The sequence below is a fragment of the Bufo gargarizans genome, chromosome 10, assembly GCF_014858855.1.
Source record: "Bufo gargarizans isolate SCDJY-AF-19 chromosome 10, ASM1485885v1, whole genome shotgun sequence".
Lineage (NCBI taxonomy): Eukaryota > Metazoa > Chordata > Amphibia > Anura > Bufonidae > Bufo > Bufo gargarizans.
Window position 1 is genome coordinate 38,186,558 of NC_058089.1, and position 125,856 is coordinate 38,312,413.

The 125,856-nt window shown below is 46.2% G+C and overlaps 1 protein-coding gene across 5 annotated transcripts; it reads left to right on the forward strand.

Moving 5' to 3' along the window:
• Window positions 1-27,429: 27,429 nt before the first annotated feature.
• On the forward strand, window positions 27,430-121,545 carry LOC122920640 (solute carrier family 22 member 6-B-like). 5 transcript variants are annotated; one of them, XM_044270302.1, is made up of 13 exons: window positions 27,433-27,541; window positions 53,754-53,975; window positions 66,911-67,372; window positions 68,215-68,669; window positions 70,551-70,654; window positions 78,289-78,443; window positions 79,220-79,388; window positions 82,895-83,015; window positions 100,463-100,578; window positions 107,141-107,355; window positions 110,847-110,955; window positions 118,321-118,524; window positions 121,340-121,545. In XM_044270302.1, exons 4-13 carry the CDS (start codon window positions 68,376-68,378, stop codon window positions 121,395-121,397), a joined length of 1,545 nt encoding a protein of 514 aa, XP_044126237.1. In that variant the 5' UTR covers window positions 27,433-27,541; window positions 53,754-53,975; window positions 66,911-67,372; window positions 68,215-68,375; the 3' UTR covers window positions 121,398-121,545. The 5 variants fall into 5 exon arrangements, with proteins under 5 accessions (XP_044126238.1, XP_044126237.1, XP_044126241.1 ...); XM_044270303.1 differs by lacking the exon at window positions 53,754-53,975 and having other exon boundaries at window positions 27,430-27,541; XM_044270306.1 differs by lacking the exon at window positions 66,911-67,372.
• Window positions 121,546-125,856: the final 4,311 nt, after the last annotated feature.

Below are 125,856 nucleotides of genomic sequence, written 5' to 3' on the forward strand. Positions count from 1 at the left end.
TCTCAGCATGGTAAGGGGTCCTAACCGCTGCTCTAACTATGGTGTGAACACGGTCTGGGGGTGATATAATTCAGCTCGCAGCAAAGCTTCCCACAAACGCCCAGCATGAATGCTGCGGTTGTGCAATGTGAATGAAGCCAGGCTGCAAGCCACACCCACACCAGAACATGTGATGGAGGTTACCAGGTGCAAAGGAGTGTTTGAATGCCAGGTAAAGGCAAACACACTCAAATCTAACAAGGCAGAAACCAAAAAACAAAAAAATAATAGTGGCAATTTTTGTGTCAATGTGATGCCAATGTTCCGGATATGTTATTTTCCGAATTTTCTCAACTCTGTTGGAGACAAAGATATGGAATCTTCGAGCTTCGTTGTTTATGTATCCTAGGACAACTTGTGAGTCTGTCCAAAAATATTCTTCATCTATTTTTTATTCCAATTCTTCTCTCAGAAACTTGCTTACTGATACTGAAACAGCTGCTGTCAGTTCAAGTCTTGGTATTGTTTGAATACTGGTAGGTGCAACTCTGACCTCCCCCATAACTAGGACACAGTGTATCTTTTCTTCTCCTATCACTCTGATGTAGGAGCACTGACCATAACAATAACTACTGGCATCTGAAAAGTGATGAAGTTTTTTTTTCTTGTACTTTCCGAAATCATGGGGTACAAAACATCTGGGTATCCGAACTTCTCTCAAGTTTTGCAAGTCTCTTATCCAACTCTCCCACCTTGGCCTCAAATTTTTAGGTATGAGCTAATCCCATCCCAACTTATGTCTGCATAATTCTTGCAGTATTTCTTTTGTTCTGAGGATTACTAGGGCCAAGAATCCCAATGGATCAAATATAGAAGCCACTACAGAAAGAATGGTTTGTCTAGTTGCAACTTTCTCTTCAATAGATACTTCAAAGAAGAACTTGTCGTTCTCTACATTCCATCCCAATCCAAGTACGTTCTGAACTGGAAGATGATCATAATTGAGATCTACATTCTTTATTGTTGCTGCACATTCAAAGTCACTGATGGATTCCAGTACCTCTTTGTTGTTTGAGATGAATTTGTGAAGGCCCAGGTTTCCTTTTGTGCATAACTCGTGGCTTTCTTTCACTAGTTTGATTGCAGATTCTGTAGACTCTAGACTTACGAGACCATCATCTACATAAAAGTTTTTCTTCAGAAAATTTGCTGCTGATGGGCAATCCTTTTCATTCTGACTAGCCAGGTACCATAATTGGCGCAACCTGGAGATGATGCTGCTCCAAACCAGTGTACTTTTATTCTGTATTCTGCTGGCTCTGTATCTGTATCTTTATTTTCCAACCATAGAAACCTCAGGAAGTCTCTATCTTCACTTTTCACATGAAACTTTGGAACATCTTTTCAACGTCACACATGACAACTACGGGATACTGTCTGGATCTACAGAGTACTCTAGGCAGAGTGTTTGTAAAATCTTGTCCTTTTAGTAGATGCTCATTCAATGCAACACCATTGTACTTTGCTGAGCAATCAAATACTACTCTAATCTTATCTGGTTTCTTTGAGCAGTTGTCATGGAACCATGAACCAGACGTACAACAGAGATGAGTGGAAATAAGAAGGCTTTATTGGAAATCAAGCCGTAGCAAAAGTCCAAACGGATGGCTAAACCGAAGCAGGGTCTTGCGTAGACAGAGGTCAGGAACCAGGAGGGTGGTCAGACGAAGCCAGGATCAGGAACCAACGGGGTAGTCAGACGAAGCCAGGATCAGGAACCAACGGGGTAGTCAGACGAAGCCAGGATCAGGAACCAACGGGGTAGTCAGACGAGGCCAGGATCAGGAACCAGAAGCAGCAGCAGTCTTAGAAGCATGTGAACACAGGAGGACCAAGCAAGGAACTGAAGCCACAGACCTTCTATATATATGAGCTAGGCATCCAGCTCCTCCCAGTGGGAAGGAGAAGCCGCAGGGTGGGAGGCTACAAGAAACCCAGAAACCAAGATGGCCGCCAGCACATGTCAAACGAAGGTAAGACCATGACAGTACCTCCCCCTCAAGGGCCCCTCCTCCGCGGAGTAAGGAACGGTTTCTGAGGGAAGCGTGCGTGGAAGGCTCGGAGCAAAGCAGGAGCATGGACATCTGCGGAGGGAACCCAGGAACGCTCCTCTGGACCATAACCACGCCAATGGACCAAAAACTGCAACCGACCGCGGACCAGGCGTGAGTCCAGGATATTGCTCACCTCATATTCCTCATGATTGCCCACTTGGACCGGACGGGGCCGAGGAACCGAGGAAGTGAAACGATTACACACCAACGGCTTCAACAGGGAGACATGAAACACGTTGGAGATCCGCATGCCAGGAGGAAGCGCAAGGGCATAGGCTACCGGGTTTACCCTGCGAAGCACTCGGAAGGGACCAACAAAGCGAGGCGCCAGCTTGGGAGTGGGCACTCGAAGGTTGAGGTTGCGGGTGGACAACCATACACGGTCTCCGACCTGGTAGGAAGGAGCGGGCGCTCGTCTGCGATCAGCCTGGAGTCTCTGGCGCTGCGCAGAGACCTCAAGGGACCTCTGGATCTGTACCCAAGAAGCACGTAGGACGGAAAGGTGATCCTCCACAGCCGGAATATCCTGGGGAGAGAATACCTCCGGTAACACGGCAGGTTGGAACCCATAATTGGCCATGAAGGGAGACGTCCCAGAGGAAGAGTTCACCGCCGTGTTCCTGGCAAACTCAGCCCAAGGCAGGAGGTCAACCCAATTGTCTTGGTGATCGGAGACATAGCAACGAAGGAATTGCTCCAAGGCCTGATTAGATCGTTCTGCGGCCCCATTGGACTGAGGGTGGTAGGCCGAGGAGAAAGAGAGATGAATCCCCAACTGGGAGCAAAAGGCGCGCCAGAACCTGGACACAAACTGACTCCCCCGATCCGACACAATCTCCTTGGGCAAACCGTGCAACCGGAAGACCTCCCTGGCGAAAATCGTGGCCAACTCTTGTGCAGAGGGTAACTTCTTGAGAGGAACACAGTGGCACATTTTGGAAAACCGGTCCACAATCATGAGAATGACCGTATGGCCTCGGGATGCAGGGAGGTCCACAATGAAATCTATCCCCAGGTGTGACCATGGGCGCTCCCCGGTGGCTATGGGTTCCAAAAGGCCCAACGGAAGGTGCCGAGGGGACTTACTCTGGGCACAAACGGAGCATGCCGCTACATATGCGGCGATGTCGGAACGTAGAGAAGGCCACCAGAACAGACGTGAAACAGCCCAGGACAGCTGGTTCTTTCCAGGATGCCCCGCGGCCTTGGAGTTATGGTAGGTTCGCAACAACCGAGTGCGCAACTCCTCAGGCACAAAACACCTGCCGTTGGGTCTCCCAGAGGGAGCACCAGATTGAGCCGCCAAAATCTGCTCACCCAGGGGAGAGGTCAGGCTGGTGCGAATGGCGGCCAGGATCTGATTCGGAGGTATGACCGAAGTCGGAATCGACTCCTCCCCGGACAGCTCGGAGTACTGCCGTGATAAGGCATCCGCTCTGATGTTCTTGGAACCGGGTAGGTAGGAGACCACGTAATTAAAACGTGACAAGAACAGAGCCCATCTGGCCTGACGTGGTGTCAATCTCTTGGCCTCAGAAAGGTAGGTCAGATTCTTGTGGTCCGTCAGGATGAGAACCGGAACCACCGAGCCCTCGAGCAAGTGCCTCCATTCTTTAAGGGCCTGCACGATGGCCAATAACTCCCTGTCACCAATCTGATAGTTGCACTCCGCGGAAGACAGTTTCCGGGAGTAAAACCCACAGGGAAGCAGAGGACCCTCTGGTGTTCTACGCTGAGACAGAAGGGCGCCTACTCCCGTCTCAGACGCGTCCACCTCGAGGACAAAGGGCAACCCAGGGTTGGGATGCGACAGAATCGGAGCCGACACAAAGGCGGACTTTAGAGCCTCAAAAGCTCGGATGGCCTCGAGCGGCCAGACCTGGAAATTACTGCCCTTCCTGGTCAGATCCGTGAGAGGCTTGGCTAGCATGGAAAAGTCCCTGATGAACTTCCGATAATAATTGGCGAAGCCCAAAAAGCGCTGCAGGGCACGGAGACCACTGGGCTGGGGCCACTGTAAGACAGCCGAAACCTTCTCAGGATCCATGGAGAACCCCTCAGCGGAAATGATGTAACCTAAGAAGGTTACCTGGGATCGGTGAAATTCGCATTTCTCAAGCTTACCGAACAGCCTGTTCTCTCGTAACCGTTGCAACACTCGTCGGACATTCATAATGTGGGCCTCCATGGATTCAGAATATACCAAGATGTCATCCAAATAGACCACCACACACTGCTGCAACAGGTCACGGAAAACATCGTTGATGAATTCCTGGAAGACTGCGGGCGCATTGCACAACCCAAAGGGCATAACCAAGGATTCATAATGACCGGTCCTGGTGTTAAACGCGGTCTTCCACTCATCGCCCGCCTTGATCCTTACCAGGTTATATGCCGCCCTCAGGTCGAGTTTGGTAAAGACCGTGGCCCCTTTGAGGCGATCGAACAGCTCGGAAATCAAGGGTATCGGGTAAGCGTTCTTGATCGTGATGCGATTGAGACCCCTGTAATCGATGCAAGGCCTCAACTCACCGCCCTTCTTTTTCACAAAGAAAAATCCAGCCCCTGCCGGGGACGAGGATTTGCGAATGTGTCTGCGTGAAAGCGCCTCCCTCACGTACTCCTCCATGGCCTCATTCTCCGCTACCGACAGTGGATAGACTTTGCCACGAGGAGGAACGGCACCGGATTGTAACTCTATGGCACAATCGTATGGGCGGTGCGGAGGTAGGGCAACCGCGCGCACCTTATCGAATACATCCCGGTACTCTTCGTATTCAGGAGGCAACAGAGAGTCCGAGGAAGTACACAGCAACTTGACAGGCCCATGGATGCAACTAACCCCACACTGCGGTGACCACGAGAGGATCTCGACCGATCTCCAATCGAAAGTCGGATTATGCTTCTGGAGCCAGGGGTACCCCAAGACCACCGAGTAGTGTGGAGACGAAATAACCTGGAGACAGACCGACTCTCTGTGAACGGCACCAATGGCTATCCCCACTGGAAGGGTCTCATGAGTCACGTGTGGCGGCAGAAGGGGTCTGCCGTCTATCGCCTCAAGAGCCAGTGGGGAACCTCGAGGCTGCAGAGGAATGGAATTGGCGGCAACGAACACTCTATCAATGAACAAACCACCAGCACCAGAGTCCACCAACGCCTGGGTCGTCACCGAGCCCCCGACCCAGGAGAGGACAACCGTGATCAGTGGTTTGTCAACACGGGAAACCGGGGACGAGGAGACTCCACCCAAGATCTGCCCCCGACAGGACCTCAGGTGCGAGCGTTCTCCCGGACGGTTCGGACATGCCAACCGAAAATGCCCACCGAGACCACAGTACATGCATCGGCCCTCGCGTCTCCGGAGTGCCCTCTCCCCCTCGGACAGGCGAGCAAACCCCCACTGCATGGGTTCACCCCCAGACAAGTCATCCCCAGGAGGCGTGGGAGGAGAGGGAGGCACGGGTGGGACAGCAAACGTAGGCGCCAATCTGTTAGGAGACCTCCGCAGGCTCTCCTTAAAGGAAGGTCTCTCCCTGAGTCTGGTGTCAATCAAAATCAGGAAAGAAATAAGAGACTCGAGCTCCACTGGTAGGTCCTTAGCTGCAACCTCATCCTTCAAGGCATCCGAGAGACCATGAGAGAAAGCAGCGACCAGAGCCTCATTATTCCAGCCCACCTCTGCTGCCAGGGTACGAAACTCAATGGCGTATTCAGCTACGGATCGTGAACCCTGTCTGATGGACATAAGGAGCTTCGCAGCAGAGGCAGCACGAGCCGGCACATCGAATACCTTCCGAAGAGAAGCAACAAAACCGGAAAACTCGGCAACCACCGGATTGTTGTTCTCCCATAAATGGCTGGCCCAGGCCAAGGCCTTGTCCGAGAGCAGCGAGATCAAGAAGCCCACCTTTGATCTCTCAGTAGGAAAGGCATGTGGCAGCAACTCGAAATAAATGCCCACCTGGTTAAGGAAACCTCGGCACTGAGTTGGCTCTCCCCCAAAGCGCTGTGGAAGGGGGGCAGAACCGGTCATACCCCGAGACACCGCAGGCGCAGCAACAGGTGTCGGGGTAGACTCTGGCGCAACAACCGGGGCGGCAGTAGGAGCGGGCCCAGGAGCGACAACCGACCCATCGGCAACGGAAGCGAAATGAGCCGTGCGTTCTAGCAGGGTTTGCAACGCCACAGCGAACCGACCCAACAGGTGATCCTGCTGATCAAGTCTGGCAACCAGCGTAGGTAGCGAGGATGGCCCTGTACCGTCAGAATTCATGGCTTGGTCCTAATGTCATGGAACCATGAACCAGACGTACAACAGAGATGAGTGGAAATAAGAAGGCTTTATTGGAAATCAAGCCGTAGCAAAAGTCCAAACGGATGGCTAAACGGAAGCAGGGTCTTGCGTAGACAGAGGTCGGGAACCAGGAGAGTGGTCAGACGAAGCCAGGATCAGGAACCAACGGGGTAGTCAGACGAAGCCAGGATCAGGAACCAACGGGGTAGTCAGACGAAGCCAGGATCAGGAACCAACGGGGTAGTCAGACGAGGCCAGGATCAGGAACCAGAAGCAGCAGCAGTCTTAGAAGCATGTGAACACAGGAGGACCAAGCAAGGAACTGAAGCCACAGACCTTCTATATATATGAGCTAGGCATCCAGCTCCTCCCAGTGGGAAGGAGAAGCCGCAGGGTGGGAGGCTACAAGAAACCCAGAAACCAAGATGGCCGCCAGCACATGTCAAACGAAGGTAAGACCATGACAGCGGTAAAGACCTTGATGTGGGATGTACCACACTTCTCCTTCTTTAGGTTGGTTATTAACTTTCTCTGCATGTCCTTCTTCGAGGATGCCTTCCATGAATTTCAAATAATCCTGCTTGAATTTGGGATCTCTTCCCATCTTTTTCTTCAAACATTTCAATCTTGCTAGGGCAAGATTTCTGTTATTTGGCAGACAAGGTTGTTCTCTAAAAGGTAAGGGCATTTCAAGATAACCTTGTTGATTCTGCTGAATATTTTCTTCTAGAGTATGTACGAACTTTATGTCTTTCTGGGATACACTCTTTTCTTTAGAACTTATATCTGTAAAGTCGGATTCAAGGATCTTGATTACTTTTGCTGAACTTACAGTTAGTAACTCTTGGATAGATATTTGACGACACAATCCTGTCACCTGTCTTGAGTTTGCGATCTGCTTTCAACAACACTCCATCCAAAATCAGTTTGAACAGCGTAGGGTTCACCCTTTCCTCCTGTGATTACCTTTCGTGGTACCAAGGCTTCGGGACAATCGCAGCCTATCAACAGTCCAACACCAAATTCCTTCAGTGGGGACATTTTATGAGATATGACAGATAGGTGCTCCTATTCATTGGCTGTTTCACAGGTTGGTATGTGATCTCGATCTAGAGGTATACTGTCTTTTGTATAAGCTGGAGGTAGATCTAATGTGCAGTTTGAATAAGGTCCTCTAACTCTTAGTCCTTTGACCTTTTGACTGTTCACTAATGTGTCTCTCCCCATCATTGTGGTGAGTTTAAAGAGGACCTTTCATCAATATAATTTTATTTAAATGACCCCCCTACCTAATAGTCCGGCATCCACTGATGTTCCCCCTTTTTTTTTTTTTTTTAAATCGACCCCCGAATCTTGAAATAACAGCCTTTTTCTTCTGCTGCAGCGTCTGTCAATCAGACGCTTTTTTGTAGGGGGCGTTGCTCAAGTCTTTTCTTTGCTATTCTCCTTGGCTGAGAGCGCAGCCAATCGCAGCGCTCCTCTCTCAGCCAGGGAGAAGGAGCTCAAGTTCTCGCGAGAATCGCGAGAACTTGAGCTTCCTAACATCCGGTTCCAGCGCCATCTTGGATTCCCCTGACGAGGATCGCGGCGGGTGAGGAAGCAGCGCAACGAGCGGCAGGGTAAGTATTAGAATATACCCCTAGACATCGAGCAAAAGGGGTATATTCTAATACTTACCCTGCCGCTCGTTGCGCTGCTTCCTCACCCGCCGCGATCCTCGTCAGGGGAATCCAAGATGGCGCTGGAACCGGATGTTAGGAAGCTCAAGTTCTCGCGATTCTCGCGAGAACTTGAGCTCCTTCTCCCTGGCTGAGAGAGAGCGCTGCGATTGGCTGCGCTCTCAGCCAAGGAGAATAGCAAAGAAAAGACTTGAGCAACGCCCCCTACAAAAAAGCGTCTGATTGACAGACGCTGCAGCAGAAGAAAAAGGCTGTTATTTCAAGATTCGGGGGTCGATTTAAAAAAAAAAAAAAAGGGGGAACATCAGTGGATGCCGGACTATTAGGTAGGGGGGTCATTTAAATAAAATTATATTGATGAAAGGTCCTCTTTAAGCTTCACTGGTTCTGTAGCCACTTGTAATTTCTTGCAGATTTCTTGATCAATGAAGGTGACGTCACTCTGGGCATCCAGTAGTGCATAGGCGTATACCTTCTTGTTCCTCTTTTTAGGATTTGAAATGCACACTGGTAAAATCATTGATGTGCCATTGCGTTCTCCTTCCCTCACTCTGCAAGAGAATACTGATACTTTCTTTCCTTCCTCAGTATCTTTAGGTATTGAGGATTTATCCTTCTTTGGACGTTCTACATGTAGTGGTGTAGGATGGCGTCCTCTGCAAACGCTGCATGTGGCCTTTTTCTTATACGCCTTAATAACATGGCCTTTTCTTAGGCATCCGAAACACAGTTGGTTATCCAGCACAAATGTTTTCTTTTCATCTGGGGACTTCTCCTTCAATTGTTGGCACTTGTGTATGGAGTGGTTCTCCCCACAGAACATACACTTGAAGGTAGTCGGAAGATTTGTTGGTTCTGTCTCTCTACTGACTTTGAGTAGTGACTTTGGACTTGCTCTCGTAGGTATCTGGACCTTTAGCTGCTGCGTTGGTTGCAAAGCTAGTTGCTCCTGCACGTCTTATCTCTCTTGCAGGCCTTTCTTCTAAGGATTTAAGACATAAGATTATGTTACTGGATTACATGCTATCCGTGCTTCCTCATTGACGAACTCAGAGAACTCTTAAAACTTGGGAAGTTCTTACCTAGAGCTAACTGTTTAGTTTAGCGATTCCATCTAGAAGCCACTTCTTCAGGTAGCTTAGTTAGCATCCTGTTGTTTTTTTAGATAGTCGTTCAGTACTTCCAGTCGTTGAACATGTGGGATAGCACCATACTTTTGGAGTCTGAAGTGTCCTTTAGGACCTATTTTAGAGCAGTTATTCAGTTTCTCTCTAAAGGCTCTTTGTACTAAGAAAGGATGACCATATCTTGCATTCAAATTTTCCCAAGCTTGTTTGTAGGCTTCTGTGACAGATCCATCTGTATAGACCTATATTGCTGGTTCGTCTGTTTGCCCTCATTTCGCTGGATTTCCTGTCCATATGCCCCTGTTCGTGTGTTTCCCCACATACCGATTGGAACTACTGAACGGACGGCCACCCAGGAGAGGAGTGTGCTGCTAGTTAACCCAAATGGCCTCCTTGTTCACAAAGGACTTGAACCAACTTGAACTCCTGGTCTAATTTGTGCCATTGTGGGATGCTAAATGTCTGTGTATTGAAAAGGGTTGTGCCATTGTGTGTTTAAATGGTGATGTCTGTTCTGTTGTCCCCACATGTGTATTGGTGATTTCCCTCTGTCTTGGGAGATAATTGGATTATTCCTCGGGTGTCGCCAGGGCAGAGACGAGAAAACCATACTGCATTGTGGGGATGTATTGTCTCTGTAGTGCTGCATGTCTGTCCTGTGTCAGTCTCCATTCTGGGCCCCTAGGGGCGTGTCCACCAGATGGGGACCTGCATAAAAATGGGCGGGTAGCCCTCAATAAAACATTCCCTGTTTGACTTTCAAGACGGAGCTTGGTCTCGTTTATGGAGGGATTTATTATTGGGACAGCGCTTTCGTATATTGCTAGCTGTGGAAGGAGTTCGACTGAATTGCTGATCGGGAGTTGCCACGTTCTTATGCTCCATTCGGGGGTTTGATGATCGGCTGGATTAAAAACTGCATTCCTGGAGAAAGGGGCTTATTCACTAACCAGCGGCGCCATCTACCTGGCGGTGAGTGTCGTAACAATTGGTGGCAAGCAACGGGATGAATCCTACCGCCCAGAAGGCCAGCTACAAATCCCAGGGTGGAAATGCAGTATGAGGAATTAAGGCGTGCTACCCTTAAAGATATATTGGAACGCAGAGGCCGATTAGCGAGTAATCTCAAGAAGAGAGAGATTATTTCTATATTATTGGAGATTGATGCAGCACAGGGAACGGAGAGAGCTAATGTGCCTGGCATACTGGATTTAACACCCGAGGAGGTACAATTTAACCGGGCAGTCCAGATAAGGCTGACACACTTTAGCCCCAACCCTGCAGCAGATATTGTGGTCCAGGTGCAAGCAGCAGTAGCAGCACAACAGGCGCTCCAGGGAAGAGGAGCTGCAGCAGCAGAGGTACTCCATAATAACAATGGAAGGAGAAAGGTACATTTTGTGGAAGCGGAGGGAGAGATTGACGGGTTCCTGGCCGATTTTGAAAGGCAGTGTGCCTTACATCAGGTACCCACAGAGGAATGGGTCACTATCCTCTCTGGCAAATTATCCGGCCGGGCCAGGGAGGCTTTTCGGGCCATCCCAGAGGAGGAACTTACAAGTTACCGGGCAGTAAAAGATGCCCTTTTGGCCAGATACGCTGTCACCCCTGAGGCGTACCGGCGGCGATTCCGGGACACTAACAAGCAGGCTGGCGATTCTTATGTGGAGTGGGCATGCAGGGTACACCGCACCGCAGCCCACTGGATGGCAGGGTGCCAAGCGGTAACTGGGGAAGAGGTGCTGCAAGTATTTTTGTTGGAGCACTGCTTTGATCGGTTACCTGCAGGAGTCAGAGAGTGGGTTAGGGACCTCAAACCCGCTACCTTACCTGAAGCTGCTCGTCTGGCCGATGAATACACAGATGCACGAAGGCTAGACCAGACAGCAGCCAAGGTCCCTACCCGAGTGGAGTACAAACCGGCAGCACCTCCAACCACTACTGTGTATCACCCCCCAGCGCAACGCACCCCCACAATACCACCAGCGAACAATTATGTTCAGCCAGCTCGGTTCAACGCCCGGAATTACTCTCAGCCTATCCGGTGCTATGGGTGCAAACAGTTGGGGCACAAGAGACCGGAGTGCCCATTGAACAATACCAACCCAGCGCAGTCGTGGAGAAAACCAGCCGGCGGAAATCAGCAGCCACCCCAGCCTTCCGCTCACTTTCTTGAGCAGGAGGAATTTTGGGGTATACTACATGAGGCGGATCCAGTACAAGCAGCCCAGCAGGATAACCGGCAGCAGCACAGGCAGACCATTAGACTAAACGGCAAAGTGGTCACTGGTCTGAGACACCGGGGCCACTATGACCCTGCTCCAAAAGAACCTTGTTTCGGAACACCAACACACTGGAAATACTGTGGCAGTGAGGGTAGCAGGAGTTGCCGTGTTCCGTCTACCTGTTGCCCGGGTTTATTTGGATTGGGGAGTGGGCTCTGGACATGTGAATGTGGGGGTTATGAAAGACTTGCCTGCTGATGTCTTGCTCGGGAATGACCTGGCCCCTTTGGTTTCTGCTTATGCTCCAATGGGACCTGCTGATGTCCACCCAGTGACTACCCGGGCCCATACCCGTGTTGCTGGAACCAGCCCACCTGCCGCCGAGACCCAGGTAAGACCCGATTCCCCGACTGATACCCTAGGACAGACCTTTGCTAGCTGGGATTCCCCAGAGGAGTTTGGGAGGGAAACTCAGGCAGATCCGACTCTCCAGAAGTATAGAGACAGCAGATACTGGAGAGGAAGGAGTAGATGGGGAGCGGTATGAATGGGTGGGGGACAGGTTATATAGGATCCCTAAACCGTCCCAGAAAAGTGTTGCCCATCCGCCGAATCGACAGCTGGTGGTGCCCGCAAAATACCGGCAGGAGATTCTGCGGATAGGGCATGACGTTCCATTAGCCGGACATCTAGGGTCCCGCCGCACAGCCTATAGGATCATGCAGAACTTCTTTTGGCCAAATTTTAATCAGGCTGTGCGGATACATTGTAGTACGTGTGACACTTGTCAACGGGTAGGAAAGCGGGGGGACCACCCAAGAGCTAGGCTTACGTCTATGCCTATCATTGGGGAGCCCTTTGCCCGCATAGCCGTTGACATTGTGGGTCCACTGGCCAGGGCTAGTCCATCCGGTAAGAAGTATATTCTCACCGTGGCAGCAGCGCTGTCTAATATAGAGGCAGAGACAGTTGCTGATGCCCTGGTTAGGATTTTTACTAGGGTCGGGTTCCCTAAGGAGATTCTCTCTGACCAGGGAACCCAATTTACCGCTGTGCTCACCCAGCAACTGTGGAGGGTGTGTGGCATTAAACCGATACTTAGTTCCCCGTACCGTCCACAGACTAACGGCCTCTGCGAGCGATTTAATGGCACCCTCAAACAGATGTTGAGAACCTTTTCTGACACTTGCAGAGACTGGGAGCGATTCCTGCCTCATCTGTTGTTTTCTTACAGAGAGGTGCCCCAGGAATCTACTGGGTTCTCCCCCTTGCTCTATGGGAGGAGGGTCCGCGGACCCCTAGATCTCATTAGAGGCCACTGGGAGGGGGAGACAGAGCAGGAAGGGACCCCCATAGTACCGTATGTCCTGGAACTCCGGGACCACATGGAGAAACTGTCCCTGATGGTAAGAGAGAATCTCAAGGTGGCCCAGGGGAGACAGAAGAGATGGTACGATCGGGGTGCCCGGCAGCGAGTCTTCCAGGTTGGGCAGAAAGTGCTAGTGCTCAAACCTGTGAAGGCGAACAAGATGCAAGCATCTTGGCAGGGCCCGTATAAGGTGGTAGCTCAGGTGTGTGATACTACCTACCTTATAGCCAGCTGTTCAGATGAAGGGATCCAGCGATCCTTTCATGTGAACATGCTAAAGGAGTATGAGGAGAGACCGGAGGATGTCGCTGCAGTATGTGCCCCTGCTGCAGACGATACAGAGAGTTTACCCTTACCCGATTTGTTAGAGAGGGACTCCCAGACTGACCTTACTAGTCTTGTACAGCTAGGGGATAGATTAAGCCCCACAGAGAAGGGACAGGCAAGACAGCTTCTGTGGGAGAAGCAGGCGACGTTCTCCCAAGAGCCTGGCTACACTACCCTAGCTGTACATAAGGTAGAGACCCCTGGACAGAACCCTCTACGACAGCCCCCGTACCGTATACCTGAAGCAGTCCGAGAAGGAATGCGGAAGGAGATACAGGAGATGACCCAGCTTGGGGTCATCGAACACTCCGATAGCCCTTGGGCTTCGCCTGTAGTCCTGGTGCCTAAGAAAGATGGGACCACCCGGTTCTGTGTAGACTACAGGCGGCTCAACGAGCGGACCACCACTGACGCCTACCCGTTGCCCCGGGTAGACGAATTGTTAGATCGTATTGCCAGGGGACGCTATCTGACCACTATAGACCTGTGTAAAGGTTATTGGCAGATCCCCCTGGCCGAGGATGCTATCCCCAAGTCGGCCTTCGTCACCCCATTTGGCTTGTACCAATTTAAGGTCATGCCATTAGGGATGAAGAATGCCCCGGCTACCTTTCAGCGTATGGTGGATAGACTTCTCGATGGATTCCAGGAATTTGCTTGTGCATACCTGGATGACATTGCGACCTACAGTGGGTCCTGGGAGGAACACCTAGTACATGTAGGGGTAGTTTTGGATAAAATTCGGGCTGCTGGCCTGACATTGAAGCCAGAGAAGTGCCATCTAGGCATGGCTGAAGTGCAATACCTGGGTCACAGAGTGGGGTGTGGGAGCCAGAGACCGGAGCCGGCTAAGATAGAGGCAGTAGCTAACTGGCCCACACCTATCACTAAGACCCAGGTGTTAGCCTTCCTAGGGACAGCAGGGTATTACAGACGCTTTGTCCCAGACTACAGCACTATTGCTAAGCCCCTGACTGACCTGACCAAGAAAAATCTCCCTAAGCAGGTCCTGTGGTCTCCGGCTTGTGAAGCTGCGTTTCAAGCACTCAAACAGGCTCTTGTAAATGCCCCTGTCCTGGCTGCCCCAGTCCCTAACAAACGTTTTCTCGTCCATACGGATGCTTCCATGTATGGACTGGGGGCTGTGCTGAGCCAGGTCGGGGAAGATGGAGGAGAGCACCCTGTCGCATATCTCAGTAGAAAGCTGTTACCCCGAGAAGTGAGTTATGCGGCAGTGGAGAAGGAATGCTTGGCCCTGGTCTGGGCATTGAAAAAGTTAAGCCCTTATTTGTATGGACAGGAATTTTCCCTTGTGACGGACCACAATCCCATTGTCTGGCTTAACCGGGTCTCAGGAGACAATGGGAGACTGCTGCGGTGGAGTTTAGCTTTACAACCGTATAACTTCACCATCAGCTACCGACCTCGTAAGCAGAATGGGAATGCAGATGGATTGTCCCGGCAAACCGACGTTCTTGCTACCTCCTAGTCCGGTCATCCCCAAGTTGACCCGCTAAAGGGTCAAGCCGGGTCTGCCGGAGTGTCCCACAAGGGGGGAGCCGTGTAACAGATCCATCTGTATAGACCTATATTGCTGGTTCGTCTGTTTGCCCTCATTTCGCTGGATTTCCTGTCCATATGCCCCTGTTCGTGTGTTTCCCCACATACCGATTGGAACTACTGAACGGACGGCCACCCAGGAGAGGAGTGTGCTGCTAGTTAACCCAAATGGCCTCCTTGTTCACAAAGGACTTGAACCAACTTGAACTCCTGGTCTAATTCGTGCCATTGTGGGATGCTAAATGTCTGTGTATTGAAAAGGGTTGTGCCATTGTGTGTTTAAATGGTGATGTCTGTTCTGTTGTCCCCACATGTGTATTGGTGATTTCCCTCTGTCTTGGGAGATAATTGGATTATTCCTCGGGTGTCGCCAGGGCAGAGACGAGAAAACCATAATGCATTGTGGGGATGTATTGTCTCTGTAGTGCTGCATGTCTGTCCTGTGTCACAGTCTCCATTCTGGGCCCCTAGGGGCGTGTCCACCAGATGGGGACCTGCATAAAAATGGGTGGGTAGCCCTCAATAAAACATTCCCTGTTTGACTTTCAAGACGGAGCTTGGTCTCGTTTATGGAGGGATTTATTATTGGGACAGCGCTTTCGTATATTGCTAGCTGTGGAAGGAGTTCGACTGAATTGCTGATCGGGAGTTGCCACATTCTTATGCTCCATTCGGGGGTTTGATGATCGGCTGGATTAAAAACTGCATTCCTGGAGAAAGGGGCTTATTCATCATTGCTTCAGTTCAATCGACAAGTCATTCTACCTTCAGAGATATGTTGGTGGAGAAGCCAAGGAAGTTCTTGAAGGTAACTTCTATAGAAAAGACAAAGAAGCTGTTACGACACTCACCGCCAGGTGCATCATTGCTTCAGTTCAATCGACAAGTCATTCTACCTTCAGAGATATGTTGGTGGAGAAGCCAAGGAAGTTCTTGAAGGTAACTTCTATAGAAAAGACAAAGAAGCTGTTACGACACTCACCGCCAGGTAGATGACGCCGCCTCCGTCATCTACCTGGCGGTGAGTGTCGTAACAGCTTCTTTGTCTTTTCTATAGAAGTTACCTTCAAGAACGTCCTTGGCTTCTCCACCAACATATCTCTGAAGGTAGAATGACTTGTCGATTGAACTGAAGCAATGATGCTCAATGATCATTTCAAAACTTGCCTTCCACTCTATGAACTTCAGTACGTCCCCTGAAAATACAGTAGGTTCTGGAAAGGGAAGTCTAGCTAGGACTGTTCTGTGGTCTTGCTGGGACAATGGTTGTAACATTCTCCTGAGATTTGCCCTAGCATCTAGGAATAGAATCATCCGGTTCTATTTTCTCACTTAGTTCTGAATTAGGTGAGTCCTTTTCTTCATCTTTTCCGGTAGAGATAGAGGGTAAATTCACACACTGGACTAGGCCTCTCTTTGTTTTATGAGCAGGGATGGAAGCATAATAACTTTTTTCTTCACTACATACTAGAGATTTCCTTCCATTCTCCTTGGCATATGAAGGAAAGTAGGATTCTTTTTCTTCACTTAGTACAGATTTGAACCTATGACTACTCTGACTCATATCATCCTCATGTACTCTGAGTCTGGCTTCTATGATCTTAACTTCTTTCTGTTTTTCCAGACTTTCCAATTCAGCTTCCATTTGATGGTGCTGTGCCTCCATTTCAGCTTCCATTTGATGGCGCTATCCCTCCATTTCAGCTTCCATCTGATGGTGTTGTGCATCCATTTCAGCTTCCATCTGATGGCAATGTGCCTCCTTTTCAGCTTGCTTTTCACCCATCAGTTGACACTGTGCCTCGATGACAGCTTCCATCTCAATTTCTGCTTTCTTGACAGCAAGTTGTTCAGCTAATTCCTTTCTTTTGGCTGAAGTATTTGAGGACTTTGATATGTGGGTGGCACTTCTGATAGTGAAGGAAGTCACACTTGAGATTGTGGTTCCCCCTAAGGACTTAGCATAGTCTCTCATAGAAAGCTTGTTCATTCTATTTCTTGCTTTACCTTCATCATAGCTTGCTGCAGATGATAGTTCTCTTATGAGCTTTACTAAATCTTTAGTGAACGCAGTACATGTGTCCATGTTCCTTACAATATCCTGGGAAGGTGTCATAAGTAACCGCAGGTTGACATATGCTGCCATAAGCTCTGATTCAGATTCTTCTACCGTCTCTACCATATCACTCAAGTTCCTTTTTATACTTTCTTGCTTTAGCTTTCTATTAATGTCTTTAATGTATCATTTCCACTTCTCATATATGCTGGCAAACTTTTTTCCTTTTAATGCTGCTTCTTGCTCTAAATTTTTGGGGTCGGTTTTCTGGCACGTGATGAACGTCTTAGTTCATCTGCTTGGGCTATATTTGTTTGACTAATGCTGCAAAAGAATCTTCTACCTCAGACAGATTCCCTTGCTCTTCAACTTCTACTCTATCTAACTTTGTATCCTCTAACAGTGGCATGGTAATACTAGGCTCAGACATTTTACTTTAAATGCAGTAGTGACAATCAATACGAATAATACGATGCCTTTCACTTTAAATGCAATATTGACAAATGCAGAAATAAATGACTTTCACTTTAAATATAACAGCGATAAATGCAGGCAATAAATTACTTTCACTTTAAATGCAATAGAGGCTGTGTAATACAAACTGTCCTTTGTTTTACTTTAAAGTCTTTATCTGAACAAAAAAATGTCTCTTTATGCCAAAGCCTATATGCAATGATAAGTAAAGAAAAGCTCTGACCTTATTCTGAAGAACGGGATACTGCAATCTGAAGGTTGCTGGAACAAATGTCTTAAAGGAGACTTGTCTTTTCTTGATGTGATGCGATGCTCTGTGATGACTTGCGATGCTCTGCACTGACTTGCGATGCTCTGTGCAGACTTGCGATGTTTTGTGATAACTTGCGATGATCTGTGATGAATTGCGATGCGCTGGCTTGGATACGCTGCTGCAGGCTTTGGGCTTAGTGGCAGGAAACTAGCTGACTGCAGTACGTGGTCTCTCCATGGATAGCGGTGCAGGCACTCTAGCTCTGGACTTTGGCCTCCCACCATGCATCTCTTTCTCTCTCTAGGTATCGCAGGAGGGCTGGTGCTCTTTTTCTGACTATCTTGCCTTTGTCGTTCTGCCACTTTAAGAGTAGGCTGCAGTTTGACTAATGCACATGTTCTATGGCCTCTATGGTAGCTGAGATGTATTTGCTTGCTCACTCAGAGAACAGTTGCTGCGTGGCGGTATATGCTGGCGCTTCACTGCTCTAATGCGCCCTTTAATGTGCAAGTTGAGGAGCGCTATTACTACGCCCTCTGAGGGTAATAGTTCCACTGTGGCAGACGCAGCACTATGAAGTTCCTTTTGCGCTGTGGCATTAGAAGAATTTTGATATCTCTGACTTTGAGTCTAACCAGACTGTCTATTACTCTGTTATTCCTCTAGCGCCGTTCTATGGAAGCAGTAGGTTTAAAGAGCACACCAAGTGCTTCAAATAACTTCTTTAATGACTTCAACTTCTTCATATATAACACTGCCTCCTCCGCAGAAGATAGCCTATGTACAAAACACGTGTTGCATAAAGATTCATAAAATGGCGGTATGCATAAGATGGTGGTTCAACTGTTCAATCTTGTCATTCAACATAAAATGGTGGATATATTTCTTTCTTGAGTATCTGTACTCTCACTTTAAGTTATTTAAGCACTTTATGATCTCTCTGAGAGGTATATCTGAGGTCTAACCAATAGTTCTGCCTGCTCAACTTGGTTTGCAGTATGCGATTGCTTATGATCTGGTATGAGCAGTTTGCAGTTTGTATGCAATTTGTATGGAATCTGGTTTGTATGCTTGCAATTGAATTTGGTGGAACTGCAAGTAAACACATGTATATCTAGTTCAGTATATAGTTCTAAACACAATACTAACAGTATAAACATTATAAAACTGTTTTAACTACCTATTTTGGCCTCTTGTTCCCATAAAACTCAGCTCTCAGTGGAGAGAATGTCCCCTGTTTCTGGTGAATAATGATTCTAGCAGCAGGAGCTGAGGGAATTCCCAGACAGGCTGTGTGTGAAGCTAGCTGTGATTGGTGAAAACTCTTGCTGTATGAGAAGCTATTCTTTCTGTTTCTGCTGTGTCTGAGCTCACCCTACATTACAAAATGAGTCTTAAGGGCATATTATCTTTTTCTGCTTCTGTGAACACAAAATATAACAGTAATATGACATCCAAAACGTGAAGTCACAGTAAATAACTCTACTTTTGTCTAACACATAAACATAGGAACTGTATTAAGGCTATTGGCAGGTCTAGCTGTATACACATATAAGCTATACTAGCAACCTAGGACAGGTCCTAGCTGGCCAGCTACATGCCCCAAGGCGGTGACAAGCACCGTTTGCTTCTCCAAAAGGAAGCGAGATGGATCATGAGAACAGCAGCCTTAGGCCCAGGAGGATCAGATGACAGGAATGATTTAAGTGTGTTTATTTGATTCTGCAATGTTACATTATGCATCTACTTGCATTGTTTTAGAAATATGTGTTGTTCAGGGAGGCGCCCATCGTCGTCATGGCAATTAGATGCCTTGAGGTACAAAGGTTATCACACAGGTGTATGCTGATGTCAGTGGCCAGATTAAGCTCTAGTCCAGCGCGAAACAGCCGTCGCTGCTACACCTGCTGTGATTAACTGCATGTATGCTCCAACCCTACTTTTATACCCATGGAGGAATAAAGTGAGTGCAATTTTAACCGTGTGGAAAGCGAGCACATGGAAACTGACGCTCAGGCATTAGTGGCAGTGGTATGATGCAGGCTGCAGCATTGCCTTGACTGTGAGAAAATCTAGGTATTGAGGCAGTAATCACGTACACGACCGTATGTGTTTTGCGGTCCGCAAATTGCAGATCCACAAAAAACGGATGACGTCCGTATGGCATCTGCTTTTTGTTGCAGATCCATTGTAACAATGCCTATCCTTGTCCCATTGAAATGAATGGTTCTGCATCCTATCTGCGAAAAACGGAACGGACATGGAAACAAAATAAGTTTGTGTGCATGAGGCCTTAAAGAAATATAAAACTCCCCCCAAAATAATGTTTTAATTTCAGCCATGTGAAAAGGGAGTACACGGAAATTGACTCTCAGACATTACTGGCAGTGACATGATGTAGGCCACAGCATTGGCTGGACTGTGAAAAGATGACAGAATTGAGGCAGTAATCACGTACATTTATGTTGCACCTTAAAGAAATGTAACCCTCCCCCCCCCTCCCAAAAAAAATGCAAAAAAAAAAATAAACATTTACATTTTATGCAAAGTGACTACACGGAAACTGACCCTCAGACATTAGTGGCATGATGCAGGGCCCAGCATTGCCTGGACTGTGACAAAATGGCGGTATTGATACAGTAATCACGTACGTTTATGCTGCGCCTTAAAGAAATTTAACCACCCCCAAAATGTATTTACTTATTTTTTTTGATCTGTGTAAACTGAATACACATAAACTGACGATTAAGAGGCATTAGTAGCATGATGCAGATTGCAGCAGCAGCCACACACAACGTGATAGTAGGCAAACAGACAGCAACAGTGGCAAGATGAGGAGTGGAAAAACCCTTCTGAATCCAGGCTTGGTTCATTTTGACAAAAGTGATGTTTTGGACACTGGTGGAGGACAACTTTCCGTTGTGTCACCACGCCGTCCACAGTGCTGAAAACTCTCTCCAAGATGGCACTGGAGGCAGGGCTAGAAAGAAGATAGAGAGAGCGTGCTGTGCCAGTTCGGGCTACTATTCCAGTCTGCCTGCCCAGAAATCCATGGAGTCAAGGAACTGGGTATGGACAATTTAAGTAGGCCTGAACCTCGGCATTGAGGCAGATGCTCTCTCGGCTTGCTGATTGGCCTCAGCCGGGCTCGGCAAGTGGGAAAACTGCTCCATCGGTTGAGGAGACTAAAATGGCTGCTGCTACTGCTGCAGCTTCAGGTGCTTGTGGTGGTGGGAGGGGGGTGACTCTGGGAAGGGGGGCCTCTCTTTCAGACATGCTGGCAGGAGGAGTCTGCTTGCCGTAAGCGGCGGCAAGCTGCGTATAGTGTTTCCTGGTAGTGATCTAATTTTCCCTCCCTTTCTGCCGCAAGAGAACATTTCCCTATTTTGCCAATTCTTATCAAAAATGCTATAAGGAAGAATTGGAGTGTACTCAAGAATGATCCGATTATTGGCACAGAAATACCCAGTCATTCAGATTTTATTTTCAAAAAGGCACCGAATAAAAAAAATCGGTTGGTTCATAGTGCGATTATAAACAAAGAATAACGAAAAGAAAAAAAAATGTCTCGTGGTGTGGTTTTTGCCTTCCGTGTAGGAACAGAAACAATGATAAGATAAAAAAATTAAAACTACATCGATCCACTCGGTCAAAAGAGATACGTTTTTTAAAGTTAAAGGGCAAATTACGTGTGACAGTATAGGAGTCGTATACATGCTGGAGAGCCCTTGTGGCCTCCAGTATGTGGGGCGCACAACGAGAAAATTAAAGGTTTGGATACAGGAACACATTAATAATATTAAAAAGGGACTGGAGACTCATGGGGTGTCCATGCATTTTAAAAAAGTTCATCAAAAAACAAAAACAAAGGGCTTGCATTCACTGGATTAGAAGTGGTTAGAAATGATTGGCGGAGAGGAGATGCGATAAAGAAGATAGATCGTCGAGAAGTTAGTTGGATCTATGAGCTTGATACTATCCAGCCACAGGGACTTAATGTCGAGTTGGATTTAAAATCGTGCCTGGTGGAATAAAGAACTCAATTTAGAAAAATCAAAAGATCGATCGTTGCTAGCCAATCAGAATAGGGAGGTGTGTATTATGGGAGTTGGTAGGATTGTTTCTTCGCGAGCTAAGGTAGTAGGGGAGTGACTACGAACAGATATATGAAGGAATTTACTGTAAATCGAAAGTAAGTGGAAAGGGAGGAAATAATACCCAGGATGTTATTATAGGTGCTGATGGGAAAAGTCATTCAATTGGTTCTAAGTGTTTTATGGGTTTTATTGTATTCATTTTATGTGTATGGGGGAGGGTATACAACATGTGGGAGAAAGATTATGGTGACACCCCTGACGAAACGTGGAGCGAAACCCGGGTCGGGCAGATTTGAAAGACAGCCTTGACTGCTTTGTTTTATCTCATGTTTGAGTATAATAAATACTTTTATATAGCGATTTGCTAGCGGTATTTCACTATTAGAGTGATCCTTGTTCTAGTGGTATTGAAGATGTTTGGATATAAGGAGAGCTGTGGAGTTACATGATGTGCCTATATGTCAAGCTGTGCTTGTGAGTACAACCACACAAGGAATTTCTGGTGACCTGCAGTGCTTCACTATATGTCTACTTTCTGAAATCCCACAGGTGCCGTTAAACTGGTGGCAGTGGGAACCTGATCTATTTGCCTGTGTCATAAAGCCTGGATGCCTCGAGATTGAAGAGGTGTAACCTTCTGGATAGGGAACGCGCGGTCCCTCAAAAACGCGTGATCAGAACCTTTCAGCCTGCATTACAATCTTTTGATTGGCCAGTCTGTACAGACAAGCCAATCAGAGCGATCGCCGGCCCGGGACCGCCCTCATTGGTCCCCGGCCAGTAAGCTGAGATCCCTGGCTGTGTGTAACAGCCGAGGTCTCAGCGCTGTCACCATGTCTGCAGACATGCTGACTGTTTAATGCCATGACGTGTATACTCGTCGTGGAGCGCCAAGTAGCAGTGCTTCATGACGAGTATACACGTTATAGGTCGGGAAGGGGTTAACAAAGGGCTTAGCTCCATTGACATCAAAGACAAGACATCATCAGGGTAAGATGTGTCTTGGTACCACCACCCCTCTTTGTATCATATGGGCGTTGGCCGAGTGCCATGTTGGGAACTAGTCTAGTAAACTTCTTATGCACATAAGTCGTGTTGTTTTTTTTCCCTGAATCTCAGAATTAACAGTAATACAGTCCTTAATGGGGTTGTGCAAGAATGGGGAGGTTTTTGGCAACCCCCCACCTGACCGAACCTGTAAAGGGAAGATTACTTATCTGCTTCCCAGCGCTAGCTCCCTGCTCCTCCAGGCCTGCAATGCTCCGCTGGTCTCCCGTGCTGTAAAAATCTGGTTTGACCTCGCTGCAGCCAATCACTGGCCGCAGCAGAGACCAGATCCCCTTGCATTATGTGACCATGTGTCATGACATAAGGAGATCCAGTCACTACCGCAGCAAGCGATTGGCTGCAGCAATGTCAAACCAAATATATACAGCGATGGAGTCTAGAGGAGCATTGCAGGCCTGGAGGAGAATGAGCGGGGAGCCAGAGCCAGGAAGCAGGTAAGTCATCTTCCCTTTAAAGGTCCGGCCAAGTAGGGGGCACAGTTGCCAAAACCCCCCATTCTTGCACAAGATTCTTAAAGGGTTGAACATCAATTTTTTATTTATTAATTGATTAGCAGGTTTATCGTAAAAGGATTTGCAAATTGGAATCTATATTACATTCTGTAATATCGTCTGAGGAATTGGATGAACTTTGTTTACTCTAGTGAATTCTGATGAGTCAACTGTATTTCTTGAAACCAAAATTACAATCGGTAAGGGTGCTTGCACATAGAATTTTATACTTAACCTATCAACAAGAAAACCGTGTTGAGGATTGACAGCTGCCATCCTCAAGGAGTCATTGCCATACAGCCAGAAGAATTGTGATCATAGGAAGTTGAGAACCACTTTGGACAAGATGGTGTGGAATTTTAGAGATAGGGGTTTCCTACATTTACTTGCTGTACACAACAATGGGTTCTTGAGATGGATAGGTGAGATATCTTCAAACCTAAATGCAAAGAAAGGACTAGTCGTATTTCTTTTGTCTGTATATACTGTATAGTGGGTGCAGTCCAGAAATTGAACAGATTATTAGGAAAGCTTGGCCTCTGATTTGAAATAGCTATAAGGATATGTAGCAGAAATCTCACAATATTCATTGATGTCATATAGGAGACTCAATAAATGTAGGGACAGGTTAGTGAAGAGTGAAGTATCTACAACTCCTAAGGGATGCCAGACTCACATAAGTTTGGTTCTTTCCATTGTTTATGTTGTATTAATTGCAATTTGATGTGTAAGGGATCTTCATTTAGAAGTCCTTTTACTGAGATCAGACCCCTATTCTTCATAAGAGCTCAGATAACTTCTCAAAAGAAGACCCCCAACGACCATCAGCCTCAGATCAGATCCTCATTAGACCTCAAAGCAAACATAAAAAACACAAAAAACTTACCTCACTTGCTCCAGAGAGCACTGCCACTCTGCAGATCCAGGATCCACCGCTCTCTGGCCTTCTTCCTGTCCACACTGCATTGTGACCTGATGTCGCACAGTGTCAGGTCTCACACCTATGTGCACTATGTCCTAATGCTGTACACAGGACTCAGTGCAGAGCAGGGCCCAGAAGAAGATCAAAGAGGCTAAGTATAGCCGACGCAGCACTGCCCTCACCTCCCTGCGCCTCCTGCATACTAATGACCACTTCCATAATGGAAGAGGTCATTAGCATTCAGACTATAAGATGCACTGTAATTTTTCCTTCACTTTTGGGGGAAAAAAGAACATCTTATAGTCCGAAAAATAAGGTATTTAGCAAATTGGTGATTTCTTTATTACTGTTTGGTGGTTTAGGTGTTTGTGTATGTTTTCACAATACTGTATAGGGTGTTAATCCTCATATTGGCTGTACATGTCATATATTTTGGTGGTAGTTGTTGGGGGATATTCACACCTTCCTTCAGTATGCAGATTTTTCACCAACGACCTTTTCTTTATATATCCCCACAGGATAGGGAATAACTATTTGATCAGTGGGGATCCTACCATTGGGCCCCCATTGATCACGAGAACAGGGGGTCCTGTACCCCCTGCAGCTCCCCTAAAAAGAGAGGATCAGCCAGTCGTATATGTGCATGGAGTTCCGGAGTTAGCTGAGTACAGCGCTCACCTCCATTGTACAGATACTTGTTATTTATAGTTACAGTCAGGTCCATAAATATTGGGACATCGACACAATTCTAACATTTTTTGGCTCTATACACCACCACACTGGGTTTTAAATGAAACGAACAAGATGTGCTTTAACTGCAGACTGTCAGCTTTAATTTGAGGGTATTTACATCTGAATCAGGTCAACAGTTTGCATATGTGCCTACCACTTGTTAAGGGACCAAAAGTAATGGGACAGAATAATCATAAATCAAACTTTCATTTTTTAATACTTGGTTGCAAATCCTTTGCAGTCAATTACAGCCTGAAGTCTGGAACACATAGACATCACCAGACGCTGGGTCCTATCCCTGGTGATGCTCTGCCAGGCCTCTACTGCAACTGTCTTCTGTTCCTGCTTGTTCTTGGGGCATTTTCCCTTCAGGTTGGTCTTCAGCAAGTAAAAAGGATGCTCAATCGGATTCAGGTCAGGTGATTGACTTGGCCATTGTATAACATTCCACTTCTTTTCCTTAAACTCTTTGGTTGCTTTTGCAGTATGCTTTGGGTCATGTCCATCTGCACTGTGAAGCGCTGTCCAATCAGTTCTGAAGCATTTGGCTGAATATGAGCAGATATTATTGCCCGAAACACTTTAGAATTCATCCTGCTGCTTTTGTCAGCAGTCACATCATTAATAAATACAAGAGAACCAGTTCCATTAGCATCCATACATGCCCACGCCATGACACTACCACCACCATGCTTCACCGATGAGGTGGTATGCTTAGGATCATGAGCAGTTCCTTTCCTTCTCCATACTCTTCTCTTCCCATCACTCTGGTACAAGTTGATCTTGGTCTCAACTGTCCATAGGATGTTGTTCCAGAACTTTGAAGGTTTTTTTAGATGTCGTTTGGCAAACTCTAATCTGGCCTTCCTGTTTTTGAGGCCCACCAAAGGTTTACATCTTGTGGTGAACCCTCTGTATTCACTCTGGTGAAGTCTTCTCTTGATTGTTATCTTTGACACACATACACCTACCTCCTGGAGAGTGTTCTTGATCTGGCCAACTGTTGTGAAGGGTGTTTTCTTTACCAGGGAAAGAATTCTTTGGTCATCCACCACAGTTGTTTTTCGTGGTCTTCCGGGTCTTTTGGTGTTGCTGAGCTCACCGTTGCATTCCTTCTATTTAAGAATATTCCAATCAGTTGTTTTGGCCACGCCTGATGTTTTTGCTATCTCTCTGATGGTTTTTTTTTTTTTTCAGCCCAATGATGGCTTGCTTCACTGATAGTGACAGCTCTTTGGATCTCATCTTGAGAGTTGACAGCAACAGATTCCAAATGCAAATAGTACACTTGAAATGAACTCTGGACCTTTTATCTGTTCATTGTAATTGGGATAATGAGGGAATAACACACACCTGGCCATGGAACAGCTGAGAAGATAATTGTCCCATTACTTTTGGTCCCTTAACAAGTGGGAGGCACATATGCAAACTGTTGTAATTCCTACACTATTCACCTGGTTGGATGTAAATACCCTCAAATTAAAGCTGACAGTCTGCAGTTAAAGCACATCTTGTTCGTTTAATTTCAAATCCATTGTGGTGGTGTATAGAGCCAAAAATGTTAGAATTGTGTCGATATCCCAATATTTATAGACCTAACTGTATATGTTCTAAGTTGTCATGATTGTCTCAGGAGCGTGCTCAGTTTTTCAACTAATACCCCGTTATCCGTGTAATTCTCTGATTTGATTGACTATAAAGTCTCTTTAGGGAGCGTCTGTATCCCCATGCGAATTAGGAAATAATTTTATATTCTAGCTGAAAATTATTTTATGCACTTTTTTACATTGGGCATTAATCTGTCATATATACAATCTGGTCATACTATTTTATTACAGGATTTATATATTTATATGACATATATTTAAATCAATCATCTTAATTAAGTAATTGACACACTTGCTATACAAGGCTACTTTCACACTAGCGTTCGGGGCTCCGCTTGTGAGTTCCGTTTGAAGGCTCTCACAAGCGGCCCCGAACGGATCCGTACTGCCCTAATGCATTCTGAGTGGATGCGGATCAGCTCAGAATGCATCAATCTGGCAGCGTTTGGCATCCGCTCCGCTCAGCAGGCGGACACCTGAACGCTGCTTGCAGGTGGGTGTCCACCTGGCCGTGCAGAGGCAAACGGATCCGTCCAGACTTACAATGTCTGGACGGCTCAATTTTCAAATGTAAAGTCTGGAGGGATCCGTCTGAGCTACTTTCACGTAATGCAGACGGATCCATTCTGAACGGATCCCTTCGTCTGCATTATATGAGCGGATCCGTCTGTTCTGAACTCAAGTGTGAAAGTAGCCTAATATGGTCACAGTCTGTTGCACTTTGCTTGAGAAAGGCTCTGGGGACAGAGCTGAAACTTAGGATGGACATGGAGTAATAAACACTACTGTTTTTCATCACACCTTGAAGTGCTACATTTTTTGTTTTCTTTTTTAGATAGACATGGAATAGGTAGAGATATATGAGGTGCACTGTTATGGCCAGTATTACAGATACCCTTGTATCTGATAGATGATCTTGGGCTCTTTTTGCAAATTGTGTCTACAGGATCCACTGGGTGGGAAGTTTTCAGTCTGGGAGCAGGTTGGCAGCTGTATATGCAAATGGGCACATAACATCACCAGACACTGTTGGGATTGATCATTCTGTAGGCAGAGGCTTCAGCAGCTATGTACAGAGGTTCTCCAGCTTCCTCTACACTCAAAGGACACACTAGAGGAATTCTTTGTGGGGGACTGGCAGACAGAACTTCTAATTTTCATATAGTGAGTATAGCACTAAAGCAGTTTACATTTATTCACGTTTTCAATGTTTGCAGGTGTCTTGTTTGCTTTTGCATTGTAGCCATGGTAGAGTGCACCTGAACTCCATGTATACATAGTTTGCAGGTGCTGGTCTAACTCTCTTTTGCTTAGATAGATGGATAGATAGATTTGAGATACATAGATAGATATTCTGGATATTTTTTAATATTGACACAATTAGAAAAAAAACAACACAAACACAAAAAAAAAGTTGAGATCAATTCTTAATTAAAACTATAGATCATTTTCTAGACAGTGGCTCACAAAACTATGGATCATTTAACAGTGGCTCACAAACTTTTGGGCTCCAGGACTGCGCCCCTTCATCCATGAAGTGATACACGGTTATACGCAGTTCTTAGTCCCAGTCATGTTTACAATGGCGGTGCTGACTGGTTAAGGACCGCTGTGATACCTGACAGCAGCAGTACAACACTCCTCACATGGAACAATGGTGATGCAGAATATCTTGTCTTCACACTGTACACCTGATTTCAATTACACAATTGGAGACTATGCAGGAAGAAGTCCACTGGTCTTCAATAAGTTACTTTACCTTGGTGCTATCTTGTTGCTGGACTTTTTTGGGTAGATGTTATTGTGAGTCTCTTGCTTCCCCAAAAGTCCACTCAATATTTACATGTCCAGAGAGCCAGGCTTCTCCGTCAGCTCCAGGTCAGCTTCTCTCCAGATCTTCACTCTCTGCCCAACTATGCAAAGTATATGGGGTGTCTTGATTGGACTCCATCTTCCCTCAAAACCTCATACAGGCCACTATTCTTGTTTTACAGACTCATGACAGAATCCTATGTACAGCCATGCTGTTACCACTGCACACCACCTACCTGCCTCCTCACACACTGCACAGACATGCTGTTACCACTGCACACCACCTACCTGCCTCCTCACACACTGTGCACGGACATGCTGTTACCTCTGCACACACCACCTACCTGCCTCCTCACACACTGTGCACGGCCATACTGTTACCTCTGCACACCACCTACCTGCCTCCTCACACACTGTGCACGGACATGCTGTTACCTGTGCACACCACCTACCTGCCTCCTCACACACTGTGCACGGACATGCTGTTACCACTGCACACCACCTACCTGCCTCCTCACACACTGCACAGACATGCTGTTACCTCTGCACACACCACCTACCTGCCTCCTCACACACTGTGCACGGCCATACTGTTACCTCTGCACACCACCTACCTGCCTCCTCACACACTGTGCACGGACATGCTGTTACCTGTGCACACCACCTACCTGCCTCCTCACACACTGTGCACGGACATGCTGTTACCACTGCACACCACCTACCCGCCTCCTCACACACTGTGCACGGCCATACTGTTACCTGTGCACACCACCTACCTGCCTCCTCACACACTGCACGGCCATGCTGTTACTGCTGCACACCACCTACCTGCCTCCTCACACACTGTGCACGGCCATACTGTTACCTGTGCACACCACCTACCTGCCTCCTCACACACTGCACGGCCATGCTGTTACCACTGCACACCACCTACCTGCCTCCTCACACACTGTGCACGGACATGCTGTTACCACTGCACACCACCTACCTGCCTCCTCACACACTGTGCACGGCCATACTGTTACCTGTGCACACCACCTACCTGCCTCCTCACACACTGCACGGCCATGCTGTTACTGCTGCACACCACCTACCTGCCTCCTCACACACTGTGCACGGCCATGCTGTTACTGCTGCACACCACCTACCTGCCTCCTCACACACTGTGCACGGCCATGCTGTTACCTCTGCACACCACCTACCTGCCTCCTCACACACTGTGCACGGCCATGCTGTTACCTCTGCACACCACCTACCCGCCTCCTCACACACTGTGCACGGCCATACTGTTACCACTGCACACCACCTACCTGCCTCCTCACACACTGTGCACGGCCATGCTGTTACCTCTGCACACCACCTACCTGCCTCCTCACACACTGTGCACGGACATGCTGTTACCACTGCACACCACCTACCTGCCTCCTCACACACTGTGCACGGCCATACTGTTACCACTGCACATCACCTACCTGCCTCCTCACACACTGTGCACGGCCATACTGTTACCTGTGCACACCACCTACCTGCCTCCTCACACACTGTGCACGGCCATGCTGTTACTGCTGCACACCACCTGCCTCCTCACACACTGTGCACGGCCATACTGTTACCACTGCACACCACCTACCTGCCTCCTCACACACTGTGCACGGCCATACTGTTACCTGTGCACACCACCTACCTGCCTCCTCACACACTGTGCACGGCCATACTGTTACCTGTGCACACCACCTACCTGCCTCCTCACACACTGTGCACGGCCATGCTGTTACTGCTGCACACCACCTACCTGCCTCCTCACACACTGTGCACGGCCATGCTGTTACCTCTGCACACCACCTACCTGCCTCCTCACACACTGTGCACGGCCATGCTGTTACCTCTGCACACCACCTACCCGCCTCCTCACACACTGTGCACGGCCATACTGTTACCACTGCACACCACCTACCTGCCTCCTCACACACTGTGCACGGCCATGCTGTTACCTCTGCACACCACCTACCTGCCTCTCACACACTGTGCACGGCCATACTGTTACTGCTGCACATACCACCTACCTGCCTCCTCACACACTGTGCACGGCCATGCTGCTACTTCTGCATACCACCTACCCTCCTCCTCACACACTGTGCACGGCCATGCTGTTACCACTGCATACCACCTACCTGCCTCCTCACACACTGTGCACGGCCATGCTGTTACCACTGCACACCACCTACCTACCTCCTCACACACTGTGCACGGCCATGCTGTTACCACTGCACACCACCTACCTGCCTCCTCACACACTGTGCACGGCCATACTGTTACCACTGCACACCACCTACCTGCCTCCTCACACACTGTGCACGGCTATACTGTTACCACTGCACACCATCTACCTCCTCACACACTGTGCACGGCCATACTGTTACCTCTGCACACCACCTACCTGCCTCCTCACACACTGTGCACGGCCATACTGTTACCACTGCACACCACCTACCTACCTCCTCACACACTGTGCACGGCCATACTGTTACCTCTGCACACCACCTACCTGCCTCCTCACACACTGTGCACGGCTATACTGTTACCACTGCACACCATCTACCTCCTCACACACTGTGCACGGCCATACTGTTACCTCTGCACACCACCTACCTGCCTCCTCACACACTGTGCACGGCCATACTGTTACCACTGCACACCACCTACCTACCTCCTCACACACTGTGCACGGCCATACTGTTACCTCTGCACACCACCTACCTGCTTCCTCAAACACTGTGCATGGCCATGCTGTTACCACTGCACACCGACCTACCTCCTCACACATTGTGCACGGCCATACTGTTACCTCTGCACACCACCTACCTGCCTCCTCACACACTGTGCACGGTCATACAGTTACCACTGCACACCACCTACCTGCCTCCTCACACACTGTGCACGGCCATGCTGCTACTTCTGCATACCACCTACCCTCCTCCTCACACACTGTGCACGGCCATGCTGTTACCACTGCATACCACCTACCCTCCTCCTCACACACTGTGCACGGCCATGCTGTTACCACTGCATACCACCTACCTGCCTCCTCACACACTGTGCACGGCCATGCTGTTACCACTGCATACCACCTACCTGCCTCCTCACACAGTCTGAGCAGCCTCCTCTAGTATTACTTGCAGTCCCTCTGCACTCAGACTCTAGTTCTGCCTTCTAATATACAGTATAAGCATCACACAAGTCTGCTCACTGCTGCCATCTGCTGTTCAGACACAGGCATTATATACACAGAAAAGATGGAATAGGTAGGAGAATAATAAAACCCAGTGTCACAGTACAGGAGCAGCGTCAGTCCACAATTTAAAGTGTAACTGTCATTTCGGTTTATTTTTAATATACTTTAGGGACGGCGATGTTCAACATTTTTGTAATATACTTTTATTAGGGAAAAATGTTTCTTTGTTTTAGAAAATAGGAGATAAAGAGCATTTTTAGCAAAGCTCTAAACAGTGTTGCTAATGAGTAAATAACAATACTAGTATCATAAACTTACCTGTCCAAGCTCCAGCGGCGCGATCCTCAGCCATGGCATGGCTGTGCCGAGAGAGACGTGCTGCTGAGCCACGCCCCCTGGTGACACAATAGCAGCCTTAGCGACAGGATGCAATGCTCTGTTTCTCCCTGCACCGGGCATGTGCTGCAGGAGATTAGCAGCAGGTTGATTGCTCAGCTGCTCTATTCCTGTGTGCTAGTGTTTGTGACTAATGGAGCGCCTATCAGATGCTGATCCAGGGACTCAGTGCTCTATTTAAACCCCTTCTTGGTCATACACCAGTGCCAGTGATAGTCTTGTTTGGGCTCATTAGCTAGGTTCCTGGTACCTGCTCCTGTGCTGATTTGGATTGCTCATGTTTTTGACCTTGGCTCGTCTATTGACCACTCTCTGTTTCTTGTTTTTGTACTAAGTTGTCCTCCTGGTTCTGACCTATTTATGTACAACTCTGTCTTTTTGTCGTTTGTCTCTGCACCTTAGTATCATAGGCGCTGTCGACCAGTTACAGTTTGTTATCTAGGGCTTACACTGCAAGTAGGTACGGATAGCAGGCTGGGTTCTAGGTTAGGGCCCACTGTCCATATCTATGCCTACCTAAAGGTGTTACAACTAGGACATGGGCACCATTTCACTAACCCTATGTTTGTAGCAGGCCCGGCACTCGGATCCGCTGCCAGATATTTTTCATTGAACTGCATTTCGTTCTGCAGTATTGCAAGAGTTAAACACTCCTTTGGTTCTGTGTGCAGCTGCAAGGCAGTAAGGCCGGACTAGAGGTTTACCCTAAGGGTAGGCCTTCATGATGAATTTGGGTGCCAGGGGCCTGGTAGGTGTAGGGTTAACGTGAGGCGGGAAGCGGAGGGGCGGGATAGTAAGGGTGGAGTTAAGGGGCACCTTATTTAAGGGGGGTTTAGCCCGGAGGCCATTTTAGAGCTAGTTAAAAAAGCGTACAGGCAGGACCTACCATGCAGTCAGTTGAGGTGCTGTTAAAGCGGTTGTGGGCGGCAGGGGAGGCCCGTGGACCGGAATGGTTGCAGGAGCAGCTGGCCGGGTTGCTTCAGGGGGAGGCAGCGGATATAGCTGGCCCGTCGCCCATGTGTGACCCCCAGAGCTTGGCGCAGGCACAGGAGCCCCTCAAGGGACACTCCACTGGCAGGGGATGGTGGTCGCATCTTGGCCCCGTCCTCCAGGAGTGGGAGGAATCCGAATGCGCAGCGGAGCCCAGAAGGAGGCAGGGATATCCCTTCCCTTCCTTCACCTGCAGTCAGCGTTGGATCCAGAGCTAGGTCGGCGGGTTACTTGCTCCCCCTAGTGGCAGGAACGCCCGCTCGGCGTGGGAGAGTGAGCAGCAGAAGGACGCAGCCTGTGCCAGTAGTGGCCACTAGAGGGGCTCCAAGGGATCACGGGCAGGTGTCTCCTGGCCTGGGTCTGCATGAAGGATCTGTGAGGGCTGAGGAGCTTGAGAGCGCACCCAGCATGGATTCTGCTGGGGTGCAGTCGTCGTGGGAGTTCAGCACAGCCGGGACATCTGTGGAGTCGTCAGTGAGGGTCGTTCGTCCGGATTCAGGATCAGCGGCTGATGGGTTCACAGCGCCCAGGCAGCCAGGTGAGAACATGTGGGGTGCTTTGCAGTAATTGATTAGTAGCCCAGGGGGTGTGGGAGGTTTGGGGCAGTTTTTGACTAGTTTAGCTGAATGGGTTTCAGGTTTGGGGGTGGCAGGTTCGTCTCCATTACCGGCATGGGGGGGTCGGAGGTGGTTTGGGGGGGGGGGGCGGCTGGGGTCGCGCAGTCCCGGGGTGTAGGATCTGTGTCGGTTTAGACGCAGGTGGGGGGTGAGGAGGAGAGGTCTAAGGTTAGTGACGCGCTGAAGGGTGAGGTGTACGTGTGTTTTGAGGGGCCGTTGGGGGCGCACATAAAGCAAGATGTTCGTGAGCGGATATGGCGAGGGGAGTATGTTTAAATTTTTTCGCTTCTTCCCCTGGAGCGGTTTAACCTGGATAGGGAACGAGTGGGGGAGGGAAAGAAGGAGGATGATGAGAAGCGCCGGCATAGACTCATACCCCGTATGTTTGGCAATTGGTTGCAAGCGTTTGCGATCTTGGCGAGTGTCATTGGGGAAAAGACGCCTGAGTGTTGCTCGGCCTTGTTTTGCTATTTGGATGCGATTGGGGAGGCATACAGGGTGTATGGTGGGGCCGGGTGGCTTAGGTACGACGAGCAATTCAGACAGAGGAAGGCGGTTAGGCCTGATATTCGGTGGGACCATAAAGATATTAGTTTATGGTTGCGGGTGACCGCACCGGGGCGGCAGGGGCAGTCCTTTCGGGGAGATGGGGGAGGGGCACCCGGACAGTCTTCGGTGTCGGCAGCGTCAGCCAGAGGTTTGTGCTTCCTATTTAATGAAGGTAACTGCAGGTTTGGTGCAAAATGCAAGTTCAAGCATGAGTGCACAACTTGCGGGGATAACCACGGGGCTAACCGGTGCTTCAGAGGCGGGATGGGAAACACAGAGGGTCAGACTCGGCTGCAAAAGGGTCGGACACCGGTTCGGGTGGAAAAGATGGAGGGGTACTTAACCACCTCCGGACCGCCTAACGCAGATGTGCGGTCCGGAGGTGGCAGCGCTGCGCAGAGTCGCGCATATACGCGTCATCTCGCGAGACGCGAGATGACGCGAATATGCGCGCGCGCATGTGCAGTTCGGGCCGGCATTTCGCACAGGAGTATTTCGTCAGCAACCTGCCAGCCACGATCATTGGCTGGCAGGTTGCTGATTTTTAAAAAATCCAATCAAAGTGCCAGACAGCAGATCATATTTGTAAATATGATCTGTTATATGGCTGCCTGCTCCTCTGCTGGTTCTTTTCGTCTGTTGGATCCAGCAGAGGAGCAGGCTTCACAGTGAGTACACCAAACACTACACTTTAGCCCCAGATCACCCCCCTGAACCCCAATTAACCCTTTGATCACCCCTTTGATCGCCCCTGTCAATCACAAGTGAAAAGAAAAAAGTGATCAGTGCAAACTGTCACTTTTTTTTTTTCACTGGTATTGACCGTTAGGTTTCAGTATAGTTTAGGCCCCTTGGTTAGGTAGTTTAGGGATCGGTTAGCGCCCAGCCCACCGCACCGCAGTCCGTTATTCGCTGATTAGCGTATCGCTAATCAGCATTTGTACTTTTATAGTATCTGGAAGTGATCAAAACTGATCACGGTCAGATCTATAATAGTACTAGTGTCACTTTAGTTCTCCCTCCACCCAAAACGCAGTGTTTGCCCGATCAGGCCTGATCGCTCGCCCACATGTGCGTTCGCCCCCACCCGCCCCACCGCAGTGACAAAAAAAAAATTTTTTTTTGATCGCTGCACATTCACTTTACACGCACTGCGGCAATAAAAAAATCAGTTTTGATATTTTTTATCAACCGCAGCGGCCTCCGGTACTTCGCTAGCCTCCCCTTTGTAAGACAGGCTTGCTTTTTTTTCTTGGGTAGTCTCAGGGAATACCCCTAAATTTAGTTGCCCACATGTCTAACAGGGGGTATTCTTCTGAAGAGGCCTACAGGCTTCTGACCCAGTCGGATGAGGAGTGGGAACCCTCATCTGATGAATCCAGCGGGTCAGAATACAAACCTGTAGAAAGCAGTGGCTCTCTGACCCAAAGTTCGGACGAGGAGGCTGAGGTCCCTGATAGCAGCAGGAGTACCCGGCCCCGTGTCGCTAGACCGCAGGTTGCGCAGGATCCGCTTCAAGAGCAGCAGAGTGGGGCTGGTGCTGTCGGATTACGTGGTGAGGCATACACCAGCAGCCCAGCCCTTCCTGGACCTAGTACCAGCACTGCCGTACAACCTGGTGAAGTAGCGAGCACCAGAAGGGCAGTTGAAGCTGGTACGGTGGCACGTGCAGTAGTGACCCCGTCGCAGCCACCGCAAAGACGTGCCCATAGAGCCCCTAGAATCCCAGAGGTGCTGGCAAACCCTGATTGGCAGTCCCCAACTTCAGCCGCACCTGTAGTTTTCCCTTTCATCGCCCTGTCTGGAGTTCGGTTTGAGACAGCTCAGATCGGTTCGGCCCTGGGATTTTTTGAGCTGTTCTTGACTGCGGAGCTCTTAGGCCTCTTTCACACTACAGTTTTTTGCGTTCCGTATACGGTCCGTTTTTTGCGTTCCGTATACGGTCCGTATACGGAACCATTCATTTCAATGGTTCCGCAAAAAAACGGAATGTGTTCCGTATGCATTCCGTTTCCGTATTTCCGTTTTTCCGTTCCGTTGAAAAGATAGAACATGTCCTATATTTGGCCACAAATCACAGTCCGTGGCTCCATTCAAGTCAATGGGTCCGCAAAAAAAACGGAACACATACGGAAATGCATCCGTATGTCTTCCGTATCCGTTCCGTTTTTTGCGGAACCATCAATTGAAAATGTTAGGCCCAGCCCAATTTTTAATATGAAATTACTGTATACTGTATTTGCCATACGGAAAAACGGAACAACGGAACGGAAACGGAACCACAACGGAAGCAAAAAAACGGAACAACGGATCCGTGAAAAACGGAACGCAAAACACTGAATTCAACATACTGTAGTGTGAAAGAGGCCTTAGACTTAGTTGTGGCAGAAACAAATCGGTATGCCACACAATTTATAACCGCTAACCCGGGAAGCTATTATGCCCAGCCTTTCCGGTGGAAACCAGTCCAAGTTTCCGAAATTAAAACTTTTCTGGGCCTCCTCCTCAACATGGGCCTGACAAAAAAGCATGAATTGCGGTCATATTGGTCCACGAACCCGATTCATCACATGCCCATGTTCTCTGCTGCTATGTCCAGGACACGATTTGAGACCATCCTGCGTTTCCTGCACTTTAGTGACAACACCGCCTCCCGTCCCAGAGGCCACCCTGCTTTTGACCGGCTCCACAAAATTCGGCCCCTCATAGACCATTTCAACCTGAAATTTGCAGATTTGTATACCCCAGAGCAAAACATCTGCATAGACGAGTCCCTGATACATTTTACGGGGCATTGGCTTCAAACAATACATCCCAAGCAAGCGCGCTCGGTATGGGGTCAAATTGTATAAGCTCTGTGAAAGGGCCACAGGCTATACCCACAAATTTCGGATCTATGAGGGAAAAGATCAGACCCTGGAGCCGGTCGGTTGCCCTGACTACCTGGGGAGCAGTGGGAAGACAGTTTGGGACTTGGTGTCACCCTTATTCGGCAAGGGGTACCATCTTTATGTGGACAATTTTTACACAAGTGTGGCCCTCTTTAGGCATTTGTTTCTAGAACGGATTGGCGCCTGTGGTACCGCGCGAACTAGTCGCGCGGGCTTCCCCCAACGGCTCGTTACCACCCGTCTTGCAAGGGGGCAGAGGGCCGCACTGTGTAACGAAGAACTGCTCGCGGTGAAATGGAGAGACAAGCGTGACGTTTACATGCTCTCCTCCATTCACGCAGACACGACAATACAAATTGAGCGAGCAACCCGTGTCATTGAAAAGCCCCTCTCAGTCCACGACTATAACCTTCACATGGGAGGGGTGGACTTCAATGACCAGATGCTGTCTCCGTATTTAGTTTCCCGACGCACCAGACGCTGGTATAAGAAGGTGTCTGTTTATTTAATTCAATTGGCTCTGTACAATAGTTTTGTTCTCTACAGTAAGGCTGGGAGAACTGGATCCTTCCTCAAATTTCAGGAAGAGATCATCGAGAACCTCCTGTACCCAAGAGGTTCCGTGGCCCCATCCACCAGTGTAGTTAGCCATCTACACGAGCGACATTTCCCCAATGTCGTTCCTGGTACCTCAACCCAACCGTCACCCCGAAAAAGATGTCGTGTCTGTAGCAGGAGTGGAATAAGGCGTGACACCCGCTATTTCTGTCCTGACTGTCCTGACCACCCTGCCCTATGCTTTGGAGAGTGTTTCCGGAAGTACCACTCACAGGTACACTATTAGCATAGGGATCATCTCACCGGGATAGGCACACAGGGCTATTAGGGCCCATTCACACACAGCTGCTGCAAACGTCTCCTTTCACCTGGGACAAAGTGCATAACGCACTTCGCCACATCTTTGGGCGATTTGCGCTTTGCACATTGACCCATGGGGAAGGAGAGGTTTGTTCTATAAAGGTAAAAACCCCCCAAAAAAAAAAAAAACACCAGTAAGCAAAAAGGTTAATGTTCAGTTAAAAAAGTTAAAGTTTATATGTTCTGTTGCAAAGTTAATAAAATTATTGCGTTGCGGCCTGGTTTTTTCTTTTTTTTTCTTTTCTTTTTTTACCTTCCAGGTGGACCAACCGATCGATTAGCTGCAGCACTGATGTGCATTCTGACAGAAGCATTGCGCTGCTGTCAGATTACACGCAAGTCAGTGTATGCGGCGCTGCAAGACGAGATTTCTACTCTGCAGTAACAGATACGTTTGCCGATGCATACGAGCTGAGGAGGAGGTGCCGTTCCTATGCTTTGGCAAACACTTTGTATATATATAAAAAAAATAAAAAATCCCGGCAATGATTTATTCATCCACATCGATTGATGTGAATGGAGAAATCTGGTTTGCCAGGGCATACGAGCTAAGTGGGTATGGATGTAGGGCGGAGCTCCTATGTCCTGGCAGACGCCTTTCCCCTCCATTTTTTTTTTTTTGGCAGAGATTTTTTCATCCACATTGATCGATGCGAATGAAGAAATCTGTGCCGTTCATTTTTTTCTTTCAGCCCAGAGGCTGAACGGAAAAAAAAATCTCATTACCTGTATGCTCAATATAAGGAGAATAGCAGAAACTCCTAATGCTGGCCATACATGTAATGATTGCGGAGACCCTCAAATGCCAGGGCAGTACAAACACCCCACAACTGACCCCATTTTGGAAAGAAGACACCCCAAGGTATTTGCTGAGGGGCATATTGAGTCCATGAAAGATTTAAATTTTTGTCCTAAGTTAGCGGAAAGTGAGACTTTGTGAGAAAAAATAAAATAAAAATCAATTTCCGCTAACTTATGCGGAAAAAAAAAATTCTATGAACTTGCCAGGCCCCTCATTGGATACCTTGGGGTGTCTTCTTTCCAAAGTGGGGTCACATGTGGGGTATTTATACTGCCCTGGCTTTTTAGGGGCCCTAAAGCGTGAGAAGTCTGGGATCCAAATGTCTAAAAATGCCCGCCTAAAAGGAATTTGGGCACTTTTACAGCCTAGATGCGCAAAAGTGTCACACATCTGGTATCGACGTACTCAGAAGAAGCTGGGGAATGTGTTTTGGGGTGTCATTTTACATATACCCATGCTGGGTGAGAGAAATATCTTGATCAAATGCCAACTTTGTATAATAAAATTGGAAAAGTTGTCTTTTGCCAGGATATTTCTCTCACCCAGCATGGGTATATGTAAAATGACACCCCAAAACACATTCCCCAACTTCTCCTGAGTACGGCGATACCAGATGTGTCACACTTTTTTGCTGCCAAGGTGGGCAAAGGGGCACATATTCCAAAGTGCACCTTTCGGATTTTGCAGGCCATTTTTTACACATTTTGATTGCAAGGTACTTCTCACACATTTGGGCCCCTAAATTGCCAGGGCAGTATAACTACGCCACAAGTGACCCCATTTTGGAAATAAGACACCCCAAGGTATTCCGTGAGGGGCACTGCGAGTTCCTAGAATTTATTTATTTTTGTCACAAGTTAGCGGAAAATGATTTTTTTTTTCTCTTTTTTCCCTACAAAGTCTCATATTCCACTAACTTGCGACAAAAATTTAAAAATTCTAGGAACTCGCCATGCCCCTCACGGAATACCTTGGGGTGTCTTCTTTCCAAAATGGGGTCACTTGTGGCGTAGTTATACTGCCCTGGCAATTTAGGGGCCCAAATGTGTGAGAAGTACTTTGCAATCAAAATGTGTAAAAAATGGCCTGCGAAATCCGAAAGGTGCACTTTGGAATATGTGCCCCTTTGCCCACCTTGGCTGCAAAAAAGTGTCACACATCTAGTATCGCCGTACTCAGGAGAAGTTGGGGAATGTGTTTTGGGGTGTCATTTTACATATACCCATGCTGGGTGAAAAAAATATCTTGGTCAAATGCCAACTTTGTATAAAAAAATGGGAAAAGTTGTCTTTTGCCAAGATATTTCTCTCACCCAGCATGGTTATATGTAAAATGACACCCCAAAACACATTCCCCAACTTCTCCTGAGTACGGCGATACCAGATGTGTCACACTTTTTTGCTGCCAAGGTGGGCAAAGGGGCACATATTCCAAAGTGCACCTTTCGGATTTCACCGGTCATTTTTTACACATTTTGATTGCAAAGTTCTTCTCACACATTTGGGCCCCTAAATTGCCAGGGCAGTATAACTACCCCACAAGTGACCCCATTTTGGAAAGAAGACACCCCAAGGTATTCTGTGAGGGGCATGGTGAGTTCCTAGAATTTTTTATTTTTTGTCGCAAGTTAGTGGAATATGAGACTTTGTAAGAAAAAAATAAAAAATAAAAATCATCATCATTTTCCGCTAACTTGTGACAAAAAATAAAAAGTTCTATGAACTCACTATGCCCATCAGCGAATACCTTAGGGTGTCTACTTTCCGAAATGGGGTGATTTGTGGGGTTTTTCTACTGTCTGGGCATTGTAGAACCTCAGGAATCATGACAGGTGCTCAGAAAATCAGAGCTGTTTCAAAAAGCGGAAATTCACATTTTTGTACCATAGTGTGTAAACGCTATAACTTTTACCCAAACCATTTTTTTTTTTTGCCCAAACATTTTTTTTTATCAAAGACATGTAGAACAATAAATTTGGCGAAAAATTTATATATGGATGTCGTTTTTTTTGCAAAATTTTACAGCTGAAAGTGAAAAATGTCATTTTTTTGCAAAAAAATCGTTACATTTTGATTAATAACAAAAAAAGTAAAAATGTCAGCAGCAATAAAATACCACCAAATGAAAGCTCTATTAGTGAGAAGAAAAGGAGGTAAAATTCATTTGGGTGGTAAGTTGCATGACCGAGCGATAAACGGTGAAAGGAGTGTAGTGCCGAAGTGTAAAAAGTGCTCTGGTCATGAAGGGGGTTTCAGCTAGCGGGGCTGAAGTGGTTAAATAGGTATCCCAGGCGTGAGGCGGCGGAATTGTTAAAATGTGTTTTTTTTTGGAGGGTTTTCGTATTCCGTCGAATCCATTGCCTGTGGTCGTACGGCAAAGAAATTTGCGGTCGGCTTTAGGGTTTCCGGAGGTAGTCTCCGAAAAGTTGGCAAAGGAGGTTGCCTTGGGCAGGATGGATGGGCCATTTGAGGGAGTGCAGTTAGCTGGCTTGAGGGTGTCGCCGTTGGGGCTGGTGCCCAAAAAAGAGCCGAACAAGTTTTGGCTTATACATCACTTGTCTTTCCCAAAGGGGGCGTTGGTCAATGATGGTATCAATCCTGACATTTGTTCGGCGGTCTATACGTCATTTGATGCGGCTGAGGCATGGGTTGAGAAGCTGGGTCCTGGGACATTGTTGGCTAAGGCAGATATCGAGGCGGCTTTTCGGTTACTCCCGGTTCACCCGGATAGTTTACATCTGTTGGGTTGTTTTTGGAACGGGGGGTATTTTGTAGATAGATGTTTGCCTATGGGCTGTTCCGTGTCATGCGCGTACTTTGAGGCGTTTAGTTGATTCTTGGAATGGGTGGTGGCGGATGTGGCGATTGTTCATCCATTATCCATTACTTGGATGATTTTTTGTGTTTGGGACCGGCGGGCTCGCGGATTTGTTCTCTTTTGTTGGCTACGTTGCAGTCGTTTTTTGCGGAGTTTGGGGTGCCATTAGCTGTGGATAAGACGGTTGGACCGGCGACGGAATTAAGTTTTTTGGGCATTGTAATCAGTGGCGTCGCCAGGGGAGTCAGAGGGGGCCACGGCCCCCCCTACATCATGCTGTGCCCCCCCATGTGCCCCCCCCAACTAAAATGCCCCCGTTCCCCCCCAAGTGAGCCGCCGCCACCGGGCACAGGGAGATGAGCGCTTCCATTGCGCTCATCTGTAATCTGCCTGTGCCAGAGGAGGTGCAGGGGAGGGAGAGGTGTGTCCCTTCCCCTTCCTCTGATAGGCTGCCGGCCGGCACTAGGCCGGCAGCCTATCAGGGGCCGGTGCAGGCGGCGCGATGACGTCATCACGCCGCCTGAGCCTTACAGCGCGGGGCACAGGCCAGAAGAGGCCTGCATCGCATCGCTGACACTGAGGTAAGTATGTTTTTTTTTATTTTTTTATTACAATACTGGCACATGATGATGATGATGATGATGGGGGGGGACGGACGACTTAATACTGGCACATGATGATGATGATGATGGGGGGGTGACCTAATACTGGCACATGATGATGATGGGGGGTGACTTAATACTGGCACATGATGATGATGGGGGGATGACTTAATACTGGCATATGATGATGATGGGGGGGGACTTAATACTGGCACATGATGATGGGGGGGACTTAATGATGATGGGGGGGACTTAATACTGGCACATGATGATGGGGGGGGACTTAATACTGGCACATGATGATGGGGGGGGACTTAATACTGGCACATGATGATGGGGGGGGACTTAAAGGGTTTCTACCACCAGAAATACTGTTATGTAGCTGACTGACATTAGCGATTGGCCCATGTCAGCACTACATAACAGTATGTTTCTAATAGTAGTTCCTGCAGCCGTTTTAGTTAAAAACGTACTTTTATAGATATGCTAATGAGCCTCTATGTGCTATGTGGGAGTCATTAGCACCTAGAGGGCTCCGTCCACTAACCATTTCAGCCGCCCATCGCGTCCCTCCAGCCCGCCCCACTCCTGTTGATTGACGTGAAACTTCTCAGTATCGAGTACCAATTCCCACGCCTGCGCCAGCAGCATACTGGAACATGTGGGGGGGGGCTTAATATTGGCACATGATGGGGGGGGACTTATTACTGGCACGTGATGGGGGGCTTATTACTGGCACATTGGGGGGCTCTTGTTACTGGCACGTGATGGGGGGCTCTTGTTACTGGCAGTGGCACGTTATTGAGGGCACTTATTACTGGCACATTATTGGTGGGCACTATAGGGGCATCTACTGAGGCCACAAAGAAGGGGTGTTTTATATGGGGGGCTCTGTACAGTAGCATTTTATACTGGGACACATTATGGTGGGTACTATAGGGAAGGGGGAAGAGGAGTACTATGGAGTCATCTACGGGGGCACTAAGAAGGGGTATTTTATCAAATATCTGTTTTATTTGTTTTCTGCAAAGAAAATATAGGCACAATTTGCAGTATTACAAAGTAGTGCAAAGTTACATATTCACTTTTACATATTTGCAAAGAAGGGGTATTTTATACTTGCAAATTATGGGGGACACTGAGGGCATCTACTGGGGCACGATATATGGGGCATTTTATACTGGTACATTATGGGGGGGCACTAGCAGGAAGGGGGGAGAGGAGCACTATGGAGGCATTCACTGGGGGCACTATATAGGGGTATTTTATACTGGCACATTATGGGGGACATTAGCTCAACTGGGGGCATAAGGGGGTATTTTCTGCACTGTCACATTATAAGGAGAATTATTTCTACTGGGGGGCATTATGGTGGGTTTTATTACTCCCCCATGGTATGACCCCCTAGTAGCAACACCAGCCTCTCTCTGCTCTGCTATCCCTCTGCCCCTTCTCCAAATCCTTATTATGAAATCTTTCTCATTAGGATAAAACACAACATCAGCTCCGCCGAGCCCCCGGCCAAAGTGTGGAAGTGTGGAAGGACCAAGCCAAGTAACTAAGTGTTCAAGTGAAATATGTTTGTTATATATGTACACTCCTGTGAAAGGCGGGGAGGGAGATCTGTGGATGACACTGTCATGGGGTGGATCTGTGGATGACACATATAGCATAAGATGCTATATACGGTATGTGGCATCCACAGATCCCCCCATAGCAGTGTCATCCACAGATCCCCCTCTCTATAAAAGTGTTATCCACAGACAGCTAGACTTTTCTTCCCTGTTGCGGTTTTAGGTATTGGGTAAAGTATCACAGCATTTCTAAGCATACTTGTGTAAATGTATCGTTGTTATAGCTGTTCCCCCTACTTTTGTACTGGCCCCCAGTGTGCCCCCCCCCCCCAAAATTTGAAAGCTAGAGAAGCCACTGATTGTAATTGATACAAAGAGGATGGAATGTCGGCTTCCGGAGGATAAAGTGGTTGATTTGCGGGCAGGAGTCGAGAGGGCGAGACAGGCTTTGAAGGTTGGGTTGCCGGATCTGCAGTCGCTTTTAGGGAAATTAAACTTCGCATGTAGAATCATGCCTATGGGCGGAGTGTTTTATCGTCGGTTGGCGGCGGCTACGGCGGGGGTGGTTGCACTACATAATTTCATTAGATTGGGGCGGGAGTTAAAAAGGGATTTGGAGGTTTGGTCTGGTTTTCTGAGGGATTTTAATGGTAGAACGTTAATGATGGGCGAGGTGGTGGATAGTTTTGACTTTAAATTATTTACAGATGCGGCTGACGGGGTGGGGTTTGGGGCTTATTGTCATGGCCAGTGGTGTGCGGCTCGTTGGCCGGAGTCTTGGGTTAAGCGGGGGGTGGGTCAGGAATTTGTGTCTGTCATGGTCTTACCTTCTCACTGTTCTCCTTCGTTTGACATGTGCTGGCGGCCATCTTGGTTTCTGGGTTTCTTGTAGCCTCCCACCCTGCGGCTTCTCCTTCCCACTGGGAGGAGCTGGATGCCTAGCTCATATATATAGGAGGTCTGTGGCTTCAGTTCCTTGCTTGGTCCTCCTGTGTTCACATGCTTCTAAGACTGCTGCTGCTTCTGGTTCCTGATCCTGGCCTCGTCTGACTACCCCGTTGGTTCCTGATCCTGGCTTCGTCTGACTACCCCGTTGGTTCCTGATCCTGGCTTCGTCTGACTACCCTTCTGGTTCCTGACCTCTGTCTACGTAGACCCTGCTTCGGTTTAGCCATCCGTTTGGACTTTTGCTTACAGCTTGATTTTCAATAAAGCCTTCTTATTTCCACTTATCTCTGGTTGTACGTCTGGTTCATGGTTCCATGACATTAGGACCAAGCCATGAATTCTGACGGTACTGGGCCATCCTCGCTACCTACGCTGGTTGCCAGACTTGATCAGCAGGATCACCTGTTGGGTCGGTTCGCTGTGGCGTTGCAAACCCTGCTTGAACGCACGGCTCATTTCGCTTCCGTTGCCGATGGGTCGGTTGTCGCTCCTGGGCCCGCTCCTACTGCCGCTCCGGTTGTTGCGCCAGAGTCTACCCCGACACCTGTTGCTGCGCCTGCGGTGTCTCGGGGTATGACCGGTTCTGCCCCCCTTCCACAGCGCTTTGGGGGAGAGCCTACTCAGTGCCGAGGTTTCCTTAACCAGGTGGGCATTTATTTCGAGTTGCTGCCACATGCCTTTCCTACTGAGAGATCAAAGGTGGGCTTCTTGATCTCGCTGCTCTCGGACAAGGCCTTGGCCTGGGCCAGCCCTTTATGGGAGAACAACAATCCGGTGGTTGCCGAGTTTTCCGGTTTTGTTGCTTCTCTTCGGAAGGTATTCGATGTGCCGGCTCGTGCTGCCTCTGCTGCGAAGCTCCTTATGTCCATCAGACAGGGTTCACGATCCGTAGCTGAATACGCCATTGAGTTTCGTACCCTGGCAGCAGAGGTGGGCTGGAATAATGAGGCTCTGGTCGCTGCTTTCTCTCATGGTCTCTCGGATGCCTTGAAGGATGAGGTTGCAGCTAAGGACCTACCAGTGGAGCTCGAGTCTCTTATTTCTTTCCTGATTTTGATTGACACCAGACTCAGGGAGAGACCTTCCTTTAAGGAGAGCCTGCGGAGGTCTTCTAACAGATTGGCGCCTACGTTTGCTGTCCCACCCGTGCCTCCCTCTCCTCCCACGCCTCCTGGGGATGACTTGTCTGGGGGTGAACCCATGCAGCTGGGGTTTGCTCGCCTGTCCGAGGGGGAGAGGGTACTCCGGAGACGCGAGGGCCGATGCATGTACTGTGGTCTCGGTGGGCATTTTCGGTTGGCATGTCCGAACCGTCCGGGAAACGCTCGCACCTGAGATCCTGTCGGGGGCAGATCTTGGGTGGAGTCTCCTCGTCCCCGGTTTCCCGTGTTGACAAACCACTGATCACTGTTGTCCTCTCCTGGGTCGGGGGCTCGGTGACGACCCAGGCGTTGGTGGACTCTGGTGCTGGTGGTTTGTTCATTGATAGTGTGTTCGCTGCCGCCAATTCCATTCCTCTGCAGCCTCGAGGTTCCCCACTGGCTCTTGAGGCGATAGACGGCAGACCCCTTCTGCCGCCACACGTGACTCATGAGACCCTTCCAGTGGGGATAGCCATTGGTGCCGTTCACAGAGAGTCGGTCTGTCTCCAGGTGATTTCGTCCCCACACTACTCGGTGGTCTTGGGGTACCCCTGGCTCCAGAAGCATAATCCGACTTTCGATTGGAGATCGGCCGAGATCCTCTCGTGGTCACCGCAGTGTGGGGCTAGTTGCATCCATGGGCCTGTTAAGTTGCTGTGTACTTCCTCGGACTCTCTGTTGCCTCCTGAATACGAAGAGTACCGGGATGTATTCGATAAGGTGCGCGCGGTTGCCCTACCTCCGCACCGCCCATACGATTGTGCCATAGAGTTACAATCTGGTGCCGTTCCTCCTCGTGGCAAAGTCTATCCACTGTCGGTAGCGGAGAATGAGGCCATGGAGGAGTACGTGAGGGAGGCGCTTTCACGCAGACACATTCGCAAATCCTCGTCCCCGGCAGGGGCTGGATTTTTCTTTGTGAAAAAGAAGGGCGGTGAGTTGAGGCCTTGCATCGATTACAGGGGTCTCAATCGCATCACGATCAAGAACGCTTACCCGATACCATTGATTTCCGAGCTGTTCGATCGCCTCAATGGGGCCACGGTCTTTACCAAACTCGACCTGAGGGCGGCATATAACCTGGTAAGGATCAAGGCAGGCGATGAGTGGAAGACCGCGTTTAACACCAGGACCGGTCATTATGAATCCTTGGTTATGCCCTTTGGGTTGTGCAATGCGCCCGCAGTCTTCCAGGAATTCATCAACGATGTTTTCCGTGACCTGTTGCAGCAGTGTGTGGTGGTCTATTTGGATGACATCTTGGTATATTCTGAATCCATGGAGGCCCACATTATGGATGTCAGACGAGTGTTGCAACGGTTACGAGAGAACAGGCTGTTCGGTAAGCTTGAGAAATGCGAATTTCACCGATCCCAGGTAACCTTCTTAGGTTACATCATTTCCGCTGAGGGGTTCTCCATGGATCCTGAGAAGGTTTCGGCTGTCTTACAGTGGCCCCAGCCCAGTGGTCTCCGTGCCCTGCAGCGCTTTTTGGGCTTCGCCAATTATTATCGGAAGTTCATCAGGGACTTTTCTATGCTAGCCAAGCCTCTCACGGATCTGACCAGGAAGGGCAGTAATTTCCAGGTCTGGCCGCTCGAGGCCATCCGAGCTTTTGAGGCTCTAAAGTCCGCCTTTGTGTCGGCTCTGATTCTGTCGCATCCCAACCCTGGGTTGCCCTTTGTCCTCGAGGTGGACGCGTCTGAGACGGGAGTAGGCGCCCTCCTGTCTCAGCGTAGAACACCAGAGGGTCCTCTGCTTCCTTGTGGGTTTTACTCCCGGAAACTGTCTTCCGCGGAGTGCAACTATCAGATTGGTGACAGGGAGTTATTGGCCATCGTGCAGGCCCTTAAAGAATGGAGGCACTTGCTCGAGGGTTCGGTGGTTCCGGTTCTCATCCTGACGGACCACAAGAATCTGACCTACCTTTCTGAGGCCAAGAGATTGACACCACGTCAGGCCAGATGGGCTCTGTTCTTGTCACGTTTTAATTACGTGGTCTCCTACCTACCCGGTTCGAAGAACATCAAGGCGGATGCCTTATCACGGCAGTACTCCGAGTTGTCCGGGGAGGAGTCGATTCCGACTTCGGTCATACCTCCGAATCAGATCCTGGCTGCCATTCGCACCAGCCTGGCCTCTCCCCTGGGTGAGCAGATTTTGGCGGCTCAATCTGGTGCTCCCTCTGGGAGACCCAACGGCAGATGTTTTGTGCCTGAGGAGTTGCGCACTCGGTTGTTGCGAACCTACCATAACTCCAAGGCCGCGGGGCATCCTGGAAAGAATCAGCTGTCCTGGGCTGTTTCACGTCTGTTCTGGTGGCCTTCTCTACGTTCCGACATCGCCGCATATGTAGCGGCATGCTCCGTTTGTGCCCAGAGTAAGTCCCCTCGGCACCTTCCGTTGGGCCTTTTGCAACCCATAGCCACCGGGGAGCGCCCATGGTCACACCTGGGGATGGATTTCATTGTGGACCTCCCTGCATCCCGAGGCCATACGGTCATTCTCATGATTGTGGATCGGTTTTCCAAAATGTGCCACTGTGTTCCTCTCAAGAAGTTACCCTCTGCACAGGAGTTGGCCACGATTTTCGCCAGGGAGGTCTTCCGGTTGCACGGTTTGCCCAAGGAGATTGTGTCGGATCGGGGGAGTCAGTTTGTGTCCAGGTTCTGGCGCGCATTTTGCTCCCAGTTGGGGATTCATCTCTCTTTCTCCTCGGCCTACCACCCTCAGTCCAATGGGGCCGCAGAACGATCCAATCAGGCCTTGGAGCAATTCCTTCGTTGCTATGTCTCCGATCACCAAGACAATTGGGTTGACCTCCTGCCTTGGGCTGAGTTTGCCAGGAACACGGCGGTGAACTCTTCCTCTGGGACGTCTCCCTTCATGGCCAATTATGGGTTCCAACCTGCCGTGTTACCAGAGGTATTCTCTCCCCAGGATATTCCGGCTGTGGAGGATCACCTTTCCGTCCTACGTGCTTCTTGGGTACAGATCCAGAGGTCCCTTGAGGTCTCTGCGCAGCGCCAGAGACTCCAGGCTGATCGCAGACGAGCGCCCGCTCCTTCCTACCAGGTCGGAGACCGTGTATGGTTGTCCACCCGCAACCTCAACCTTCGAGTGCCCACTCCCAAGCTGGCGCCTCGCTTTGTTGGTCCCTTCCGAGTGCTTCGCAGGGTAAACCCGGTAGCCTATGCCCTTGCGCTTCCTCCTGGCATGCGGATCTCCAACGTGTTTCATGTCTCCCTGTTGAAGCCATTGGTGTGTAATCGTTTCACTTCCTCGGTTCCTCGGCCCCGTCCGGTCCAAGTGGGCAATCATGAGGAATATGAGGTGAGCAATATCCTGGACTCACGCCTGGTCCGCGGTCGGTTGCAGTTTTTGGTCCATTGGCGTGGTTATGGTCCAGAGGAGCGTTCCTGGGTTCCCTCCGCAGATGTCCATGCTCCTGCTTTGCTCCGAGCCTTCCACGCACGCTTCCCTCAGAAACCGTTCCTTACTCCGCAGAGGAGGGGCCCTTGAGGGGGAGGTACTGTCATGGTCTTACCTTCTCACTGTTCTCCTTCGTTTGACATGTGCTGGCGGCCATCTTGGTTTCTGGGTTTCTTGTAGCCTCCCACCCTGCGGCTTCTCCTTCCCACTGGGAGGAGCTGGATGCCTAGCTCATATATATAGGAGGTCTGTGGCTTCAGTTCCTTGCTTGGTCCTCCTGTGTTCACATGCTTCTAAGACTGCTGCTGCTTCTGGTTCCTGATCCTGGCCTCGTCTGACTACCCCGTTGGTTCCTGATCCTGGCTTCGTCTGACTACCCCGTTGGTTCCTGATCCTGGCTTCGTCTGACTACCCTTCTGGTTCCTGACCTCTGTCTACGTAGACCCTGCTTCGGTTTAGCCATCCGTTTGGACTTTTGCTTACAGCTTGATTTTCAATAAAGCCTTCTTATTTCCACTTATCTCTGGTTGTACGTCTGGTTCATGGTTCCATGACAGTGTCTCCTTGAGCTTTTTCCCATAGTCCTGGCAATGGTGTTGTGGGGGGATAGATTTAGGAACAAGAAGGTGCGGTTTCATTGCTATAACATGGGGGTGGTACAGGCGATCAATGGTTTGACAGCTTCGTCCCCACCCGTGGTTCGCTTGTTGCAGCATCTTGTTTTGTTTATCGTTTAATGCATTGGTGGTAGCAGTTCATGTGCCCGGGGCTTCTAACAACATTGCGGATGCTCTTTCTCGTTTGCAGTGGGAGCGATTTCGGCAGTTGGCTCCGGAGGCGGAAGCGGAAGGCCTGGAGTGCCCGGGTCGCTGTGGGGACTATTGGAGGTACTGTAGCAAGGTTGTTGCAGGCATCATTGAGCGCGGGTTCCTGGGCTGCGTACGGGAAGGCTTGGAGGGAATGGGAGCAGTGGTGTTCAGTTTTGGGGATGAGAGTAGATGAGGGAGAGATACCTTTATTGTTGTTCTTGGGGCACGGAAACCAGCAAGGTTGGTCGGTGGCGCAGATGAACAAGTGTGTGGCAGGCCTGGCATTTGGTTTCAAGCTCCAGGGCATGGCGGACGTTACGAAGGCTTTTTTAGTGAGGCAGGTATTGAAGGGTTGGAGAAGGGGTCAGCGGACGGAGGATCACAGGAGGCCAGTGTCGTTCTCTTTGCTGTTGAAAATTGGTAGACAGGTCGAGTTAGTGGGTAGTTCCGGGGGGGAGGTTAGCTTGTTTCAGTTGGCTTTTTCCTTGGCCTTTTTTGGGGCTTTTCGTTTGGGAGAATTGGTGTCTAGGAGCGTCAGGGTTGCGGGGGGTCTGTATGGGGGGGATGTGGATTTGCTCCAGGACAGGGTGGTGGTCCGGCTGCATCAAAAACTGATTTGGAGGGGAAGGGGCGGTATGTTACACTTTTTTCAGTGCCAGAGTGCTTGTTGGGTCCAGTGAGATGTTTGCGGGTGTATAGGGAAGGGGTGTTTTTTGAGGGTGGCCCACTGCTGAGGCATGGTGATGAATCGTTTCTTTCCAGGTTTCAATTTGTGGCAGTGTTTAAAAAATGTCTGGTAGGGGCTGGGGTGGACCCAGCAGATTTCACGGGTCACTCCTTCAGGATTGGGGCAGAAACTGAAGCGGCGAGGTTGGGGTTAAGTGACGAGGTTACTATAAGGATATGGCATTGGGAATCCATCAGGTTCAGGTCCTATGTGCGTTTAGGTCGTTTGTAGGGGGAGTAATGGTGACTTGAATAGTAATGTTTTCTTTTGTTTGCGTTTTATTGCAGGCTCCAGTCCGGCGCTGGTTTGGATCATGGGTCACTCGTTTGTTTTCTGAGGGGCATTGAGGGCGGATGTTCGGGAAAACGGACGGCAATTGGGGTTTGACAGGGATGTCGCGATGGTGAAGTGGCTAGGATCTAGAGGTATGTTGTGGGGCAGTGTGCTGAAGGAAGTTCATCGTTTTGTTAGGTTAGACAGAGCTCAAGATATTTTAGTGCTCCATGTTGGGGGCAATGATTTGGGGGTTAGACTGGCGAGGGAATTGATAAGGGATATCAAATTTGATCTTTTTCGGCTTTGGTCATTGTTTCCTCAAATGGTGACGGTATGGTCAGATATTGTGCCTAGGAAAACTTGGAGGGAGGCGCGGTCTGTTGAAGGAGCTCACATTAAGGTGAACAGGGCGATTGGTCGGTTTGTGGCAAAAAGTGGGGCGGTGGCAGTTAGACATGTGGATCTTGAGTCAGGCCTTGGTGGGTTTTGCAGGACGGATGGCGTTCACCTGAATGCGGTTGGGATAGATCTGTGGTCACTGGGTCTACAGGGTGGAATTGAGAGGGCTTTGGTGATGTGGAGGAATGCACAATCATAAGGTTTGAGGGGTCAAGTTGCACGTTGTTGGCGGGGGGGGAGGTCCTCGGAGCTGGTGGAATGGGTTGGTGCTTGAGAATGAGACGGCCTCAATGGTGGGGCTGGACTCTCAGGATTGGGCACTCGGTTAATCGGTGAGGCATCCATCAGTTGGTGGCTCCGAGCTGGGTGTTTATGGCTGTAGGCAAGATGGATTGTCCAGTTGGTGGTTGTTCTGGATGTATACATTTTGAGGCTTCTAGGACCTCCCTCGTCTGGGGTAATTCAGTGTTAATATATTTGTATTTTTTGTTTAATAAATAACGGCTGCTGTGGCCGATTTAAATCCGACTCAAGTCACTTATTGATAAGGGGGCAGGTTAAAAGGGGGTATAGAATGGAGGTATTACAGGGGAAGGATAGTTTGCTAGGGCCCGAAAAGGGTCACCAATAATTCACTCATGTTTCTAATGTGTTAATCATCTTCTGCTATATATGTATGCTATGCTGTTTGTCTCATTCTTTGCCTAAGCAATAGGTTTACTAGTTTGCTAGACCCTGCAAAGTTGCTTTAATCTGCTTGTTTGCCTATGTACCGACATCTGCCTGATTCCTGGATTCTGACCTTCTGCCACCTTACCTGTGATTGATCACCATTTTGACCCTGTGCTGCCTGCCCTGACCTTGGCCTGTTACTATGAGTTTTGCCTGAACCCTGGGTACTTTGCATTGGTGCCACAAGGGCTACTCCAGTACTGCAGAATAAGATTTGGTTCAATGAAAAATATCAAAATACAGGCAGTGAGTCCATGAGTGCCAGACTTGTGACAGACACACAGTGAGTGGAGTGTTGCCCATGCCTGACCAAAGATGTGGGGCAACAGTGGACCTCAGTGCTTTGCATCGGTGTCTCTGACCTCTGTGGGTCAGCTCGCAACCACACCAGGAAGTACTGGTCCAGTGGCTCCCCTGCAGCAAAGACAAGATCCTGTATACGGGTTAAAGGGTGAATACCAGGGAATTGCCAGGATAACACTCTTTGGTTTAGTAAAATGTCAAACTGGTTTGTTGATGTAGTGGTCCCACTAGACGCTGATGGTCCCACTATACACTTCAAAATTAATTTACTGTTCAGGGCCTAAGTAACAGTGTCACGCAAATATCAGTGCATTGTACAGTGCACACATACTGTATGATATAGAGTGACCAAACAACGCCTACGTGCAAAACGTAATGTGATAAAAGTACTATACAATGTCTAAACAATATTGATAAACACTTAATATAAAGATCAAGGCCGGCATCAGTGGCTCCTAAGGCCCTGCTTGTGGCACACTCACACTCACACTTACAAGACGAGTAAGCTGTCTGTTCCTCCTGACCATCTGCACACACTGAACGCAGACATTCTGGCGCATTTTTGAATGGTCATATATTAAGCTTTTGCAGGTGCAGAAAATGTTAACAGTTTTGTTTTTGTTACTGCAACATTTAGCTTTGTCAGCAAGACATATTTTGCTCTCCATGTATTTGGCAACTGACATGAATAAAGAAAATGTTATTACAATTAATTACAATAAGTGACAGAACACTAAATACTGACAGTAATAGTAAGGAGCAGAGCAGCGGGGATAAAAATGCATAAGAAAATTACATTTGGATAAAATGATATTTGGATATTTCATTGATTTTGTCCTAACCTGAGATGAATTTGGACACAAGGAATAGCATAGCACTTTTCAGATAAAGCAGGAAAAAGATGCTATCAAATTTAAGTGTTGGCCCAATGAGCCTTAAAGCTATTATTGAGCATACAGATGGAGGAGCAGATACACTGGGGAATTTTATTTGAGAAGTCTCCATATGCATCATATTTATTACAGTATAACCAAAGGGGAAGATTAAAAAGATGCTTTTACGTGGATGATCTACATAGAAGCGGAATTGCTGTGAACACCCTCTGAAAGAAGAATGTGGAAAGGGTAGTGACTAAGAAATGTAATATGGCACAGAGATGAACATGGCTGACACAGCAGGGGCGCAAATTCTGCCGTGACGGAGGAAGTCATGGCTAAGAAAGCATTAATGGTGAATTCACTGAATTTGTTTATTCTGCCTCTGATTGTATCTAATCAGTATACTTATATATGGCCTACAATGGTCACTGTGGAAATAATTTGTCTTTTATGGGGGTAATAGCAAATCATTGTACGGGGACACCACGCACATCTTGAAACAAAACATATTGGCAACCCTTGTGTTGCAGGGCTGGTGTGGCAGGCTGGAGGAACTGTGTAGCAATCCTGAAGGTCCAATGTGACAAATCTGGTGACCCAGTGTAGCATTGCTGTAGACCACATGTAAAAGAACTGGAGGTGTGGTGTAGCAGAACTGGTGGACCTGTACTGATTGCTGATGGTGCAGAGCTGTATTGAGGGCCGATGTACAACAGATAGCGAGGCAGCGCATGACGGCGAATCTGACACAGGTGAGCAAAACAGTTATGGTATTGGTGTATTATTTCCTCAATTGATGGTGCAAATATTTGGTCAAGGTATGGGTGTATAAGGGGACATCCACACAACCTGTGTATGGTATGCGCTGTGATCTGCAATGATAAAATCACGATGAAGAGATATTCTTCAGTTACTGCATTATTTGTTTCTTGTGGGGCGGTGTTTTGTGGTCACTGTAGGATTGTTCTTTAGAGGCACATTAATAAGGTGTGAACCTATCATTTGAACCCTCCTTTAAATTACCACCTAATATCCACCATTGTGGTGTGACCTATGCCCTGTTATGTTACTCAATGGAGATGTGGATCCTCTAAGCCACAATTGGTTTGGCGCTGGCTAGACTGGGTGCAGGATCTAAGAAGTATCTCCTTTTTTCACCCTTAACCTCTGCAAAGCGGTCAGATTTCCAGGTTGCAGTCCCCAGAATACTCAAAGATTGATGTCAGGAGCACTGAAGGACCAGTGCATTGAAGCCTTCCAGGGTTGACATCAGAGGGTGGTGTTGGTTGGCAGGTCATATGCTGATGACAGAAGAGCTGTGGGCAGGAGCTGCAAAGACACAGGCAATAGCAGAAGCAAAGCTGGCACTGGAGTGAGGAGAGGTGAGTAATGTTCTCTGTAAATCACCACTAAATTCAAAGTTGGTGCTTAATTCACAGTCCTATTTTGGCTTTGGATTTCCCCATCACAAGGTTTACCTGAGCTTCCTTCTAATAACTCTTTTTTTAAAGCGACCTATTGTTTATATCAAGTATTTATGTTTACCTACTTTTAAAGTATTTTCTACAAGTACTCCCAAGGGACCTCCTCGTCCCGTTGCGGATATGAAACGAGTCATAGAGCCCCATTTGAAAAGTGTAGCTGAAGGAGGGGTGTATAGATTTGTGATGGCAGAAAGTATATTTCCTCGAAATTCCAAATTTCAGGATAAATTAGCTTCGCCTCGAACCTGAATTTCCTCGTGCTTCGTGTTAGAGAATCGATTTAGCCCCTTAAGGACTCATGCCGTACATGTACAGCGCTGGTGGACGTGACTTAAGGACCAGCACCGTACATGTACGGCTGACTAATCGGGCGGGTGCAGGAGCTGTGCCTTCCTTAGGCATTGTGGCTGCCTTCCAGGAGAGCCTATGAGATCCAGCCCCCTGGATCTCACAGGGAAGCAGTCTGTAAGCGTATTACAGTGTGTAATACACTTACAGCCAATGCATTACAATAAAGTAGTATTGTAAATGCATTGTAAAGAGGGTTCAGACCCCCAAAAGTTGAAGTCCCAGAGTGGGACAAAAAATAAAGTGAAAAAAGACATTTTAAAAATAAAGTTTTACAAAAAGGTTTCAAGTAAAAAAAAAAAAAGCGTCCTTTTCCTAAAATAAAGCTATTTTTTTTTTAAAAGTAGTGAAAAAAGAAAAGTAGACATATTAGGTATCGCCGCGTCCATATCGACGGGCTCTATAAATATATCACATGACCTAACCCCTCAGATGAACACTGTAAAAAAGATAAAATAAAAACGGTGTAAAAAAAGCCATCATTTGTCACCTTACATCACAAAAAGTGTAATAGCAAGCAATAAAAGTCATAAGCACCCCAAAATAGTGCCAATCAAGTCATCTCATCCCTCAAAAATGATACCCTACCTAAGACAATCACAAAAAAAAACTATGGCTCTCAGACTATGGAGACATTTTTTGTCATATGCACCCTAAAATAGTATCAATCAAACCGTCATCTCATACCCCAAAAAATTTGCCCCTACATAAGACAGACAGTCACCCAAAAAATAAATAAAAAAAACTATGTCTTTCAGAATATGGAGACACAAAAATCTTTTTTTCCCAAAAATTTAAACTGAAACAAATTTTTTTAACTGAACAAAAAAAAGTAGTCTTATTCGGTATTGTCGCATCCATAACATGATATAACCTGTCAGATGAACATTGTAAATTACAAAAAATAAAAACGGTGCCAAAACAGCTATTTTTTGTTACCTTGCTTCACAAAAAGTGTAATATAGAGCAACCAAAAATCATATGTACCGTAAAATAGTACCAACAAAACTTGCACCTTATCCCATAGTTTCCAAAATGGAAAAATGGAAAAAATGTTAATTTCTGAAATTTCATCTACATTTTCCGTTAATTCTTGTGGAACACCTAAAGAGTTAACAAAGTTTGTAAAATCTGTTTTTAACACCTTGAGGGGTATAGTTTCCAAAATGGGGTCACTTTTTTAGAGTTTCTACTCTAGGGGTGCATCAGGGGGTCTTCAAATGTGACATGGCAACTTAAAATTATCCCAGTGACATCTGCCTTCTAAAAACCATATGGCATTCCTTTCCTTCTGCGCACTGCCGTGTGCCCATACAGCAGTTTACGACCACATATGGGGTGTTTCTGTAAACTAAAGAATCAGGGCAATAAATATTGAGTTTTGTTTGGCTGTTAACCCTTGCTTTGTTACTGGAAAAAATTGATTAAAATGGAAAATCTGCCAAAAAAGTGAAATTCTGAAATTTCATCTACATTATCCTTTAATTCATGTGGAACACCTAAAGGGTTAAGAAAGTTTTAAAATCAGTTTTGAATACCTTGAGTGGTGCAGTTTCCAAAATAGGGCCATTTATGGGTGGTTCCTATTATGTAAGCCTCACAAAGTGACTTCAGACCTGAACTGGTCTTTAAAAAGTGGGTTTTGGAACTTTTCTGAAAAATGTCAAGATTTGCTTCTAAACCTTCTAACATCCCAAAAAAAAAAGAAAATGTAATTTACAAAATGATCCAAACATGAAGTAGACATATGGGAAATGTAAAGTAATAACAATCTCGGCCAAAATCCCGTGCTCAGTGATGTATGACGCCAGCCGGTGTCGACGTAATCTTGCGCCACGCCAGATCTTCAAGCAAGATGGCGCCGTTGGCCTTTCGCGAGCTAATAAGGGCGGTAAGTTTGATTTAAAAATGTATTTACACTCAGATGCCATGATCATGTATGAACGAGGCATCTGAGGGGTACAATGACGGGGGCGGCACTATCACAGCTTCCTGTCATTGCACCCGCTACTTACAAAAAATGCCCTTTGTGACAAAGTAAAATTTAGCGAATCAGTTGAATCAAACTTTTCATAAATTTGCTCATCTCTATTTAAGATGTTCAGAAGGCGTCTTGTGTTGTCAGAGGCATGTCTACCCGTTACAAAACCTGCTTGATCAGGGCTGAGGAAGTCAATTCCACAGATTCACAGTTCCTACAGTAAAGAAGCTTTGACACTTCTGGAGACTGAGCTTTTTCTTCTCCAGTCGGAGGCAGTGCCCCCTTGTGTTTTGAGGGCATTTTACATGGAACAGTTTTCCACCGTATTTTTTTGCATGGCTCATTTATATATTTGTATAGATTAATCATGTGGCCTCTAGACTTCTCTTCTCAAGACGAAATAATTTTGATTATTTTAATTTTTCTTCATAACTAAGACGCTCCATGCCCCTTATCAGTTTAGTCGCTCTCCTCTGTACTTTTTCCAGCTGCAGAGCGTCCTTTCTATGGACTGGTGCCCAGAACTGAACTGCATATTCCAGATGAGGCCACACCAACGCTTTGTAAAGTGGTAATATTACATCCCTGCCCAGCGAGTCCATGCCTCGTTTAATGCATGACATTATCCTGGTGGCCTTAGAAGCAACTGATTAACATTGTACGATTTACAAGGACACCCAAATCCTTCTCTATAAGTGACTCTCCCAGTGTTACATCACCTAGGACATATGAAACACAGAGATTATTACTACCAAGATGCATAACTTTACATTTATTCACATTGAACCTCATTTGCAAAGTTCATGCTTAATCAGTCAGTGTTCAAGTCAGCTTGCATTTTATGGACATCTTCCATAGACTGCACAGTACTACATAGCTTAGTGTCATCTGCAAAAATAGAAATTCCTTTCTCGATATCATTAATAAATAAAATAATAGAAGACCCAGCTTGGGGTACACCACTTATAACTCGGGACTATTCTGAATAGGAATCATTGACCACCACTCTCTGGAAATGGTCCTTCAGCCATTTTTTATCCAATTACAAACTATACTTTCCAAGCCTATAGACCTTACTTTACCTATTAAATGTATGAGGGACAGTATCAAAAGCCTTTGCAAAATCCAGAAACACTACATCCACAGCTGCCCCTCTGTCCAGGCTACTACTCACCTCCTTATAAAAACAAATCAGGTTAGTCTGACAACTTCTGTCTTTGGTAAACCCATGTTGGTTATCACTTATAATATTATTTACAGTCACATACTCCTGTATATAGTCCCTTAAGAGTCCTTCAAACATTTTTTCCCACAACAGAAGTTAAACTAACTGGTCTATAATTACCTGTGGAGGACCTAGATCCTTTTTTGGATATGGGCACCACATTTGCAATCACTTGGCACTGTACCAGTAACTAGAGAATCATTAAACATTATAAACAGGGGCACAGCAATGACTAAACTGAGCTCTTTAAAAACTCTTGGGTGTAATCTATCTGGACCCGGAGCCTTGTTCACATTTACCTTATTTAACTTGGCTTGGACCATATCTATAGTCAGCCAATTTATATTACCGGATGTACTAACAGCCCCAGCACCACAGATATCGGCTCCTTTCTTTTCTTTTGTATATACAGAGCTAAAAAAACAACAACATTTAGTAACTCTGCCTTTTCCTTATCTTCAGTGACTAACCCCCCTTTACCATTTTTTAGGGGACCTACCTACTCAGACATTGTTTTTTTTAAGCATGTATATATTCATTTTTGGGGATTTTGTTTTGCTCTTTTGCAACCTGCTGTTCATTTTGTATTTTTGCTTATTTTATCTCCTTTTTACAGATTTTATTAAGCCCTTTGTAAACTTCAGAGGCTACAACTACAACCAAAAGGAATAACTTTTTTTGTGCAATTACTCAATGTGGATTTAAAGCTCTCCCATTTATCCTCAGTATTATTATGCGACATTAGCTGCACCCAGTCTTTGCCCTGAAATGCTGCCCTAAACCCAGGGAATTTAACCTTTTTAAAATTCTGTGTCTTTGCTCTGCCTAACAGAGTTTGCTTCTTATAGTTTAGGGGGAATATAATTATAATGTTGTTACTATTACCTACTGTTTCTCGAACAGTAACATTTCCAACAAGCTCTGCATCATTAGAAATTATCAGATACAACAGAGCATTGCCCCTAGTGGGAGCTTCTACAAACTGGCCCATAGAGTGGTCCTGCAGCAAGTTAAGGAATTTTCTCCCCTTTGCGGTTGAGGCAGAACCATGACCCCAGTCAATGTCTGGGAAGTTAAAATTGCCCATTATGACAACTGTACCAGCTAGTGCAGCCCGCTCTATTTGGTTATACAGCTGAGCATCTATCTCCTCTGTGATGTTAGGGGGTCTATAGATTATACCAAGTTTTTTTTTTTTTTCCAGTGTTTATATCCCTTTGAACTTCCATCAATAAGGTTTCCACATCCTTACTATCTTCACCCATGTCTTCAGATCACTTTTCAAATACAGACACACCCCACCACATTTTCTATTGACCCTGTATTTCCTAAATAGTGTAAAACCCTCATTATTAACAGCCCAGTCATGCGAAGAGTCCAACCATGTCTCAGCCACACAAACTACATCATGTGTTCTTCTAGTACCATAGCTCCAGCTCCCGCTCCCCCATTTTGCTAGCTAGACTTCTGGCATTTGTGAAAATACATTTTAAATTACTATTACTTGTAAAGTGAATATCCAGGATTTTTGGGTTACTTTGGTTGATGTTTGTATGTAACAAGTTCTTGTTACCAGCAGCTCGATTTTTCATCGGTGTACAGTTCTGTCGTCTTCCTACTTTCCTCACTAACCCCAGCTCCCACTAAATTCCCACTGTCCCCTCCTATATCCCACTCTCTATCTACACCCTTATTAGCATGACCACCCTCCCCCAGATCCTAGTTTAAAAGCTCCTCCAGCCATCTGACCATTTTTTCCCCTAGGGCAGTTGCACCCTCCCCAATAAGATGCTGTAGAGCCTGTAACCTCCTCTACTGTAGAGCCTGTAACCGACAGACAAGTCGGCCAAGTTCTCCATGAACCCAAAACCTTCCTTCCTGCACCAGCTTCTGAGCCACTCGTTTAACTCCCTGAGCTCCCGTTGTCTCTGGTGACGCTAATGGCACTGGTAGTATTTCTGAAAACACTACCTTGGAGGTCTTGGACTTGAGCTTCTCTCCTAGTTCCCTAAAATCATTTTTAAGGACCTTCCATCTCCCCCTGACTTTTTTATTGGTGCCAATGTGTATCATGACCGCCGGGTCTTCCCCAGCCCCACCCAGCAATCTATCAATCCGATCTGCAATATGCCGAACCTGAGCACCCGTAAGACAACACACTGTTCGGCATTCACGGTTTCGGCAACAGATGACCACCAGCATCTGTCTGACCTTTGCTGCACTCCTTTTCTCATCCTTCCTGCAGTGGTCATCCTCCTGGTTGCTAGGAGAAACGGCCTGATGCAGTTTTGCTGGCCCTGGACTTTAATCCCTAATGTCAGCCAAACAGGCATATTTACTAGGGAGTTTCAGCTCAGGACTAGCCTCCCTGGTACTTTTCTCTCTACCCCTTTTCAAGCTGCCTATTTAGATCCACGATTTGGGCTTCCAAATATGCAACATGCTTGCATCTAGTGCAAATGTATTCACCCTTGAATGGATCTTCAAGGCACGCCTACATTGCAAAGGACACAAACTTAGTAGCAGGGGTGGACTGGGAGCTTACCCACTTCACATCCGCCCATAGGATATAAACGTCCTATGGGTGGATGTTCATCTCGGATGGAACGTCCATTCAGAGATGGCAGCTGCACGCTGATCGTGCAGATGCCGAGTAGGGGGCCTGCTGCCAGTGACAGCAGGGCAACCCAGAGAGAAGACAGTTCCCAGGTGTCCCTGCCTTCTAGATCGCTGTATACACAGTGCTCAACGCTATGCGCTTCCTGTCCCGGACCGGTGATCATGAGACTGACTGGGATGGGAGAGTACAGGAGCGGTTGGGTTTTCCATAGACCTCGATCAACCCTGCACTGAGGCTGAGCGGTGTATTCTGCTGTACAGACTCTCTGGGGGGTGTTTTTCCCCTGTAGCTGGGGATACTATGTCAGCCCCAGTTACAGGAGAAATCAATAGTGAAAAAAAAAAAAGTGAAGTTAAATTTCCCCCAGAGCTCTTGTATGACCTTGTTAAAGATGTGTGAATTTTATTCTATATTTTGTATCTCTAGGACTGTAATGAGTTAACTTTTTCCTCTTCAAGTGCCTCCCACCCCCCTCTTTGTTTCAAGACTGGAGAAGAGAGGGGGCAAAGAACTGTGCTGTGGGAAGGGTCTGTTTTCTCATCTTTGTACAGGTGTCCCAAGGGAGGTGTATAGATTGTGGAGGAATGCATAAGCCAATCATATGACTTGATGATATATACATATTATTCACTGCCTATAGAGAAGCACCTCCTTGAAGTGTCACATATGACTTATGCAGTATTATTGTTAGAATAAACGCCATTACAAGATGGCGGACACTTAGATGTTTACATTAGTTCACATTCCAAAGTGATACACAGTGCGCAGATGTTAGGATGTTATCTCTGTTTCTCTTATCTCTTCTTCCTTTTGAGCCAATCAAATAATGCCTGGGCCTGAGAAAGTACTGCCCTTTTCTGAAGATACATATACCGCTTACCCTCTGTAATAAATTAGAGATTGCTTTGACCAGCTTCTGTGTCAGTGTCCAGTCTCTCAATCACGCGTGGATATTAACCCCTAGGGGGTACATTGATTTGGAGCACCAGAGTGCATCTCAAATGCTCTAATTTAGGGCTTCTTTAACAAATGGCACCCCAGATGGGACCCCAAGGCGAAAGGAGCATCAACAGCCGACACACAAGAGGCCCCATGACTTGACAAAGGGCAGAGAGGAGATGGCCGGCTTTAATAGAACGGTAAGAATACTCTTACCTGCCTTTCTGCCATTTAGTTCATCACTTAATGTTGGCTTAGTCTGCTGTGAGGTGGTACCCATGTAAGTATAGTAGTCGGCTAATATGCTGAAAGCCTGGGGTCCATAGAACCATAATCTGAATTGATAGATCACTCTGGTGTGTATATGTGTTTATGTGTTAGTATGGTCCGAGGAGTGAATTGAGCATGGACAGTAAGACCACAGACAAAGGGAGGGGACAGTAACCTCCTGGTTTGGAAGGGGGCGCTGTAGCGCCTAGGTGTGGGACAAAGTAAACTCCAGCTGACCTGGCCAGGAAGACGCGTGTACCATATGACCCTTAGAAAGGGAAGACTGCGGAGATATTCTCCACCTGACCTGACCTCCAGGAAGACGCGTGGATCCGTATGAACCTTAGAAAGGGAAGACTGCGGAGATATTCTCCACCTGACCTGACCCCCAGGAAGATGCGTGCGGAGCCCGCCTGACCCCTGGAGAGGGCAAAACGTGCGGGGAGTCCCAGCTGACTAGTCAGACGTGATAGTCAGATTTGAGCCAACCAGAGGGGAGGGTGAATCCTTTGTCTGTGGAGGAAAGGGTTAAAGGTGCCTCTTTACTCCTCTGTTTTGTGTGTGTCAGTCTGAAATACTGCTGTTGAAATGGGTCAGTCCCAGTATTATGAAGAAGGAGAAAATACAGCCCCTAGCTAGTAGCGAGGGAAGAGGGAGATTATAGGATGTGATATTAATAGAGAATTGAAAGTTAAAATGTGAAAAAGAATGTTACAGAGCAGTGTCAGGATGTTACTTGATGGCACTAGCAAGAAAGTGCCCCAGTGTCTGCAATCAGAAAGGCGCTTGTGTTAAATGTTCCGAAATGAACTGGTTAAGTTTTGTTACCCTAATAATATGTGTGTGCTTAAATAGGGAAATAGGGAAGACCCATAGCCTGGTCAGTTAATGGATAAGTATTGTATCTAGTGTGAGCTACAGAGATTCACTTTCCCCTGCCTTCCCACAGAAACATTCCTGAGATAAGAGAAACGGGCAAAGGGAAAGGGGGGAGGGAATCATGCAGAGTAAGTGATGTGTAATATATTATACAAGACGAAGAATTGTTCAATAATTTTCTTTCTTCTTTCCCAAGCAGTGTAATGTGGGAATCCAGCTTTTAACAAAATGACTGTATGATTATAACATGTATATTGTCTTCCTATAAGAGTTGATTAATCACAGAGTGAAGACCAGAAGACATTGGAAAAAACAGCACAACAGCGACATAGAACATCAGCAATTCTGGGTGTGGTGTGGCTATCTGTTTCCAGGAAAGCTGTGTTTGTCAGTGCTGCAAGTTTTAGGATGAAACAAAGGGTTGGAAGACATAAATGATTCAGTGGAATGTGAATGGGTGTGGCTTTGAGTTGTAGTTGAGTCAAAAATGTGTGAAGACTGATGGATGTTTTTAGCTGAGCTGTGAATGCAATTCATATTTTATGTATAAGGGCGTGGTTATGAGCTGTTTGTGAAAATGAGTACATGAAGATTTTAGTTTTTTTTATTGGTGCCAACAATGTTGATTGAGCTGTACATTTTTTTAAATTGAAGTCAATGAAAAGTTTCTTATGGGCCCTTTGTGTGTTCATGTCTGTATTGTCAGATCTATTTGTTTCAATGTTTGAAGTTACGTGTTACATGTTAAGTGTTGTGCTTAACATCAGCTCTGTTCTTATGGATAGCTGGGACACTACTGACGGACAGAAGGAGGACCACAGCATCCGACTGAAAGGGGTGGACTTAGATGACTCAGAGCGGAGCGAGGAGGATAGGAGTGGACGTTACAGACAACGACAGCCCTTGTGCCCATCCCCTAGTAATAGGACACTCCCGTGGAAGTTGAGAAGTCCTGTTTTCCAGTCTATTAATTCCACAATAGGAAAAGTTGGATACTTCTGTAAGCCAAAATGCAGAGTAACATCAAGCAGCATTGGGTGGTTCAGTGGTGCCAACCATAGGTAGTGTTCCTTTGGCATTGCTCCAGCCCTGATGTCAAAAGCCTCATTGAAGTGAGGAAAAAGTAAGTCTGCCACCCTATAATGGTCCTGGGAGATGAGCCTGCAGAGTCTGTGGGACCCAGATCCCAGGAGAGAGAGAGTGTTGTGCTGTGTGGTACTCCTCATCCACACCATACGAGAGGATTGTATTCTATGTTGACCATGGCCGGATCACTGTCTGTCCCCACAGACACCCATGTTTTTTTGTCATAAGGAGAACACAAAGACAGGTGGGGGGGGGGGGGAGTTAGATCAAGATTAGGAAACAGGAAATCCAGTATCGGCTCTACTTTTAAACATTTTTAGCAGATTCAGTCTGGCCCAATGATATCCCTCATTCCGGGTGATAAAATAAGTAGTCCCGTTTTTGATTGATACTGGAGCAGCCAAGACAGTTGTGCACAGCAAATATGGCCTCCCCTGATTTACTCTCCAAGGACACCAGTCTTTGGGTAGAAGTGGATGGGAAAGTAGTACGCTCCCTTTTCAACAGAAACCATCCATATTAGATTTGCCCCTAACCAAGATGCGCTTGCCCGTTTGCTGGTCAGTGGTAACGCCCCTTGTTGCCTCCTGGGTGCAGATTTGGAAGCTGGAGAAGAGGAGGCGGAGCATTGGGACAGATGTTTAGGTTTAGGGAGAGAATTAAAATTCAAGGGGGGACTGTTAAAGATGTGTGAATTTTATTCTATATTTTGTATCTCTAGGACTGTAATGAGTTAACTTTTTCTTCTTCAAGTGCCTCCCACCGCCCTCTTTGTTTCAAGACTGGAGAAGAGAGGGGGGCAAAGAACTGTGCTGTGGGAAGGGTCTGTTTTCTCATCTTTGTACAGGTGTCCCAAGGGAGGTGTATAGATTGTGGAGGAATGCATAATCCAATCATATGACTTGATGATATATACATATTATTTACTGCCTATAGAGAAGCACCTCCTTGAAGTGTCACATATGACGTATGCAGTATTATTGTTAGAATAAACGCCATTACAAGATGGCGGACACTTAGATGTTTACATTAGTTCACATTCCAAAGTGATACACAGTCATATACATATACCGCTTACCTTCTGTAATAAATTAGAGATTGCTTTGACTAGCTTCTGTGTCAGCGTCCAGTCTCTCAACCACGCATGGATATTAACCCCTTTGGGGTACATTGATTTGGAGCACCAAAGTGCTTTTTTGTCACCTTACATCACAAAAAGTGCAACGCCAAGTGATCAAAAAGGCGTATGTCCCACAAAATGGTACCAATAAAACCGTCACCTCATTCTGCAAAAAATGAGCCCCTACATAAGAAAATCGCTCAAATAATAAAAAAAACTATAGCTCTCAGAACATGGAGACATTAAGGCCCCTTGCAGACGAGTGTGTCCAGATTCGTCCCGGTGCATTGTGGAAAACCCGCGTGAGTAGGTACGCAATTGCAGTCAGTTTTGACTGCGATTGTGTTCTGATGTTCAGTTTTTATTGCGCGGGTGCAATGTGTTTTGCACGCGAGTGATAAAAAACCGACTGTGGTACCCAGACCCGAACTTCTTCACAGAAGTTCAGGTTTGGGTTAGTTGTAGTGTAGATTGTATTATTTCCCCTTATAACATGGTACAATAGGGCTGGAGGGGTTAAAAAAATCTCACCTTAATCCACTTGTTCGCGCAGCCGGCATCTCTTCTGTCTTCATCTGTGAGCAATAGGACCTTTGATAAAGTCACTGCGTTTATGACATGGTCATCACATGATCCATCACCATGGTGATGGATCATGTGATGAGCGTAGTTACGTCATCAAAGGTCCTATTGCTCACAGATGAAGACAGAAGAGATGCCGGCTGCGCAGTGGATTAAGGGGAGTTAAATTATTATTTATTTATTTTTTAACCCCTCCAGCCCTATTTTCCTATGCATTCTGTATTCAGAATGCTATTATTTTCCCTTTATAACCATGTTATAAGGGGAAATAATAATGATCGGGTCCCCATCCCGATCGTCACCTAGCAACCGTGCGTGAAAATCGCACCGCATCCGCACATTCATTTCTATGGGGCCTGTGTTACGCGAAAAACGCACAAAGAGGAGCATGCTACGATTTTCACGCAACACACAAGTAATGCGTGAAAATCACCGCTCGTGTGCACAGCCCCATAGAAATTAATGGGTCAGGATTCAGTGCAGGTGCAATGCGTTCAACTCACGCATTGCACCCGCGCGGAATACTCGCCCGTGTGAAAGGGGCCTAAGACATCATTTTTTTTGTTTAAAAAATGCTATTATTGTGTTAAAGTGAAATAAAGAAATAAAAGTATACATATTCGGTATCACCGCGTCTGTAACAACCACCTCTATAAAAAATATCACATGACCTAACCCCTCAGATGAACACCGTAAAAAAAATAAAAAAATGCCCAAATAGTTTTTGGGGGGAGTCCTGACCCTTTTGTTCCCATAATGTATGTATCACTTACAATGAGAGATTTACCCAACTACATCACTTGGGCTGAAGATAAGTCAATGTTCTTGTTTGCAATGTGTCTCTTGCTTCCCCTATCTCTTCAGGTCCCCCGTTCTCTATTATTTCCCCCCTCTTATCCTTCTTTTCCTTATCTCCTTTTTTGAATGCCTTTCTTTCTTGTACTGTATGTATTGCTGAAATATGCGGATCCTATGAGGCCCAATGTGGTTTAAGGAGTTTGTCTTTCTTCAGTCAAAATGACTTACTAATAAGCATGGTTAGATTTTTCCAGAAATTGTCAATATTTAACACTTCTAACTAGATGCTAAGTCATGCTTACTGTCTTGAATGGTTCACAGTCTGATTTACTCAACCAAGGTCTCTCATCCTTAGAAGTCACGAGTCATTTTTAGAAGTCATTTGTTCGCTGGAAACCATCATCCGTAATGAAGACGCTCTCAATCTCTGACTGCCAATCTTTCATAAGACAAGCACCATTATTTGTGGTCAGGTGTATTCACCAGCATTTGTAGTCAATCCTGTTCACTGAAGGATAATTCTTTTTTTTTTCCACTTGAGGACAATAATGATCCATGAAACCGGAAATATTTAGTGGGACTTTAGTCGCATCCAAAGAGAGCAAGGTCCCATTGTTTGAAGTCAATAGTGTTGTGGACTACCAAATTCACTGTAGTCATTTTTACACCAGATGTTTCTCCACAATTAGAAGTTGGTCTCAATTCTGAAGCACTGTCAACAGTATTGGAAGTGCTCCTTCCTGACACCGGATGCGTGTGCCTCATCAAGCTGTTAACGTGTGATTTCACTGAGTGCCCAACAGACGATGACTTAATGGTGAGCTCATTTATTAACTACTTGCCTCTGCATAGTCTTTGGCCTCTTGCACACGGCCATTGTCGTTCTGTTCCGGGCGGAGACCGGTACGGATCCAGACCCATTCAACTTGAATGGGTTCATGATCCGTCTGTTCCGCAAAAAGATAAAACAAGCTCCAGGATGGAAGCACGGATCGGAACCCCACGGAAGCACTCTGTAGTGCTTCCATGGGGTTCCGTTCCGTGCTTCCGTTCCGCATCACACCTCCGGATTTGCGGACCCATTCTAGTGAATGGCTCCACATCTGTGATGCGGAATGCACACGGACGGTGCCGTATGCGGCCTACAAAACGGCCACGGGAGCACAACGGCCATGTGCAAGAGGCCTTTCTCTGATTGTGAACAGCATAGGACAATTTGGAGGGCTCTAAAAGTGGTGCCACCCCCAGACAAATGCTTTCAGTGGAAACACACGTTGGGCCCCTCTCATCATTAAAACTTGGTATGCATGGTTATTTATTTTGTACTTGTCACTTTACAGATTTTTCAGTATAGTACGCTCAATTGGCCCGCATATGTGTGGTCTCTCAGTTATTTGTGCTGCTTTTATTGGGTAGTAGAAGTGTTATTGTGGATATTAGTATTTTGCATTGATCACTGTTTCAATGTATTTCTTGGTTCCACTCCGGTATTGTCCTCTTATGCTGGGGGACAGGAGTGCTTTGGTTGCTGTGCCTCATATTCTGAATTCTGCAGTTTTTTATATTTATTAATCACGTATGGTGTAATTCAATAAAGATTAGGTTAATGTGTATTATTTGATCCACGTTGCACTTTTTTTTTTTTTTTTTTTTTTTTAGGGAATAAAGTATTGGAAGTGTCTCTTTTACCAGAGGTTGCTCATTACACTGGACATTGTGCAGTGTATCAAGCTTTTCAGCACTTTGGAAGAAACTACTATCTGCTTGAGAACATTCTCTAAAGGACAAGAAACCCATTACTGACGTTGGTATCCTCAGTCATGGCCCTGTCCGATGCTCTGGAGAAGGACAGCCTGTTTTCTCCTTTCCAGTCTATCACAGTGACATTTCTATGTACTCCACTTATCCTTGTTGCCACACATAACCTCATGCAAGTTTTCACAGCGGCAGTGCCACCTTATCATTGCCAATCTAACCTCACCCTTAACAACTCGTATTTACCAAAAGATCCATGCACTCGATACATTTCACTGCAATTGAACGATACAGAACCGTGTATGCATGGGGAGAGGATCTATGACTTGAGTTTATATACTTCTACCATTGTCAGTGAGGTAAGTGATATATGGACTTATTACACTTTTTAACAGAATTTGATATGCAGGAATCCAACATACATACGTGTGTCAGACAGCGCCATGATTATAGGGGGTGCAAAGCATCCAATGTCGATTTGCTCAAAACTTTGTTTGAATGCTGTACGGAGAGTGTCACGGGACTTCAGTGAATAACTTCGGACTTTAATTTTAGACCTTGAAAATAATTTCAAAACCTGGATGTGAAGTCGGCTTTGGTACCGAATCCGGCTTCGGATTCCTGTTTTAAAATGGTTTTCAAGTTTAAAAATCGGTTTTCAAGTTCTAAAATGGTTTTCAAGTTTAAAAATCGAATGCTGAAGTTATTCTTGCGAGACTTCAGTGATAACGAATTGCACTTCACTGAAGCCCATACATTTTATTTTAATTAAAATTTATTTTACAGCATTAAAACAAAGTTTTGAGCAAATCGACTTTGAATCCGAGCTAGATTCGCTCAACACTAGTACCATGTGTCAGGCCACCACCGATTTGGTATTGATGACCTATTCTGATAGGCTATTAATATTGACCAACCAAAAAACCCTTCAAAGTATGGAGGAGCCCCTCCCTCCATGTCTATGGGACTGTGTTAGGTTACAATCTATTTCTAACAATTTGCATTGACTCCATTGGGGTGTGTTCCTTTTTATTTCAGGTTCAGAGCAATGCAAAAGTTGTTGCTGCTGCTAGACTATGTTTGGTACTGATTAGATCTATGTTTTAGAGGCAGTTCACATGGTGGATTTTGTCACCGGAATTTTGGAGAAGACGCGACACCAAAATTCTGCCAGCAGCCGTGTGTTCTGCCCCCCATTGTTTTCCATTGGCAGCAGGAGCTGCAGCTTGAGGTCCAGCGGTTAAAAGACAGGACTGTGCCAAGAAGGGGCGTTCCCCTTTTGGAACCTTTTGGCACGGTCTGTGGACAGCTGCTGCGGCGGTGGCTATGTTCCACGGAGCTGTGAGTGGCATCCGAAGTGAACACGGCATACAAGGCAGATGTTGACAGTGGGGAAATCTGCAAATGGCTTTTAATACTATGCATTTAGTAGTTTGAAGAGAACCCATCACCTCTCCTGACACGTCTGTTGTAGTAATTCTGGAACATCTGTTCTTATGACTTTATGATGTATGATTCCTTTATTACTCCTGCTAAGACTAATGGAAGAATTACTAGCATCAATCATAATCGTCAGAAAGAAGGGAGCAACCATCGTCTTCATTCCTATTTATTATCTGTGGTATTGGAGTGGGGTATGTTATTTAGCACATTGGGGGAAATTTATCAAAATCGGTGTAAAAGAACACTGACTTAGTTGCCCATAGCAACCAATCAGATTCCACCTTTCATTTTACAAAGGAGCTCTGAAAAATGAAAGGTGGAATCTGGTTGGTTACTAGGGGCAACTAAGTTCATTTTCATTTGCACCAGTTTTGATAAATCTCCCCAACATTGTGAGGGAGATATATCAAGACTGGCACATCCATCTGCCCATCTTGATCTTCCTGCACTGGCGTGAGAGGTGCTTAATTTATTAAAAGGCAGGAGGCTCCTAAGAAATAAGGTACATACATCTCTGCCCTGCACCAGAAACTGCAGTGTACGCCAGCTACAGACTGGCGTAGACTTCAGCTATAACTTTTGCCACTTTCTAGCGAAAGTTATAGTAAATTCAACAGGTGCCCTGAAGCCACGCCCAGTCACCAATTATGGCCTAATTAGCTTAATAAATGTCCCTCTGTATGTTATCACATTTGAATGGGAATACATTTACAAAAAAATCTTTATATGACCAAATATGCTGTGGTGTCATTAGTGCGAAACTATAAACCTTTTCTCTTGTTTCATCTGTCAAACAGTGGGATTTGGTTTGTGAACGAGAATGGATGAAGGAACTGGCGCAGTCCACTTACATGGCAGGAGTGCTGGTGGGCGCTATCCTGTATGGCTCTCTCGCAGACAGGTGAGCTGGGTGGGATTGATATTATATTACAGCACATTATAATGAGGTAGAACATTACTGCACTTGCTTCTTTTTAGTGTACAGGTAAACAACACTATTAGGGCCTGTTCACACAGCTTCTTATGACAGTGGAATCCGCTACCATTGTTTTTAATGGAAGGCACCTAAACTGTGGGAGGTGGATTCACCAAGACTGTCCAGCAGCTTTTCGGGGCAGAATTTATGCTAAATTCTTGCTGCAAAGGCACACACAGGGACTTAAAAGTATGCCAAAATACATAATGGTAATATATATACGTTGACGTCAGGGGTGCATGCAGGGTTTTCTCAAGGACTTAGGGTGTGAAAAAACTCATTATGAAGTGGTCAGAATGACGTCACTGCATGGGACCTGCCTGGTACTGGGAGCCTTCTAGGCCGTAAGCTTGAAGTGGTCACCAGAATATGGGAGTGAATGATGGGGCATTGGACGGACGGCTGCCTACTCCACCATGGGATAGCTGCCAACACTCCCTGGGACAGCCTCGCTCTGACCCCATGACCATCTGAGAAAAAAACATTTGGAGGTAATGTTGTGAAAACTCTGCCTTCTTCCCCACCCCTTTGGTAACTGATCTTACCATCTTGTTGGGATTGTTGGCAACTATGCTATAATATCAAACCATACAACCAAAGGTATGTGGATACAGCTGATAGGGTCGCAGGGTTTTACCGGCCTCTTGTGCACGCCCCTGGATGATATACCTTTCGACTTATGAAATCAAATACAAGTACAACTCTTTGCCATGCACACTGCAGCAAATTTTTCAAATTGCCCCCATAAGGGCTAGCCTTCCTCCACATATGCCAGTCCCCATATCTCTATGTCACACACAATGCTGTTATAAGTGTCAGCCACAGTCAGTAAATATATACATCCACAATGTCATCCACAAAAATCAATCTCAGGGCAGCTTACATTTCATCATATTTTTAAATATGAAAAATGAAAGCTGCCCAGTCATGGGTTGCATGGACAATGCAGACAGTTTCCTTTTAGATTTCCGGCAATCACCCCGAAACAGCTGTCTGCAGATGAGTTGCTGGCTTATTTAATATCCAAGTCATGTCTCAAGGCTTAGTTAAAGAGTTGAACATTGACTTATAGGATAGCTGCCTTACATCTGGTGGCATTAGAGGCAGAGCTTGTTAAGAGCTCATTTGCATCCCTTTCCTATCAGGCCCCTTTCACATGGGCGAGTATTCCGTGCTGATGCGATACGTGAGTTGAACGCATTGAATCAGGACCCATTTACTTCTATGGGGCTGTGCACATGAGCTGTGATTTTCACGCATCACTTGTGCGTTGCGTGAAAATCGCAGCATGCTTTATATTGTGCGTTTTCCACGCAACGCAGGCCCCATAGAAGTGAATAGGGCTGTGTGAAAATTGCAAGCATCTGCAAGCAAGTGTGGATGTGGTGCGATTTTCACGCACGGTTGCTAGGAGACTATCGGGATGGAGACCCGATCATTATTATTTTCCCTTATAACATGGTTATAAGGGAAAATAATAGCATTCTGATTACAGAATGCATAGTACAATTGCGCTGAAGGGGTTAAAAAAATAATAATAATTTAACTCACCTTAATCCACTTGCTTGCGCAGCCCGGCTTCTCTTCTGTCTGTCTTCTGTACTGTGTGCAGGAAAAGGACCTGTGGTGACATCACTCCGGTCATCACATGATCCATCACCATGGTAAAAGATCATGTGATGGACCATGTAATTACCGGAGTGACGTCACCACAGGTCCTTTTCCTGCACACAGCACAGAAGACAGACAGAAGAGATGCCGGGCTGCGCGAGCAAGTGGATTGAGGTGAGTTAAATTATTTATTTATTATTTTTAACCCCTTGAGCGCTATTGTACTATGCATTCTGTAATCAGAATGCTATTATTTTCCCTTATAACCATGTTATAAGGGGAAATAATACAATCTACAGAACACCGAACTTCTGTGAAGAAGTTCGGGTTTGGGTACCAAACATGACGATTTTTCTCACGCGCGTGCAAAACGCATTACAATTTTCTGCACTCGCGCGGAAAAATCACGCATGTTCCCACAACGCACCCGCACCTTTTCCCGCAACGCCCGTCTAAAAGAGGCCTTAAACTTCCTTCACACATACTGCAGTTTCTTTTTGTTGTAAAAAAAAAACATGCATTTTTTGCCATTTTATTGCCTTCTGTGTAACTTTTTTTCCCTTTTTGTTATTGCAACATTTTAAAACGGAATTTATACAACCACTTTTCAACTGCTATAGATATAACTAAGGCCCCCTGCACACGAATGTGTGCACCCCGTGGTCCTGCTTCTGTGATGCGGAATGCCAACGGAACGGCACTCGTGTATTTCAGATCCGCAAATGCAGTCTGCAATACGGCAACGGGAAGCACACGTTCGTGTGCAGGTGGCCTAAGTGGAAAATATGGTATGCGTACAACATAGTGGGTTTTGTAAAAAGAAAAAACCTCCAAAAATGCAATGCAAAAAAATGTATAGAAAAAAAAACCTCTGTAGCCCCATGCCATACAAAAAATGCAACTAAAAAAGGTAGAATGGTGAGTGTGTGTGTGGGGGGGCTACACTCAGTATCCATCCACAGCTTTCTGGCTCCATACATGGTTTACTTCTACACAGTTTTTGCCAGGCGCCAGACCCCCCACTGGTATGTTGGCCCCAGAAAACTTCTTTAAGGGTAAGTTCAGACCTGGCAGATTTTCAATGCAGATTTCGCAACACAAATCCACAGCATATTACAGTACCATACATCAGGAATGGAAACTGAAAATGGCATCAACATGTAGAGGAAAGTTTCTGTGCGTAAAAACAACCATGCTACTGACTTTCACAACCTCTGCATGCTCATACTGTTACATAAATGCTGTGGAATCTCATCCCTTCAATCTGGGAGTATAATCTGCCGTGAATTTACAGAAAAACTACAGCAAAATCCATATTGTTCTGTAGATGCACTGCAGCTTAGCATCCAGATCCAGAGCTGCATTTGCCTGAACTTCCCCCATATGTAAAGAGACACATAAGAGCAGATTATATCTGTGCACAGCAAACGGCTTTATCTCAAGTCATAAGAATAGAAGCTCCAGAACTGTAATTACCAAGGGGAATGAATGCAAGTAGTTACTAAAACAGACATCTCAGGAGAGGTGACAGCTGCTCTTTAATGGTAACCTATATTTTTCAATTGTATGCACTTATATAGCGCAGCACTTTGCAGACATTAGCATCACTCGCTGTCCCCAGTGGGGCTCACACTCTAAGTTCCCTATGAGCATGTCTATGGAGTGTGGGAGGAAACCGGAGAACTCGGAGGAAACCCACACAAACGGAGAACACTCAAACTCCATGCAGATGTTGTCCTTAATCGAATTTTAACATAGGACCCCAATGCTGGAGGTCCAATACCAGCACATACAGTTGCAAGAAAAAGTATGTGAACCCTTTGGAATGATATGGATTTCTGCACAAATTGCTCATAAAATGTGATCTGATCTTCATCTAAGTCTCAACAATAGACAATCACCGTCTGCTTAAACTAATAACACACAAAGAATTAAATGTTACCATGTTTTTATTGAACACACCATGTAAACATTCACAGTGCAGGTGGAAAAAGTATGTCAACCCTTGGATTTAATAACTGGTTGAACCTCCTTTGGCAGCAATAACTTCAACCAAACGTTCCCTGTAGTTGCAGATCAGACGTGCACAACGGTCAGGAGTAATTCTTGACCGTTCCTCTTTACAGAACTGTTTCAGTTCAGCAATATTCTTGGGATGTCTGGTGTGAATCGCTTTCTTGAGGTCATGCCACAGCATCTCAATCGGGTTGAGGTCAGGACTCTGACTGGGCCACTCCAGAAGGCGAATTTTGTTCTGTTTAAGCCATTGTGTTGTTGATTTACTTCTATGCTTTGGGTCGTTGTCATGTTGCAACACCTATCTTCTGTTGAGCTTCAGCTGGTGGACAGATGGCCTTAAGTTCTCCTGCAAAATGTTGTGATAAACTTGGGAATTCATTTTTCCTTCGATGATATCAATCCGTCCAGGCCCTGACGCAGCAAAGTAGCCCCAAACCATGATTCCCCCACCACCATACTTCACAGTTTGGATGAGGTTTTGATGTTGGTGTGCTGTGCCTTTTTTTTTTTTGGACAGCAGTGGCTTCCTCTGTAGTATACCGCCATAAAATCCATTCTTGTTTAGTGTTTTACGTATCGTAGATTCGCTAACAGGGATGTTAGCATATACCAGAGACTTTTGTAAGTCTTTAGCTGACACTCTAGGATTCTTCTTCACCTCATTTAGCAGTCTGCGCTGTGCTCTTGCAGTCATCTTTACAGGACGGCCACTCCTAGGTAGAGTAGCAGCAGTGCTGAACTTTCTCCATTCATAGACAATTTGTCTTACTGTGGACTGATGAACAGCAAGGCTTTTGGAGATACTTTTATAACCCTTTTTCAGCTTTATGCAAGTCAACAATTCTTAATCGTAGGTCTTCTGAGAGCTCTTTTGTGCGAGGCATCATTCACATCAGGTAATGCTTCTTGCGAAAAGCAAACCCAGAACTGTTTTTTTAGGGCAGGGCAGCTGTAACCAACACCTGCAATCTCATCTCATTGATTGACTCTGCACTGTGAATATTTACATGTTGCGTTCAATAAAAACATGGTAACATTTAATTATTTGTGTGTTATTAGTTTAAGCAGAATGTGATTGTCTATTGTTGTGGCTTAAATGAAGATCAGATCACATTTTATGACCAATTTGTGCAGAAATCCATATAATTCTAAAGGGTTCACATACTTTTTCTTGCAACTGTATGTCACATTTTCAGGACTCTCATTTTGCTTTTCTATTCACTTGCTAACATTTTACCTTTTTGGAAACTCTGTGACTGGGCTTCTGTGGCTGAAATTTGGGTGCAAAACGCTTGTAAAAAGTCAAAAGCAATCTTAACTTTTGCAAACATTTCCAACTTGTTTTTCTGCAACTTTTTTCCATAAGGATATGACCAAACGATCAGGTTTCTGCATGCAGTTTTAGAAGGCAAAATGGGGAGTAAATAAAAAAAATAAAAAAAGAGAAGTCTTAGGCTACTTTCACATTAGCGTTGAGGATCTCAATAGCGAGAAAAAAACGCTTCCGTTTTGCCCCCATTCATTGTCAATGGGGACAAAACTGAACTAAACGGAGTGTTGCATTCCCATGACGCACACAAAAGCTATGCAAGCAGCGTTTTTGAGTGTGTCATGGGATACTGATCAAGACGGATCCAGTATGAAATACAATGTAAGTCAATAGTGCAGGATCTGTTTTTTTGGACATAAAAAATGTATCTGGCGCCCATTGATGGATTTATAGATCCGTCTTGTTCATTTGGGAGATAATAATACAACTGGATCCATTCTGAATCCGTTCTATTATACAGGTCCTTCTAAAAAAATTAGCATATTGTGATAAAGTTCATTATTTTCTGTAATGTACTGATAAACATTAGACTTTCATATGTTTTAGATTCATTACACACAACTGAAGTAGTTCAAGCCTTTTATTGTTTTAATATTGATGATTTTGGCATACAGCTCATGAAAACCCAAAATTCCTATCTAAAAAAATTAGCATATCATGAAAAGGTTCTCTAAATGAGCTATTAACCTAATCATCTGAATCAACTAATTAACTCTAAACACCTGCAAAAGATTCCTGAGGCTTTTAAAAACTCCCAGCCTGGTTCATTACTCAAAACCACAATCATGGGTAAGACTGCCGACCTGACTGCTGTCCAGAAGGCCATCATTGACACCCTCAAGCAAGAGGGTAAGACACAGAAAGAAATTTCTGAACGAATAGGCTGTTCCCAGAGTGCTGTATCAAGGCCCCTCAGTGGGAAGTCTGTGGGAAGGAAAAAGTGTGGCAGAAAACGCTGCACAACGAGAAGAGGTGACCGGACCCTGAGGAAGATTGTGGAGAAGGACCGATTCCAGACCTTGGGGAACCTGCGGAAGCAGTGGACTGAGTCTGGAGTAGAAACATCCAGAGCCACCGTGTACAGGCGTGTGCAGGAAATGGGCTACAGGTGCCGCATTCCCCAGGTCAAGCCACTTTTGAACCAGAAACAGCGGCAGAAGCGCCTGACCTGGGCTACAGAGAAGCAGCACTGGACTGTTGCTCAGTGGTCCAAAGTACTTTTTTCGGATGAAAGCAAATTTTGCATGTCATTCGGAAATCAAGGTGCCAGAGTCTGGAGGAAGACTGGGGAGAGGGAAATGCCAAAATGCCTGAAGTCCAGTGTCAAGTACCCACAGTCAGTGATGGTCTGGGGTGCCATGTCAGCTGCTGGTGTTGGTCCACTGTGTTTTATCAAGGGCAGGGTCAATGCAGCTAGCTATCAGGAAATTTTGGAGCACTTCATGCTTCCATCTGCTGAAAAACTTTATGGAGATGAAGATTTCATTTTTCAGCACGACCTGGCACCTGCTCACAGTGCCAAAACCACTGGTAAATGGTTCACTGACCATGGTATCACTGTGCTCTATTGGCCTGCCAACTCTCCTGACCTCAACCCCATAGAGAATCTGTGGGATATTGGGAAGAGAAAGTTGAGAGACGCAAGACCCAACACTCTGGATGAGCTTAAGGCCGCTATCGAAGCATCCTGGGCCTCCATAACACCTCAGCAGTGCCACAGGCTGATTGCCTCCATGCCACGCCGCATTGAAGCAGTCATTTCTGCAAAAGGATTCCCGACCAAGTATTGAGTGCATAACTGAACATAATTATTTGAAGGTTGACTTTTTTTGTATTAAAAACACTTTTCTTTTATTGGTCAGATGAAATATGCAAATTTTTTTAGATAGGAATTTTGGGTTTTCATGAGCTGTATGCCAAAATCATCAATATTAAAACAATAAAAGGCTTGAACTACTTCAGTTGTGTGTAATGAATCTAAAATATATGAAAGTCTAATGTTTATCAGTACATTACAGAAAATAATGAACTTTATCACAATATGCTAATTATTTGAGAAGGACCTGTATACCTGATGCGTTGTTGCTGATCCCCTGACTGATTCAGCAAATACACAGATGTCAATGTAGCCTTAAAGGGGTTGTCCGTGTTCAGAGCTGAACCCAGACATACCTCCATTTTCACCCCGGCAGCCCCCCTGACATGAGCATCGGAGCAGTTCATGCACTAGATCACACAGGGCAAGGGCTCTTTTGTTTATCATAACACACTGCCAAGCGGAGACTTCCGCCCGGCAGTATGTTCGGTGACCTCAGGGGGGCTGCCTAGGTGAAAATAAGGATATGTCCGGGTTCAGCTCTAAACCCGGACAACCCCTTTAACTGGCCTTTATACTTTCCTTCTTTTTATGATCTACTCCTGGTTTTGGCATCCAAAACCGCAGTCAGAAATCTGACCATTTGGCCGTAGCCTTAGGCATTATTGTAGTTTCATTATCCCATAGTATTCTTGTTGTACAGCCACATCCAAAATGAGACAAATGCTGTATTTCGAATTGTATTTTATTTGTACAAATTTACTGACTTCTCATATGTTGCAGGTATGGGAGACGAACCATCATCCTAGGCTGTCTTTTGCAGGTAGCGACAATGGGAACTGGTGCGGCATTCTCACCTAATTTCACTGCCTACTGTATCTTCCGCTTTATGACTGGCATGGGGATTTGTGGCCTCCTCATTAATGACCTTGGTCTAAGTAAGTCAGTGTTCATTTATGCTAGAGTTTTTAAAATAACTAAATTTCAAAGGAAAATTCTGTATAAATATGATATTGGTTTGAAAAATGTATTAATAGTAACAAGGGTCCCCTATTCTTGTCCTCATCCTTTCACCAACTTAAGACCCTCCTGGTGTATTGTGGAGAGGTGGACACAGAGTTCAAATCAGTAACATTTTTATATTTACTTTTGTCCCCCACTGTGCAGCCTCAAACTGGCCATGTGATGGGTCCTGGAGTCCTCTCCATTATGTGCTCGCGCTTAGGAGTCCTCCCATTGTGCGGCCTATTTGTGTGTACACAGTGGTGGGGATGGTAGAGAACAAAAAAGTAAATAAAATACTGATTTGAACTCAGAGTCCTATATACCATTAATATTTTTGGAAAAACTCTTCTTCTCCCACTGTGTACATTTGATGGGAATGCTGACTAGAGACCATTTTGCAAAATAAGGTCCCAATGGAGAGAAGTGTAAGAGAAAATAATATGTACATATATAAAATAATAATTTCCCCTACACACGGACTCACCAAGTGACACAAAAGCACCCACACAATCTTCTAGAGGTCCATCGACCTCTGCAGCTATATTTTTGGACTGACACTATTGCTTTTGGCAGATTTCCCATGAGTTGGGACATTAGTATCCACACTTATTACCTTCATAAAAGCCAATGTTGCACATAAACCACAGTGGTAGAAGTAGATGAAGTAATATAGAAATGTCACCATCACTGAAGCTCTCACTTCTTGCAGCTATTGAATGGATTCCAAAGAAATATCGCCCAACTGTATCAACTGTTCAAGGAGTCTGTCTAACCTTCGGACAAATTATCCTAGCAGCAGTGGCTTATGTTATAACAGACTGGCGCTGGCTGCAGTTGGCACTCTCATTACCCTACTTCATATTCCCTATTTTTGTATGGTAGGTAATGATTTAAAAAAAAGTATTGAGACAAATGTTTAGCTATAGAAATGTGTGAAAAATGCACAGAGCATATTCACAGCAGTCACATTATTATGACCACTTCCTACTTTTGATGTTGACAGCATGTATGGGTACCTCATGATGGAAGTTACGCATCATTAACTGGTTTGGTGGGTATATAAGGTGTGTAAGAAGCTGTCTGCATGCATATCCCTCATTGCTGTCATAGACAGAAGGAGCAATTTTTCCAACTGCGCAATTTGTGAATTGTTTGCGTGCTGCTGGGGTGAAAGTGTATTGTGAGTGGACAAATGGCACCAGTGCGAATAAGTGTGGAAACTGTGGAGCACCACGTGCCATTGATGTGAAAGGTGTACGCCAGCTAAAAAGGTGTGCAGGAGTAGACCGACATGCTACCGTGGAACAGCTCACCTCCAAAATGAACCAGGGGGCTAGCAGATTGCATTTCTGCTAACAAAGTTGCATCAGGTCTCATTTTCGGCGGCAATATCGGACTTGGACCTCTGGTGATTGGTAAAGGGTTGTCTTCTCCAATAAGTTACATTTTCTTCATCGAACGAATAGATGTTGACTTATCAGGCGAGAAACATCAGAGAACAAACACCCTGCAAACATTGCCAGAAGTGGCAGCGGTATGGTCTGAGGGATGTTTTAAAGGCATTCTCTGGGCTCTCTCTTTCATGTGGAAGGCACTCTCAACTGAATTGCGTATGAATCCATCCTTGCAGATGATGTACACCTGTACATGCTGATTTTCTTCTCTGGGGCGGATGAAAACATCTAGCAAAACAATGTTACATGTCACATGGCTAGAAATGTCCGACATTGGATAGAGGAGCATGACCAAGACTTTTAAGTGCAACCCTGGCCCCCTAATTCCCCAGACTTGAACCCAACCGAAAATCTGTGGGACCACCTCGATAGTTGTGTTTTCTCTGTAGATCCTCTACGATGCTGTCACGGTGGGAGTGGGGGAAACCCCCACCGTACAATGTAGGGAATTTGAGAAAGCAATTAGGCCTGGATACTGGGAACAGGGAGCAGGTAACCTCCTATAGCATCTTTAATCCTTGCCCTAACCCCCTAATCGCATGAGCGAACCCAGATGGTAGGAGGGCTCATGGACCAGAACCTCGGACCCTAACGGGCCCTGATGATCCCTGGGGTAAAGTTCAGGAAACAGAGATGACCAGTTCATCCACAACACGGATGAACCGGAGTCTCCAGCAGGCCTAGGTGCAAGGAGAGAAGCAAACAAAGAAAGACAACAGACCACAGGACCACAACATCACTAACCTGCCCACAACAACTAAAAGGAACGAGCTGTCCGCACCACAACCACTGGAGGTACACACAAACAGGGGAAATGTGAAACAACCATGCTGGACTACAAACACCAAATAGACCAGACATGGAACACCAAATGACATACTACAAACACTCTGTACATCACACACCATACTCAAAACAACAAGTGAGGATAGGTAAAGGAATAGAAACAAACGGAAGACAAGGGGATGACATCGCAGATTACATCGTTTTGGTGCGTCCCCTCGTCCTTCTCTGTTGTAAATGAACTGGTCGTCTCCTTTTCCTGACCTATACCCCAGCATTCAGGCCGAGTTGCTTTCCCAAATTCCCTACATTGTACGGTGGGGGGTTTCCCCCACTCCCCACCGTGACACGTGCATCCACCACCAGCCGTGGGATGCACTGCAGTCAGCATGGCTCCAGATACCTATGACAACCTACCAAGAGCTGCTGTCGGTGCTGCATACAGCATTTACTCTGGATATTAGGTGGTGGTCATAATAATGTGACTCAACTGTGTATATTTTTAGGATGTTGAATTATTATAATGAAAGAAGATCGACCCATCTTAACATTCTAGAGCTATCTTAGAGCAAATGTATAATAAAAACTAGGGTATTGTATTCTAAACAGTTCTCAATCATTACAGACACAAAAATAATTATAATATTCTTAAAATCTGACTTGAGTCTGCCACAGATGATAGAAATCGATATGTTCTGCTTCTCACCAGAGGAGTAGTTACTCTAAGCCAGTTTGGCGTTGGCTTGACTGTTGTGCGGAGCACAAAAGAATCTTCCACAAAATAAGTATGGACTTTCTCGATTGAATTATCAGGTCACAGTCCAGAGAATGTCGAGTATTAGGGGGAAGGGTGCTGAAGGAACAGCAGCCTTAAGGCCCCTTTCACACGGGCGAGATTTCCGCGCGGGTGCGATGCGTGAGTTGAACGCATTGCACCCGCACTGAATCCTGACCCATTCATTTCTATGGGGCTGTTCACATGAGCGGTGATTTTCACGCATTACTTATGCGTTGCGTGAAAATCGCAGCATGTTCTATATTCAGCGTTTTTCACGTAACGCAGGCCCCATAGAAATGAATGGGGTTGCGTGAAAATCGCAAGCATCCACAAGCAAGTGCGGATGCGGTGCGATTTCCATGCATGGGTTCTAGGTGACAGTCTATTCACTGTATTATTTTCCCTTATAACATGGTTATAAGGGAAAATAATAGCATTCTGACTACAGAATGCTTAGTATAATAGTGCTGGGAGGGTTAAAAAAAAAAAAAAAAGTTAACTCACCTTATCCCCATGATCGCCTAGTTCCCGGTCGGTCTGTTCTTTAGCTGTGGCTAAAGGACCTGTGGTGATGTCAGATCACATGCTCCATCACCATGGTGATGGACCATGTGATTGGAGCATGTGATCTGACATCACCAAAGGTCATTCAGCCCACAGCTAAAGAACAGACCGGGATCTACACGATCATGGGGATAAGGTGAGTTAACTTTTTTTTTTTTTTTAACCCTTCCAGCACTATTATACTATGCATTCTGTATTCAGAATGCTATTATTTTCCCTTATAACCATGTTATAAGGGAAAATAATACAATCTTCAGAACATCAATCCCAAGCCCGAACTTCTGTGAAGAAGTTCGGGTTTGGGTACCAAACATGCGCGATTTTTCTCACGCGAGTGCAAAACGCATTACGATGTTTTGCACTCGCGCGGAAAAATCGCGGGTGTTTCCGCAACGCACCCGCACATTTTTCCGCAACGCCCGTGTGAAACCAGCCTAACAGAGAACAGGCAGACAAACAATCAGGAATAAGCCACTCAAACAGTTGGTGAGGCCTAGACTACCAGGAAGAAAATAATATATAAGCACTAGTTGTCATTGGCAAAGAGGAGGAATGCTGATACCAGGGCCCAGCAAAACCATTGCTGCCACCATGGACCCACTGTCTGAATGGGGAGAGGTAACATTCTCTAACACAACTACACAAGTGAGAAAATGTTGCTAATTTGCTAATTGCCACACAAGGCAAATAAAATGAGCTTTAGAAAGGGGAAACCTTAATTTAAGGGAATATGTGACAACCATTCTTTAATCTTTCTAAGTTGTTTCCGTCATTTACATCCCTCTCTAACATTCACCGAAAACAGGTGGGTCCCAGAATCGTACCGTTGGCTTGCCCTCAATAAACGTTCACAACAAGCCCTTTGGAACCTAAATCGAGCAGCAAGGATCAATGGGGAAAGAGATGGAACTTTTATCACTCTTGAGGTAAAGTCTAGTGGAAAGTGTTTGCTTCTGATAGTAGAAAAGCCTATAAAGCACAGATAGGAAGATTTAGCAAACGTGTCAAAGAATGCAGAAACGTATAACTTCTGAAAAAAGGTCACAGGTTTTGACTAATTTATAAAAATGGCACTTGAGGCATGATAAATGTATCACAACTTGCTAGCCATGTTGACATGGTGTGTGCTCTACCAGCTCAGTTCATCACCACTTGACATAGCGTGTACTCTACCAGCTTAGTTCCTGTTCGATTGACATGGTGTGTGCTCTACCAGCTCAGTTCATGCTCAGTTCATGCTCAGTTGACATAGCGTGTGCTCTACCAGCTTAGTTCCTGTTCGGTTGACATGGTGTGTGGTCAACCAGCTCAGTTCATGCTCAGTTGACATGGTGTGTGCTCTACCTGCTCAGTTCATGTTCAGTTGACGCATGTGCTGTACCAGCTCGGTTACTGTTTGCTTGACATGGTGTGTACTCTACCAGCTCAGTTCATGTTCAGCTGACATATCATGAGCTCTACCAGCTTAGTTACTGCCCGGTTGGCATGGTGTGTACTCTACCAGCTCAGTTCATGTTCAGCTGAAATATTGGGAGCTCTACCAGCTCAGTTCCTGTTCAGTTGACATAGCATGAGTAATACTATCACTATAAGTAATAAACGTTAACTCGCCACACAGCAAACCCTACTTCTCAGGTAGGGAAGTGCTATACAGAGTTTCCCTAATTAGTATGGATACTGTCCCTAATTGGCATGGATTCTGTTTGTATTTGGTGTAGATATATAGTATCAACACACTATTCAGGACACATAGTGACACTAGTACCTACCTTAGGGTTCGCTTGTTGTGCGTCAACATTTATTATGTACAGTTAAAGTATTAAGTAATGTCAACTGAAAATAGCCTCCACTTCTCTTTCATCTGCCCCACAAGACTAGTGTACATGTATACCAATAGACAACACTGAAAACTGGCATTAGCCCGGCATGCAATTGTGATGGAATGTGCATTGAATACTAACAGATTTTTCCTAGATCTCCTCCTACTTTTCTGCTCTCCTTGCAGTAACCTACAGTAGGTAATATTGATTGGCGCACAAATCTCAATATATAAAAGAAAATACTGCAAAAATATGGGGCCCTTGAGTACACAAATATATTACAAAAAAGTAGAAATCCTTACAAAAAAGATGTTGCATGTGTACATAACTCATACAATAATGTGTGAATCTGCAGCCAGTAAATAATGGGAAAAATGTCCCTACAGATTACAAAAATAGGTGCAAAGACACATTCTTACATGTTTTGCAAGGGTCCAAGGCAGCTTTTGAAGGAGGTGTAACTAGGGGCATAGCTAAGAATCGGTAACAGGTTGAGTGCCTCGGATGCTGGGGGTGCTAGCAAGCCACTAGTCCAGGATATTGAGATATGACTCTGGATGTAACAATGCAGGTATGGTAGCTTTTTGGAAAAGCAACATTGGTATAAGCTTAAAGGGCTTCAGTCACCCCCCCCCCCCCCCCCAAACTCATTTTTCATTTTTGGGCATATTAAAATCCTTATTGTATGACTATTCCCTATATAGGGCTCTTACCTTGTTCTGTGGCTTTGTTTCATTAAAAATTGAGCTTTTAAAATATGCAAATTACTTCACTACCAGCAAGTAGGGCGGTTACTTGTTACTAGCCGCCGCATCCTCCTTTTAAAAAAACACCCCCTCCTCCAGCTGATTGACAGGGCCAGCGAGCGCTCTCCTCCTCCGGCTGGCCCTGTCTGCAATTCAAATCCCGCGCCTGCACCTTACGTGTCTTCATTCGGCGCAGGCACTCTGAGAGAAGGACGCTCGCTTCCTCAGCACTCCCTCAGTGCGCCTGCGCCGATGACGTCACCTCTAAACCCGAAAGAGAAGACGTCATCGGCGTAGGCACACTGAGGAAGCGAGCGTCCTTCTCTCAGAGCGCCTGCGCCGAATGAAGACACGTAAGATGCAGGCGCGGGATTTGAATTGCAGACAGGGCCAGCCGGAGGAGGAGAGCGCTCGCTGGCCCTGTCAATCAACTGGAGGAGGGGGCGTTTTTTTAAAAGGAGGATGCGGCGGCTACCAACAAGTAGACGCCCTACTTGCTGGTAGTGAAGTAATTTGCTTATTTTAAAAGCTCGATTTTTTTTTATGAAACTAAGCCACAGAACAAGGTAAGAGTCCTATATAGGGAATAGTTGTACAATAAGGATTTTAATATGCCGAAAAATGGAAAATGATTTTGGGGGGGGGGGGGGGGGGTGTAATAGAAGCCCTTTAATGATGTAAACAGATTTATCAATCCCTTCCACTGCTTATTGAGACACAACGTGATTTTCATTTGTGTAATAAAATAATAATTAATTTTCAGTAGCAGTGTTCTCTTCAGTAGCAACGTGATAGTGGGTAATAATTTGCTTTGGTTAAATGTTTGATAGGTTTGTAATTGACACTGGTTAAAGCTGATGTTATAAATGACCTATACACAGTGGGACTGCTGGTAACCGGCTGTACAGGGAACCGTAGCCGGCCCCAGTCTCTTCAATGGGTCTGTCTGCAGTACCCTGCACAGAGAGTATTGGGGCACCACTGTGCAGGGATACAACTGAGTGCTACACCAGGGGTGTGTTCCCTTCATTCTTTATTCCCAGCAGTGTCCCTAAATACAAACCTCATTGCTCAAAATATGATGGCAAGTCCTAATAGTATGCCAACAGTTTAGAAAAATTGGAAATCAGTTTAAAAATACCTTCATATTTTGCCACCATATCGGCAGCACTACAAACATGCAGTTTTTTCCCTGCTTACATAAAACAAATTACCCTTGGGGCTCTTAGAGAGCTAGGAAATGGAGATGTTTTTTTTTCCTGTATGAGTCCCAGAAATCTCTAACGACAGCCCTGCATGTATACCCAGTAATTCAATCTATGGGGTCTGAAAACTTTTGGGCTATAATTGGGGACTGTGAACAAAAGACTACCTAGCTGTTTTTTTTATATATGTTTGTGATTCTTTAGCAGGTTTAAACCACTAGTGCAACATTTTTTCCCCATGCAGTGACCCAGTGGATCACTGCTAAAGGGTTAAAATTGTAGTGGATCGTCGCTAGTTATGATTCCCTACCCAAGCATTTAAATGGTGAAAGTATTTTTTCTTGTGCACTGTAAATCCCAAAATGATTGTATATAGACAGCAAATAGTTAAAGGGAACCTGTCACTGGGGTTTTGTGTATAGAGCTGAGGACATGGGCTGCTAGATCGCCGCTAGCACATCCGCAATATCCAGTCCCCATAGCTCTGTGTGCTTTTATTGTGTAAAAAAACGATTTGATAGATATGCAAATTAACCTGAGATGAGTCCTGTACGTGAGATGAGTCAGGGACAGGATTCCTCTCAGGTTACTTTGCATATGTATAAAATCGTTTTTTTTTTTACACAATAAAAGCACACAGAGCTATGGGGACTGGGTATTGCGGATGTGCTAGCGGCCATCTAGCAACCCATGTCCTCAGCTCTATACACAAAATACCGATGACAGCTTCCCTTTAAATTTGTCAGTCTTAGTTTGGCTGCCAGGGAGACAGGTTGGTCCTGACCGCCTTGATTACTGATTACTTGAGACTGAAAGCTTTCCGAAAAACAGCTGGACTAGAACAGATTGAGAACCACTAAAAAGGCTGTGCTGGACAGACAGTAAGGTAAATGCTTGTTAATGGCAACAGACTTTACTGCATGTGGAAAGGTTTAACTGCCTCAGGAGCACACCACACTTTTGAGACGGACTGGCCATCTGATCTCAGATCTGCACCCCATGAACTGGCCATTGTCAAAAGTGCTAATGGTATCGGAATTGCACTAGAGTTGCAATTCCGATTGCAACTCTAGTGCAACTACTAGAGTTGAGCGGACACCTGGATGTTCGGGTTCGAGAAGTTCGGCCGAATTTCCCGGAAATGTTCGAGTTCGGGATCCGAACCCGATCCGAACTTTGTCCCGAACCCGAACCCCATTGAAGTCAATGGGGACCCGAACTTTTCGGCACTAAAAAGGCTGTAAAACAGCCCAGGAAAGGGCTAGAGGGCTGCAAAAGGCAGCAACATGTAGGTAAATCCCCTGCAAACAAATGTGGAAAGGGAAATTAATAAAAATAAAAATAAAAACAAAAGAAATAAAAATTAACCAATATCAATTGGAGAGAGGTCCCATAGCAGAGAATCTGGCTTCACGTCACCCACCACTGGAACAGTCCATTCTCAGATATTTAGGCCCCGGCACCCAGGCAGAGGAGAGAGGTCCCGTAACAGAGAATCTGTCTTCATGTCAGCAGAGAATTAGTCTGCATGTCATAGCAGAGAATCAGGCTTCACGTCAGCCACCACTGCAACAGTCCATTGTCATATATTTAGGCCCCGGCACCCAGACAGAGGAGAGGTTCATTCAACTTTGGGTAGCCTCGCAATATAATGGTAAAATGAAAATAAAAATAGGATTGAATGAGGAAGTGCCCTGGAGTACAATAATATATGGTTAAGGGGAGGTAGTTAATGTCTAATCTGCACAAGGGATGGACAGGTCCTGTGGGATCCATGCCTGGTTCATTTTTATGAACGTCAGCTTGTCCACATTGGCTGTAGACAGGCGGCTGCGTTTGTCTGTAATGACGCCCCCTGCTGTGCTGAATACACGTTCAGACAAAACGCTGGCCACCGGGCAGGCCAGCACCTCCAAGGCATAAAAGGCTAGCTCTGCCCACGTGGACAATTTAGAGACCCAGAAGTTGAATGGGGCCGAACCATCAGTCAGTACGTGGAGGGGTGTGCACACGTACTGTTCCACCATGTTAGTGAAATGTTGCCTCCTGCTAACACGTTGCGTATCAGGTGGTGGTGCAGTTAGCTGTGGCGTGTTGACAAAACTTTTCCACATCTCTGTCATGCTAACTCTGCCCTCAGAGGAGCTGGCCGTGACACAGCTGCCTTGGCGACCTCTTGCTCCTCCTCTGCCTTGGCCTTGGGCTTCCACTTGTTCCCCTGTGACATTTGGGAATTCTCTCAGTAGCGCGTCTACCAACGTGCGCTTGTACTCGCGCATCTTCCTATCACGCTCCAGTGCAGGAAGTAAGGTGGGCACATTGTCTTTGTACCGTGGATCCAGCAGGGTGGCAACCCAGTAGTCCGCACACGTTAAAATGTGGGCAACTCTGCTGTCGTTGCGCAGGCACTGCAGCATGTAGTCGCTCATGTGTGCCAGGCTGCCCAGAGGTAAGGACAAGCTGTCCTCTATGGGAGGCGTATCGTCATCGTCCTGCCTTTCTCCCCAGCCACGCACCAGTGATGGGCCCGAGCTGCGTTGGGTGCCACCCCGCTGTGACCATGCTTCATCCTCATCCTCCTCCACCTCCTCCTCGTCCTCCAGTAGTGGGCCCTGGCTGGCCACATTTGTACCTGGCCTCTGCTGTTGCAAAAAACCTCCCTCTGAGTCACTTCGAAGAGACTGGCCTGAAAGTGCTAAAAATGACCCCTCTTCCTCCTCCTCCTCCTCCTCCTGGGCCACCTCCTCTTCCATCATCGCCCTAAGTGTTTTCTCAAGGAGACATAGAAGTGGTATTGTAACGCTGATAATGGCGTCATCGCCACTGGCCATGTTGGTGGAGTACTCGAAACAGCGCAACAGGGCACACAGGTCTCGCATGGAGGCCCAGTCATTGGTGGTGAAGTGGTGCTGTTCCGCAGTGCGACTGACCCGTGCGTGCTGCAGCTGAAACTCCACTATGGCCTGCTGCTGCTCGCACAGTCTGTCCAGCATGTGCAAGGTGGAGTTCCACCTGGTGGGCACGTCGCATATGAGGCAGTGAGCGGGAAGGCCGAAGTTACGCTGTAGCGCAGACAGGCGAGCAGCGGCAGGATGTGAACACCGGAAGCGCGAACAGACGGCCCGCACTTTATGCAGCAGCTCTGACATGTCGGGGTAGTTGTGAATGAACTTCTGCACCACCAAATTCAGCACATGCGCCAGGCAAGGGATGTGCGTCAAACCGGCTAGTCCCAGAGCTGCAACGAGATTTCGCCCATTATCGCACACCACCAGGCCGGGCTTGAGGCTCACCGGCAGCAACCACTCGTCGGTCTGTTGTTCTATACCCCGCCATAACTCCTGTGCGGTGTGGGGCCTGTCCCCCAAACATATGAGTTTCAGAATGGCCTGCTGATGTTTACCCAGGGCTGTGCTGAAGTTGGTGGTGAAGGTGTGTGGCTGACTGGATGAGCAGGTAGAAGAAGAGGAGGAGGAGGAAGCTGAGTAGGAGGAGGTGGCAACAGGAGGCAAAGAATGTTGCCCTGCGATCCTTGGCGGCGGAAGGACATGCGCCAAACAGCTCTCCGCCTGGGGCCCAGCTGCCACTACATTTACCCAGTGTGCAGTTAGGGAGATATAGCGTCCCTGGCCGTGCTTACTGGTCCACGTATTTGTGGTTAGGTGGACCTTGCCACAGATGGCGTTGCGCAGTGCACACTTGATTTTATCGGATACTTGGTTGTGCAGGGAAGGCACGGCTCTCTTGGAGAAGTAGTGGCGGCTGGGAACAAAATACTGTGGGACAGCAAGCGACATGAGCTGTTTGAAGCTGTCTGTGTCCACCAGCCTAAATTACAGCATTTCATAGGCCAGTAGTTTAGAAATGCTGGCATTCAGGGCCAGGGATCGAGGGTGGCTAGGTGGGAATTTACGCTTTCTCTCAAATGTTTGTGAGATGGAGAGCTGAACGCTGCCGTGTGACATGGTTGAGATGCTTGGTGACGGAGGTGGTGGTGTTGGTGGTACATCCCCTGTTTGCTGGGTGGCAGGTGCCAGCGTTCCTCCAGAGGCGGAGGAAGAGGCCGAGGCGGCAGCAGCAGAAGAGGCCGAGGCGGCAGCAGCAGAAGAGGCCGAGGCGGCAGCAGCAGAAGAGGTAGCAGGGGGAGCCTGAGTGACTTCCTTGGTTTTAAGGTGTTTACTCCACTGCAGTTCATGCTTTGCATGCAGGTGCCTGGTCATGCAGGTTGTGCTAAGGTTCAGAACGTTAATGCCTCGCTTCAGGCTCTAATGGCACAGCGTGCAAACCACTCGGGTCTTGTCGTCAGCACATTGTTTGAAGAAGTGCCATGCCAGGGAACTCCTTGAAGCTGCCTTTGGGGTGCTCGGTCCCAGATGGCGGCGGTCAGTAGCAGGCGGAGTCTCTTGGCGGCGGGTGTTCTGCTTTTGCCCACTGCTCCCTCTTTTGCTACGCTGTTGGCTCGGTCTCACCACTGCCTCTTCCTCCGAACTGTGAAAGTCAGTGGCACGACCTTCATTCCATGTGGGGTCTAGGACCTCATCGTCCCCTGCATCGTCTTCCACCCAGTCTTCCTCCCTGACCTCCTGTTCAGTCTGAACACTGCAGAAAGACCCAGCAGTTGGCACCTGTGTTTCATCATCATCAGAGACGTACTGAGGTGGTATTCCCATGTCCTCACCATCAGGAAACATAAGTGGTTGTGCGTCAGTGCATTCTATGTCTTCCACCGCTGGGGAAGGGCTAGGTGGATGCCCTTGGGAAACCCTGCCAGCGGAGTCTTCAAACAGCATAAGAGACTGCTGCATAACTTGAGGCTCAGACAGTTTCCCTGGTATGCATGGGGGTGATGTGACAGACTGATGGGCTTGGTTTTCAGGCGCCATCTGTGCGCTTTCTGCAGAAGACTGGGTGGGAGATAATGTGAACGTGCTGGATCCACTGTCGGCCACCCAATTGACTAATGCCTGTACCTGCTCAGGCCTTACCATCCTTAGAACGGCATTGGGCCCCACCAAATATCGCTGTAAATTCTGGCGGCTACTGGGACCTGAGGTAGTTGGTACACTAGGACGTGTGGATGTGGCAGAACGGCCACGTCCTCTCCCAGCACCAGAGGGTCCACTAACACCACCAGATGTTTTCCTCATTGTTATCGTTCACCACAACAACAAAAATATTATTTGGCCCAATGTATTGAATTCAAATTCAGGCCTTTTTTTACAGACACCTAACACTATCTGGCTATCTATTTAGGTACCGTATTACACTAATAAAGGCACAGCAGTAACCACAGATTTAGCTGAATATAAATTTGAGGCCTAGTATTTAGACGCTGGGTGACAGGTATACGTTTACGGACAGAATTAGACTTGGAAATGCACAGTAGCGTGTGTGTGAAGTTATTCAGAATGACCCTATGTGCACCTTGAATCTTATATACCCTTTTAGGGATAGATTTAAAATAGCTCTGATACAGCGGAAACCACTAAATTAAGAAATTGCTAAATTGGGAATTGTATTTCAACCCAGAACAAAAACTGTGCTTTGACGGACACTAAATAACTTGACCAGCCACACCAGTAACGACAGATTTAGCGGGATATAAATTTGAGGCCTAGTATTTAGGCGCTGGGTGACAGGTATACGTTTACTGACAGAATTAGACTGGGATATGGCCAAAAAATAACCACACTATTGATGGTTAAATGCACTTGGTGTGACAGCTTGACCAACCACACTACTGAGGGTTAAATGCACTTGGTGACAGGCGCAGCTTGCCCCCAATGTAGTATATGGCCAAAAAATAAACAGACTATTGCTGGTTAAAATGCACTTGGTGTGACAGCTTCACCCTGATGTAGGATTTAGCCAAAAAACAACCACACCATTGAGGGTTAAATGCACTTGGTGACAGGCGCAGCTTGCCCCTGATGTAGTATATGGCCAAAAAATAACCAGACTATTGCTGGTTAAATGCACTTGGTGTGAAAGCTTCACCCTGATGTAGGATTTAGCCAAAACACAACCACACCATTGAGGGTTAAATGCACTTGGTGGCAGCTTGTGCTGGCACACCACAAGACACAAAATGGCCGTCGATCACCCCAGAAATAAGTGACTGAAAAACACTCGTTTTGGATCCTCCAAAAATCAAGGAAAACCCACGGATGAAAAAACGGTCACGGATCACGGAACAACGGAAACAGTTTTTTGCGGACCTTAAAAAAAAACGGTTGTGTGCATGAGGCCTAAAGGGGAGGTGGAGGAAAGGTGTCCATGCAAGGAGTCCTAAATCCAGGTGTTAGGTTGTGTCCTCTTTTTAATGATTAGAACGTTATCAGTTGGAGTTCCCAGATCTTTCTCCCGTTTGTCTTAAAATTGTATTTCAGTATAAAGACTTTTAAGTCCGTAATACTGGGGTCTAGTCCAAAGTAGTGTCTCCCCACAGGTGTCCAAATTTTCCTTTATTGTGTGCCTATGCAAATTCATCCTCACATGGAGACTCTGCCAGGTTTCTCCAATATAGAAGCCATCATTGGGCACTTTGTATCATGTACAGCACATTGGAGGATGCATATGACAAAGCCCCAGCGATTTTGTAGTCCCATGTTGGGTGTGTGCAGGGCCGGTGCAAGGATTTTTGCCGCCCTAGGCAATATAAAAATTGCCTCCTCCCCCAACCCCCTTATCAGATGATCTGCCCATATCATGACATCACATATGTTCCACCCCTTTCTCAGCATTTAAATTAAAAGAACTGCTATGTTTCCCTTAGGGTTAATAAAGCTTCTTGTAGCTGTCTCCCTGACAGCCGCTAGAGGTGCTTCCGCGATTCTCACTGTGAAAATTACAGTGGGAAGACGCGGAACATAGTTTTGAATGCGTGCGCATGCGCAGCTGAGAGGAGGATCAGGGAGAAGAGTTCCCAGTGGCGGCGCTTGGGAAAGTTAAGTGGCTGAAGGGGTTTTAACCCCTTCAGCCCAGTGGGAGGGGGACACGAGGGTGCCCCACTCCTAACAGCTATATAGTGCCAGAAAAATGAGTTTGTTTTCCTGGCACTATAGTGCTCCTTTACCACCAGTACTGCACAGTGTCTTTTCTCTGCAGGAACAGGCTATAGACACCAGTACCACTACATTAAACTTACCACCAGGACAATAAGATGATCTGGTCTCTGGCTGCAGTCTGGCTCTTGGTCTGGCTCTGGGGACTCCCTTGTCACTCTCTTCTCCCCCCCCCCCCTCCCTTGTCACTCTCTTCTCTCCCCCCTCCCATGTCACTCTCCTCTCTCCCCCTCCCTTGTCACTCTCTTCTCCCACCCACTCCCTTGTCACTCTCTTCTCTCCCCCTCCCTTGTCACTCTCTTCTCTCACCCTCCCTTGTCACTCTCTTCTACCCCCTCCCTCCCTTGTCACTCTCTTCTCCCCCTCCCTTGTCACTCTCTTCTACCCCCCTCCCTCCCTTGTCACTCTCTTCTCCCACCCACTCCCCTGCCACTCTCTTCTCCCCCTTCCTCCCTTGTCACTTTCTTCCCCCCTCCCCCCTTGTCACTCTCATTTCCCCCCCTTGTCACTCTCACCCCCCCTCCTTTGTCACTCTCACCCCCCCCTCCTTTGTCACTCTCATTTCCCCCCACTCCCTTGTCACTCTCATTCCCCCCCTCCTTTGTCACTCTCATTCCCCCCCCACCTCTAGTGTAGCGTGGCCGAGCTCTGTTCGGTCCGCGGTGAAGGAGCATTTGTTTCCTGTATCCAGCCGGACTGAAAGGAAGTGCACACTAAGTGTGCACTTCCTGTCAGTCCGGCTGGGTACAGGAAACAAAAGCTCCTGTACCGCGGACCGAACAGAGCTCGGCTACGCTACACTAGAGGCGCTTCCCTCCTGTCAGTCCCTCTTTTCAGGCTGTGCCCGCCCGGTGCGGGAGAGGGCCCGCCGCCGTACTTTAAACATTGTCCCTCTCTTCTCCCCCCCCCCTCCCTTGTCACTCTCCCTCCCCCCCTCCCTTGTCACTCTCCCTCCCCCCTCCCTCGTCACTCTCATTCCCCCCTCTCCCTCGTCACTCTCATTCCCCCCTCTCCCTCGTCACTCTCATTCCCCCCTCTCCCTTGTCACTCTCATTCCCCCCTCTCCCTTGTCACTCTCATTCCCCTCCCTCCCTCCCTTGTCACTCTCATTCCCCTCCCTCCCTTGTCACTCTCATTCCCCTCCCTCCCTCCCTCCCTTGTCACTCTCATTCCCCTCCCTCCCTCCCTTGTCACTCTCATTCCCCTCCCTCCCTCCCTTGTCACTCTCATTTCCCCCCTCCCTTGTTACTCTCATTTCCCCCCTCCCTTGTCACTCTCATTTCCCCCCTCCCTTGTCACTCTCATTTCCCCCCTCCCTTGTCACTCTCATTCCCCCCTCTTGTCACTCTCATCCCCCCCCCTCCCTTGTCACTCTCATTCCCCCCCACCTCTAGTGTAGGGTGGCCGAGCTCTGTTCGGTCCGCGGTACAGAAGCATTTGTTTCCTGTACCCAGCCGGACTGAAAGAAAGTGCACACTAAGTGTGCACTTCCTGTCAGTCCGGCCTGGTACAGGAAACAAAAGCTCCTGTACTGCGGACCGAACAGAGCTTGGCCACTCTATACTAGAGGCGCTTCCCTCCTGTCAGTTTCTCTCTTCAGGCTGCACCCGCCCGGTGCGGGAGAGGGCCCGCCACCGTACTTAAATTTTTTTTTTTTTTAAAGTTGCGGCAGGACCGCAAGACCCCCTCCCTTGTCCCTCTCTTCTCCCCCCTCCCTTGTCCCTCTCTTCTCCCCCCTCCCTTGTCCCTCTCTTCTCCCCCCTCCCTCCCTTGTTACTCTCTTCCCCCTCCCTCGTCACTCTCCTTCCCCCCTCCCTTGTCACTCTCATTTCCCCCCTCCCTTGTCACTCTCATTTCCCCCCTCCCTTGTCACTCTCATTTCCCCCCGCCCTTATCACTCTCACCCCCCCCCTTGTCACTCTCATTTCCCCCCTCCCTTGTCACTCTCATTTCCCCCATCCCTTGTCACTCTCATTTCCCCCACTCCCTTGTCACTCTCATTTCCCCCACTCCCTTGTCACTCTCATTTCCCCCCACTCCCTTGTCACTCTCATTTCCCCCCACTCCCTTGTCACTCTCATTTCCCCCCACTCCCTTGTCACTCTCATTCCCCCCACTCCCTTGTCACTCTCATTCCCCCCCACTCCCTTGTCACTCTCATTCCCCCCCACTCCCTTGTCACTCTCATTCCCCCCCCACTCTCTTGTCACTCTCATTCCCCCCCCCCACTCCCTTGTCACTCTCATTCCCCCCCCCCACTCCCTTGTCACTCTCATTCCCCCCCCCCCACTCCCTTGTCACTCTCATTCCCCCCCCCCCCACCTCTAGTGTAGCGTGGCCGAGCTCTGTTCGGTCCGCGGTACAGGAGCTTGTACTCGGCCGGACTGAAAGGAAGTGCACACTAAGTGAGCACTTCCTGTCAGTCCGGCCCGGTACAGGAAACAAAAGCTCCTGTACCGCGGACCGAACAGAGCTCGGCCACGCTACACTAGAGGCGCTTCCCTCCTGTCAGTCCCTCTCTTCAGGCTGCGCCCGCCGTAAATTTCAAAGAAACTTGCGGCAGGACCGGCCTGGCCGCCACTTAACCAACGCTTTTTTTTAAACCGCAGGGGGCGCCGGACCTGGGTGTGTGGGTGGTGTCCATTAATAAGATGTGGCTACAGATTGTGCACTTATTACTGTTACAGGGGAATGTGCCCATCACTGATGGTGATGGTGTTTAACAGAAAAGGGGTGGTAGAAGAAGTGGAGTAAAACTGGTGAGAAAATCTGATTTTCATCCCGGTGTAGTAAATACACAGAAGAGACTGGGAGATGAAGATTTTTTACCCCATATATCATTATAGAGGATAAATGTTCCCATTTATGGTGTCAATGTTTTCGATGCTGAAAAGCAGTGCAGTTACCCCTGTAAACACAGGTTATACTGACATCTAGTGGCCAATGATGAGGATTTTATAATAGTTTAAGCCTATCAGGCCATTTTTCACCTTAAGGACCAGCCCATCTTTAGAAAATCTGACATGTGTCACTTTATGTGGTGATAACTTCAAAACGCTTTTACTTATCCAGGCCCAAAAAATTAATTTATAAAAAAATGGCAAATTTACAAAAAAAAATAGAAAAATTTCCATTTCTCTACTTTTATAGTAGATTGTGTAGGAAGGCGCAGGGGTCCGTCATTGACGGAAGGTACGTGTCACTGAGGTTCCTGGCCTCGGTGAGATAAGAACCGGTAATTTTGTGTGTCAGCGGCAGCTAGTGCTCGCTGACACTGTTTTACTTAGTGTGGCTGTAAAGCCAATCCGGGCTGGTTCTTATTGGGAGCAGCCAAAGAGCAGGGTGGGTGGCTATTCCCCACGTCCAGGCCAGGTTTTGGGCTGGGGTTTAAAAGCCCAGCCAACAGCTCAGCTGGGTGTGGAATGAACCTCCAGGTGATAGTGGAGCTCTGTGTTTTGGGAGCTGAGGAGGTCTGCCATACTGCAAGGCTGAGAGCTGCATGAGAGCTGCCAGCTGGAAGCCAGGCACCCTAAAGCCTGCTGTGGACTGCCAGGTGACGGGTTTTTTAGAGTTCTGTGGACTTTTGCTGTGTGTATTAACACAAGGATTCCTGCAGTGTGAATAAGGACCAGGGCCCTGCCAAGTATTGCGTTTCTTTTCTGCCTTTTTGTGTGAATAAACACTGACTTTTGCTTTTCAAATGTGGTTTTGCCTCTGTATTGCGTCCGCTTACCCTGCCTACCAGAGCACATCCCTACAATAGTAATACCCCCCAAAATAGTTATTACTTTACATTTCCCATATGTCTACTACATGTTTAGATCATTTTGTGAATGCCATTTTATTTTTGGGGGACGTTAGAAGGCTTAGAAGTTTAGAAGCAAATCTTGAAATTTTTAAGAAAATTTCCAAAAGTCACTTTTTAAGGACCACTTCAGGTCTGAAGTCACTTTGTGAGGCTTACATAATAAAAATGCAGTACGCAGCCCTGCAGGGTATTGCAATGGTGAGGTCACGGTTACTTAGGCAAACGATGGTTGCTCTCGGTTACTCACAGTTTCTTGAAAGACCCTGGGCAGGCGTACAGCTGTGATGGAGAGGCTGGCACAGGGGACCTCTGGGGCACTCTCTGTGTATAGGGACCAGGCCTGATGGTAGATGAGGTGCCCTGGATGTTGCAGGTGTTTAATGTGCCGGGGGCAAGGTCCCTTTAAGATTCGTGACGCCAGTGCCGGTAACGGTGGCACACCGATTTATGATGGGAATAATTGAGGAACACGATGTTGTGGTGAACCAAAACTTCCTTTTACTGGAAACAGTCAATTATTTACAGTCTGGGTTCAGTTCCACATTGGCAGTAGCAATAATAAGCAGGCTTTATATATGGCAGGCACAACGTTCTTGCAAGATACTCAGAGGGTTAAAACAACTTAAAGACCAGGCTGCACTTTTCCTCAGAATCCTGTCTGTCTTTATCCCAAGGCCAGTATGCCCTATTGATGGCTTTATCCTTGCTTAGGGAAACTTCCTCAGGTGTATATATATATATCCTTGCTTTAAGTAAGATCCTTCTGCCCTTCAGCCCTCAAGTTGGCTGGTTACACTTCTGCTCTGCTCTGTACTTTGGTTGTGGGAACTGCAGGTTTCTCTCAGGAGGTAACTTCTTCCCCTGGTGGCAACTAGAAGCCTGGGCTGTCCAGCTGCATGTCAGGAGGAGGCCCTCAGCTCCTCTCTGGCTAAAGTGCACACTACCTTCTGTCTCTACAGACTCCTGACTACACAGACTACTTTCCCTGAACAGGACCTGACTATATACATATACATATTAGGGGTTCCCTATCTCCCTCTACTGTCTAGGAGGAGGAACTACACCCTAACAGGCCTGATACACAGATAACAGGGGAAATACACATAAAACATAGCATCATACATTAAAATGGACTGTAAAATACAATGCCACTGTTCCTTAGGAGTTGGAGAACAACGTGGCCCAATTGACCCTTGTGTAGTGCCCACATTTGCCTAGGGGGACACTACAGAAACCACCCAAAAATGACCCCATTTTAGAAACTACACCCCTCAAGGTATTCAAAACTGATTTTACAAACTGTGTTAACCCTTTAGGTGTTTTTGAGAAATTTGAGAATTTCACTTTTTTGGCAGAGTTTCCATTTTAATCCATTTTTCCAGTTACAAAGCAAGGGTTAACAGCCAAACAAAACTCAATATTTATGGCCCTGATTATGTAGTTTACAGAAAAACCCCATATGTGGTCGTAAACTGCTGTACGGGCACACAGCATTGCGCAGAAGGAAAGGAACGCCATATGGTTTTTGGAAGGCAGATTTTGCTGGACTAGTTTTTTGACACCATGTCCTATTTGAAGCCCCCCCCCCCCCCGATGCACCCCTCAAGTAGAAACTCCAAAAAAGCTACCCCATTTTGGAAACTACGGGATAAGGTGGCAGTTTTGTTGGTATTATTTTACGGTACATATGATTTTTTGGTTGCTCTATATTACACTTTTTGTGAGGCAAGGTAACAAAAAATAGCTGTTTCGGCACAGTTTTTTTATTTTTTGTTATTTACAACATTCATCTAACAGGTTAGATCATGTGATATATTTATAGAGCAGGTTGTTAAGGACACGACAATACCAAATATTTTGTTTGTTTCAGTTTTACATAACAAAGCATTTTTGACCACATTCTGAAAGCCGTAGTTTTATTTGTTTTTTGGGCAACTGTCTTGTGTAGGGGCTCATTTTTTTCAGGATGAGATGACAGTTTGATTGGTACTATTATAGGGTGCATATTACTTTTTGATCGCTTGCTATTACACTTTTTGTGATGTAAGGTGACAAAAAATTGCTTTTTTGATACCGTTTTTATTTAATTTTTTTTACGGTATTCACTTAAGGGGTTAGGTCATATGATATTTTTATAGAGCAGTTATTACGGATGCGGTGAAGTTTTACACAATGATTTAATTTTTGAAACAAAAAAAAAACATGTTTTAGTGTCCCTTATAGTCTGAGAGCCATAGTTTTTTTTTTCAGCTTTTGGGCGATTATCTTAGTTCGGGTATGATTTTTGCGGGATGAGAAGAAGGTTTGATTGACACTATTTTGGGGTGCGTATGACTTTTTGATTGCTTGCTATTACACTTTCTGTGATGTAAGGTGACAATGGCTTCTTTTTTTACACAGTTTTTTTTTTTTTTACGTTGGTCATTTGAGGGGTTAGGTCATGTGGTATTTTATAGAGCAGGTTGTTACGGACGCGGCAATACCTAATACATATACTTTTTTATTTACTTAAGTTTTACACAATAACAGCTTTTTTTAAACAAAAAAAAACTATGTTTTAGTGTCTCCATATTTTGAGCCATTTTTTTGGAGGGCGATTGTAGGGGCTTATTATCCTATTTTTTGAGGGATGAGGTGACGGTTAGATTGGTACTATTTTGGAGGATATACACCTTTTTGATCGCTTGGTGTTGCACTTTTAGTGATGTAAGGTGACCAAAAAATTGTTAATTAAGCACAGTTTTTTTTTTGTTTGTTTTTTACGGTGTTCACCTGAGGGGTTAGGACATGTGATAGTTTTATAGAGCCGGTCGATACAGACGCGGCGATACCTAATATGGCTACTTTTCTTTTTTTCCCTATTTATAAAATTTTTTAATCCTCTTTATTTTGACAAAAGGATATTTTATTATATTTTTTACTTGAATCTTAAAAAAAAAATTAAAAAAAATCGGCAAAACTTTATTTTTTTAACCTTTTTTTCATTCTATTTTTTGTCACACTCTGGGGGGTCTGATCCCCTGTACAATGCATTACAATACTTCTGTATTGTCATGCATTGGCTGTAGGTGTATTGCGCACTGTAATACACGTACAGCCTTCCTGCCTGTGAGATCCAGGGGCTGGATCTCACAGGCTCTCCTGGAAGGCAGCCGCGATGACTAAGGAAGGCATCGTGCTGCCTTCTATGCCATCGGGCTCCCGTCACAGCAGCACGGGGACCCCATGGCAGCTCTGCAAGGACATTGCATGTGCCGCGGTCAGCGCTGACTGCGGTACATCAAGGGTTAATGCGCCGGAATCGGTGATTTCATCGATGCTGGCGCATGCAGCAGGAGTCCGGCTATCAGTGACTGCCGGAGCCCTGCTGCAGATCGGGCGGGCGCATCTCCTGCACCTGCCTAATCACAGTTGTAGTTTCACCACAGTTGATGTGCTGGAGGTTGCTGCTCTAGATCATGCCGTGATGATTAGTACAGTTGGGTCCATGTAACAGCTCTACACGTACAATCAAGCTCTAGGGGTAGGTCCCATACAGGATGTCTATTGATAAGTTGCAGGAGCGGATGATATGACGACTTTGTGGAACACACTGCCAGTATAAGATCATACTCTACTTCCATGGATGGTTGAGAAACCTATTAATGTACCGTACTGTATTAATAACAGAGGAAAAGATTCCGATTCTGTTCTCATTGTACACAATACTTACTGTCATTTCCTTCTCCAGATGTTAAACTACGAGAATGAGAAAAACCCATCGAGACCGTCTTCCAAACCAACACCACTTGACCTTTTTCGTACTCCAGCCATGCGAAAAGTGACCATTATCCTGTCTATGTCATGGTGATCAATCTTATTCCTGTTACGATGGTCAGCCCATTCTGTAGGGTACATGGTTTCCAGTTTAAAAACCCCAGAAAAGCTAAAGGCTCAGTTTTTGGGAAAGCTAATAAATCATATTTAGCAATAATCCTCGGATGTTTTTGATCATGGACACCCTCCAGGCCTGCTTCCTCTGGATCATCCTAGGGTCCAGAATAGGATTGTTATGTCCTTAGACTCAATCTTACACCTATTCACTGTCTTAGGCCCCATGAACGCTACTATATATGTTTTGCAGGCCGCAAATCGCGGATTCGCAAAATATGGATACGGTCCGTGTGCTTTCTGTATTTTATTTGCCGGCCCATTGCTTTCAATGGATACGTGATCCGCATTTTGCAGACATACTCCATCTTTTTTGAGGAACGGACACATGACTGTGGAAAGCACAACGATGATCCTTGTGCTTTCCGCATTTATACGTGCAGTATAAATAGGAAGGCAGATCGGATGCAGACTAAAAATAAGGTGGTGTGCGTACGGCCTTACTATTTACAGAGCAAAACACTGATGCCAAAGGTTCTTCTGCCCCATGAATGACCCTATAAACGGCACCTAGTAGCTGAAGGCCCTGGTACAGGTTTTATATTGAGGCCCCAATACAAATTACGGCTCTGGCCATAGTGGTCTATCGCCATGATGATTGTATATATCACAAAGTGGTAAACTACCTCTGCTTTAATTTATTTTGGATGCAGCAGCCATGCCGGCCTTCCCAATGGTACACCTCCCCTCCTTGCCAGTCATCGCATTGGTTACCTGGATTCTCTAAAATTAAAGAGGACCCGTCACCTCTCCATACATGTCTGTTTTAGTAACTACTTGCATTGCCCATGAAATAGTGATTCTGGAGAATCTATTCCTATGACTATTATTTCTTCTAGAAGTTATGAATGAATTGCTAGGAGTTTGCAATAAAGGTCCAGATGGGTGTTACCAGTTGGGAGTGTGTCCCTGCACATTCAGACACTATCCAGTCAGTGCTGCCAGTGTTATCCCTCATTCACACGTCAGTGTTTGGTCAGTGATTTCCATCAGCTGCAGGTCTAAACACAGAACAGGTGCAGATCTTTCCCTTATACCTGATGTCTGTAGAGGCTCCAATCCTGGTTTTGGCTCACAATCACTGATGGAAATCACTGATCAAAATACTGATGTGTAAATGAGGCCTTTCATGGTTTCGTCTCCTTCTCCCTGGCAGTGCCGCGATCCAATCACAAAGGAGAGCGTCACAGCCAGGGAGAAAAAACAACGCTTCTTCTCCCCTGGCTGTGACGCTCTCCTTTGTGATTGGACAGCGCTACAGCCAGAGAGAAGGAGACGCCCATTGAGAAACCCTGGTGTCTCCTCCTCCCTGTACGATGCTCAGTATTAGCATATTGAGCGTGAAAACTACGGGGGGCACACGAGCAATATTTTTAAAAAAATCAGGCAGGGTGGCAGCAAGTAGTATTTATTGCAATAATACAAAATCATGAAGGGTCCTCTTTAAGGCTGAATTCACACATCCGTGGAACACGGTCCGCGAGATACTGGACTGGCATCCTGCTCAGTGCAGGAGCGCACTACGTCATTGGTTGCTATGAAGCCTCGCGCTTCGTGCACTGGGCAGGATGCCAGTCCGGTATCTCGCGGATGTGTGAATTCGGCCTAAGGCATTCTGCACACGACAGTAGGTGTCCCGTTGCCGTATTGTGGACCGCATTTGCAGATCGCAATGCACAGGCACCGTTCGGTGTGTATTCCGCATCACGGATGTGGACCCATTCACGTCAATGGGTCCGCAAATCCGGAGTTGCGGAATGGTGTGGAACGGAAAAAGAACATGTCCTAACTTTTTGCAGAATGGCTGGATCCATGGACGGGCCAGGAAACCTAAGGCTGGGTTTACACGGGCGTCACGTTTTGGCTCAGAATGCGTACCGAGTGCATTGCGGCAAACCCTCGCGAGTAGGTACGCAATTTCAGTCAGTTTTGACTGAGATTGCGTTCCGTTGTTCAGTTTTTATCGGAGGGTGCAATGCATTTTGCTCGCACGTGATGAAAAACTGAATGTGGTACCCAGACCCGAACTTCTTCACTGAAGTTTAGGTTTGGGTTCAAGGTTGTGTAGATGTAATTATTTTCCCTTATAACATGGTTATAAAGGAAAATAACAGCATTCTTAATACAGAATGCTTGGTAAAATAGGGATGAAGGGGTTAAAAAAAATATATAATAATTTAACTCACCTCATCCACTTGTTCACGCAGCCCGGCTTCTCTTCTGTCTTCTTCTTTGCTGATCTGTGAGGAAAAGGACCTGTGGTGACGCCACTGCGCTCATCACATGGTCCATCACCACGGTGCCGGATCATGTGATGGACCATGTGACGAGCGCATTGACGTCACCACAGGTCCTTTTCCTCACAAATCAGCAAAGAAGAAGCCGGTGTTCCGTTACATTTCCCTACCCTCGTCACTTCCGGTCGCACCGGACATGACGTGAGGAGGTGTGCCGCGCCATGCAGGCGCACAATGACGGGGTAGGGAAATGTCACAGCAGAGTGCGCATGCGCCGGGAGCCTCGCCAGCGGTTAGGGTAGGGAAAAATTACGGGCCAGTGCGCAGGCGTGGTGATCGGATGGATGTTCTCAACTGGACACCAGCCGACACTGCGCATGTGGCGGGGGCCTCACCAGCGGTTAGGGAAGGGAAAAATTACAGGCCAGTGGTGCTTTTTTCCTACCCTAACCGCTGGTGAGGCTCCCAGTGACGTCGCCGGCACTAATGGGCGGGCTTGAGCACTGCCCGAGCTTATAAAATGTCTAGGGCAGCGCTAATGCCTGTCCATTAGTGCCAGTGCCATCACCGGAAACACTGCTAGGCGGAAGCATCCGTCTAGCTTACCCATGGAGAGCCAAGTTCATCATTGGATCGGTATTAAAAGCCCTTGCCCTGTCCAATTCAGTGCAGGGCAAGGGAGAGCATCGGAGCATGAAATGCAGTGTAAAAATGTAAGCAAGAAAGCCCTTGCCCTGCGTGATACACATGGCTTATTTTTGCAGGACATGATGCATTTTTTATTCCACCTTTTATTTGTATTGGAAAACAGGGAAAAAATTATTTGTGTGGCAAAATAAAAATAAGGAAAAAAAATGAATTCCACCAAGGTTTTGGGGGTTTTGAGATCACAGCATTCTCTGTGCACTAATGACCTTGCATCCTTATTCTGCGTCTCAATACGAATGCAGCGATACCAAACTTGTATAGTTTTTTTTTTGCTTTACTACTTAAAAAATAAAATAAAAATGTATAGCATCCTTTAATACAGAATGCTAAGTAAAATGTCCCTTGAGGGTTAAAAAATAATTTAAAAAATTACTCACCTTATCCACTTAATCGCGCAGCTGGTATTGTCTTCTTTCTTCTTCCTGCAGGACCTGCAAAAGGACCTTCAATGACATCATCGAGCTCACCACGCGGTGAGCACAGTGACGCCAGCGCAGGTCCTACCGAATGAAGATAGAAGGACCTTCTATCTTCATTCAGCAGGACCTGCGCTGACGTCATCAAAGATCATTTTGAAGGTCCTGCAGGAAGAAGAAAGAAGACAATACTGGCTGCGCGATTAAATGGATGAGGTGAGTAATTTTTTTATTACTTTTTAACCCTTAAGGGACATTTTACTTGGCATTCTGTATTACAGAATGCTATTATTTTCTATTATAACCATGTTAGAAGGGAAAATAATAAAATCAACAGAACACCTAAGGCTACTTTCACACTTGCGTTCGGGGCTCCGCTTGTGAGTTCCGTTTGAAGGCTCTCACAAGCGTCCCCGAACGGATCCGTCCAGCCCTAATGCATTCTGAGTGGATACGGATCCGCTCAGAATGCCTCAGTCTGGCAGCGTTCAGCCTCCGCTCCGCTCAGCAAGCGGACACCTGAACGCTGCTTGCAGCGTTCGGGTGTCCGCCTGGCCGTGCGGAGGCGTGCGGATCCGTCCAGACTTACAATGTAAGTCAATGGGGACGGATCCGTTTGAAGTTGACACAGTATGGCTCAATTTTCAAACGGATCCGTCCCCCATTGACTTTCAATGTAAAGTCAAAACGGATCCGTTTGCACTATCATGAACAAACGGTAATGCAAACGGATCCGTTCTGAACGGAGCCACCGTCTGCATTAATATGAGCGGATCCGTTCAGAACGGATCCGATCGAACGCTAGTGTGAAAGTAGCTTAACCCAGACCAGAACTTCAGTGAAGAAGTCCGGGTTCGGGTCTGGGTCCACATTCAGTTTTTTTTAATCAAGCACGTGCAAAACGCATTGTACCCGCGATGCCCGTGTGAAAGACTCCTTAGGGGCCCAGTTAGTACATGGGATCTTTTGATCCCCTCTCCTATTCACCCTAATAGAGGTGAAGGTGAATAGGATTTTTACACTCTCCATTCTGAGCTGTGCCTCGTGTATAGCTCAGCATGGAGAATGCAATGGCAGGTCTGGATTGCTCCAGCAGCGTTTAGGCTGCCATTGCAACTGTTCAAAGCCCTGTGATTTCACTGCGGGGCTCCGATCGGTAGCCCTCACTCACAGGTGCCGCAATCACCGTTGATCGCAACACCTGAGGGGTTAAATGATGGGGCGGCACGATCACCACTCCCTGCATGAAACAGCCGGCACCCGCTGTGTATGGGCCCGCTCCATACATCCCTTCACACATCATGACGTACAGTTACATCATAATGCGTGAGGGAAGGGATTGAAATATAAAAATATCTATCCCATAAAAAATTTAATAAAATGTGATCAAAAAGTCACCACCCCCCGCCCGCCCCCAAAATAGTATAAATAAAAACTACAAACCACCCCCAAAAATGAGCCTTCACACATCTCCATACACATAACTACAAGAAAGTTAAAGGGGTCATAAAACTCAAGAACAACTATACAAATGTGGTATCACCATAATCATACTGACTGGGAGAATGAAGAGCACCAATCAGTTTTACCGCATATTGATTGCCGTAAAATCAAAACCCATAAAACTGTGGCGGAATTGTATATTTTTTTTCCAATTCCACCACATTTGTTTTTTTTCCCTCTAGCTTCCCACTACATCCTAGGGAATATTAAATGGTGCCAATAGAAAGTACAGGTTGTCCTGAAAAAAAAAAAAGTCTATGGGAACGGAAAAATTAAAAAAGTTTCCAAGAAGGCAAGGAAGTAAGAAATGAAAATGCAAAAATGGAAAATCGCTCCGTCAGCAAGGGGTTAAATTCATAGTCCGCCCATGGCAGAGGACGTGTCCCCTCTCCTGACTTGTCGTTTCAGCAACTACTTGCATTCCCCATGTAACTAAAATTCTGCAGCATCTAGTCTTATGACTCGATGTTGTGCCATTAGTGTCCATTCACACGTCCGTTTTTCGGGTCCGTTGTCCATTCAAGTCAATGGATCGGCATAAATGCGGATGACATGCACAAAACCATCCGAATGTCATCCGATTTTGTGGATCCGTTGACAGGAAAATGGATGAAAAAAAAAACTGAATAACGGAAACACGGAACGGATTCGGAAGTACTTTAGTAAAAAAAAACGGAAGGTTGTACTGAAAAACGGATCTGAAAAAAAAAAAGGAACGTTTATCTGGAAAGGTAAAAATACTGACGTGTGAATGGAGCCTTATTCTGTTATTCCTACTAGAAGCTTATGAATGAATTGCCAGCAGTCTGCAATAAAGGTCCATGTGGGTGTTACCAGTCGGGCGGGTGTCCCTGCACAGTCTAAAGCCTCATTCACACGTCCGTGCTCAAATCCAAGAGCAGGTGGTCAGTGATTCATCCGTTAAGCTGTCCGTGATGGATCCGTGTGTCCGTTTTTTGCTGTCCGTTTGCTATTCATGTTTCACTGATAATGAACAGCTGAAAAATTATTTTCAAAGAATATTTTCCTAATAATCCGTTAAACACGGACAAAATAGAGCATGCTTCCGTGCCAAAAACAGGGAATCACGGACCGTGCTAAAACACTGATGTCTGAATACACACATTAAAATGAATGTGGACGTGTGCGGTCCGTGGAGAACACGTAGAGCACACATCCGTGAAACACTGACGTGTGAATGAGGCTCAACACTGGCAGCACTGATTGAATGGTGTCAGACTGTGCAAGGACACACCCCAACTGGTAACACCCTTTACTGTAGACTGAAAGTAATTCATACATATAATTATAGTAGGAATAATAACGTACTAGACATGTTAAACACTTTTCTCTTCTTTACACCACCTCTTGGTTAGACCAATATTTGATGGTAAGATTATGGCACATTGTAAGCCACGCCTCTTTTTCTAAGACACACCCCTTTTCTAGACACTTTTCAGAACTGTCTGTTCAGGTGCAGACTGTGCTTGAATTCTGGCCCATACATCTTAGCAAATTGCCCATAATGTTGTTATTTTTTGTTGTTATACCGATAAGTTTTCCATGAAGGTCATGCTACAATGTCTCTTCCTTATCTCCATGTTCTCACTACAGGTTCTCTTCCAGTTTCTGCTTCTTTGCTCTTGCAATGGATATCCAGCGGTTTGGGTTCAGCTTGTACCTCCTACAGGTGATTTTTGGAACCTCGGAGCTCCTCCTTAGAATCCTGAGTATATTTGTTGCCGCTTATGTGGGAAGACGATTCTCCGTTTTCATGTTCCTTGTATTATCTGGAGTACTCATACTATGCAGTCTGGCGATCCCCTCTGGTAGGTGTAATCATCGTACAACCAATGTCGGAGTGAGGTGCCTAGGACCCACCAGTAAAATTCATACTGGGGGCCCATTATAAAACTACATCCAAATATTACCTGCTCACACAGCGGCTGGCAGCAGCGAGACGCTCAAGATGATTGATTATGGGACTGATGAAAGCAATCCTGCAGAGAATGAAAGAGGGCCTATGCTTGACCTGCTGGTCCATTAATATGGGTGCACAGGGCTGTCATTCTCATGAATGGTAAGGGTCCCAGCTGTAAGAGTGCCGAAGATCAGATTCAGATAGGGGATTAGTTGATTTTGTGGTACAGCCCCTTTAAAGGGGTTGGCTGAGATAATTAAAAACCTATGCCCAAAATAAAAAAAATCATGTTGTACTCACCTGTTTCCAGCACCGTTCTTTGTCACCGATCCTGTCCTGCAAACTGCAGCGGTGATGTATCGGCATTCGGCACATGACCACTGCAGCCAATCACTGTCCTGAGCACTGAAGACGGTCATTGGCTAAGGCAAGTTATATGCCAAATACCGAAACATCACCGCTGCAGTCTGCAAATAAGAAGCAGCAAGAGGAAGGGACCAGCAGCACAGAAAACAGGGCTGGAGAAAGAGCAGGGTGCAACATGATTTTTTTTTATTTTTTTATTAGCAATTGGGTGGCTTGTCCAAGATGCTTAATTATCACAGACAATCCCTTTAACTTACAAATTACATTCATTTTTCTCTAAACATATGTAACTACATCTCCGTCTGGTCAGCATCTCCCGCTCTGTTACAAGATGCATGTAGACTGGATAGCGCTCTCATGGCGACAGGTTGATGGGTTTGCATATAAAGGAAGCGCCAACTTTCTTTTACCACGGTTTGTGAGACATTCAAAGTGACATTACTGGATTCTGTAACTTGACATTTAGGACTGTCTTTACTTTTTACTTTGTGAATATTTAACCACTTAAAGTCTGAACCTATTTGCATTTTGGATTTTTCGTTCCCACATTCCAATAGCCATAACTTTTTTATTTTTCCGTTCACATGGCCATATAAGAGCTTATTTTTTGCAGGACAAGATGCATTTTTAATGGCACCATTTGTTTTACTATGTCTTATATTGGCAAACAGTAAAAAATTATTTGTGGCGTAAAACTGAGTTTTGACATCACAGTGTTCACCGTGCGCTAAAAATGGCATGATCTCCTTATTTTGCAGCTCAATACTATTATAGCAATGCCAAACTTGTAAAGCTTTTATTTTGTTTTATTACTTTAAAAATAATAAACTAAATTTACATTGCCCATTTTGTGACAGCCATAATTTCTTTATATTTTGGTTTAGGCCTCTTTCACACTTGCGTTGTCCGGATCCGGAAAAACGCAAGTGTACTGAAAGCATTTGAAGACGGATCCGTCTTCAAAATGCGTTCAGTGTTACTATGGCAGCCAGGACGCTATTAAAGTCCTGGTTGCCATAGTAGTAGTAGTAGTAGTAGTGCAATCACGTCATCCATGCGCGTGGGGCGCCCTGACGTCACTCTGGAGCGACCCGGGAGCCGCACGGACGGTAAGTATACTGCTCCCCCGCTCCCCACAACACTTTACCACGGCAGCCATGGTAACCATTCAGAAAAAGCTAAACGTCGGATCCGGCAATGCGTCGAAACTACGTTTAGCTTAAGGCCGGATCCGGATCAATGCCTTTCAATGGGCATTCATTCCGGATCCGGCCTTGCGGCAAGTCTTCAGGATTTTTGGCCGGAGCAAAAAGCGCAGCATGCAGCGGTATTTTCTATGGCCAAAAAACGTTCCGTTCCGGAACTGAAGACATCCTGATGCATCCTGAACGGATTTCACTCCATTCAGAATGCATTAGGATAATCCTGATCAGGATTCTTCCGGCATAGAGCCCCGACGACGGAACTCTATGCCGGAAGACAAGAACGCAAGTGTGAAAGAGCCCTTACAGAGCTGTAAGAGGGCTTCTTTTTTGCGTAATGAACTGTAGTTTTTATGGTACCATTTTTGTAGTATGTACAACTTTTTGATCACTGGTATTACATTTTTTGGCGTGGACAAGGTGATTGATAAATGGTGATTAACTAGGGATGAGCGAATCGATCAAGGTACCACTTGGAACCGAACATGAGTTCAGGAAATGTTTTTTTTACAGTAAAAATTAATCTATGAAGTTATTGCACAAAGTCACGCGAGACTTCGCAAAGTAATAACTTCTGAGCCAATACATTCTAATACTGTATGGAGCTCGCTCCATACAGTATTAGACCGAAGTTTTATGCGAATCGACTTCGGATGAAACAGCCGAAGTCTATTACTTCGGATGTAACATCCGAAGTCAATTCACTCATCCCTAGTGATAACTGCAGCAGGAATTTTTTTTATTTACATTTTAATAGTTCAGACATGACGATACCTAATGTGTTTTATTTTTTTATTGTTTATATATTTTTATATGTAAAATTGGGAAAGAGGGTGATTTAAACTTAGTATTTTGTAGATTTCTATATTCTTTTTTTAAGAAAAAGAACCTGGGATCTTTTAAACCCTTGTTGGGTGGATGGGATTTTGACACACTTCCTGCAGAGCTGTGCATTGTGCACAGCTTAGCAAGGAGCTTATTAGGCTGCCATGGTAGCCAATCTGATCCCGGTGATTTCAGTGCAGGGGCTCTGATTGGGAGCCGCATGTCTCTGCCTAACCTCACAGATGCCACAATCACTGTTGATCATGGCATCTGAGGGTTTGGTTAGATGATGAGGTTCGGTGCGATCGCCGTTCCCTGTCATTGCTGTCGGGTGCCTGTTGTATTATACAGCCATACTTGCCCCGCATGGAGCAGTCTCACCGCAGCAGCCCACTTCATACAAATGTGGGCGCATAATGCCGTACATGTACAACATTATGCGTTAAGGGGTTAAGATACTGGAGTACATTAATACAAGACAAGCAATTAGACCGTTAGGGAGCAGTGTGTCATAACTGGGGACTAAGGGGAAGATTTATCATGACTGGCATTTTCTATGCAAGTATATGAATCAGTTGATTTTGGGTTTTAGCAGCTGGACCTGCAGCATTCAAGGACATTTTGCATGGGCAGATTATTGGGCTGATCATCAGGATCGAACACTTGGACGAATAGTCATTCCCAATAATTGGCCCACGTTGTGCCGCCACTCAGCCGATGAACGAGCAAACATTGGTTCATTGTGTGAAAGCATCTTTGATGCAGCACATAACGTGATTAGTAGTGCTCATTCATCCCCATACAGCGGGGGTGATTGCTTCATGCAATTAGAGCAATTACCTCCGCTCGTCATCAGGCAATTATCCCAGAAGTGTGGTTCATTCCTGATAAATACCTGTGAATCAGCCCATGCAAATGCAGCTTCAGATGATCCCTGGGGGTGGGAAGGGGTGGGGTGGCTGACTATTGAAGATGTGTTTGTCTAATAACACATTTTACATTTCAGATTTAATACTGTTGCAGCTGTCTGCCACTGCTCTGGCCAAGGGTTTTCTTGGGGCTTCTATTGTCTGTGCTTATCTTTATACGACTGAACTTTTTCCAACTGTGCTCAGGTAAGCGAGACATGACATACTTATATTAATAAGATGTCTCTTTTTTTTTCCAGCTCCTGCATTTAAAGGGACTCTGTCACCACACACCTCCATAGTAATCCAAGTACAGTGTCATATGTGTGGCAGGTCTCCTGATTCAGACTTTTACCATTCCTGAGAAATCCATGATTTTGTGATATGTAACTTAAAGGGGTTATCTAACCTCTATAATGACCCCCCCCCCCCCAATGCCCGGGCCCCTCATAAAGGTTATACTTACCCTGCTCCCCGGCACCTGCGTCGCTCCTGATCCCTGCACAGCTGCATCTCCCGATGCGATTGGGGGGGGGGGGGGGGCTGTCAATAGCAGGCCTCAATGGGGACGAACCTCCCTAGCATCGCGGGTGACGCTGCAGCGGCCATGCGGGGATCAGAAGTGACTCGGGGTAAGTATAACTTATATGAGGTGCCCGGACATTGGGGGGTGATTATAGGGGTTGGATAACCCCTTTAACTGCTTGGTGCAATGAGGGTGTTACCATTGCACCACTTTACACTAAAGGCCCTTCACTTTATCAGTGTCCCCCGCGACAGTGAGTGGCAGATCTGTGAGACTGGCAACACGTGGTTTGATCTGACAGGTTTCCTTTTGGATCAATAGGAGTGTGTGTTGTTTCTGGTAATGGCCACACCTCTTGCCCCCAGGTGTTGCTATTGTGGTCATTTTACCTTCCTTATTTATTGTTGCTTCCCCCCACAATGCTGTGCGGTTTATAGCTTCTGTTGGACCTGTGGATAGTTGGTGGTCGGATCTTGGCTGAGTTCCTGGTGCTTCCATAGCCCCTTTGAAGTTAAGTTTTCCTTTTCCCTTTTTGTATTTTGTTTTGGTTATCTGTGTGTTGCATTTCCCTATTGTTTGTATTAGGCCTATGGGAGACTCCTGTTCGTCCTTCCTTTTGGAGGAACAGGTAGTCTGGTCCCAGCCATTAGTACCAGGGTCCTATAGAGCTAGATAGGACTCTAGGTATTCCTGTGTATGAACTTGCCTACATACTAGTAGTCAGTCAGGATTTTGATTAGGGTGTTCACTAACCCTAGTTCTCAGTCCTGATTCCCTGTCCCACTCTTCCCTCCTATGCTCAGTGTGGTGTTTCCCTCCCACACCGAAGCGTGACAATCAGTGCTCCAGGAATTGGCACACCCACAGTACAGCCTTGGTGCTTGCCAGGACGGAAGTCAACTGTACTACACAGCCCTGGCAAGCATCAGGGCTGCACTGTGATACAAGGCTGGGGCACAGTGGAGGGCAGTGTTAAGGAGTGGGCCTTTTGGTGCAACAGTGACACAATCATTGCACCAACCAGCTAAACTTCTTACCACAAAATCATGGCTTTCTCAGGCATACCGGCACCGATCGGCATGGGAGAAACAGCGTTTGAATCAGGAGACCAACTCACATCAGACCCTGCAATTGTATTACTATGGGGGTACGTGGTGACAGATTCCTGTTAAACATCATTTCCATGACAGGACATCCCACAATGGCAGTGGAACAGGGCAACCAAATCATTGTTAAAATGGTTTATAGTAGTATATATGAAAAATGTTTTATGGACTCCTATAAAGAGAGGACAACTGTGCATCTTAATGGGGAATTCCCAAGTCAGAGATTTATGGCATAGATGTATCCTTGTTTTCCACATTGGTGGGACCCAAATCTGTCAGACAGTTATGGCCTACCTTGTAAAATGACTTTCTTCACAGTGGACAGATGATACAGGAATAAAGCAACTTTCAGGATAAAGTAATGCGTTTAAAGGATTGTATCAGAGTTCAGTTCATAACTGCGGAGGAGCAGAACTGGAATGTGCACACAGGACTGTTATACCGGTAGCAAGAACCTGACAGATGGGACCAGGAATCAAAACCAGAGGCAGACATGTGACATGGAGGTTGTGACAAGAGGCAGAATCTACAAGAAAACAGGGCTGGACAGGACTGGAACTAGGAGCAATACTGCGTCCTACACATTAATCCTCCTACAGTGACTGCCATAGCAGGAGCACCCAATGGAAGAACACAAGGTTGAATGGCAATTGCGTCCAGTCCCAGGAAAAGGTTCTCCACTCCTCCTCCACTGTTAGAAATGTCTAGACAAAACTACGGAGACATAGCAAAGTTGGATTGTGACAGAATAACAGAGTTGAATACACAGAGCAGACCAGAAAGAAAACACTTAGGCCAAACGGCATCCGACTAGTGAAAAGAGAGGGGAGTAACAGTGACGTTCGTGACACCCTTTAAGTAAAAATAATTTACGGTACTTGTTCTTTGTTGGCCATTGGTGTATTGTGTTGTACGTTTTCAAACTGAGCAACTGAATACTGGTGGGACTGCTGCAGTTGATGGATTTTTCAACTAAAAGCAAACATTTATGACAACTAGAGGTGTGAATGTCAAAATATACGCATCATCTGAACGAATCAGAAGCAATTTACCTAAAGCTGTTCATTGGAGGTTAAAGAAATTGGACGCATGGCGACTGGCTGATTTGGGGCAACTTGACAAATATCTGCATTACTCCAAATGACTTTTTACTAAGACTGGCATTTCACAATAAACCATTAGTAAAATCATAACATGTAGAAATAATGTTGCTCTAGACTACAACTATTTTTATAATAAGCAGAGTAACACATATGCTTTTTGGTTTCAGGTTTTGAGATCCTCTGCCGGATCAAAATGGTTCTGTATCGTTTACACCTCAGTATGCATCCATTCCATTAGGATGCAGTTTTGTGAGATCAAAACGGAACAAAACAGATCCATGACTAAAAGTCAATGGGTGATAGATCTGTATTTTTAGGATCCTAAAAACCGGATCCATCACCATTGACTTGCATTGTTTTTAGTGACGGATCCAGTTTGTTCCATTTCGATCACTGGTATGACCGGACGTCCGGTCACAAAACAGAATGCTGACGGAACAGCAGGTATCATGAACTGATCTCTTTCCATTCAGAATGCATGGAGACAAAACGGAACCGTTTTTTTGTCTGGTTTTGAAATCCTCTGCCTGATCGGAATGCCAGCCTTAAGAATATAGAACCTATTGTCTGATCAGAAGCGACTGTGGAGAACAAATGTAATGTAATATTTGCATTTTCCAACACGTCAGCATATACAAAGTTCACCAAATAAAGGTGCGGTGAGGACAAGGAAGCTGTACTGTTCAGGCCATAAATCAGTCTGAAATACAGTAATGCCTGATAATGACGATCCTGAATGAGGTCATGTAGAAGACATACTGCTAAATAATGTACGTTCTCCTCCTGCTACAAAATAAGAGCCTCTGCTGTTAATGAAAGTCTGATCTGTCTCATTGCGGAATGATTATAACTTACCATCAGGGCTATAAAATCTAGGTCTAGACTACAATATTTTAGCATAAAATATTTAACCCCTACATTGTTGCTTATGTTCAGCTCAATCCTAAAGGATTAACTATGGGCCAGTGATACCCAACCAGCCGCCATCTACATCCAGCGAGTGCCTGCTGGTTGGCAGCATACAGTGGTACCCAACCAGCCGCCATCTACATCCAGCGAGTGCCTGCTGGTTGGCAGCATACAGTGGTATCCAACCAGCCACCATCTACATCCAGCGAGTGCCTGCTTGTTGGCAGCATACAGTGGTATCCAACCAGCCACCATCTACATCCAGCGAGTGCCTGCTGGTTGGCAGCATACAGTGGTATCCAACCAGCCTGCCATCTACAGCCAGTGAGTGCCTGCTGGTTGGCAGCATACAGTGGTATCCAACCAGCCATTATCTACATCCAGCGAGTGCCTGCTGGTTGGCAGCATACAGTGGTATCCAACCAGCCGCCATCTACATCCAGCGAGTGCCTGCTTGTTGGCAGCATACAGTGGTATCCAACCAGCCGCCATCTACATCGAGCGAGTGCCTGCTTGTTGGCAGCATACAGTGGTATCCAACCAGCCACCATCTACATCCAGCGAGTGTCTGCTGGTTGGCTGCATACAGTGGTACCGAACTAGCGGCACCATACATCCAGCGAGTGTCTGCCTGTTGCCAACATACAGTGGTATCCAACCAGCCACCATCTACATCCAGCGAGTGCCTGCTGGTTGGCTGCATACAGTGGTATCCAACCAGCCACCATCTACATCCAGCGAGTGTCTGCGCTGGTTGGCTGCATACAGTGGTACCCAACCAGCCACCACATACATCCAGCGAGATTCTGCGCTGGAAGGATGAGTACAGTGGTACCCCTGGGTGTGGGTACCACTGTATGCAGCCAAACAGCTACTGGGTAGAGGATCTCAAAACCAAGACAAAACGCTTCCGTTTTTTCCCCAATCATTGGCAATGGGGACAAAGAGAACAAACCAGATCAGGATGCATTCCATTCCAGTTTGTACAGTTTTTTAACCGGACACAAAACCGGTGCAAGCTGCGGTTTTGTCGGGTCTGTGAAAATAGGGTGTTTCTGTAAACTACAGAATCAGGGCAATAAATAAATATTGAGTTTTGTTTGGCTGTTGTCCCTTGCTTTGTTAGCAGAAAAAAAATTATTAAAATAGAAAATCTGCCCAAAAAGTGAAATTCAGAAATTTCATCTCCATTTTCCATTAATTCTTGTGGAACACCCAAAGGGTTAACAAAGTTAACAAAAACAGTTTTGAATACCTTGAGAGGTATAGTTTCTAAAATGGGGTCATTTTTGGGTGGTTTCTATTATGTAAGCCTCACAAAGTGACTCCAGACCTGAACTGGTCCTTAAAAAGTGGGTTTTGGAAATTTTCAGAAAAATTTCAAGATTTGCTTCTAAACTTCTAAGCCTTTTAATGCCCCCCCAAAAATAAAATGGCATTCACAAAATGATCCAAACATGAAGTAGACATATGGGGAATGTAAAGTAATAACTATTTTTGGAGGTATTACTATCTATTATAAAAGTTGAGAAATTGAAATTGCTAATTTTTTGGTAAATTTGGTATTTTTTTATAAATAAAAATGAAATTTTTTTACTCAATTTTACCATTGTCATGAAGTACAATATGTGACGAGAAAACAATCTCAGAATGGCCTGGATAAGTAAAAGTGTTTTAAAGTTATTACCACATAAAGTGGTATAGCACAGATTTGCTAAAAATGGCCTGGTCCTTAAAGGGATTCTGTCACCTCCTTTTACCCTATAGAGATGCAGACGTGCACGGCTAGATCGCCGCTAGCATGTCCGCAATATACCTGTCCCATATCGGAGTGGTTCTATTGAGTGTAAAAAATGATTTTATATATATGTAAATCAGCCTGGTAAGGTGCCCAAGGGTCTGTACTAACCGTTCTGTAGCCCAGCTACGCCCCCCCGTGAAGGAGCCCAGCACCGCCTGTATCCAGGAATCTCCTTCTTGCTCAGAAAGTCAGATCGTCGTAATCTCGCGGCGCAGTTCCTTCCCTGAGGCTGATGCCAGTACAGGGAAGGAATACTATGTCGGCACTGCGCATGCACGAGTTTGCGCATTGCGAGATTACGGCGATCTGACTTTATGAGCAAGGAGGAGATTCGTGGATACAGGCGGTGCTGGGCTCCAGAACGGTTAGTACAGCCCCTTGGGCTCCTAACCAGGCTGATTTACACATATATAAAATCATTTTTTACACTCAATAAAACCACTCAGACATATGGGACAGGTATATTGCGGACATGCTAGCAGCAGCGATCTAGCCATGCATCTCTATTGGGTAAAAAGAGGTGACATATTCCCTTTAAGGTGAAAAATGTCAGAGTCCTTAAGGGGTTAATCTTCAAGATTACCCTGAGCATCATCTCACTTGTAGAAGTAGTGCAGAGTAATTACGACTGCACATGCCCTTAATTCTCTCAAATACCCCGGCAATCTTACAGAGACTGACGAAGCTTTGCTTGAGAGAGCTGAATTTTGAATGCCTGCTAAAATATACACAGTATAATGGATGAGATCATCATCTTTATTGAACACCTGGAGATACAGGACTTAGTGTTGATCCGGCCGTAGCAGCATGGGCTGAAGATGGAACACAGCAAGCGTCATCTGTTCAAGGAAAGTTTTGAGTACTTGGGACATGTGGTTTCCACGGAAGGAGTCCACCTCGTGGATTTGAAGGTCAAAGGCGAGCAATACAACAGTGGACTCTATCAACCAATGTAACCGAGCTCTAGACCTTCCTGGAACTAGTTGGGATTTACTGGCAGTTCATAAAAGACTTTGCCAAGCTTGCTGCACCCCAATAGGCCCTGTTACATGGGGCCACATCCATGGCTATTAGGGGGCCTTTCTGTGTGGAATGTGGTTAAATTGGACTGAGAGCTGGACAGATGGTTGACCCATGCCCCTTTTTTGGCCTATGCTGACCACACCATGTTCACTGAAGTTCAGGATGGGATGGAGTAAGTACCTATGCTCGCAAAACAGTATGGAAAAGAGAAAACAACATGTCCATGACTGGCTGTAGTGATCACGTCCTGTATCTACAGTAGGTACGTCGCCACGCACATGACACCCATTTTGGCCTCTTTCAGGCTGCTATGCATAAGCATAGGTATTTTGTATAGTAAAGTTGACTTAGTTTTCATATACAGGTGGTCAAGGCAAAAAAACATATATGGCCTCCAGAGGCATATACCAGATTTTATGTCCGATGCATTGATGGGAGATTACCAAGAAGTAACACCTGCACCTATCTGCAGAACAGGCGTTCTCCAACCCCGACCCACTTGGCTGCAATGTGCATGGCACCTTTCCATTTATGACCTGCTTAGGATGCAGCAAATGGCCACCTCTCAAGGCAGGGTGAAGATCCCATAGGTGGCTATACCAGAAACCCAACAATTATAGTTGCTGGATGATCTATACAGGTTTGTAATGGGAATAACCCTTCAAGGTGTAACCACAAACCTGGACTGTCCTTTCAGCCTTATGTACCAATTGGGGAAGGAATAATCTCAGAATTATATCATTGCATTTTAATATTTCAGTACAGCATGGCTATTACTAAATCATGTCTATACACTGACCTTGTAAATGTCTCTTTGGCGCCATTTGTTTGGGATTGGTGCGGTTCTCACTGATAACATATTATGTATATAGCTAATGTGATACAAGCACAGACAAGTTAGCTAACAAAACGTTCTGTACTGAAATGATCATAAAAACTGTAAAAATTTGCCATAGCAATGGGATGGTTTTTCAGAGGCCTCTTGGCACATGATAGCGGTAACCTAATTCTTCACTATGAGACGTTCCTCAAATTTTTCTTTTATTAAATGTTGAACATATTTTATCACATGTCTCTTATGGGGTATGTATATTCTCTTTGCAGACAAACTGGAGTGGGATTCACCAACATGATGATGAGACTAGGCGCTGTGATTGCACCCTTAGCGATGATGACCAAGGTGTATGCGCTATTTCTCCCCCTAGTCATATTTGGATTGACACCTATTGTTTTTGGATTGCCTGTTTTACGGCTACCAGAGACCTTAAATAGCCAACTGCTGGACACAGTGGAGGAGGTAGAAGCCAGGTGAGTACTCAACGACAGCAAAATGGCCCAGGGCTCATAGACTATACTGTATTATAATTACTGTAGTCAACTGGGCAAAGCCAATTGTCTCAATACTCACATGGCCCCCCCGTAATCGCACCCGTTGAGGTGAGACTGACTTGCCAAAGAGGGCTGGATGCCAGAAGAATGGCTAGTGAAATCTCCCGTGTTTTGAGTCCTGCTTACAGAGCATGCGCTGTGAAGTTGGGTGTGCTTGCAGTCTGCCTCCAAACTTCTAGCGCATGCGCAGTGTGAAGATTAAGCTGACAGGTCCCCTTTGACAAGATACACGGCTGGTAACAGCAAACACCAAATAATAGACAATGCTCTCATATCACTTACTATCCTTATAAGTGGAAGGTTCTCCATTGTCTGTCCACTTCATGACCACCCTCATATTTGTCATGGTGGTATCTAATTATTTAACTTTACAACAGGGGTGCAAAACATAAAACCTAGGGGCCACATGCCACTTGCAATGCCATTCTGTGTGGCCTCTAGCCATAAGGATGATACTGCTGTGGGGAGCAATGTAGGACTGTATGAACTGTATGCTAAATGTCATCTGTCAGCAGATTTGTACCTATGAAACTGGCTGACTTGGAAGCTGAAGGCATCTGTGTTGGTTCCATGTTCATATGTGCCCAGCGTCATACATGTATGGTGCTGGGAGGGGCTTCAAATATGGTGCCCACTTGCTGGCGCCATAGCAGGCGGCTCTCTGCTTTTTCAAACAGCCCTTAAAATATTATTTATGTACTTTGCTGCTTCTCTATTTTCTTGTAGTTATGGTTACCAAGCTGAAGTTTTCTTTTTTGGACAACTTATCAAAAAATTACAGCACATTGGAAAACGATAATAAAGCATAAAGATCATAAGTGACATTATGGCCATGATTTATCATGCCTCCAAAACTGTAAGGCCACATTCACACGAACGTGGCAAATGGCCGTGTGACGGCTGTTTTTGTAATGGCTGTCACACGGCCATTTTTAGAACCAAGTAAAGTCTATGGGGGTTATTCAGATATCCTATTTTTGGCCATTTTCATGGCAAGACGGACCCCACTGAAATCAATGTGCCCGTTTTTAATGGCCGTTTAGTGCACCCATCTAATGGGCCTTTTAAGGGTTAAAAAAATAATTGCATGTAATGAAACACTGGCTCTGCACTGGAGGCAGCAGGACCTGAGCTCCCAGCCTCGTGACGTCACAACTCCGAGAAAGTCAGGTCCTGGTGCCTCCAGTGCAAAGCTCAGTCAGACTGAATGGAGAGGGTCTGTGAACAGCAATTTTCAAGTCTTTCCACAGATTCTATGGGATTTAGGTCTGGACTTTGGGCCAGTCTAACACATGAACATGCTTTGATCTAAACCATTCCATTGTAGCTCTGGCCGTATGTTTAGGGCCTTTGTCCTGCTGGAAGGTGAACCTCCACCCCAGCCTCAAGTTTTTGCAGTCTCTAACAGGTTTTCCTCCAGGATTGCCCTGTATTTAGGTCCATCCATATTCTCATCGACTCTGACCAGCTTTGGTATTTCAATGCATTTGTCAGACAGATCCGCATCCGGAAACAAATGCTATCCGTTTGCATACGGATATCCGGATCCGGCAGGCAGTTCCGGCAATGGAATCCTTTAACGCAAGTGTGAAAGTACCCTAATAGTTGTCCTGTGGACAGATTCTCCCACCTGAGCTGTGGATCTCTGCAGCTCCTCCAGAGTGACCATGGGCCTCTTGGCTGCTTCTCTAATTAGTGCTCTTCTAGCCTGCGCTGTCAGTTTAGGTGGATGGCCATGTCTTAGTAGGTTGGCAGCCATACTACATTTTTGGATGATGGATTTGTGAGATGTTCAGAGCTTGAGATATTTTTTTTTTGTTATAACCTAACCCTGCTTTACACTTCTCCACAACTTTATCCCTGACCTATCTGGTATGTTTTCTTTTAATTTTACACCTACTTGCTACTTTGTGTTTGTCTATCACATAAAATCCCAATAAAATACATTTAAGGGTCCATTCACACGTCTGTAGAATGGGTCCGGATCCATTCCGCAATGTTGTGGAACGAATCCGGACCCATTTATTCTCTATGGGGCCGGAAGAGATGCGGACAGCATACAGTGGGCATTCGCATTTCCAATTCTTGTCTGCAATTGCGGACAAGAATAGGCAGTTCTATGGAGGTACCGCCCGGGTGAATTGCGGATCCGCAATACACTACGGATGTGTGAATGGACCCTAAGGCTACATTCACACGACCGTAATGTTTTGCGGTCTGCAAATTACAGATCCGCAAAACACGGAAGCATTTTGCGGACTGCACATGGCTGTCGCTATATAGAAAATGCCTATTCTTGTCCGCGATTGCTCTATGTTCCATATTTTTGTGGGGCCATGGAACGTTCTGTTGTTCGCATCTTTTGCGGCCCCATTGGAATGAATGGGTCCTCACCTGCTCCACAAAATTGTGAATGTACCCTAAGTTTGTGGGTGTAAAGTGAAAAAATTTGGAAATGCTCAAGGGGTATGAATACTTTTTCAAAACACTGTATATATACTGAGGGCACTGCAGTTAGGGGTTGGGGTTTTAACTTAACCAATGAAATTGGACAGAAAATGGATGCACAAATGCTTGAAAAATGTCCATGAAAAACTAACAGTGTGTCCGTTTTTAAACTGTTATTTTTTTGGTGCATGTAGACTAAGTACTTTCAAGACTTGCAGACTTGTGACTATATAACTAACTACAGACTCCAATATCAAGTCGATATCTCATTTTTTTCTACTTTCAGAGACCAGAAAGCCAAACTTAAAACGGAAAAGGAACCTGAACATGGCACCAAACTATAATGCACATCACATTTCACAGGAGAACTCAAGAGTTTCAGAAGGCCCCGTGGAACACCAAAGAAGCCGGTCTTTTGCCAAATTTTTGTTTGCATTATTACCTCTTTTAAAGAGTACCTGTCAGCTGCATTAAAGGGGTTGTGTCACTTCAGCAAATTGCATTTATCATATAGAGAAAGTTAATACAAGGCTCTTACGAATGTATTTTTATTATCCATATTGCCTCCTTTGCTGGTTTGGTTCATTTTTCCATCACATTATACACTGCTCGTATCCATGGTTACGACTAGGGATGAGCGAATCGACTTCAGATGAAACATTCAAAGTCGATTCGCATAAAACTTCTTTCTAATACTGTACAGAGCAGGAGACGGACAACGGTTCGCGGACCCATTCAAGTCAATGGGCACGTGAAAAAACACGGAGGCACACAAGGTTGTCATCCGCGTCCGTTTTTTTCAAGGCAAACTTGACTTAGATTTTTTTTCCACTTTTCATGTCTGGTGATCATCCAAAAATCAAGGAAGACACACGGAAGAAAAAACGGACACGGATCACGGAACAACGGAACCCAGTTTTGCGGACCGTGAAAAAATACTGTTGTGTGCATGAGGCCTAATAGCGATTTATCCCTAGTGAGACCTCTATGCCGGGCCTGTATAAGGGTACTTTCACACTAGCGTTTTTCTTTTCCGGCATAGAGTTCCGTCACAGGGGCTCTATACCGGAAAAGAACTGATCAGGTATATCCCCATGCATTCTGAATGGAGAGTAATCCGTTCAGGATGTCTTCAGTTCAGTCGTTTTGACTGATCAGGCGAAAGATAAAACCGTAGCATGCTACGGTTTTATCTCCGGCGAAATATACTGAAGACATGCCTGAATGCCGGATCCGGCATTTTTTCCCATAGGAATGTATTAGTGCCGGAATGCCGGATCCGTTCTTCCGGCCTGAGCATGCGCAGACCGGTAAAAATGTGAAAAAATATACAAGACGGATCCGTCTCACAAATGCTTTCAGTCAGCAGCAGATCGGCGGATCCAACTGGCAGTTCTGACGACGGAACTGCCCGCCGGATCACATTGCCGCATGTGTGAAAGTAGCCTAAGCAGATATAATCACTGCAGACAATCCTTATCAGATAGCTTGAACTCGCCAACAACGAGTTTATCCGTGTAAGTTGCTTTATTCTGTAGCCCAGATAACAGAGTACAGCAGAACAGATGGATTCCGGCATTGTGCTGTCAAAAGATGATGCTTTTGCAAGCTTACATGAGAATACATGTGTACCTTGTGCAAATGCCTGGAGCAGAATGAAGATACAGGAAGTGAGGTACACAGAAGAAGGGGTGGAGCAATGAAAAGAGTCACAGATATAACAGAAAAACAAATGCATTACCAAAAACGACCACTAGATGGGAGCATATAACCAAATATAGAATATATGAATGGTTCAACGAATTAAACTATATAAATCTAACTGCGTAGCAGCACAGAGAGGCTGTCCCTGTTGGTGAAGAGACACCCACCTGTTGCTTCATCGACAGGGTGGACATCTTATCTGGCCCTAATAATCTTGCTCCTGCTTCCCGGGGCAGCGACTGTTTAGCGGCCCATGTGCCCCAGCAAAGCCTCTGTGCTTGTGCCGCTACTCGCAGGTGCAGGCACAAGATTGTCAGAGCCAGGTGAGACATTCAGCGCTGTCAAAAAAGTGGCAGGTTGGTGCTTCTTCATCTGTGGCGACAGCGCCTCACAGGTGGACTCGTTAGATTCGATTCGCTTATAACTAAGGCCTAATTCACACTTCAGTTATTTGAGCAGTGATTTCCATCAGTGATTGTGAGCCACAACCAGGTGTGGGTCAAAAACACAGAACAAGTGCAGATTTTTCCCTTACCCTGGGTTCAGACCTCAGCGTTCTAAAACGAGCGCTCTGTATGCGCGATTGTACGGGCGTTTACAATCGCGCATACAGCGACAGGCGTGCACACATTGTCGCGCGTTCCCGAATATCTATGTGCGGGAACGCGCGACAAACGCCCCCAAAAAAGCTCAAGAACTTGTTTGAGCGTCGGGCGTTTTACAGCGCGATCGTACGCGCTGTAAAACGCCCAGGTGAGAACCATTCCCATAGGGAAGCATTGGTTTCTCCTTGTTGAGCGTTTTACAGCGCGTAGGAACGCGCTGTAAAACGCTCAGGTGTGAACTTAGGGTTAGACTGCTGCCAAGGCCAATAAGATAATGGGTTGCATCAAAAGGGGCATAGATGCCCGTGATGAGAACATAGTCCTACCACTTTACAAATCATTAGTCAGACCACACATGGAGTACTGTGTACAGTTCTGGGCTCCAGTGAACAAAGCAGACATAGCAGAGCTGGAGAGGGTCCAGAGGAGGGCAACTAAAGTAATAACTGGAATGGGGCAACTATAGTACCCTGAAAGATTAACAAAATTAGGGTTATTCACTTTGGAAAAAAGACGACTGAGAGGAGATCTAATTAATATGTATAAATATATCAGGGGTCAGTACAGAGATCTATCCCGTCATCTATTTATTCCCAGGACGGTGACTGTGACGAGGGGACATCCTCTGCGTCTGGAGGAAAGAAGGTTTGTACACAAACATAGAAAAGGATTCTTTACGGTAAGAGCAGTGAGACTATGGAGCTCTCTGCCTGAGGAGGTGGTGATGGTGAGTACAATAAAGGAATTCAAAAGGGGCCTGGATGTATTTCTGGAGCATAATAATATTACAGGCTATAGCTACTAGAGAGGGGTCGGGGATCCAGGGAGTTATTCTGATTGCCTGATTGGAGTCGGGAAGGAATTTTTATTCCCCTAAAGTGAGGAAAATTGGCTTCTACCTCACAGGGGTTTTTTGCCTTCCTCTGGATCAACTTGCAGGATGACAGGCCGAACTGGATGGACAAATGTCTTTTTTCGGCCTTATGTACTATGTTACCTTATCTCTGTGTAGGCTTCACTACTGGTTTTGGTTCACAATAACTGATGAAAATAACTGATGTGCACACGACCATTGTGTGTTTTGCGGTCAGCAAAATGCGGACCCGAAAAAGACGAATGGTGTCCTCGTGCGTCTGCAAAACGCAGACAAGAATAGGATTATATTATAGGTTATATTTTTTTGGCGGACCACGGAATGGAGCAACGGATGCGGACAGCACACGGAGGGCCGCATCTTTTGAGGCCCCATTGAAGTAAATGGGTCCGCGTCCAAGCCGCCAAAACTGCGGCTCTGATGCGGACCAAAACAACGTCCGTGTGCATGAGGCCTAAGGCATATATTTGATTTTCTTTTCGATTTTAAAGGGAACCTGTCATCAACTTTATGCCGACCTCACTGAGGGCAGTATCAAGTAGTGACAGAAATGCTGATGTCAGCGGTGTCACACACATCAGCTACAAGTCAGTGGTTGCCGAGAACCAGCATCATAATCATTGCAGCCCAGGCCTTGAAAAGAGTCAGTCATGGTTATTCATAATTAGTGATGACCAGTTCGCAGTGTTCGCCTGTGCCTCGCCAGACTTGTCAGTTAAGATGGCAGATCGCATGTATTCGCGGGCGAACACTGCAAACTGGTCATCACTGTTCATAATCTCCTGCTCTCCACGCCCATCTGCTGATGATTGCCAGTTCTCTCCTAGACTCTTCTCAGGTAGATTTGACTCTTTTCAAGGCCTGGGCTGCAATGATTATGATGCTGGTTCTTGGCAGCCACTTACTATTAGCTCATGAGTGACACACCGCTGACATCAGCATTTCTGTCAGTATTTTATGCTGCCCTCAGTGAGGTCGGCATAAAGTTGATGACAGGTTCCTTTTAAGATCCAGCACAGGATCTCAAAACCGGAGGAAAACACTTCAGTTTGATTTAATACAACTGGCTGTATCCGTTCTGTTCCGTTCCGATGCGGTTGTATTAAATTGAAAATTAACAAACCAGATCCGGCACTAACACTATTATAAATCAATGGGCACCGGATCCAGTTTTTTCCTGTCTGACAAAAACGGATCCGGCACCTTTGACTTAGGGTGGGTTCACATCACGTTTCTGCCAGCCGTTTGATGTATATGTTGTAAAAAAAAAAAAAAAAAAAAGGATAAAAAAAATGTAGTCCAGTAATGTAGTCCAGTAAAAAAAAAAAAGAACTTTTTTTTTTTTACGGTGAATGGATGCCACTGTATGGCATCAGTCTGAGGCATACGTTAACGTATACGTGTTTTACATGTTAAACAGATGGCAAAAACATGATGTGAACCCACCCAGCATTACAATGTTTTTAGCGCTGCATCTGGCTTGTTCAGTTTCGCGAACCGGACACAAAACCGCAGTTTGCAGCGGTTTTGTGTCTGGTCACCGAATGCAAGAAACCAGAACGGAGTGCATTCTGGTCCGGTGTGGTCAGCTTTGTCCCCATTGACAATGAATGGGGACAG

Excerpts from the sequence above, each read along its gene's own strand:
- LOC122920640 (XM_044270303.1), top strand. The coding sequence starts at position 68,376 with ATGGCCCTGTCCGATGCTCTGGAGAAGGACAGCCTGTTTTCTCCTTTC. Across the intron at positions 78,444-79,219 it reads CATTAATGACCTTGGTCTAA|CTATTGAATGGATTCCAAAG; the intron begins GTAAGTCAGTGT and ends CACTTCTTGCAG. Across the intron at positions 110,956-118,320 it reads CTTTTTCCAACTGTGCTCAG|ACAAACTGGAGTGGGATTCA; the intron begins GTAAGCGAGACA and ends TTCTCTTTGCAG.